This window comes from Eretmochelys imbricata, chromosome 4, assembly GCF_965152235.1.
Source record: "Eretmochelys imbricata isolate rEreImb1 chromosome 4, rEreImb1.hap1, whole genome shotgun sequence".
Classification (NCBI taxonomy): Eukaryota; Metazoa; Chordata; order Testudines; family Cheloniidae; genus Eretmochelys; species Eretmochelys imbricata.
In genome coordinates this window covers 116,943,396-117,087,574 of record NC_135575.1, presented here as the reverse complement: position 1 = coordinate 117,087,574, position 144,179 = coordinate 116,943,396, and the positions used below count along the sequence as shown (strand labels likewise).

General features: G+C 40.0%; 1 protein-coding gene across 2 annotated transcripts; it reads right to left on the bottom strand.

Moving 5' to 3' along the window:
• Window positions 1-45,634: 45,634 nt before the first annotated feature.
• Window positions 45,635-132,904, bottom strand: RAB28 (RAB28, member RAS oncogene family). 2 transcript variants are annotated; one of them, XM_077815843.1, is made up of 7 exons: window positions 132,537-132,904; window positions 123,940-124,036; window positions 117,938-118,026; window positions 108,080-108,209; window positions 57,626-57,729; window positions 54,568-54,645; window positions 45,635-46,301 (listed from the first exon to the last, which is right to left on the bottom strand). In XM_077815843.1, exons 1-7 carry the CDS (start codon window positions 132,609-132,611, stop codon window positions 46,209-46,211), a joined length of 666 nt encoding a protein of 221 aa, XP_077671969.1. In that variant the 5' UTR covers window positions 132,612-132,904; the 3' UTR covers window positions 45,635-46,208. The 2 variants fall into 2 exon arrangements, with proteins under 2 accessions (XP_077671969.1, XP_077671972.1); XM_077815846.1 differs by lacking the exon at window positions 54,568-54,645.
• Window positions 132,905-144,179: the final 11,275 nt, after the last annotated feature.

Below are 144,179 nucleotides of genomic sequence, written 5' to 3'. Positions count from 1 at the left end.
GGGTCTGGGTTCACTTACAGTCGCTACTGGTTTCATAATATATAACACGGCAATCAACATCAGAAGTGGGACAATAACTTTAATATGGTCTCTTGCTGCCACGGCCAAGCTTGACAGGCCGTATTAGCATGGGTTTTGTTCTTGGGAAGAGGGAAACAAGGTATTCTTGGATACAAGACTCCTTGCAGGTTATGCATGAGACAAAAGATCACCAGGTTCCCATACGTAACATACTGTAATGTTCAAATGGGAGATTACTTTGACACCTACTGGCCACTTTAGAGTAGAGCACTGTTAGGTTTCCAAGGTGATTCAGTGCCAGTTCTAGGCAGTTGTTCAAGCTAGCTGCTGTAAAACACGGATTTCCAATCAATAAATAAAAGATATTTATTTATTCTGTACAAACTACCAAGGAAACTGGGGTAGAGGGTTACTTTAATATTGAGGAAAGAGGAAGGCAAGAACTCTGCTTCGAGTGTGTCACATTTTCAGTTGTAAGTGCTGGTATGGCTAATGGCTCTAACATAGCTCTTGAGTGTTGATTCATGAAACCTATTGCCAGGTCCAGGTGCTAGAAAAAGGACCTGCCTGATAAAGAAGCCTGGACAAAAACTAGCAGTGATCTCAACAGCTGCAGTTTAAAGGAAGTAGGGGATTAATCACTCTGGCAGCCAGGAGGAGCACTCACTGCCACGTACTGGCTCCTAGATTCAGGGTTAATATATAGGGAGCTGGGTTCTGCTCTATTACAAGTCAATGAAATGTCTCCAAATTCACTGAACGCAAAACCTCACCATAGGTGTTGACAAGGTTGATTGATGTACACTCTGTGCCCAAGACTCCAATCAGCATCAGCTCTGAATACAGAAATCGTAATCTACAGGTAGTACCCACTTCTCCCTCTCTTCTCCCTTTCTTCTCCCTCTGATGGTGGCAGTGGTGCCTGGGCAACACGTATTGACACAAAATGGTGACCGCCCCTGCCTCCAAAAGCTTACAGTTTACAAAACAGACACAGAAGACATGACATATTTAAGCCCAGAGGATGGAATTGCTTGGAGAGAAGAGTTGAGTGCACGAACATGTGTTTTCCAACCCTTGTTTCAAGAGCTTCCATGTTCCCCTTTTGCAGTGAATCTGGACTACCACAGAGCAGTGCAAAGGATGCAGGTGTTCAGATTAAAGCAGAGATTGGGAAAGGGGAGTTTTCCTGCCTCCACTGTCCACTGCCATTCCCAACCTGCCCCCAGGATTTAGCTGAACTATATCCTACCAGTGACAAGCTACAAACTATGGCTAAAGATACTTCGAAAAAGCCAAAGGTTGTACACTGAAAGGATACACGGTACTGAATACACGCGGGAGGGATTTAAATCGTGTTTGAAGTGGGTTCAATGATGCTTCAATGGAAATACTGCTTAGGATGAATAAAGATGGTTTGTTACAGCTGAAGGATTTTAGGTAAGATGGGAAAACCTGAGTGGAGGGTGTGAAATATCTTAGATGATGTTCTGGGATTCACAGCATTCTCAGAACTAATAAACGACTTAAAACAAACTCTTTTCTCCCCCTGTAATTTAAACTTTTTACTCTTCCTGGGGTGATTCATAGTCTTATGTTTCTAGCTAAATGGAAATCCATACTATATACTTAGGGTACAAGAATTCCACTCCCCATACACAAGTTAGGTCAGCACAAGTGACTGGCCTATATATTAGACAGTATCTTTTTTCATATGAATTTCACTCACTTCCAGCCCTGCTCCTTTATTCCCCACAATCCCTATTTTTTTTCCTCCAGAGGGAAAAACTGCATGCTCCCTTGTTCACTTTATATTTTCATTGGATTTTTCCTCTCTGCCCCTTTACCACAGTCTCCAAATGAAACACGAACCTAATAATGTTGTAGCCTGAGCTGAACTTTGAAACCCACAATATCTGAGTGGGTTTGAAATTAGGCAAAACAAGTTCTGAAATGCTTGGAAGAAGGCGTTAAGCTGTTTACAAAGACATGGGGACTGAATTATATTTTAAAACCACACAGTGCATAGTTACAAGTAGCTGTGGAGTATCTGAACTCATTCATAGATTCTAAGGCCTGAAGGACAGTTTGTAATCATCTCGTTGGTCCTCCTGTATAGCACAGGCCTTAGAACTTCCCCAAAATAATTCCTGGAGCAGATCTTTTAGAAAAATGTCCAATCTTGATTTAAAAATTTACACTAGCAAAGCCTGAAAGAGGAATGCAAACAAACTGAACAACTGGATAAAGAGACCAAAATGACATGTATCAAAAGATAAGAGCCATTAATTGCAGAAGAAATATGATTAAGGCTACAATTTAGTCATGGGTATTTTTAGTACAAGTCATGGACAGGTCACGGGCAATAAATAAAAATTCATAGCCCATGATCTTTCCTTGACTTGTACTATAAATACCCCTGACTAAATCTTAAGTGGGGGGGCACTGCTCTGGTGGGGCCCCGGGGGATGCTGCTGCTTGTGGGGGGGAGGCCTGGGGCCAGCAGCACGAGCTGCCAGGGGCCGCTGAGCAGCAGCTGCTCCAGCCACCTCTGGGGCCACCGACCCACTGCTGCTCCAGGGACTGCTGCTCAGGTGGATCGCAGGGCCAGCCACACCAGCAGCGGCTCGGGCAGTCCCCAAGGCCAGCCACACCAGCAGCGGCTCGGGCAGTCCCAGTGGCCAGCTGCCTGGGGCTGCCCAAGCAGCAGCTGGTGCGGCTGGCCCCAGGGCCCTTCCAGCAGCGGCCAGTGCAGTTGGATGTGGAGCCGCCCAAGTGGCTGGTGTGGCTGGCCCTGGGGCCAGTTGCTTGGGCAGCCCTGGGGTCAGCTACGCTGGCCACTGCAGAAGCCACAGAGGTTGCAGAAAGTCACGGAATCCATGATTTCCGTAACCTCCATGACAGACTGGAGCCCTAAATATGATCAATATAAGAATATAAGTATGGCCATATTGGGGTCAAACCAATGGTTCATCTAGCCCAGTATCCTGTCTTCCAACAGTGGCCAATGCCAGATGCTTCAGAGGGAACAAACAGAACAGGGCATTTATCAAGTGATCTATCCCCTGTCATCCTCTGGTGGTCAGAGGCTTAGGGACACCCAGAGCATGGGATTAAAGGATCAAAATTACAATATTTGATTGACCCTAAAGAACAAGAGTTGGTGGCAAGATATCAAGGAATTGTATGGTGGTGATAATCCTGAAAAACCTCAACTAGAAATCAACCAAGTAAGCCCTCCAATGACAAATGAAGAAAGTATGGCTGCAATAAGAAGACTTCTGAATGGAAAAGTACAAGGTTGTGATGGCTGAATTGTTTAAAAGCATAAGGGATGAAGGCTCGAAAACCCCATCAAGCAGTAATGAAGAATGGTTGAGACAGGTGAATTACCAGATTTTATAATCTCACTGTGTATCCAAATCCCCAAAAAAGAACAATGCTATAGACTGTAAAGACTACAGATCAAGCTAGTACCATATGCCTCTAAGATACTTTTTCAAGTTGTTCAAGATGGAATACAAAGAAAGATTGATTGATAAGGAAATAAATGAACAATATTTTAACAGCTTCAAATATGGAAAGGGCCATTATGAACACCATTATGAATTTGAAGCTCACATTGGAAATGGGGAAAATAATATATTTGGTTTCAGTGACTTCCAAAAAGCATTTGACAGAATCTACCACTACAAATTGCTCAAAATATTAAGATCTACGAGGACTGATAAATATGAACTTGAGTAGTAAAACAATTGTACTGGAATCAGAAGAAAATTATAATGGGAGATGAACATGAAAGTCTAAAAGAGATCAAGAGAGGAGTGAGACAAGGTTGTATAGTTTCACTGGATTTAATCAACATTTACAGCAGTTGTTCAACTAATTTAATTCAAAAAACAAAAGAAGGTATTAAGATGAATGGAAAATCGGAGAATAACATTCTCTATGAATATGACAGTTGTCAAGGTTCCTCCCCCACTCTGAACTCTAGGGTACAGATGTGGGGACCTGCATGAAAAACCTCCTAAGCTTATCTTTACCAGCTTAGGTCAAAACTTCCCCAAGGTACAAAATATTCCACCCGTTGTCCTTGGACTGGCCGCTACCACCACCAAACTAATACTGGTTACTGGGGAAGAGCTGTTTGGACGCGTCCTTCCCCCCAAAATACTTCCCAAAACCTTGCACCCCACTTCCTGGACAAGGTTTGGTAAAAAGCCTCACCAATTTGCCTAGGTGACTACAGACCCAGACCCTTGGATCTTAAGAACAATGAACAATCCTCCCAACACTTGCACCCCCCCTTTCCTGGGAAATGTTGGATAAAAAGCCTCACCAATTTGCATAGGTGACCACAGACTCAAACCCTTGGATCTGAGAACAATGAAAAAGCATCAGTTTCTTACAAGAAGACTTTTAATAAAAATAGCTAGCTAGATTACTTACTAAAAGTTCTAAGACTCCATTCCTGGTCTATCCCCGGCAGAAACCAGCATATAGACAGACACACAGACCCTTTGTTTCTCTCCCTCCTCCCAGCTTTTGAAAGTATCTTGTCTCCTCATTGGTCATTTTGGTCAGGTGCCAGCGAGGTTACCTTTAGCTTCTTAACCCTTTACAGGTGAGAGGAGCTTTCCCCTGGCCAGGAGGGATTTCAAAGGGGTTTACCCTTCCCTTTATATTTATGACAACAGTGCTGTTGGCCGATTCAGAAGAAGGTCTAATAAAGTTAGTGAAAGTTATATATAAATATGGCAAGAATATGGTCCATTCATCTCTAGACAACACAAAAACCAGAGTGGAATGCTAGGGTCCTCAGAAAACATGCAAGATTCTAGTGAACACCACAGCTGTACAGCAAATGAGAACTTATTGCTACTTAGAAAACATTGTTTCAGAAGATGGAAGATCAGATACTGAAGTCAGCACCAGAACAGCAAGATTGTAAGAGCCGTTCAGGAAGAATAAACATCTGATAAAAAGGGACATAAATCTGAAAGCTAAATTCTGATTCTTTAAAACTTACATTTGATCTGCGTTAAGTCATGGCTGTAAAACATGGACATTCAAAAAATAGATAATAAAGAAACTACAATCCTTTGAATTATAATAGAGGAGATCTCTGAAAATATTATTGATAGACTGTGTAACCAATGAAAGAGTATTGGAGGTTACTGGAACTCAGCTAGCATTACAGATCTTATGAATAGATTAATGAGATTTGCAGGGCACATTTTAAGATGCTCAGCAGGCAATGCACATTTATGGGAACTGGAAATGAAAGTTGATGGAAGAAGAAAATGACAAAAAGAAGCTGAATGTGTTATCCTGGGGGGAGCAAAAGGACTATTAATCCAGAGAGATGAGCCAAGGACTGTACAGAATGGGCTACCATGCTTGTAAACCTCTAGTAACGGAGATGTTACATAAGAAGAAGAAGAGCAGTGAACAAAATCATGCGAGTGTCACTTCTACAAATTTAGGCCCTGATACTGCAAACATATATACATAGAAACATAGGATTGGAAGGGACCGCGAGAGGTCATCCAGTTCAGTCCCATGCACTCACGGCAGGACTAAGTATTATCTAGACCATCCCTGACAGGTGTTTGTCTAACCAGCTCTTAAAAATCTCCAGTGATGGAGATTCCACAACCTGCCTAGGCAATTTATTCTGGTGCTTAACTACCATGACAGTTAGGAAGTTTTTCCTAACGTCCAACCTAAACCTCCCTTGCTGCAATTTAAGCCCATTGCTTCTTGTGCTATCCTCAGAGGTTAGGGAGAAAAAAAAGTCTCCCTCCTCCTTATAACGACCTTTTATGTACTTGAAAACTGTTATCATGTACCCTCTGAGTCTTCTCTTCTCCAGACTAAGCAAACCCAATTTTTTTCAATCTTCCCTGTTTTCTAGACCTTTGATCATTTTTGCTGCTCTTCTCTGGACTTTTTCCAATTTGTCCACATCTTTCCTGAAATGTGGCACCCAGAACTGGACACAATACTCCAGTTGAGGCCTAATCAGCATAGAGTAGAGTGGAAGAATTACTTCTGGTGTCTTGCTTACAACACTCCTGCTAATACATCACAGAATGATGTTCACCTTTTTTTTTTTTGCAACAGTGTTACACTGTTGACTCATATTTAGCTTAACATATGCTCAGTTTTAAGAATGGGAGTAATCCCATGGATGTCAATGAGATGATGTATGTGTGCATAATGAAAACCATAAACAACAATTGGTGGAAAGTGTTATAAACTTCCCTGACATTTGTACTGGGATATTGCTCAGGAGCTCCAGCCATGGACCAGGACCCATTATACTAGGTTCTGTACAAATACAGAAACAAAAGTATGATCCCTGCCCCAAAGACTTCACAATCTAAGTATAAAATGGGGGAGCACAAGTAAAGAGTGAGATAGTATTGTTCAGCATGATTGGCAGTGGTCTTAGCACACCAGCTGCTTAAGCTTAACTGCTGTCAAGCTTTCTGTAGGCATCACGGCATAGAAGAATTTTAAGAAGGGATGCTTACAATGCTTCCCCATATAGTGCTGGTATTAATCTTCCATAGAATATAAAGTGAGGAGAAACATCCTATAGCTTTTGCATCTTCAATTCATACCCTCCCCCATCCCCAAAAGAAAATTCACACACAGTTAGAGGCTGTTTCAATTGTGTCTGCACTAAAGAAATCTTACAAGTGCAGAGGCTCTGTGGTTGAAACTTTATACCATTGAACGATGATATTGGAAGTCCCTGCTAGTATTTGAGCCCTAGGCCAGGTATTCCCACAGCTGCACTCCCAAAACAAAAACAACTTTTATCTTAAGCCTACCATGATAATGCCAGATGCCGTAGGCAAAATTCTCCTCTTACACATGCATGACAGGTTTTGACTCTGATATACTTTGCTCCCCATACATGGGTAAATCTCCAGTTGATGTCAGTGGCATTTCTGTACAAGTAGGGAAAGCATAATACCAGAGCTGAGATCAGCCAAGTGCCTCTGAAAGGAAAATTTTGGCTTTTATTAAGGTTGCTTAGAAAGCACGTATGAACATTGTCACTGAAGTTTTTACTCTGCATCTTTGGATAAAATGCAATCAAGCTCTGTGACAAAGTGGGAATTCTGAAGCCCATATGTGCCTCAGTTTCCCTTATGTGCTGCATTGTTACCTCTGGGCAGACTAAGTCACAGGTGTGAATGGTACCTAACTCTCAGGGACTAAGCAGGTCATTAAAAAGGGATTGGTTGAGGCTAACCCTATATCAGTGAAGAACCCATGAAGACGATGGCAAATCCAATCACTGGGACTTTGACATGTAGCAACCAACAACCATAAATTGCTCTACCACTCTGCAGGAAGCTGAGCACTAGTTCCTGATCTGGAGAATAAAGAACTGGGAGGTGGGAGCTACGGGTGTGTGGGCTGCACGAAGCATTCGGGACTCACCTGGGAGTCTGATGAAGGAGGTCACATGGACAGAGACACGGAGCTTGAACAATGGGGTTCACTACAGCTTGGCTAGGCTCTGAGCTAACCAGAATGGACTATGCTTTAACTTTTGGTCTTCTGTGCTAACCTAAAGACTTGCTATGCTGTGTTCCAGATGACTAATAAACCCTGCCATTTTGACAACACTTTGAGAGTGTCACTGCAAAGGCTTGGAGAGGTGCACTGATCAGTAAAAAGTGTACGAGTCTCCATTGGGGCCTGTCTCAGTTGGACTCACTGAACAGAGCTAATGGTGTGAAGCAGGAGCACTGCAAGGCCAGAGGTCCAGTCTAAGGAGGTGGTGAAGCCAGCTGGCTTATCCTGGAGGCAGAGCAAGACCCCCAGAGAGTCTGGCACATTGAAGGGGTCCCTCCTAGAGACCATTCCAAAGCTGGGGCCATAGCACTGATCCTGTGAATCTGGGACAAGTTCTTTCAAAGACACAAAAAAGAACATGCAAAACTTCCGAATGAACCTTGAATAAGTGGCCTAATGACTCCCTACAGTACACTGAAGAAATTACTCATTAATTATTACTTGCTCATAATATATTAAGTAAAATAGATTTGTGGTGGGTGGAGAAAGATAGCGTTCTACATTGTTCAACAGAATCACGTCAGGATTATCCTAAAATTCATAAATGACCAAAACAAAAAGCATTCATTTACAAACTGGATAAGGCTTTAGCAACAAGGCTTACCTGTAGCAGTCAAGGTTGCATGTAGTTATAGTTATAATGCCAATGACTCTACCTTCATATCCCTGGAAGGGTAGCAGATAAGAGTGACTTGATTGCAGGTCTATAAGTACCTACCCAGGGAATAAATATTTAATAATGCACTCTTCAATCTAGCAGAGGAAGGTATAACATGATCCAATGGCTGGCAGTTGAAGCTAGGCAAATTCAGACTGGAAATAAGTTGCAGATTTTTTAACAGTGAGGGTAATTAAAAATTGAAACCATTTACTAAGGGTCATCGTAGATTCTCCATTACTGACAATTTTTAAAATCAAGATTGGATATTTTTCTAAAAAATATGCTCTAGGAATTATTTTGGGGAAGTTCAATGGCCCTTGTTATACAGGAGGTGAGACTAAATGTTCACAATGGTCCCTTCTGGCCACTGAATCTATGAATGTATCCATTTTTATTACATGTATTATGGTAGTACCTACAACCCAGGGTCCATTGTACTAGACACTGTACAATCACATAACAAAGAGACAGTCCCTGCTCTAAAGAGCTTACAAAACAGAGTGTACAACTGAAATTCAACTGTTGCATCTAAATACTGAATTAATTGTGTATGTTAAATATCCTCTAAGTATTACGTACCTCATAGACTGGGTAACAGTTTTGAAAGTGCAAATACCATGCAATACAAAACAATGTTTAGTCGGCTTTTAAAAACATGCATAACTCTCTCTTCTCTCCAGTCCATCCAATACAGATGCCAACTCCTTTCCTTTCCCAACACTGGCCATTGCAATCCTTTATCAACAAACTTCTCTGTACCTGGAAGGCACGGCTCAGCATCTCCTACCTACACTTCAACACTGATCTTTTTCCTCTACCCAACCTCAGTATTTACCACACTGTCTCCTCTGTTCATTCCTGGCTGTGGCTTCTTCCATGCTACTGCATACATCTGAAGCAATCCCCTAACTAATATGTGAAAAATTACTTAAAATGACCAGCTGCTTGTGGGTTTTTGTACTTTACTGAACTGACTGCTTCTGTCCCAGATCGTGCCCATTAATGGTTAGTCCTCCAGGGAACCTACTACAAGACTGGCATGGTTTCCCTACTGAATAGTGCTTGTAGCACTACATGAATAAGAAACAAAAAGAGTACATGATAAATACCAATGATGCCACTCTCAGTGCCATGTTCATATTCTCTTATTACCATCTTCATACTTTTTTATTTTTCCCAGCCCCAACCCTGAACCTTTCAAGAATACAATCAACATCTTGATTTGCCAAGCCACAGCCTATTCAACATTCAAATCCATCCCTACGACTAATTAGCTCCACAAGAAGTAAACATTCACACACGCAAACATATCAATCAGAATTAATCCTTCCATCTTCTCCTGCCATCATTTTTAGATCTTCAGTTCTCTGGAATAGGGACTGTCTGCAGTTTGTGTCTTGTACAGAATTGAGCACATTGTTATCACCTAAATAAGAAATGATAATGCCAATAATAGCATGTGCCATCGAAGTATCAGCTAAATTCTGTACTGGGACATTACGTTTAAAATGTTCATTTCTGCAAAGCAAATTGTTATTGTTTCCCCTCAATGACCCACCAATATAATTTTATGATTTAACATTCTGCAGGGATTATGTAGGGCTAAGAGAGTAGCTCATTGTTTGTACTCACGCAAGCCTCTCCTCTCTGTGGAGATTACTAATGATCGTTAACTACAGTATTCCAATTTTAGTAATCCTTTGGGGTGTTACCAGCGAGGCAAGAAAGTTGCAACTTTAGGAATCTGTTACATTTGGAACTTATGGAGCAAAAAGTTGTGTAGGAATCTTTCTGAAACATCACGGTTTCATAGATGCACTGAGCCACATTGGTCAGGAAAAGTTTCTCTTCCACTAACCAACCACCCGACACACTTCCAAACTGAAAACCTAAGCCCTGACCCTGCAATGAACTCCAAGTAGGAAATCCTCTGCATCCACATGGAACCCCACTGGAACCAGTGGGTTCATCCACATGTTCTTAGTATATTATGACTTTGAAATAATTGAGTGTAAATATCTGGCTAAAGCCGATCAGTAATGTCTTTAGTGGGTATTTAATTGCTGAAGAATATTCAAATTAAAAGCTATTGATCATGTATAAAGTAATTTAGCACATTTATTTGAAACTCAATGAGCTTTGATACACCAAGATTAAGTGTACAGAATACTTTCCCCTAAACTATGTGTAATATTGGATACCATTCAGAAATGATACCCTTTGTTTGACAGCTTGTGCTGTTGTAGATCATTTCTATAAAACACATTAAAGATGGGGAAAAAAGTTTAATCTGGTTGTTGCAATCATGTCTAGGTTTTCATCTTTGCACTATACATCAAAACAGCTGTGTGAGCTATCTTAGCATGCAGAAACTAAGGGCTTGAAGTTATTTAAGTATTCTAAATAGTCGACTACTTAAGCAAAATTAACTTTAGCCATGTAGTATCTCTAAGGTGATCTTAGCACACCTGAAACAAAGACACACAACAATACATACCACAATGATTGCCAGTTTTTAATGACAGAAGATAGTCACCTGTTTGACAAAGATCACCTGAACTTTTCTAGAAGCAAAAGAAGCCGGTCACCTTTGTTGAGGTGTCAGATTAATAAAGAGGACTAAGAAGAATTTAGGCAAGGAAAGGTCATCTCAGTTTCACTGAAGAATGCCAATTTTTGCCTCATCAGCCTGTTGACATTTAATTTCCATTATTGTAGACAGGACTAAAAATAACTAGTTTGTTTTAAGTGTATTGTCAGACATTGAAATAATCTGGTTGCATTTACTATTTTATTAGGAACGAGTATTTCTCAAATTATGCTATAAAAACCAACAGAATTCAGTTCTTATGATTGTCTATCCTGAAATAGTATTAGAGCAAGTCACCATTCAGGGGTTATTTAACATAAAACTGTATTTCAATATGTCTGAGACTGTTGTAAAGTTTCTTGCAAACTTCTGTATGAAGAATAAATAAAATAATTGTGTCAGAATTTATACATATATATACACACACACACTTACAGTGCATTTTGGGTCACATTCATCCCTGCTGTAGGGTTCCAACAGGAGTGAATTTTGTCCACAATGTGGCGAGAGAAAATACAACTAGTAATTAGGCTGTAAGAGATGGAGTTACATAAGTGTCAAACTGGAATGAGGATAGTGAACTGGGTCCAATAAAAGCAAGTCACTAGGGAAAAATAGCTACAGGATATTTAATAGCTTTGTTCAACAATCATTGAAAGATACAACTCAGCACCCCGATGCTCAGTCATGGTACAAACAAAGAGTTTGCAGAACACAGAAAAACAAGAATTTAAAGAGGGATTTGGGGATTATGGTCTTTAGGGTCAAGTATCTACATTATATATATATATATATATATATATATATATATATATATATATATATATATATATATATATATATATATATATATATATACAAATCTCTCTTTAAAGCATACCCTTCCAAGATGATCACAAGAAATAGCTCAATAAGAATTAATAAACCAATTACTTTTGACTCAGCCATCAAGTTGTGCACATATCCAAAGTGAAGAACACCGTGAAGTTGCTGCTACTGCACTTCTCCCTTTTATCTAGGTACTTCTATGAGTCCACTCCATTACCACAGTAATGTCCTAGAGCCTCAAGGAGATTTAGGTGCCTCACTCCCATTGATTTAGATGGAAGTTAAGCACCTAAATATTTTTGAGACTCTGGACATTAGTACCTCCCAAGTATTTATGAATTTCTCCTCACCACACATCTGTGAGGTACGGCAATGTTATCCCCATTTTAAAGATGGGCCATGGAAACACAGAAAGATTGGGGCTCAACTGAATTGCATTGATGGTGAATCAAGGATTTTGTAGGTAAATATTTAAATGAGTTTTTGGAGCATTTAGTTTTTGTGATAAAAACAATCCTTGAAGAGAGAGGGATTATTATAGAGTCAATTTATCTTCATTTCCTGTATCTTATCTAAACTATAAGACCACAGTAGGTTAACTAATAAATATGGCCCCAATCCTGGAAACACTTAAGCACATGCTAAACTTTACTACCAGAAGTAGTATCACTGAAATCAATGGAACTACTCACATTAGTAGCATTAAATTCATGCGTAAGCATTTGCAGAATTGAAGGTTGTGCAATTAGCAGGTAACTATCCGATTCTTATAACACTTGTGTTGTCTGGCCTTTCTGGCACCCAGCAGACTGAGATTTTAGTTCAGTTATGTTAAAGTTGAAAATAGATGCTTTCTGTAAGACCAGATTTACATCTGCTTAGTACATTGCAGTCTGCTGGCCTGTCTCTCTACCCAAGGAAAGCTACACACCACCCCTAGAGTCTTGGTCAGGCCCTTTTTCCTCAGGGCTTCAACTTCATTTTCTCCAAATAACACAAATTCAGCACATGAGTCATCTTTTCCCCCACAAACCCACAGTCTTCTGCAGGGGTCTATCTAGCCCCTACATTCCCACTCAGCCACTTGTATCACCTGCTTTCTGTTGCTCAATTTCCCTGCAGTTCTCTACCCATAACTGAGCCACTGGCTGTCTTTTATAATCCCCTAATCTCCATTTGATCAGTCCCAGATGTGATGGATCAACTACGTCCCAGGTCAGACTGGAACCAACTCCCCTTAAAGAGCCAGCCATCCTGTGACATGCACAAAAATAAAGATGATGCTCACACTGAAGTAGATTGGGTATCACAGTCCAGATTAACTGCTCTAATTCTAAAACATAGGTCTCCAGGCCCTCCTGCTCCTGCAGGGAGTGTAACTAAGAGGTATAATTCATTAATAGCTGTCATACTTGTCAATATTGATTTCCTCCATTGGTGGAGCTACTGACTCCTGTCACTGAGCCTTGTTATCACCAGTGGTTGTAAGGTGGCTTCTTCTCACATTGAAGTCAAAAGCAAACTCAGATTGATTTAACTGAGGAAGGAGCTGGCTCCCAGGGCCAGATCAACAAAAGTATTTAGGGATTTCAGCACCTAAGCCCTAGGTGCCCTGCCACCTGATTGAATCCTCAGCCCCAAGGTAGGCATCCAGGTTCCCCAGGCATTGTACAGGAAGAGGTAAGTGCCTAAGGAAGGCTTACTCAGAAGCCAGACACCGAAGCAGGGAGCTGCAAGTAGTCTGCCAGCAGGACACTCATCTGGGCTGTGGATGACCTGGGTTCAAGTCTTTGTTCCAAATCAGATAGAACAGCGATCTCAACTTGGGTTCCCACATCCCAGCTAAGTGCCCGAACAGCTAGGTCAGGTCACACCCACTCTCAGATTGTTCATCCCTGGTTGGCTGTTGTGACAAATATCAGGTCTTAGGATGCTCACAGCACACCGGGAGCATGGGACCCCGCTGGTGAGATGGGCAGGAGAATGCCTAGTTTCCTGCTTCAGCGAGGGCTCTGAGCAGATTCTTAGTTGTGGGGTGATGTCAGCACTTAGGCATTTACAAAGCTACCTATCGGCAGAAACGTAGATGCCTACCAGGTTAGGTGGCAGCAGAGTGGTAGTTTTGAGAATGTCAGGGGCAGCTCAACAGTGGACTTAGGTGCCAGAATACCTGTGTGGATCTGGCCCTTACTGACTGCATGTTACTCTCTCTCCTTGCTCTTGAACTCACAACTCCTGCTCTTGTACAATCTATTTCCCTAGAACCTGTAACTGCTAAAATTAAACTCCCAAGATGAACGGTTTAAAATTAACTTGGAATTCCATGACTCAGTCCATCACCACAGAGGCTCATTTGGAGCCATTATAGTCTACAGCAGTGGTTCTCAACCAGCGGTCCGGGGCCTCCTAGAAGGCTGTGGCCTCCTGGAGGGCCGCAAGCTGGTTTCTGGGGGTCCGCCAAGCATGGCTGGCATTAGACTCACTAGGGCCCAGGGCAGAAAGCTGAAGGCCCACCATGCAGGACTGCAGCCCTGAGCTTCAGCACCTGGGGCTGAAGCCTGAGCAATTTAGTTTCATGGTGCCCCTTGTGGTGTGAGCCCCAGGGGCAACTGCCCTGCTTCCTACCCCTTAATGCCAGCCATAGCTTTTATATGGAGAAAAACAATTGTTGTGGTACAGGTGGGCCGTGGAGTTTTTATAGCATGTTGGGAGGGCCTCAGAAAGAAAAAGGTAGGGAACCCCTAGTCTACAGAATAATCTGTATCTCATAAAAACTACTATTGTAGTATAAATTTAACTGGGCAAGGATATGAAACCGTGTGCTTCAGGGCTTGAGCCAATCTCTGTTAGAGACCAGAATGAGAACTATTTGGGGAATAGTTTACACTGGCCTACCGAAAGGTTCTTATACCCTCCTCTGGAGGATCTGGTTGTGGCCACTGATACCTGATTAGATGAACCCAGTAGGGCAATTCCAAAGTTTCATATTCAGCTATCAGCCAAGGAATTTATATGTGCTATTTAAAGATGTTTCACTTAAACTACACAGGGCCTATTCTTGTTCCTTTTTATAATCTTAATAGATAAATACTGAATCAGTCAATAAATCTGACTTAGGTAGCTAACATGATGCCGTTGGGTATAACTGTCTGTGCCACAGTCTTCAATGCTGAGACAACTTGGATTGATGCGTCACACCTGTAGGAACCAATATGACAGAAATCTGGCATGCTTCTAGTTAAACCTTTCCATTTCGATAGAAACTAGAAGAAACTTATAGAAAAACAAACTTTTCAGGATAATTATTACATTTCCAAAAAAGATCAGTTGATTCCTGTAAAATATCGTGTGCAATGTAATTGTTGCATCCCCTCTTTATCCTAGATAATAAATTCAGCCTTTCCTTAAGAAGTACCTCAACTGAAGCTTTTAATTGTTATAACAGTACAATTGATTTAATCATACATTTGGTTAGTATTCCTTTTCTTTGGCAATTTTAATCAGTGTAATTATCTATTTGACAGTTAGTTAGACGGGGAAAGACCTTGACAAGATATAACTTCCATGCCAATTAATCTTTCCCACAACTTTGTACAATCTAGCAGATGGATCAAACTCAATGCGAGTATTTGACCAAAGGCTATAAACCAACCATGACATGTTTTATTTTAGGCAGTAGCCTGAGAAGTTAATATTGTTTCACAAAGTCAGGCAAAGGAATTACAAATCCTATGATTGTAATAGTACCTGTTTCTTAGAAACCTACCTACTGTATCGGGAGCGTTAACGGTACACAGTTCTTATCCATGACAAAGAAAAGATGGCACCACAGGGTGCTGCTTCTTCAGCTAGCCAGGGGGCAGCGCGGTCTAGCCTGTTTTCATGGTCTCTCAGTAACACACACACCCAGGCTGTTTCTCTTTCACCATCTGTACATTAATTCTTTAGCTCCCAAGCAAAACAGAACATGACACGACACATGTGTACAGCAGGAGAAGACTTAGGGTATGTCCACACTTAAAGCGCTGCAGCTAAACTGCTGCAGCACTTCAGCATAGCTACTCACAGCAGTGACAGGGGTTCTCCCATCGCTGTAGTTAATCTACATCCCCAGGAAGCAGTAGCTAGGCTGACAGAAGAATTCTTCCAGCGACCTAGCGCTGTCAACACCAGGGGTTAGGCCGGCCCAGCAACATCTCTCCGGGGTGTGGATTTTTCACACGCGGGAGAGACCTGGCTATGCCAATGTAAGTGTTCGGTGTACACCAGCCCTTACACACAGGCTTCTCTCCTCCCTCCTCTCACCACTCTGAGCTCCGCTGTTTCCTGTTCCTCCCAGGTACTGAGCCAGTTGTCTCATTAGCCCAGCAATGACCAACCAACCATCAGCAATCACCCCCCAACAGAAACTGCTTAATTGCTTCCAGTTCAACCCACAGACCGCTCTGTGCTCCAGCAACCTCAGTGAGCAGAGTGCTACAGCCAGCACTCTGTCACAGGTTAAAACATTAACTCTATTCAATCATTTTATTTTCTTCACGTGGAGAACAATTCTGCTGCTATATTACACCTTTGTGCTCATTAATGTTAATGCAGATATGTGTGGAGTCTCCCAAAAGGCAGACACAGCAGTTAACATACAACATCACTGCATTGTTTTTTTAACTGATTTCCTGATGATATAATTTCCATTACCACTGAACTCTCAAGAGATTCAGAGTGATAACAAGAACTACTGTGTAGACCCACTATTACTTGGGCTGTCAAGAGATTAAAAAAATTAATCACGATTAATCGCGCTGTTAAACAATAATAGAATACCATTTATTTAAATATTTTTGGATGTTTTCTACATATTCAAATATATTGATTTCAGTTACAACACAGGATACAAAGTGTACAGTGCTCACTTTATATTTATTTTTATTACAAATATTTGCACTGTAAAAAACAAAAGAAATAGTATTCTTCAATTCACCTAAAACAAGTATTTGTACTCCAATCTCTTTAACATGAAAGTTGAACTTACAAATATAGAATTATATAAAAAACCTTCATTCAAGAATAAAACAACGCAAAACTTTAGAGGCTAAAAGTCCACTCACTCTTACTTCAGTCAATCGCTCAGACAAACAAGTTTGGTTACAATTTGCAGAAGATAATGCTGCCTGCTTCTTGATTACAATGTCACCTAAAAGTGAGATCAGGTGTTCGCATGGCACTGTTGTAGCCGGCGTTGCAAGATATTTATGTGCCAGACACGCTAAAGATTCATTTGTCCCTTGATGCTTCAACCACCATTTGAGAGGACATGCATCCATGCTGATGATGGGTTCTGCTCGATAACGATCCAAAGCAGAGTGGACCAACGCATGTTCATTTTCATCATCTGAGTCAGACGCCACCAGCAGAAGGTTGATTTTCTTTTTTCTTTGGGTTCTGTAGTTTCTGCATCAGAGTGCTGCTCTGAAAGCATGCTCCCTCCTGATCAGATTTTGGATAGCATTTCAGATTCTCAAACCTTGGGTCAAGCACTGTACCTATTTTTAGAAATCTCACATTGATACCTTCTTTGCGTTTTCTCAAATCTGCTGTGAAAGTTCTTAAAACCAATATGTGCTGCGTCATCATCCAAGACTGCTATCACATGAAATATATGGCAGGATGAAGGTAAAACACAAAGCAGGAGACATACAATTCTACCCCCAAGGAGTAGAGTCACAAATTTAATTAATGCAATATTTTTTTAATGAGCATCATAAGTATGGAAGCATGTCCTCTGAAATGGTGGCCAAAGCATGAAGGGGCATACAAATGTTTAGCATATCTGGCAAGTAAATACCTTGCAAAACTGTACATGCGAATGCCTGGCTACAAAAGTGCTATGTGAACGCCTGTTCTCACTTTCAGGTGACATTGTAAATAAGAAGCAGGCAGCATTATCTCCCGTAAATTTGAACAAAGTTGTTTTCTTAGCGATTGGCTGAACAAGAAGTAGAACGTCATGGACTTGTAGGCTCTACTGTTTTACATTGTTTTGTTTTTGAATGCATTTATGTAACAAAAAAAAATCTACATTTGTAAGTTGCACTTTCACGATAAAAAGAGATTGCACTACCATACTTGTATGAAGTGAATTTAAAAATATTATTTCTTTTGTTATTTTTACAGTGGAAATATTTGTAATCAAAAATAATCATATCAAGCAAGCACTGTACACTTTGTATTCTATGTTGTAATAGAAATCAATATATTTGAAAATGTAGAAAAACATCCAAAAATATTTAATAAATTTTAATTGGTATTCTATTTTTAACAGTGCGATTAATCGCGATTAATTTTTTTGAGTTAATTGCGTGAGTTAACTGCAATTAATCGACTGTTCTTACTATTACTGCAGTTGATACAGCACAAAAAGGTGCTTTGTGCTTTGTTGACAAAAGGACATGGTTCCTCGTCTAAAGAGCTCTTGGTTTAGATTCAAATGGACGCAGATCTGAAAGCCTTCAGAAGAAAATGGAAACCCACTTCTTCAACTCAACCTCTCCTCAGTAACCAAAATATATGCCAAAAAAATCTCTACAGAATAAGAAAAAGATAGAGATACAAGGATCTTGCGCTTGGAGCTCACATTAGTAAACAGGTACGGATTTCATAAAAGCTCAGATGCCAGTGATGGGTGTGGTATAAGCAGTCAGATAGACAAAATATCAGTGGAGGGTAGATGAATGGGTGAGAGAAGCAAAGGAAAGGCTATGTAGGTGGAGCAGAAGTACATAGCACGTTTTGTAAATTCCAGTTTAAAAAAAGGTTTCAGAGTAACAGCCTTGTTAGTCTGTATTCGCAAAAAGAAAAGGAGTACTTGTGGCACCTTAGAGACTAACCAATTTATTTGAGCATGAGCTTTCGTGAGCTACAGCTCACTTCATCAGATGTATACCGTGGAAACTGCAGCAGACTTTATATATACACAGAGAATATGAAACAATACCTCCTCCCACCCCACTGTCCTGCTGGTAATAGCTTATCTAAAGTAATCGTCAGGTTAGGCCATTTCCAGCACAAATCCAGGTTTTCTCACCCTCCACCCCCCCACACAAATTCACTCTCCTGCTGGTGATAGCCCATCCAAAGTGACAACTCTTTACACAATGTGCATGATAATGAAGTTAGGCCATTTCCTGCACAAATCCAGGTTCTCTCACTCCCTCACCCCCCTCCAAAAACCACCCCCATACACACACAGACTCACTCTCCTGCTGGTAATAGCTCGTCCAAACTGACCACTCTCAAAGTTTAAATCCAAGTTAAACCAGAACATCTGGGGGGAGGGGGGGGGAGGAAAAAACAAGAGGAAATAAGCTACCTTGCATAATGACTTAGCCACTCCCAGTCTCTATTTAAGAATCTCTTTGTAAACCCACCCCTTTGCCCTCTGTCGTCAAGTTAATTTTCTAGTGGTCTTCTAAGTGACAAGATGTGAAATCCATTCTATTAATTTAATCTAGGCCCAGTTGAGAGCTACCAGGTCTCCCCAGCTGGAAATTCTCCTGATGTGGGGGAGACCCAAGTGGGCATATGGCCCCAATAGCCAGCTCCTGTGCCTGCAGACGCCAGCACAGGGGCATGTTAGCATAGGTAGCGGGTGTAGCTAGAGTGTTACAGAAGTCAGGTGGCCCTTTGAGACCATAGCCTGTCGGTATATTTTACATCAGCCTTCAGGCTGTTCTAATCGGTGCTGGGGCTGGAGCAGTGAAGACCCAGCCTCCAAATCAGGGAGCTGCAACAGCTGCACTGTGGTCTCTGGGTCCAGGATGGATTTGGCACCTAGTATTTTATTAGGTAGAAGGTTAAAATATCTCATTGCAGAATTAATACAAGAAAATTTTAAGCGCCTAATTGTTCTCAGAAAATTGCATTTTGATTATCTTTTAAACAAGCAGGAATTAATGCGGGGAAGTCCTAGGGCCTGGGTTATACTGAAGGTCAGACTAAATGATCACAGTCATCCCTTCCGGCATTAGAATCTACGAAAAATAAATTTCTCTGCTGATTTTTAGCTTTCGACTGTGCTAATGTAGCAATATGGTTTTAATTTCAGATGAGCTATATCTGAGTGACAGCATCTCATACTCCTTCCTAAACCACCATCAGCAAAAGAAACCAGTTGGGAAGCAAGCCTTACAGGAAAATTTAGTCACTGGATGTGAGATCTTGTTTCTTTCTGGGCATGGTTCTGTTCCCATACAAGTCGATAGGAGTTTTGCCTTTGGCTTCAGTGAGAGCAGGCTCGCTGCAATGCAATCCAGTCTGCTGAGTGTGGAACTGGGGGGGGGGGAGCAATTCATTTCAATATTTCCCTTGTTAATTTGTACGTTTCCATCTCTCTCTGAGTCAGCAGCATCGCCCTTAAAGCTGACATGAGGGTCAGGAGGGAATAGAGCTGCTCCAAAGCATATTAAGACTTCATTAGGTTATTGAAGCCAATATTTAAAGACATTTAAACTTAGCTGTGATTTTAAAAAAAGAAAAAAATACTTTATTCCCTTCTGAGCTGTATGCCTGCTTCAAAGGGGCTGCCAGTGTAGAAAGGAGAACTTGCACTACAAGGTCATAAAGCCAATGGTGTACCAAAGATTATTTAAAATAAAATAAAAATTAGATTAATACCAGGTGGAAAGGGGCAACGAGGCCTGGGAGAGATGATGGAGTATTAGGGATTTTTTCTGCAGTTATTTTTGGCTTTTCATTATGGTATTCTAATTTTTTTCCCTTTAATGATGCTGCTATGACTAACAAATTCTAAGCTTAAATATTGCTGACTATGGGTAGTTTCACATGCTTGTCAGATAATCAGAGTGGTTAATTTTTCCAGTCCTTTTATTTAATAGTGCTGGGCGACTATAGCAAAATGTATTTGCAAAGATTCTCTTGCCAATTATTTCTTCTGCCGATTCATTTCACTGGTATTCACCACCATTTGTTTCTTTAGGCCTTGATCCTGCAGGCACATACACATGAGCTTACCATTGCTCATATGAAGTCCATGGGACTACCCACAGGTTTAAAGTAAGCATATGTGTAAGTGTTTGCAGGGTCAAGGCATTATTGCCCCACCATTTGTGTTAGCAAAATTTTATTTGCAAGGTTTGTGCAGAGCAATGCGAAATATGTTTGTAAGAATACTCACAGCCAAAGTGTTCTACATGTCCCTAGTAAAGAACTCCTATGATGGCACAAAGTAGATTTGAACTGTTCCACATGTTCTCAGACAATCTGCAAGCAGAGAATGGGACTGCCTATGTTTAAAGTTTAAATCTTCCAACTAGGGAACAAAAAGAACAACCTGCAACTCAGGTGACCAATCAGTTAGCCTGCCTAACAAATAGACATTTGCGGCAACTGATTTGTGGCAGGCAATAGGCTAAAATGAGTATGCACAAATTACTGGTTGAACAGTTAGGGAAGATGGACACATCCAGAAAAAAAACTGTTCATGAACGCTGCATAATGAGCTCATGAGATATGTCTTAACAGGCAAAAAGATACGTTTGAGTTGTGTTAATTCAATCAAGGTAGCTCAGCATGATTGAAAAGCCATGTAAAGAGGCAGCTAATGTGTCTGAAGCCATGTTAGTGGGCCATATCATAGCTGAGGCTCTCTTCTAGACTGTAGCATATAAAAACACCATTAGAAAATAAATTATTAATTTCCTTGTGAGTTTTTCTATGGTACTCATCACTATAGTATCTGTGTGCATGATAAACGCTAATTAATATATTTTCACAACACCCTATAAGAGTATTTGCACCCTCTTTGCTCCTGGTCTAGTTGAATGATCAGACTATTGCCAGTCCCAGTTCACCCCCTCCCAACACTCTGGCTGATCTCAGTTGCTCCCTCTCTCCCACACAAACCAGTTAGCTCTCAGTCCAAACCATGAAAAGGGCAAAAACCATATTTTTACCTAATCTTATTCTTGGAAATGGCTGAACAATTTTTTGCTGCAACTTTCCCAAGAAAATCAGCCTGAGGTAACTATTTAGCATAGAAAAATTTAGCCCAAATGGTTAAACTTTGCTAAGTTACAAGGAACTGAAAACATGGTCTTATAATGGAAAGTGTCAGGCGACCTTAAGAATAGGAAATATTACAACCTCTGCCTATAATATTATGTAAGAACATGCTATCCTCTAAGGACCAAGAAATTGAAAACTGGAAGAAAACAAATCAAGGTTTAGAAGTACTTACCTGCTGGAAGATAGGAAGCTGTAGCAAGCAACAGTCAGCTGCAAAATGGCTACTTTAGGGCTACTTTAGGGTTGCAAAATGGCTGCTTCACTGAGCAAAGCTTAAAAGGGCAATCCCCAGTAAAACATTCTGGGGGAACAAAATCCTATCAAAGGTCAATCCAGCAGTATGGACTACTAGTAAGGCTCGGACAATTACAAAGGAAAGCACTTGTAGTGAAAGAGGTGGCTTCTCTGTATTTTATCTAATAATTATTTCATGCTACCATTATTTCTGCTATAACCTGCATTTGCAGGATAACAATTTTTCATAAGATTAAAATGATGTAATAAGAGTAGCAGCTAGTGGTGCTATCAAAAGCTATATTACCTAGTGAATCAAGAACTAGACTGGGACTCAGGGGCCCTGAGTTCCATTCATCACTCAGCCTCTGGCCTGCTGCATGACCATGGGGAAGTCATTGCCTGCTCTATGCCTCGGTTTCCCTATCTGTAAAATGGGAAAAATTATACTTAACTCCTTTGAAATCTACTGATGAAAAGCACTATAGAAGAGCTGGAGTTTTGTGCATGGATCAAGGGCAGCAAATGGCTTTATTCATACTATTACAAAGTTATATATCAAATATGCACATGAACTGAGATTTGATAACAGTCTTTTGTTACTCACAATCAAAATTCAGATTTCATATTGATTAAGAGGCATTAATAGAGAATAACTCTGTTACTGCCTAAGCCTAAGCATTACTGTGTATTCAGGAATTTCAGGTCACCTTAGACAACCCCGACAGTATGTAAGCTTATTTGAAGTATATACCACCCATTTAAAATCCTGTCACCTGTGTTCTTCATACCTTGAATCACATAGATGGCCAAAGCTTACACATCTGGGTTAGCTTTCTTTTAATACAATTTGGCCCATTGTCTTCACTGGGTATGTCTCTCTAGCCCCAGCAGCAAGCCTCCTAGCCCCAATGGACAGCTTCAGACCAGTGTTGCTGCACTAACAATAGCTGTGTAGATGTTGCGGCTTAGGCTGGAGCTTCGGAGCACAACCTCCAGTCCCACCTGCAACATCAGAGCTCTGTCTACACAGTTATTTTTATCATGGTCGTGTGAGCCTGGCGAGCCCAAGTCTGTCGAACCGGGTGGGAATCTTGCTGCCACAGGCTGTGTAGACGTAACCATTGGGACAACTCCAACGAGTAAAGTTAAGCTTTTGTGTAATTGTGTTCAAGATCAATTTCAGTGGACCTGTTCACAGTAGTAAAGTTAAGCATGTGTGTGTGATATTGGGACCTAAGTAGTTTCATTGAAGTTTGACATGGTCTCCCCTCCTTTCAAAAGATATTAAGACTACATAGAAGTACTGGACTTCAGTGTTTTAAAGTCAGCTTTCCCAATTTCAGATGACATAGAAAACCACTAAAGGTGTGAAGCACGTGTAGGAAAAAGTGCAGGTTTCACAGATCAAAGTATTATTTATTTTTCTCCATCAATTTTCTTCCTTTGCTAAAAGGACATCCAACATTATTCATAGCAGATCCTCCAAGATACTGTGAGCAACCTCAGTTCTCATAGACCACAGCAGCAGCAGAGGGCACTCTGCCCCCTCAAGAAGTGCCCAGCACCTGGCAAGGCAGATAACCCATTCACTTTAGGCAGTTAAATGTCCTAAGAAATTATATTATCCAAAAAAGTGACCATTTCCTTTTGTAGTACACAGACAACAAAATAACAGGCCTGGGTTTACTTCATCTAAGAACATCAAATCCGAGTGCCTTTTCACAACATTTATTCAGCTGGTCTGGATAAAAAGTAATGTCCAAAATATTTTGAAGTGTCTTCATATATAAAACTCTCTTACAAATTAAAAGGTCAATGGTTTTGCTCATGTAAATGGCAACGAATCAGTAATAGAGGGCAGAAGTCCAGCTTTTTATTAATTCCATCTCCCAACTCTATTAAATTAAGTAGCAGATTAAGTGCTGTACCGCTACATGGAGAAGTCCTTAGTCCTTCAAATATGTGTTGTTATTAATAATTTGAGACTGTTTTGACGGTCTTACCAGCTCCACATTTTTGCCACTGTAAAATGCAGTTGTTTCAGTGGTGTTAAATTATTGTAAAACAGATCTGCTGTTACTGCAGAGGAGAACAGCAAACTACACTATGCTCTGAGCAATCATCAGGGGTCTTTTTATTGCACGCTTGGAAGTCAATGGTGAATAAAATTCCATTTCCAAATGAATGATTAATCAGCTGTGACAAGTAGCCAGATAATGGACCCAGTAATGAAGCATTTTTATTATTATCTTTATTTGTATTACAGTAGTGACTAAAGCCTCCAACCAAGATGTGGGCCCTGTTGTCCTAGGCAGTGTATCAACAGAGCAAGAGACAATCAGGTCCCAAAGAGCTTACAATCTAAACAGAGAAGACAGACCATGGATGGGAGGGGAAACAGACACACAGAGGTGAAGTGACTTGCCCAAGGTCACAAAAAGGTCAGTAGCAGAGCTTGAAATAGAACCCAACACTCCTATCAACTGGTCGTGCTGACTCTCTTTGTGGATAAAGATTAGTATTACACAATATGTGACAACACTTACATTAGTCACTGGTTGTCTGCCTGGTTGGTGCCCTCAACTTCAGAAGGGGCAGCATTTCAGTGGAGTGAAGAGATTCCTGCAGTTTATTGATAGTTTGTAAAGTGCCTTGGCATCTCTGCAGTGCTGGGTCAGATGATGCTGTCAAATCTGCAACTCACAAGGACCCACCTCTTCCTACCCACTAGGGAGAGGTGGGAACGTCAGCTCACCGGCTACTATACATGCCCCAGTGCCATATGCTATGGAGCACAAACTCCTTCCTGGTGAATTTAAGTTCTGTGATGTTAATACCCTGAGATCCATGAGAAATCAGAATGCCTCCCTCAGCCTTCATCTTGGGTGGGTCACATTACAGGTTATACTGTCCTTCCATTTAATGGAGAACCGTGCTCCCTCCCTGCTCCCAATCTCTGAAAATAACCCCACACCATCTGTTCACAAGGAAGGACCCACATGTGCTTGGACTAGCCCTGACAAATGGCACAACAAACCATAAATGTGCATTATTTTTAGTATAAAGCATAATATCAGCTCAGTGCCTCTTAATAGGCACTGAATGGGGTTCTAATTTCTATATCCTGGACCAACATCAGAGCTGGGTATATGTAAGTGTAACTTCATTGGCTTCAATAAATTCACACCCATTTGTGTCAGGTGCACATTTTCTCAGAGAAGAGCCTTCCTGGTAGGTGAGAGGAAGTGCATGTGACAAGTTCTAATTCAGCTCAGAGGAAGTGCATTGGCATTAAACTGCACTTCCTTCCTCCAATGCACCATCGTTGTCAAATGGAGCAAAAAGAGAAAAGGCCAGCTGTTGCCTGGAACACATTGCTAACTGTCTGTGCATTATGGCAACTTTTCCGTGAGGGGCTGACAGGACAGAATCGGAATGCCTCCCGTAAAGCTGGGAGCTGCTGACATTGAGCGATGTGAAGGGAAGGGGACCTGTGCTGATCATCAGGGGGAGGGTATGGAGTGTTCACAGGATGACTTGCCGGGGTCACCATCTGGAGTTAGGATAATGGTGAGGTTGGATGTTCAGGATGAATGAGGGAACAGGGATGGGGTGTGGGAGTGCATGTATGGGAAGATAGAAAGCAGGTACTTTGTCCTACAGGGGAATTTGATTAGGTAAGGGAGTTGGGGAATATATATGGTAACAAACTGTACATAATAACTAAATAACTGTGTAACCTATTTTTTGTAACCTTGGTGTATCCATCCTCTCATTTATCTTCTTCCTCTTGTAGCTCTCCATTGTGGCCCTATTTACCAATAGGATGCAAACTCTTTGGGCCAGAATTTTGCTCTCCTTTATGTTTACCGTGCTTTTTGGAGCTATATTATAAGTAAAACTAAAATAAAAAAAAATGCCAGAATATATATTGATCGGGGTTCCTACTGTGTTTAAGTCATAATAGGTCTCAATACAGCCTACAGGGAGTTACATCAGCATGATAAAAACCTAGAGTACTTACCAATAACTGAAGATATTGAGTGCATTATAACGGGTCCCAGAGGCATTTTACCAGCTGTGCAGACCTTGGAACCATTCACAGCAGGTATGCCTGGCTTGAAGCTGCATGACAGATACATGCATTCAATAGTATTGAAATATTAGGACTGTTAGCAATTGAGATATTGCCAAAACAGTGCGGGTGAAAGGACCCACTCAGTCTCTCTACCATTCCCAATACCATGAATGCTTATTTTTGTGAGTAATACAATTTTCCAAATGTAATCCGAGCAAGGAAAAGAACATCAGGCTCAGTCATGTACTGAAGTGACTTTGTATGCAATAGGTTTTTGTAATTCCCAGAGATGAGTTGGCCTGGGAAAGACCAGAGTTCCAACCTCTGGTTTTGCCCTTGGTTGGCAGAGGCTTTGGACCCGAGTAGAAATTTGTACTCAAGCCCCTGTGTTTATGAGCAAGAAAAGACTGGAGTGCTACTTGACCACAGCTCCTGTGGCTGACTGAGGAGTAGGGCTGCTAGGCTCCAAAGGGAGTGAGTGGCATCCTGTATTTGCCAGAAAGATGATAGCGGCAATGCGGTACCTAGAAAGAAATTCAAGACCTCAGAGCTCAAAAGCTCTAATGACTCCAGTTTGAAGACCAAAAATAACCTTTATTTTGGCCAGAATGATCAAATCTGGTTTTGTGTAGTGTGGTGAGGAAAGTACAGGACTAACAGTGTATCATTGGCTATAGCCAGGCACAGTGGACTAGAGCCTCCAAGGTATTTAGGCACCTAACTCAGTGATTTCATTGGAAGTTTGATGACCTTTGAGGATCTGGGCCAAGTTCATCCAGATGCTGTGCAACCCTCCCCATGCTGCTTTGCAAAGCCACTCAGTCATCGCTCTGAAGTGACATGGTCCAGACCACAAAGATGTATGGAAGACATCTGGGAAGTGCAACAGAAATAATTAAAAAATAATGGTCCTAAGTAACTTCATTTATTTTAATCTACCAGTCTGTGTCTCAGCAAAATTAAAATGTACCTACCGAGGTGTGTCCATGGCTCCCACTGCCACCGTATCTAAGTTGGGGGTTCTCAAACTGGGGGTCAGGACCCCTGAAGGAGTTGTGAGGTTATTACATGGGGGGGTCACGAGCTGTCAGCCTCCACCCCAAACCCGGCTTTGCCTCCAGCATTTATAATGGTGTTAAATATATTAAAAAGTGTTTTTAATGTATGGGGGGGGGTCGCACTTAAAGGCTTGCTCTGTGAAAGGGGTCACCAGTACAAGAGTTTGAGAACCACTGATCTAAGTGCTACGCAAATCAGAATAGACTACTTCTGACCCAGGCCCAGGCAGGTAAGGAAGTGCTGTATTACAATCCTCCTTGCAGATGGGGTCCTGACACACAGACAAGGTTAGTGACTTGTTTAAAACAACACAGGAAGTCTGTGGCAGAGCTAGTAGCTGAAATCACCTCTCCTGAGTCCTAGTCTCCAAAAGACCAATTTTCCCCTCTCCTGACTCTAACACATTTACTCTGAACCTATCACAATAATACTTCACTCTTTATATTTGAAATACCGATCTGCCCAGTACAATTCTACATAATCTTTAAAACATGGGTATTACACCCTGATTTCAGATGGTTAGCAGTAGTAAGACTGGCTAGTACTTTCATTCGTTTTAAAAAAGAGAGTTAGAAAATCTATTTTCAGTGAACAGATACTTTGCACTTTACCGGTAGTTTGCCAAAGTCAGTCAAGCCACTCCATGTGTGGGGCTAATCAAAATGGCTATGGTTTTATAAGGTGAGAAGGGCCTGTGCAGAGACGCTGAGGGAAGGATCTGGACTCAAGTTTCATCAAAGCTGGAGGTGGGTCGGTTGCAGTGGTCTGGTTAAAACCCTGTTCTACTCATGAGCCAAGCTTTAATGGTAAACATTTACAAGGCTCTTGGCTCTGCTCCAGCTCTGGTAAAGGGGCCCCAGTGCTGGAAATCTTTCTACGAGAAATACAATGTACAATCCGCAAAACATAGCATCAGCACGTCAATTAATATTCAGTAACTCTCCTTTTACTTCCTGATTTCTTTGCAATTCAGTTCCCTGTGAGAGATCCAAACTTAGATGGCATCTAGTGGTTTTGTTTAAATCCAGCAAACACACTGGTGCTTCTAAGAGGTTGTTCCTAGCCCTCTGCAGACCACTGGGAGGTTAGTTTCTGTGTGTTGAATTTGACAGAGAGGAATTTGGGCTATGGTTAAAGCAGCTAGTGATTTGGGGGCTTCATTCAAGCTGAGGTTACCACAATCAAGCATATTTCTACCATTTCATAGGCATAAACATTTTGCCTGAACTTGCTCACTCATGGTGGAATATGGTTTATCTGTTACTTTTTATTTATTAGTCGTGTTAAATATTGTGATGCATCTTATGCTGGTTCCCAGTACCACTCGCCAGCAGATCCAAACTGTACATGGTAGTTAAATAACTTATTAAGACCAGCATCTGAAAGCATATTAAATCAGGTTTTGTTCTGTGCCACCAGCTCCCTCTCTAGAATTAAAATTCTTATCTATTGACACAATTTGGTCGCATACCTGCTATTCCAGCCCTATATATAGGATCCTACCAAATTCACAGGCCATTTTGGTAAATTCCACTGTCATAGGATTTTAAATATAATAAATTTAATGATTTCAGCTATTAAAATCTGAAATTTCATGGTAGTATAATTGTAGGGGTCCTGACCCAAAAAGGAGTTGTGGGGGGTCACCAGGTTTTTGTAGGGGGGAGTTGCAACTGCGACCCTTACTTCTGCTCTGCTGGTGGCGGCGCTGCCTTCAGAGCTGGGCAGCTGGAGAGCAGCACTGCTGGCCGGGAGCCCCGCTCTGAAGGCAGAGCCACCACCAGCAGCGGTGCAGAAGGAAGGATGGCCTGGTACGGTAGTGCTACCCTTACTTCTGCGCTGCTGCCTGCAGAGCTGGGCCCGCAGTCAGCGGCCACCACTCTCCGGTATTGCCACCCTTACTTCTGCACGGCTCTTAGTGGTGCGCTGCCTTCAGAGCTGGGCGCCCGGCCAACAGCCGCCGCTCTCCGGCCGCTTAGCTCTGAAGGCAGCACAGAAGTAAGGGTGGCATTACTGTGTCTCCCCTAAAATAACCTGGTGACCCCCCTGCAACTTCCTGTTGAGTAAGGACCCCCAATTTGAGAAATGCTGGTCTCCCCCATGAAATCTGTATAGTATAGGGTAAAAGCACACAAGAGACCAGATTTCACAGTCCGTGACATGTTTTTCATGCCTGTGAATTTGGTAGGGCCCTACCTATATAGATGAAACTGCTATGTGCATGATTTGAAAATGTGAACTGTAGTTTACTAAAGCTGTATATCCTGCATTGCAAGTTAAATGTTCACTGAATAATGGGTCTTCTGACAGGAAACAATGCCAGGGTTGCATGGGAATGATGTGTACCCTGGGCAGCGACTCTGTCCCCGCCCCTCATCCGTAAAGGGGTTTGGACCATTGAATCAATAGCCCATCCCCCAGTAGCTGATCCTGATCATTCATACCCAGCATGGTCAGATGGGGATTCTGTGGTGTGAAGGGCTATCCCAGGACCAGGGCTATGGTTTATTTCATGCACTGTGCAGATTCACAAACCTATCTGCATAATTAGCCAAACAAAACCTGTATTTTCATTTGGAAGTGTTGCCTTTTCTTTAGGGTGATGGTGTTGCTAAGGAGCTCAGTTGTTTGGGTTTTTTTTCTTTGGGGGGGGGGGTCCATAATATTCAATGTTTTGATGGAGCATAGCATTCCTCTTTGCAAATTGCTGCATTATGTTAAATATAATATACAATACTGTGTCTTTCTGGTTCATGTCAGAGTTAGCAACAAAAGCAGACTGCATGAGATTTATTATAATGAACTGCATGGGAGTTGTGCTTATTACCTATACAATTCTTGTCAGGAACGTTCCAACAGCTCCCTTTAAACTCATCCCACAAAAGGTCACGTTGTTCTTGTCTTGTGGACTTAGAAGTAAAATGGTTGATAAGAGCTGTTCATTTAAAGGAAAACTTCTGATTTTGGTAGGGGCAAGGGGATTGTATAAACCAGTTTCTTCTAACGATGATTTCTCCTGTTGCCTAGACTCCAATATTGAATTCACTTTATCAAGAACATATGGCTTCTCGCTTCCAGCTCTCTCATAGAACTGGCATAAACTGAGCACATTATTTTAAATAACTGATGTAAAAGTAGTGCAACTCCACTGACCACACTGGCATCACTTTAGATTTACACTGCTTTAATAAAGTAGAATTTTCACCATACAGTAGATAAATGAATGTAAAATTTTGTTAGTGATCAATAAAAACTGTTCAGTTACATAGAGCAAGGACTGCAGGTGGCTGAGGGTATGTCTACACTTCAAGTAGACAATCGCAACTGGCCCGTGACAGGTGACTCCAGCTCGCGGGGCTAGGGCTAAAGGGCTGTTTAATTGCAGTGTAGATGGTTGGACTAGGGCTGGAGCCTGGCCTCTAGGACGCTGAAGGGTGGGAGGGTCCCAGAGTTCGGGGAACAGCCCGTGTCCAAATGTCTACACCACAATTAAACAGCCCCTTATTCTGAGCCCTGCAAGCCCAAATCAGCTGTCATGGGCCAGCTGCATGGTTCTAATTGCAGTATAGACATATCCTGACGGGGCTGCGGCAGTCACTACCTTTCTGTTGCCCATTAACAAATGGACTGAAAGATAGGGATGCTGGCCCAACTTCTCTGCTCACCCCATGGAAGAGCTGGTTATGGCTCCCCGACTCTCTTGGAGGTGTTATACTTACCACAATCCTGGTGAAGTTTACAGCTATGTGTGGGGCTGCTCTAAACTCCTCTGTTTGGTAAAGGTCCTCCATGGACTAGCTGCCAGCTGAGGATTGCCAGAGTGCAGTATACTCTGGTCCGGTCACCTTCCTGTCCCTTATACCAGGGCTGTTGGAGGCTGGCTGTATGGAGATATGGGCCTTCATGGACCCTGAATAGCGCAGAGAATATGACCTGTCTTCACAAGCAAATATGGCAATTTTATACCTGGACACACAGGTGCTGAAACTATGGGTGCAGGGGAGTGCTGCAGCACCCCCTGACTAGAAGTGGTTTCGATTATATACCGAGTTTACAGTTTGGTTCAATGGCTCTCATCACCCCCACTATAAAAATTGTTCCAGCACCACTGCCTGGCCAAAAGGTCATTCGAATGACACTGGGACAGAATTTGCTCTCAGTTACAGCCGTATAAAACAAAGTTATTGCTCTGCAGTCAATTGAGTTTCTCCAGAGTTACAACTGTGTGAGTTCAGAATGTGGCTCATTACTGGAGTATCCCCTGCTGCACTTCAGTGTCAGTTCTGGGTATAATCCCAACCCCTAATATGGGCCTGGTTCATTTCCTCCTGGCTCAGAGATGAGAAAGCTACCTAACTGGTCTCTATTCTGATAATTGTATTGAGACAGATCTAAATTTGACCTTCCCAAGGTGGGGGTAGAAACCAAAGAGTTTTAAAATAGGAGAATTATTAGAAACTACACTGAGAAAAACAATCTGAGCAACATCCTAGTGTTCTTTAAAATGGATTTAAAATGGTAAATGCTACACAGTCAAATTGTTGACTTTCAATTTCAGAAAGTCTGAACTGCCTGATATGACCTGTTTTGTATCTATGAATTTGTGGGTGGCAAAGCTAGGAAAGAGGTCAAGCCAAAAGGCTTCCATTTTCCTTCCTTACGTCAGTGAGTGATTCTGAGGGGATGTGCTTAGCTTTTCACTAGTTTATGCTGGATTGTGAGCTCACTCATGGTTATAAATGGGTTGTCTGTACAATTGTTACCGATTACATGCGAATTGCTGCTAAATGGCACAGGCAACCCATTTGTGCCAAACGTTGGTTTACACTTTGCTCTCTTTCCAAGACAGTGGGGAGATAAAAAAGCTATTGGATTGATGAGTGGGATGTCAACATTTCTCTAAAGTTTCCATTAAGCAGTTAAACATTGCCTCACCGTTCTTTAACAAACACTGGAATATATCCAGAAATCACACTTCGTTTTTTCCTAGATGGCGATCAAATACCTCCCCAAATCCCAGCAAGATGAACCAGTTCTTGTTTATCCTCCATGTCAGGGCTCTGATCCAGACAATACAAATGAGATTTTGATATGTTTTGCTCTATCAGTCTGGTATTCAGTTCTTAACCAACTTGGAATATACCAACTAGCTCCACACATTCCTCTCTGTGTTTCTGCTTCATTAAGGATCTGAACAACATTTGTTCCAAAAGGAGTGATCCCCACCCAGATAATAAGCAAACTTTATGACCATACAGGTGAAGCTGAAGTGTACTTCACTATTAGCAATTTCTCTATTATTCAGGATTAGATTAAGCTACGAGGGGGGAAAGCATTTCCCATTTATCAATCCATCTTTTGACTTTTTTTTTTTTTTTTTAACTGTGGGTGTGGTTTTAAGTTCTGCCTAAGTCATGGGAAGCAATTTTAAGATACAGCACTAAGGCCTAAATCTTCAAAGGCATTTAGGTGCCTAGCTCCCATGGAAATCAATAAGGCTTCAAGTGCCTAAATACCTTTGAGGATCTGGGCCTAAGTTTCTAAGTGAAATCCTAGCTTCACTAAAGTCAATGGCAAAGCTCCCATTGATTTCAATGGGGCCAAGATTTCTGAGTCAGCAAAGCATGCGAACATGTGCTTAACATTTCACAGGTAAGTCTTATGGACTTTGACAGAATTTAAACATAAACATGTTCAGGACTTTGAGTAAAAGTTCTTTGCTGAACAGGGATGGACTAAAATACTCACACCTTTCCAATCCAATGCAATGTTTGCTTTTCAGAGCTAGTTGTGAGTCTTTAAAATTTGCTTCATTGTTTCTGTTTACTTTGCTCTTGGAAGCTTGCTAGAACTCAAAAGAAGATTAAATATGTGGGCCATGATCCTGTAAACTACTCCACATGGTTGGACCTCAGCCATGGACCACAATAAAGTTCTCTGCAGACAGAAGGATTTGCCTACCTGGAGCAGTTCACAGCATCAAGGTTTTATGGCACAAATGTGCTACAGTCAGTTTTCACACACACAGATAGTTTCCATTATTGATTGGAATCACAGGGAAAATAGGAAAGAGAAAAAAATCAGGTGGGCTATGACTGGTAAAAACCTGAAGGTAAAGATCTCTGCATCGAGATATTGTAGATTTGAGAGCAAAATGTAGCTTATTTTAAAAAGAAAAAAACATTTTCTCTAATAAATGTATAATTACTAAGAATATTTTTTAAAGGGGGACTTAAAATATTTGCTATTGATATGTTTATAAAAACAGTTATTTGTCTTTGGGGGGGGAGGAGGAGTTTTAAAAGTAAAATTAAAAAAAAATCTGGATTCCTAGCTATTTCCTCCAGAATTCAGTGCTCTAAATGTGGTATCTGAGCAAACACCAGCTCTTGACCTCAACTCTATATTCTTCTCAGAGGTTTGTGCACCAGGATAGGGGACTCTGTGTAGTGGTTAAATACAAAACAAACCTGAATTGGTACCTTCTTAGCTTTGGTTCTGGCAGGCCTCTGAAATGAGATTGCTTTCAGTCAATTGGTTATTTCAGCACTTGACATCACCCCCACACAAAACAAGGCAGGCGGCCAATTAGCTAGCTGGAAACCTTCCAGTTTAAAAATTCACTCGGTGCCAAAATGAACGAAGATGAAGTGGGGTAGAAAAATAAGTTTAAATTGGCTGAACAGTCTGCTCTCTATGGGAAGCTGAAAATAGAAAGCAGCCCATGGAACTCAGGAGCTTCACTATCTTTTATCTGGGGAAGATCAAACTTCCAAATTTGCAAGTTAAACTGGGATACCCAAGGTATGTGGGAAAGTGGTTACAAAAAGGGTTTTATATACATCCCATGTATTGTACAAACAAAACCTAACTACACTAAATTCTAATCGCATTCTATTCATAGTAGCCAAAGCCAGAGTAAAAGCCTTGCTTCCTAGAGGTAAATAGCTAGGCTGGTGTTTTAATCTCCTCCTAGTTATCTGATTTCTCTCTTACAAACATGGGAAAACTTTAGATTTGTTTCTTTAGCAACATTCCAAGTTTTGATACTTTAACCATCTGATCATTTGTTGTGTTTCACACAATATAGATAGCACCACAGCTGACTTGTTCAAGCGACATAAGGGTTGCTGGACTGAGGCCATTCTGAATGCAAGAATAGCACTAGAAAATAATCCCTCTTGTTGGGAAATGATGCTACTACAAATCTGAAAAAACAGAAAATATCTAATCATAGCAACTGTAAACAATTTGCATATAATCTGCATATAATTTGTATTACAACTTCAGTACACAAACCTAGCATTTACAAGTTTATCATAGAAATTCATAAAATATTATGAGACAATGAAGGTAAGCATTTTAAATATGAAGTACTCTAGCTGAAAAGTCCTATTAATTAGTAAAAAGGGGTCATTATCTTAAGGCACAGCAATTTTATCTTATGTTGATGCCAAAACAAACAATGATGTACAATTCTGGCTACATATCTTGAGATTTTTGGTTTATTGGCTTTGTTCCATTCACATCAACTTACCATTATAAGGGATAATGCATCTCTCATTTGTCTTCTTTCCAATTCCAACACAGAATTTATTCTGGCAGAACAGGGAGATGGGAGTTAAGGTTTTTATGTTTATTTTTTAAATGCACACATAAATTTGCCATACTGGATCAGACCAGGGGTCCATCCTCTTCCTTGTCATGTTTCTGACAGTGGCCAATAAAAGTGGCTCGTCACAGAGAAACATACTTTTTCCCCCCCATTACAGCTAATTTAGACTCCAGCAATCTGTATGAGTAGCTCAAATTAATTTTTTCAGTGCATTATCTTGCATTTGTTGAGACTGAATTTCATGTGCCATTGTGCTGCCCAAACACCTAGCTTTGTTAAGTCCCTCTGAAGTTCCTCGCAATCTTCCTTCTTCTTGCCAGACTGGAGCCAATGAAAACAAAGTACTCAGTACCTTAACAGATCAAACCTTAAGCCCAGCATCAGTGGTTAACTGTATTTTAGAGTACAGGAAATTATATGTTCCCCGCTAATTGGTACAGTCCCAATACGTTGTGCTGTTTAACTTGCTATATAAAAAGTTAATATATGATATAAATTTGACAAAGTTTATACAATCTCTTTAATACAAAAAAATCCAACATTCTGGACATAATTTTTAACATTAAACTACAAAGGTGTGTGAGGTGTGTCCAATTCTCTCTCACTTAAGGCTTGACCCCATTGTTCAGTTAAATCAGCAACAAAACTCCCATTGATTACAATGGGGCAAGATCAGGCCTATAAAGAGTTTATAAAGAAAAATCTGCTTTCCATTAATTTATACTTGACACGGTTATTAATAAAAAGAATGCTGACTAAACAGAGCCAACATAAGATTGTCAAATCCTTAGTAAGTGATAAAAATGAATACAGGACTGAATTGCTGAGGAAGATAATGGAGCAAAACCTGGTGAACTTGTTCACATTTAGACAGTCCAAATTAATTTTGGGGGGCTTGATCCAACACTCATTGAAGTCAAGAGAAAGATTTCCATTTCCTACAATTATCACTAATTAAGGTCCTCAGGGATAGATTTTTAGAAGTATTTAGGCACTGAGTGGGATTTCCAAAAGCACCTTCAAAAAAGCAAATTCACTAAAATTAATTCTTTTAAAGACCTTGTGATTTCCTTAAACATTATTAACATACATTAAGATACTTCACTTTAAAAGCTCATGTTTTTATAACTTTTTCTGACTGTCAAAGAACAGTATATTTAGAAAGAAGATTATGAAATCATCAAGCATGATGGAACTCATAAAAAATGGTTATTAACCTTTCTGTAACTGTCCTTTGAGATGCATTGCACATGTCCATTCCATATTAGGTGTGCGCACGCCATGTGCACAGTTGCTGGAAATTTTTTCCCTCAGCGGTATCCATTTGGTCAGCTTTAGCACCCTCTGGTGCCATGCGCTCATGTGCCAGTATAAGGTGTTCAGCCAACTCCGCACCATCTCAGTTCCTTCTTGCCGGCCAACTTTGACAGAGGGGTCGGAGGGTGGGTCGTGGAATGGACATATGCAACACATCTTGAAGTACAACAGTTACAAAAAGTTTAGTAACCTTTTTTTCTTCTTCGAGTGCTTGCACATGTCCCTTCCATATTAGGTGTCTCCCAGGCAGTACCACCGGAGCTTGAATCAGAGTTCATGGACATGCTGACTGCAACACAGCTCGACCAAACCTGGAGTTATCTTTAGCTTGCTGTGTGATGATGTAGTGGGATGAAAATGTACATACTGATGACCAAGACACTGCTCTGCAGATGTACTGGATTGGGATCTGGGCCAGGAATGTGCTGAGGAAGCTTTCACCCTCGTTAAATGGTCTATCACTATAGCCGGTGACGGGACCCCTGCCTGTTCATAGCATGTGTGGATGCACTATGTGATCCAGGATGAAATCCTCTGATCTGAATTAGGAAGGCCCCTCAATCTCTCTGCTACCGCCACAAAGAGCTGCTTGAATCTACGGAACAGTCTTGTCCTCTCAATATAGAAAGCTAGGATGCTTCTAACGTCCAGTGTGTGGAAACATTGCTCCTCCCTGCTTGCGTGTGGTTTTGGGGAGGAAACTGGCAGGAAAATAGACTGATTACTGTGAAATTGCTAAACCACTTTTGGGAGGAATGCGGGGTGAAGCTGTACCTTGTCCTTAAAGAAGACCGTGTATGGGGATTCTGACGTAAGTGCCCTGATCTCTGAGACCCTTCTGGCTGAAGTGATAGCCACTAGAACGGCCACCTTCCAGGAAAGGTATGACAAGAAGCATGTGGCCAGTGGCTCAAATGGGGGGGCCTGTGAGTTTTGACAAGACCAGGTTTAAAGTCCCATGAGGGAATGGGCTCCCAAATCTGTGGGTATAATCTTTCTAGGCCCTTGAGAAAACAAAAATGGTCATCTCATGCAAGAAAATTGATCAGTTATCCATTGGGAATGCCAAAATCACTGCCAGGTGGACTTTAACAACTGAAATTGCCAGACCTTGCTGTTTCAGATGTAGCAAATACTCCAAAATGGTCTGTAGAGATGACCAGATGGATGAGAGGCTTTGCTGGGAAGACCAAATGGAAAAACGCTTACTCTTGGCAAGGTATGTAGCTCTGGTAGAGGGCTTCCTACAACCTAGCAGAACCTGGTGAACTTGCAGGACATTCAGGTCAACTCCTCAGGATTGGAGTTTCCAAGCTGACAGATGAGATTGGGGTGGAGCATTTGACTATGGTCCTGCGATATCAGGTTGGAATGAGAGGGAGTGGCATCAGAGTTGCTACCGAAAGGCCTAGCAGCATAGCAAACCAGTGCTGGCAGGATCAGGCTGGGGCTATGGGAATGACTCCTGCTCTCTCCCACTTGATCTTCAGCGGGACCTTTTGCACGAGAGGAATGGCAGGGGAAGGCATAGAACAGGTGCCTCGCCCAAGGGATTAGGAAAGCATCTGTGAGTGAGCCCGGACTGTGGCCTTGCAGGGAGCATAATTGGTGACATTTCCTGCTCTGCCTGGTCACAAACAGATCTACCTGGGAAGTCCCCCACCGTTGGAAAACTACCCTTGTTACGTCGGAGCAAAGGGACCACCAGTGCTGACTGGAGAAATACCTACTGAGGTGATTTGCCAGCTTGTTCTGGGCTTCTGGAAGGTGAGAGGCTCAAGATGGATCAATTGCGTTATGCAGAATTCCCACAGGTGGATAGTTTCTTGGCACAGGGGGAAAGAGCAAGCCCCTCCCTGCCTGTTGAAGTAAAACATGGCTGCCATATTGTCCATGAGCACTAGCACGTTCTTGTTCACAATAGGGGGTAAACACACCTGACAGGCCAGGTGGACCGCTCTTAGCTCCCTGACATTTATATGTAGGGAGAGCTCCCCTGGGGAACCACAGGCCTTGCATCCTGAGGTGCCCAAGGTGAGCCCTCCATCCTAGATCTGACTCATCTGAAACAAGGGACAAAGGCTGTGGCCTGGTGAAGGGGAGGCCTGAGCAGACCAAACAGAGGGCTCCGCCATAAGTCAAGGAAGGCAAAGACCAAGGGCAGGAACTACAAGCACCAAGTCCAGGTGATAATAGCTCAAGTGAGTACACCGAGGCCAGCCAACCCTGAAGTGGTCTGAGGTGTAGCCTCACATGCTGCAGTACGTAACTGCACATGGTCATGTGGCCTTACAGTCTGAGGCAGAAATGAGCTGTCATGATTGGATGGGCCTTGACTTGCACTATCAATGACCGCATTGTCTGGAAACTGACTTCTGGGAGGAAAGCTCTGGCCTGGGAAGAAACAAGCACCGCTCCGACAAACTCTATTCTCTACATGGGAATGCAGGTAGACTTCTGCTCATTTGTAAGCAGGCCCAGTGCCTGAAAGGTCAACTGTATGAGGTGGATACTGGTGTCCACTTGGGCCTGGGACCAGTCCTTGACCTGCCAATCATCAAGGTATGGCTAGACTTGTACCCCTCTTCTTCTGAGGAAGGCTGCCACTCCCACCGTGCATTTCGTGAGAACCCTTCGGGCCGCTGAAAGGCCAAATGGGAGAACCATGAATTGGTGGTGAGTCTGGCTTACAATGAACCTGAGGAACCTCCTGTGGCCTTGGAAAACTGAGACATGGAAATAAGTGTCTCTCAAGTGAGGGTGGCTTGCCAGTCCCCCAGGTCCAGGGAGGGGATGATGGAGGCCAGGGAGCCCATGTGGAACTTCAGCTTTTTGAGGTAGCTGTTGAGACAGCGCAGGTCTAAAATGGGCAGACCCCACCTTCCCTTGGCCTTTGGCATTAGGAAATATTGGAAGTAAAACCCCTTCCCTCCTAAGTCTCAGGAACCCCCTCCATGGCTCCCACTTGGAGGAGGGCTTGCACCTCCTGGACCAGAAATTACTCATGAGAAGGGTCCTTGAAGAGGGATGGGAAGAGGGAGGGTGTGTGTGTGTGTGGTTGAGTGGAAATAAACTGGAGCATATAACCCCTTTCCACAGTGTTCAGCACCCAGTGGTCCATGGTGATAAGAGACCATGCCGAGCTGAAGTGGGATAGGCGGTCCAAAAACAAAAGGGGGGACAGGATCAGGTGACATGGGAACTGGTAAAATGCCCAAGGACATCCCATCGAAAGTTCTGTTTGGCTGCCCCCGGGTATCTGAGTGGGCCAGGCTGGGATGTTGAGGCAGACGAGGGCAGTTGGCTGTGTCTAAACCCTCTGCTTAGTTTCTTTAGCAGGTCCTGAGGGGGCGGTGGAGCTGAGAAATGGGTGGAGTGCTGAGGCCTGAAGTGCTTCCTCAAAGGTGCCAGGGCATAGAGACCCAGAGACTTGAGGGTGGCTCTGAAGTCTTTCAGGATATGGAGCTTTGAATCCGCTTGCTCTGGAGAAGGGTGAAGCGCCTTCAAATGGAATGTCCTGGATGGACTGCTGGACTTCCGTTGGCAGTCCCAAGGACTGGAGCTAAAAGCACCAGCGTTTGATCAGAAGCCATGGATCTGGCCACTGAGCCTTCAGCATCCAGGGCGGCCTGAAGGGAAGCCCTGGCTGCAGACTTCCCTTCGTCCACCAGAGTGGAGAACTCCTGCCTGGACTCCTGAGAAAGTAAGTCCTTGAATTTCAACATCCATTCCCAGACATTGAAGTCATACCTCCTCATCAATGCCTGCTGCTTGGAGATGTGGAGCTGTAGACCCCCTGTAGAATAAACCTTTCTATCAAAAAGATCTAGTCTCAGTGTCTTTCACCTTGGGGGTCACTCCTTGATGCCCTTGCCTGTCCCTCATTGGCCACCGAGACCACCAGGGACCCCAGAGGAGGGTATAAGTACTTGTACTACCATCCTTGAGCGGGAACAAAGTACCCACAGGGCTTTAACCGGTCCCACGATGGCCTAATTGAGATGGAGAGCCACCTTTGACAGGGCCACTGTGGTCAAAATATCAGCCAGATTATGGGAGGACTCTGACTACCTCCACTTCCAGCCTGAGGTTCGAGGCCACTCTTTTCAACAGCTCCTGATGAGCTCTGAAGTCATTGTAGGGAGGTGATGTGCATGCCCCTGACACTACCTCATCCAGGGAGGAGAAAGATGCCTGCATCAGCAAGAGGTCCTCCTCTTCCCCTTCTGCACTGACTGGATTCCCGCAGGTCTAGGTCCTGAGCGTCTGTACTGGGCTCAGTACCAGATTCCAGGTCAGGTGATTGTCAAAGGGATGGAGGTGCTCTCCTTTCTGAGGCCACTGAATATGAGCACCTGGAAGGGGGCCCTTGCATTGGGGAAAAACCTTATGGGTTCCAAAATGGCCACTGCATCTGCACAGGCCAATGCCCACTGTGCCAAGCATTCAGGACTACCCTGCATCCGGATCCAAAACCAAATAGGGCTGACCAGGGTGGGAGGGTACTGGCAATGGTTTCTCGGTTGGGGATACAACTCCAGTTCCAAGTCCAACAATGAGCCTTCCTCTGGGGACCATGAAGGAGCAGTACCCGTCACTGCTGGGGAAAAGTGCCAAGGTGGGAAGACCTGCATCAAGGCCAGCAGGGCCAGCTTCCCTCTAGACAGTACTGAGGGGTCGGTACTGAACAGGAGCTTGGGGCAACATTCTCCCTTCTGGTCATCGGCATGGACGACGCCGACTCTTGTACTGCTGGTGACAGTGGTACTAAAAGCGCCAGCAACTCCCTAACCACAACAAATGCCTTAGAGATAGATGGTACCGCGATCCAACTGGTGCAGCATTGTCCCTCTGGTGCCAATGGCTGGTCCAGGACCGGACTCAATGGAGCATGTACAGGTTGGAGTCAATGGTACTGCCCTCGGACCAGGGGCAGAGGAGTAGCCAGACTCAGGTCACACACCACTGTGCTCCCCGTGCTTGGCTTTCTTTAGAGTTGGGAATGCCCCCTCTCAGCCAGCTGTTTCTTATGTTTCTTTTCCTTGGCACCGGTGAAGGGGAACAGTGCTGAGAGACTCTCACGGCAGGAGGAACACTCCACACCAATGCCGAGTACCCAGTGCCAAGTCCAACTGGCTCGGCACCATCAGGAGAGATTTCAACCTTGCCTCCAGGTCCTTCTTAGTACGGGACTTGAAGTCCCGGTATACCTGGCAGCAATCTCTGATATAAGTCTCTCCCAGGTACTTCAGATAAATGGAGTGTGGGTTGCTCACAGGCATAGGCTTGCCACAAGAGGCACAAAGATTGAGACCCAGACACCGACGCATGCCCCAGCACCAGCACTGGACAAAAACTCCACTAACCACAGTGAAAAATGCCAACTAACTATGTATAACAAATTGACAACAGTCCAAACAAGAAATAAAGAACTGGAATGAAAGAAACAAAGGGAAAAATAGTAAACTAAGACCACTGAGAAGAGTTTGCCAAAGCAGGAGGAGCAGTTCCAGCGACCATCACAGGCAGTAAGGAGGAACTAAGAGGGTACAGGTTCAGCCAAACCACTTATATCGGCGCATGGGCGTGTGGCACCAGAGGGCGCTAGAGCTGAAACGGCATTTCCACTGAGGGGAGAAATGTTCGGTGACTGTGCACATGGCGCATGCATACTTAACATGGAATGGACATGTCCAAGCACTTGAAGATCAGATGATCATGAGAAACAAGGTATTAACAGTATGTTCGTGAAAAGGGCGGAATTGGCCCCAACAAAACTTTATTACAAAACAAAAAAAGCTGTAAATTTTAAATTACTCACGTATTTTTAAAAGAAACACTGGCTTTTTGAATATAAAACAGATAGACATGTAAGTTTACTGATTTCTCTGACATCATGAGAGGCTGATTTAAATAGAACAATGAGCAGACCTCTTTAGCGATCAAGCTACAGAGCTATTATCAAAATAATCAGTTAACAACAGAGGACCCTATCCTGTGCCAAGTTCTGGGCAGACAGATCCCAGCACCAGCATAGAGCATGTTTTTTCCCCTTCGTCAAGCTCTGATTAGGGATATGCTGCTATTCAGGAAAGCACATGCTAAACTACCACTGATGTCAGTGGAAGATATTTATGTACTTTTGTATTTTTCTGAATTGGGGCCTTGGTTTAGAAAGAAGGCCCAGGGATCCATCACTTACCCTGAACTGCATGGAAGTCATGTCATGCTGAATGACAGTAAATGATACGCACTTGCATGCAGACACCTACGATGCAATCAATAACCATCTGCTTCTCCCACCACATAACCTCTGCTAAACAATTTGTTTCTATATATCCCCACAGACTCCAGATATCCTTTGACTTCTATATAGCACAGCATCCACCTCTGATTCCCCTCTGTGTGTCCTTTAATTCTCAAGAATTATCTCTGGCCTCTCTGCTCAGGCTTGTGGAACCCAGGCTATAAAGATCCCAAATGCACCCCAGAATCTTTAACACCAGCTGCTGTAGTACTTCAAAAGAGGTTACAGCTAAGGATTTAGGACTGCAGCTGGAATCTGAAGGCTCAGGGTGGGGCCCCAGGGGCTGAGTGAAAAGAGCAAAGCTCATTTGTAAGGATTAAAAAGTAGACAGGTAATGGAGCTAGATGGGGTTGCTAGGCTGGACAGAGGTAGGAGAATGTGGGAGTCAATACAGACAAATATGAGGAGGTTAAGAGGAGCAACATAAGGAAGGAAAGGGGACATGGAAAAACACAAGAGATGCACAGGGTAAGTAAATAATATACATGGACCCTAAGATGCATAAATAAGCACATTTTAGAAATATAAAAAAAGGATGTATGGAGAAAATAAAGACTAAAAAATATAAATGGAAGAGAAAACAGAATGAAGGAGAAAAAGATCAACAGGAAGAAAGTACAAAAAAAGAGGAGAGGGGCAGAAAGGAGGACTAAGAGACCCACAGAAAAATGCAGAACACAAGATTACTATGGGAGAGCAGCTGTATCCAGCAGCAAAAGAACTTGTTCTATGAAAACACTAATGCTATGGTAAATGATGAAACAGATTTTTTCTAAATGTAAAAACTAAAGCATTTGGGTTTTTAATTAATAACTAACTTCTACATCCCTGGGCCAGGGAAGCTAATGATCCAACAAGTGCACCAAATTCGGTGATGAATCCTGGTCATGTGCCACCTGAGGCACGTTGCACATATGCTAAGAAGTAACTTGAACACAACTGGCAATGTCCCTTTCACTGGTGAAAAGGGCCGGTAAAGGTTTGCTTTGTTATTTTAATTGTTTGGCAGCAGGGCATGAGGGACAGGACAGAGAGAAAGAAAGGGAAAAGAGGAACAAGTGAGGAGAGGATTTTTTCCAGGTGCAGCAGTTAGAAGGGTTAATTTTTATTTTTGATCTAATTTATACAGAAGGGAGCAAGAATACTAAGAGTTATGCAAAGTGTATTACATAAAATTTGGAGGAAGGGGGAAGAAGAATTAACATTTATATATGTTTGCTAGTTAAATGCCATAAAATGGCTAGACATTTCTTTGTATTTATATGAGCAACTGGAGGTGAATTCAGTGTGGCCAGAAATTCACCCTTGTGCCCCTAACTAGACAAGAAAGGCCCAGTTTGGAGGTCATAATTGCTATTACAAGCCATGAAAATATTAAATGTATAGAAAAATAATCACCCTTTTATGACAAATCCAACTAAGTCAATAGGTGGCTGTACCAACTTCAGTGTCTTGTAAGGCCTAGTGCAGAAAAGTAGGAACTTACCCTCAGCATCCCATTAGATTTATAAGTACAGGGGGAGAAAAAGATTACTTACCACCAGAAACTGTAGTTCTCTGAGTGTGTTGCCCCTGCGTATTAACAATCCCCATCCACCCTCACATCTTCCTGGGAGTTCTAAGAACTCAAATTTAGTACAAGGGACTGAGCCAGTTGTGGCCACACAGCCCTTTTAATAAATGTGACTAATGAATAATTGTTATTGCAACTGAGGAGGGTCATAGCACACCCATTGTCCATTGGGGTTTCAAAACTTTCCAGAAAGCTTTGAAACCATTCAGAGAGGGGCATCCCAAAGGTGGGAATATGAGGAAGCCACTTTGAAATATTAATCCCACTTTACAGATAGGAAACAGCAGCACAAAATGATACATTAATTCAACAAACAAAACATCAAAAACTTGTCCAAATCCACACAGAATGTTTGTGGTAGACTGAATTAAACCCAGATCTCCTGGTTCCCAGTCTTGTGCTTCAGCCATATGCCCATTCTCCATCCTTCCTTAATTGAGCAGCAAGTGATATGGAAACCCAGCAGTTAAGGGGTTAATAACTAGATAGACCATGATTTAAAACAAACCTAATATTTTTGTAAAAGAGGATAATTCAACAAAAGCTCCTTTCAGCATCCACATCATACTACGATGGTACAACCTCAAATGTACATTTGTTGGGGGAAACAGGACTGAGCTTCCCAACCTGCCCCTCTCCAGCCCAGAAAACAAACAATCTCTATTCATTTTGACCCGAAATAGAGCGTGCTTATGCTGAAAATCTGCCTGTTTGGTTGTGTACTCTTTAAGGCGGGGACTGGCCTCAGCTTGTTCCTGTGAAGTGCCTAGCACACTTGTGAGCACTCAGAAATAATAAATCACAGCCCTTTTTAGTTTTCTACCATCCAGTTAAAACTACCATTCACACTGCATATTGATCAGTTTCAAAATAATACAGTGAGCCCCCCCAAAAAAGCCAAAACAACAGACACACCAGACACCACATTCATACCATTTGTAACTCTCTTTTGGAATCTCGTCTTTCACACACTGGTTGCAAAGCACTGGGATTGTCCACTCCCATTACTTGCCTCATTTCCTCTCCAATTACCTGCCCACCTCCTCTCTCATCATGTTCTCCCTGTGACAGTAAACAGGATTTCTACTGGCTTTTCCCACCTTTAGAAGGCTAAGAAAGACTCCTCTCTGCTGAAACCAAGCAGTCTGTCTTAAATCTCACCTCCTTCTTGGGCTTCCCATTCAGATGTGCCCCAGAGTACACTATGTTGGAAAGAGACTCTCCAGAAATAAGTAATATTCAGTGGAGCAGAGAAGAAATTTGTTGGTCACAGAGAGGATAAGACTGAGTGACTTAACTTTTTATTTGTGGCTTTTACTCTGAACTGTATTGGCAAGAATTGCTGTTGAGATTGGGTCATAGGGAAAGAAACAAGTGCCAGGCCAAACCCAATCCAGCCCATCCTGCCAAGGTGCATAACATCCCTGGGGGGTTATGAACGAACTAAAAATGACTGATCCTAATTGATTCATCAACAGTTTCTAATGCGTGCTGAATACATCGCTCATCATAAACAGACAAAACTGCTGACTGAGGTTCATCCAAATTCATGAACACATACATGCACTGCATCAAACAAAAAAAAGGACATTGATATGGTACACTAATGTTCATTACTGGCATCTTGCAAGTAGCAATGGGGACAATTTGGGTCCTTTCAAAAAAAAAATTATGTTCTTATTGTAGCTTTATTTCAAGGACTGTTCCTCATTAGATACAGTTTATACATTTTTGCACTATATAACAATGGAGTATCCTCCAAATTTTTCCTACAGAAAATATATTACTGGTTCAAATGATAATATGACAATAGCTTCTCCAAGTTACATTTTGCTGAGTGTCAGTTTAGATCACAGGAAAAAAAAGACAAAATGCCTTGGCAAAATACCTTACAGCAGTAATGCTTTTAAAACTATTTTGAATACAGGAATTCTAATCCAATTTTACCTCAACATCAGTCAGAAAGATAGTAGGGCATATGTATACACAGTTACACTGCTTTATGGGAATATAATTCAGAAAAATATATATCTTAATTTTTCAAAGTGTGTGGTCCACTGTTTGAATCTAGGCCAATAAAACAAGATGCCTGCTGCTTTTCAACACACAATGGCGTAGCAAGTTTTCGAAACCTCTAACTGCACTACAGTGATGGTCACTGTTCAAACAAAGTTCCTGGCAACCTCTAGGCCTGTTCAAGGGAAGAAAGGCTGCCAACGGTATCAATACAAAGAAAAATATGTTCACTGAATTGCACACATTGAGCTTCTAGGAGGGTTAACAGTTCTTGCCACAGGCTCTTGACTGTAGTTTACAATATCTGCCTTCACCACCCTCTGTCATAAAAGAAAACACAGCGATTATCAAGATATCAGAAGCAGACATTGTTCAAAGTGCTACTAAAAACATTTAATACGGCAATTATTTTAATGAACCCTAGAACACAGATGTGTTACTATGAAATATGTTTGTGCTAATAAAGAATCAGTATGAACAGACATACACTGTAGTATTCTTTTTCTGGAAATTATGCGGTAAGACTTGTCTAGGTGTTCATTCTCATTCTAAATATTGATTCTTGGCACTAGATGGAAAAAGAGTGCCTTGGTTACTAAGTTTTCATGACAATTTTGTAAGGCTGATGTACGTATTAACATAACTCACTTTAAAATCATTAAACAGTATTTTCTTTAATGAGACAAGCTTTTTGTATTAAGTGTTGATGGTGGATAATAAAACAGTATCTGTTTAATAAGAATACTGTACGTGGTATTTTTAATAACAGTCTATTGTTTAACTGGAAATTTGGTATATATTGTTAGAATGAAATGGAATTTTTCACTCTTTCTGCCCGCATAGGAAATTAAAAACCAAAACAAGATTCTGAGTTAACAAAATGACATTTCAGCAAAGTTGTAATAGGCAGAAAATTTAAGGAGCAAAACAAATATAAAAGCTAGGTATCTCCCATATTATGTACTCCACACATCTATTAGTGAATCTATTCATTAAGAACTTAATAAACTTTTGATGGGGGTTCTTTGGTGCATTCTGTATGTTGTGCAACCCTTGTACTTTACAAAGAATTTCTTGCAGCTCTCATTCTGTATTTGTACATTAAAGATTCAAACCACAAGAGCATTTTATCCAAGATTATATCTGTACAAAATCAGTTTCAGTCTGCTATCAACATGTTTGCCATTAGTAATAACTTCTACCAAACCACTAATGAACTACCTAAAACTTTAACTTTTGAACTTCATCCCATTTTAACTGGCCCATAAGATACATTTTTGGATTACTATTGGTGACATGTAACCAGTTAGGACATAAACATGAAATCAGTGTACCCAGTTTTCAAATCTGGACAACAAATCTAGAGGACCCAATTCCACGTGTAGTGCTCAAATAAGGAATCTGGTGTCCATTTTGAATTGCTGTGCGTCAAATTGAGTACGCAGCTTTGAAAATTGTCCCAAAAATATTAATACATGATATTATTACAGAGCTGCGAGGAATTAATCAGTATTTGAAATTTAATTTAATCTGTGTAAATGTTGTGAAGAGATATACAACATTGCTTCACTATTAATAGATATACAGCACAGAACATTTCAGAATGGTATTCGTTGTCATACTTACTACTTCATGGAAAAGCAAAGTAATAAAAACAACATTGATTTTTACCATGATACCTGAACTATTGCACTGAACAGATTTTACTCTGACAGTTGGCAGTGCTGTAGTGTTGGTTATCTTCTTCGGGATACTTCACTAGTTCTGCCCTGACAACATGCTGTCAACCACATGTCAATATAATGGGCAAATAGCAAGGAGGAGAATGAAAAACAAAAAAGAAAATGGAGAGACAGATCAATAGCTGAAAAGAAGGAATGAATGACACAAATGACAGCACAAAAGCAAAAACAATTAACCGAAACAAAAATGCATTTCTTTCCAGGCCCCGTGCTGAATAAGAGACAGATATGCCTAGCAGAAAGTTTTATAGCGGGAGTTGGAGTAGCTTCTCAGATTCATCATCAATCATGCCCTCTCCCACAACCAACACAAAATAATCAGTTTAAGCAACCAATAAAAATGTTTTGCAGCTCAGACATGAAAAGGGATTTGAAAAAAAAAGGGGGGGAAGGGGGGAAGAGGACAGATTCTTTGCCTCTAATCAATGTAAATGCTACATAGATCCACTTCTATTCACAATTATATTAAAGATATGCATGCATCATTCCCACTTCAGAATTGTAGTGCAAATTCAAAAATGATAAACATAAAACCTCATATCCAAATGCTTTCAGTTAGTACATGTTTTACTTGCCAACTGTTCTTAATCACTTGCAAGTTTTGCTGAAGCAATCCTTCAGTGAAGTGACTGGGACATACAACTTGCAAAAGGAAAAGTAGAGGGGATGTGCGCATCTGCATTTTATGGTTGAATTCTAATGACTCCAAATGAAGATTTCACTCAGGCTTAATAAAAAAAATTCCTTCAATGCTCTTTGCCAAATATTTGCTTTTAGTAAAAACAATCAATCCTCTGTCCAAACCTCTCTTAACCTTTATAAAAAACTTAATTGAAAAGTCTTCAGAATAAAAAATATTTATGCTTACAGGAGAAAAATACAAAGACACAAATCAAACAGTAATGCAAAATAGCAGGGGGAACCTACGACAGCAACTATATGGATTGAGTCTACTGGTTTAATATTTCAATTCTTACATAATTAAAATATATATGTTTGTTACAAGTGAAGCACAAATGGGGGAAAACAATTTTATATTTCTAAAGGAAACATCAATTAATATGGACATGAATATATAAACATTGTTTGCTGAAGATAACCTCTGTAAATAAAGCATATATGTAAAACAAGCAATAGTAATTGAACTAGACGGTAGAGTGTTTAGATTTATTAACTGCTGAAGTACTCTGCTTAAGTTTTAATTGATCAACTTCATATCTTATCGGGTGGACAAGAGTCATGATTTACTAGACTTCTGGCCTGATGTTATCAAGGGAAGGGTTGCCTAATCCCGTGTAAGGCGCTAGTAGGGGGTTCAGCATTAAACAGTGTTATCTGACCTTGCAGGACCTAATTTCTTCATACCAAGTTCTACGCTAGACTGAAGAAAAAGGGTCCTTGCAATCAGTAAGCAATTAATTGTTCCCCCCGATGTTGGTTTAAATCCCATCATGTAAACATAGCTAGGTTAGTGACCCGTGTTTAAGTCACTTTGTGGCAGGAGACTGACTAACATAAATGACTTGGATTTTCTAAAGGAATTTCAGCTAAATAAGAAGAGAAGAAACAGCATGCAACACTTTTTCCTGCTAGCTTCCTACCCATTACACACACATTACGCGTTTTGGGACATCTCTATATTAGATTGGAAGTATTATCCAAGGCTCCAGTTTCTATCAACAATCAGATCCACAAGTTTGTTTGGCGCAGGTGCTCAGAATCCCAGACCTTGCTTAATGCCAAACACTGTATTATAGTGGCCTGGCACACTAGCACGATCACGTTAAATGGGCATTTAGTTAAAGAGAAAAACATATATCACTTAGAAAAATGTTAATTCTTGCCAATGCCCAGAAACAAAGTTGTACCTCATGCAGTTTCTATACTATGACTGGAAGTAAAAAATATTGAAAGAAAAACATTTAATCAGTAAAGGAGCCATTTCCTTAAGTTTCAACAGCCCCTTGTGTTTTAAAAGAGTTAGGAATTTGAGGGCTGAAAATAAGATGTAATGTGTAAATTTTTTGTTTTGGAACTCTTTGACTTTGAAAACATGCTCCAAGTTTCAGTCTTATCTACTTTTGTTTTATCTGGCCTTTGACTGACTATGGGTTTGATTAGGAGGCACCATATTCTAAAAGACTGTCTTGTACCAGGTAAAGTCAACAAAGGTTTTGCTGTTGACTTTAATGGGACCAAGAGCTCCCTCCATCATGGCACAAGTGTTTTATATGTCTAACCCAAGCCCTCAAAACTTGTGTGTCAAGCCCTGCAAAATCATGATATTGGCTTAGAAACTATGATTTAAAAAAAAAACAACAATACATTTGGAGTTGCTTTTATTTACCTTCTGGATGCACTTGAGTCACATTTTGAGGTTTTTTTCCATAATCATAAGGGTAAGAAACTTTTTTTTTTTAATGAAAGCTGAGATTCTCGTGCATAAAATCATGGAAGTCAGCAATGTTATTTTTGTAAAGTGTACACTTAGAGTGTTAAGCAATCAGACAACTTTTCAGACCTCGTGATTCTGTTTTGGTGTGTGTTCCTCAGACACACAGATTCTTCACTTTTGGTGGTTGTCTGAGTTCAATGTTGGGCTCGATATATGCAGTTACAACAAAAAGTGGATCTATTACATTTAAAAAATAATCTCCATTTCTGTGAGAGTTAGAAGGATAGTAAAGCAGCAGTTCCACTCTATTGCTTTTTTAGCAATGTACCTAAGTAGGTATTCCACTCAATGGACTAATTCCAAAGGTATCGTTGCAGTATTTAAAACAATGCACATTTTTAAAAATAGAACCCAGTTCTGATCTTTGTTTAAAAATTCAAATAATTGTATTATCTGTGTTGCTATAAAGGCAACCTAACTTTCACCAGATGCTCCTTGAATCTGAGTGCTTCAGAAACTTTAATGAATATATTCTCACAATGCTTTTGTGAAATACGGACGTTTCATACTCATTTTACAGATGGAGATATGACATACAGGAGATTCAGGGACTTGCCCAAGGTCACACAGGAAATCTGTGGTAGAGCATGCAAAGAACCTCTAGCTCCTGAATCCCATTCCAGTGCTTTAGCATCCAGATCATCCTTCCTCCCTGGCAAGAGCCCAATTCCATGCTTCTAGAAAATATGAAGCCACGTACTACCCCATAAGAGCTTTCCAGTACAGGGACTAGGAAATTTACAATTTTCCTCTTACGAAATTCTTTCCAATTCTTTTGAGAACACAAGGTTAAGACTTGTCCCTTCCCCATTCCAATCCTGTGTTGCGACCAGAGCATTTTGTCTCCTAGACCCACAGATTTCAAGATACCAGTGGGAGGCACTAGCTTCAACACAGCTCCCCAGGCTCCTCCCTTACTTTCTCCATGTGGGCCTCACTGATGCTCATCTAAGAAAACAAACATCAATGGGAGTTATATTATTAGCAGGAATTTCTGTTGACCCAATATAGGTGGAAGCCTTGCCAGGCCCAGCAAGTCCTCTAGAGCTTTTACCCCCTCAACTCCTCTCCCCAAGTCAGAACACCACAGAGTTTGTAGTGTCTTGAAATCATGGGACAATACAGTGGAGCTGCTGCTCTATCTACTTCAGGGCTTTGCCTCCTCTCTACCTTGGGTCCATACTGGAAGGTAGTATGTGGACCATGGTCAATGTTTAACTTATAGTTAGGAGCCTCATGTAGGCTGTTACTTCTGCCATTTACCTCATTCTGCCTGACCAATCCAAGACTGACTGCTGAGCCATTTATTTTTTGAATATCATAGATAAGAAAAGTAGCTGAAATTTATATTACAAACCATCTTTGGCTGAAACTATAAGTTCCAATAAATTGGCCAGAAGAATTACGAACCATAAATATAATACTGAGGTGGGAAAAGGCCTTACGGTTGATATAGGTCCAATATAGCAAACTATGCATTCTTGGTTTTGCATTACGTACAGATCTTTAGAATATCTGATGCGCTTATTTTAGAAATCTACAAAACTTGATACAATATTTGGCTCATTTCTCATATCCTCTTTTTAATTTGCAGTACTTTACCATGTATTTCCTAGTTCTATGCAAAGTGAATTCACACCTAGACTATCAAAAAAGCATGAATATATTGCTGCTTTTGGCACTGCTGTGTGCAGATCTGAGATAAGAACGGTGTTTCAATGTTGTACAGTTAAAGAACAACTGATTTCCAATTTAATGAATTTATACATAAATCATTATGCAACTAAGAAAAGCAAATAGCAGGCACCTTTCTTTCTCTCTCACTCTCTCGCGCTACATATTATATATAAAGACAAAAGGACATTGTTCTGATCTTTTTTATTTTTGTGTAGCATACAAACAAAAGTTTTTCATAGCTGTTTTGCTTTACTTGTTAGGTGTGTACTGCACAATATATTTTGGTCTTCTATTGTTAAAATAATTCTAGCTATATATTTCAACACAGATTGTAAATATTGCTTTGGGGAAAGACTTATTTTCTTATTATATGATTAGAAAATAGATGTATTGTATATTTAAGCAAACTAGAGAGCAGGCTGTCCATAAAAGGGTAAAATTTTAATAAACATATTTTACTGAATTTTTTTGACTTTTTTAAATAACTACTAAGTCAACAGTGGCCAAAATGCAGCTCCTTGAACTGCCAGAAGAGATTGCTTTGAGTATAATAAGTAAATTAAAAATATATGTATTATAATCTCATAACATCATGATACAATAAAAGTTAGATTCTGTATTTTAATCCTTATTTTCAGGGGTTTATGAAACTTGTGTGTGTAAAATCCTTTTGGGTTGGATGTTTGTGCGCACAGTCAACCTGAAAGGGAAATTATTTTTAAAAAAATGGAATTTAGAAAAAATAGGAATGTTTTTAATGAGAGGATTGACATTCTTTTTGAAGCTTTTCTCCTAAACAGTTTTCTTTCATTAATGTGAACTAACTGCTTTTCCTATTCTGGGGACAAAAAAATTGAGAAAAATATATTTTTCTCAATTAATACTATTATACATGTGACAAACACTGAATGACACAAAATGATCATCATATTTTTCAAATACAGTCATAGTCCAAAAGGGGCCTGCAGCAGCTGAACTATGTGCTCATACAGAAGTCACCATAGTCACATCCCTAGCTATCAATTTAGGAGTATGGGCAAGGGCTTCCTTAGAAAACCAAGTTTACAACTGTTGCTGGGATCTATTTTCTCACCCTCAGTCCCTATTGAAACTAGAGGAAACAGAAGACAATCCCCCACATGTGATTGGAGAATGTCACTAAGATCAAATTGTCTGATGTGAAACGCACGCAGTGTTAGTTCTTGACGGTCTTTTTTGCCACCAAGATTCTCCTGTAGTGTCCGATACACCGGTAACTAATTAATAGGATTAGCCAAAAAACACAGCACTGAGGTACCCAACACACAGAGAAGCTGAATGCAATGAGATCATTTAAAGATATTTCAGTGTTAAACTAAGATTTTTTGGGATTGGTACTTCCAGGAAGCTAATTAAGAATCAATGTCACAAACCCTTCATAAAGGAATAAGCAGCAATTTTTCCACAGCCATTTGAACATGATGGGCTTGATTCTCATCTGATATAAATCAGTGTCGCATTAATGGAAATATGATGATTTACTGAAGCCAGTAAAACTATGCTATACCTAGCACAGCACATGTCCCCTGGGGTTAGGGTTCAAACCTCTGAGGTACAGAAGACCAGGACACCTGGAATGATCCTAAGCACATAAAATGGGACAGCTGGCAGTGCAGACGGAGCACCTTTATGGAGCTACCTCAAAAAAGGGATGATCCGGGGAAAACCTGGACAGGTGGCAATGCTACCTAGGGTGCCAGTACAACTGAGTTGCCTAATGAATTGGCATGAGAGACTCTAGAGCCAAAACTCCAACCACTCCCCATCCACCCACTGGTGTAGGGTGGGGAGTAGTTACTTTGAAGAGGTTGCTTTTCGCTCTTTGGGATGGGCAGTCAACATAGAGGCACCTCGTTGTGTGGGTACAAAGAATGAACCAAAATCTGGCCTTAACATACTGTACTATATGGATGGGGTTTTTTTCTTGACTGTGAGAACCACATGCAACATCTTTTTCCACTTTGACAAGATATTGTTTACAGTTATGTAAATGTGCAACATTTATATCCATTTAGATTTAAACCTACAATTCCTTTTTTTTTAACCTATAACTCTCTAAAATAAATTCTATTTAAAAATGTATGGAACTACAAATAAGGACGTAAGTGCCATAAAATCATACCTAGTGTTTAATGAAAGCATATGTACATTTGACAATGTCTCTGTTTCTGTATATCTATAACTATATACCTATATCTTTATCTAATTAAACCCTCCAAGTTTGTTCCTGCTTTTGGATTTCTCAGTGTGTTCTGACTTGTGTTTTTGAGGACTGGAAGTATACATTTGTACCATGTAAAGTACTGAGCACACTGTAAATGCAATGAGTGTGTCAGGCACCATAACTTGAAGATACAGTAAAACTATATATAGGTATATAAACACACACACGGATGTATTTAATATAGCTATGTTATTTTTTAACTGGAAAAAGCTTTTGAATTTTTTTTTTCTAATTTAGTAGGACACAAATTTTGCAAAGTTTAAAATGTTTTTAAGCTACACATATAAGGAATGAATATATACGGAAGGCTGTAATAGAAGCATACAACTGACTCAAGCACAAATGGGATGCAGCTTACCTTGAAGGAAAATTTATTATTCATTTGTATTCAGATTTTTTTTAAACACCAACAAAATATCTAATAAAAGCAAGGTATGCAGGACAATCACCTGTGATTGTTCCATTTCTGCTTTGTTTAATTTGATGCCAAGGATGTCAGCAGTAATTCTCTGAAAACACAGGAAGACCTACATAAAAAAATAGAGCTTAAATGATTAAAAACAGACATCCTCAAGTTACTTTTAAATATATCAAACCTTTCCTGAACTGTAAACAATGAGATATGCAAAAATATGACCTGTGCAAAACAGATCTGAAAATAACTTCATCTGGTAAATTCAATGCTGTTTAAAATAATTCAGCAATGATATAAGGGAATGAACAGCATGCTGGATTGTTAGGCAGCACTTCTACTTTGTCTCCAGAGACATAAGTTTAAACAAGTGCTTATACAAAACCCCTTTCAAATATTATGATTAGTGTTGCAAAATATGAATAAGGGCATTCATTAATGTTTGCTTGAAAAATATTTTACTCGTGTATTGTGCAGCAGAAATGTGGGTTTCTGTACCTCAGAACAATTGGGTTTAGCACATACACCACCGGGGCCCCTATTCTGCATGTGATTAGTTCCCCACTTAAAGTTAGACACATGTGTAAGTGTTTGCAGCATAGTGTCTTAAATCCATAATGGCTTTTAAGAAATAGCATTATCTCATTAACAACATGCTGCATTTAAAATATGTGGCAGCCTGGCACTGAATCCTATACTTGGACAATAAAACAAGATGGACACATTGCATAAAACCCCTTTTAAAAAGTGAAACTTTCCCTAGACAGACATTTGGGCTGTGCCTATGCTACAAGATTACATCTTTTGTCCTTGAAGCTCAAGTAACCTGGCTGGCACCTGACCAAAATGACCAATAAGGGGACAAGACACTTTCAAATCGGGGTGCGGGTGGGGGGAGGGGGAGGAAGGCTTTGTCTGTCTGTTTGTGTGATGCCTCTGCCAGGGACAGATTAAGAAAGCAAGCAATCCAACTCCTATAGAGTTAGTAAGTAATCTAGCTAGAAAATGCGTTAGATTTTCTTTTGTTTTTGGCTTGTGAAATTTGCTGTGCTGGAGGGAATGTGTATTCCTGTTTGTGTGTCTTTTTGTAACTTAAGGTTTTGCCTAGAGGGATTCTCTGTGTTTTGAATCTGACTGCCTGTGAAATTATCTTCCATTCTAATCTTACACAGTGTTTCTTTTATCTTTTTTTGTTCGTCTAATAAAGTTCTGTTTTTTAAGAATCTGATTGGGTTTTTAGGGTCCTAAAAACCCAAGGTTGGTCTGTGCTCATCTTGTTTATCTCAAGCCTCCCCAGGAAAGGGGGTGTGCCAGTTCTCAGCACAGCTCGCAGAGGACTGGATTCTGGGAGATTTGGAAAGTCCTCTGTTCTACTGTGGGACAGTAGCAAAAGAAAAGGAGTACTTGTGGCACCTTAGAGACTAACCAATTTATTTGAGCATAAGCTTTCATGAGCTACAGCTCGCTTCATCGGATGCATACTTTCCACAGTATGCATCCGATGAAGTGAGCTGTAGCTCACGAGCTTATGCTCAAATAAATTGGTTAGTCTCTAAGGTGCCACAAGTACTCCTTTTCTTTTTGCGAATACAGACTAACACGGCTGTTACTCTGAAACCTGTCAGTAGCAAAAGAATTAGTTAATATATTTCCGCTAGTCCATATCTACACTGGAATTAAAATGAGTAATACTGAACTCTCTACTGAATACACTCACCCGGAAGATTTAAGAATGGAGTTGAAGTTTTCACTTTAACAGTATAAGTAGCTGCTCATGAGAAGTAGATACTTCTGTGTAATGTATTCTTTTATGTTCAAGTATCCGTATGTTTCTGGCCAGCAAGTTAAAAAACTCAAAAAAATTCTATGAAACACTTCCGTAATTTGGGGATCAGTGAAAAAGAAAACTAGAAAGGCTCTTTCACAGATTTCAACATTAACTATATCAATTACAAAAAAAAGAACTGTTAATTTGCTCATCACTGACAATGTATCAAATCAGTTTGAAAATGAGATGTTGCCTATTTGAAAAAACGTATTATAGAATGCGCCTACTATAGTGAGTATGACATTAAAATTGCAAAATGTTTAGTTTTGTTTGTTCGAAAACAAAAAGTTACACTTAAAAAAATTAACTAAATCTGACAACCTGATTGGAGCACTTTTATACAAAATTTTATGGCCAATTTAGAAACCCCTGATAATCTGTGTTCATAACAGAAATGTTAGAGGTTATTACGTGATGACTGTTATCACAAACCTATAAGATTAATTTTAGAATTTTATTATAATTTTATGTTCTTTGAATAAGGATCTTAAACCACAATATTTGAATACTCCATTTTGAAAACATAATTCGTTTTGTACATTAAAAAGTGGTTTTTTTTATTATTCAATTATGTAGCCAGGGTAGTAAATCATTTATTAAATATGATGGCTTCCACTAAGGAGACAGTGAGATTGTTTTTATGGCTTTTCATGCCCATTTCCATAACATCAAGATGTGTAACAAAAGTTAAATACAACACCATGTTTATTTAAATTGCCTGTTATAGTTAGCACAAAAGTTCTTCCTGTCTCATCTAACCAAACGTACTAGCTGATTATGGTTCACAGTCAAATAAATAATCAAAAATGCATTTTTAACTGTGTTCTGAAGATAAGTAAATTAAGCTTCAATGAACCACCAGAGGGAGTGTATCCATTGGCTGGGGAGCCTCTACTGAAAATACTGTCTCCAGACCTCAAGACAATACTCCTAGAGACCGGACTGGCAGCAAAGAGAGATTTAGCTCATCACAGCTGTCATGCTATGCATAGAGAAACAAAGAGGCAGTGTGCAAGGTAGCCAAACCTCAAACCATTTATAGATTAGAGCCAATATGTGGAATTTCAAAGCAGATGAGACGTCACTATAATTAACAAAGCATAATTATAACATATATACCGATGATCTATTCCGCTAGCGAAGCAGGTGCACTCTGCAGTGACTGAAGTTCTGGATAGCTTGACAGTTGGAGTGCAGTGAAATGACCACATCACATTCCAGAGTTATAGTTTTTTAAAAAAAAAATTATTTGATTGGTCTTACTTACAGAATCGCCTGTCTTGGCTGACACAAAATGGCTACTGAAACCATTTTCCTGGCAAAATCGTTGGTGTTTGTCAGTTTTCACTGTTCGCATATGCTCCAAATCAACTATAAAAAGGTTCAAAGGAAAAATTACTATAATGGAGCCCATTTATTTAGATACCTGTCTCAGCAATTATTCCTTGAAAATGCTTACAACAGACACAATCTTTCCCTCATACAAACAACAACCTTTTGTTTTTATAATTATTTGCTAAAGGAAAAATAATCCATTACTTGAAATTTCTGTGGGTACATGAAAAAATAAATTACAATAAAAATTGAACTGTGAAATGCAATAAACTCATTTAAAAATAAAACCCAAATTCCATGCTCAGGCACATACAAGCAGCTCCCATTGTCTCTATTAGGAGCCATGTACACAAGTCTGAGGGTAAAACTACGCCCCAAATGTTCTGCATGCAAACGTGATACACTACAAAGATTCTAATGTTATTCAAATACTGTTGCAAAATAAAGGTAAAGCTTACAGATACATGTCTGCTTCCATATAGTTTGCTTCCAAGTTAAAAATGTAAATGAGTTATAAAGAATGTTAATACAAAGCAGTGCAGCAAAAATATCCATTACATTAAAATCCACTAAAATCACACTGAATAAATATTGACATTCATTTATTTGTAAGTGGAGTTTTCAATTCCACAAAGATATACTTCAGAAAGCTGTATTAAACAACATAAAATGCATATTTTAAAGAGTGGTATGCATTATTTTCATTTTTCCCATTATATACCCATTGGAAGTAGAGCAAAGCTTTTAAACAATATGTTTCATTGAAACACATTGGGTGCTTAAAATACAACATGGAACTCAAGTCTTGTACAGGTTTTATTGTGTACATTCCAATTTCTCCAAATCTGATCCTAGGGTAACTGGAAGCTATATTGAACAGTTTCTCTTTTTATTGCATTACAGTCCCTATAAGGGTGTTGACTCAATGCCGTCAAATTATAAGGCAAATATATTCACAAGGATTTAAGGACAACTAGGCTCTTTGAGTCAATACAGGAAAAAAAAACTTAAACTGATTTCCTGAGGAAGGGACCCAACTGACTTGTAAAAACTTGTAAATTTGCAAATCTAGTAAGTCTGCATAATAGTGTCATTTGACTATCAACTGAAAAAAATGTTCTCATACTACATAAAAGGCTTTATTTAAAAATGATATTGGAGGTCTTTAATTTGTAGGCTCTGGAGATTTTTTTCTCTACAAGATTTTTGATCTTACAGGAGATTCCTATAACCCATTTATGCTGCTTACCTTGGTTAATGTGGAGCTTTTTGCCACATGTTGCTTTTCCTTACACATCACTGAGGCCTTGTTTACAAGAACAGGCCTAAGATCATCCATCTACCACAGGCATTAATTTGTGGAGGACTAAAATACTAAGCTATTAACAAGAATGTTTATAGTACTGGTTTATCATAATATTGAAGCTAGAATACTTATTTAACAAAAAAATAGAAAGAACAAATACCGTTAAGATAAGTCCCAAATGAAGTCAGTAACCAATTTTAAAAAAAAAACAAAAACCTTGCACAGCTAATATAGCAACTGCTTTTTTTTTTTTTCTCTTGAAAAGAAAATCTACTACAAGAGATGGCTTGTGCCAAGAAATCTTTTAGATGGAAAATACAGAATATTTTCTTTCCCTATTTTTAGTCTTCACATTTTAGATGTAACATAGCTGTGTGGGAGGGAACTACACCACCACACCTGCTGGAGAACTATTTTGGGGTGGGGGAAAAGGTTTTGTTTTTTTTAATTCAACCTTAATGGGCCAAATTTTTAGAGAGGCCACAGTCCAGCCTCCAATTTTATTTTATTATATTTCTTTAAATGCATTATTAAAAGTGCATATCCAAACTCTATGCACCTGTACAAATACTGAACACGCAAGATAAATTTGCTTAATACATTATGACTCTGCCACCGATGCCATTCAACTCTACCAGTGACTCCCAGAGGAGTGACAACCTCTCTCTCCCGCCAAAAATATTACAGAATAAAGAAGTGCCACAGCATGCTTTGACAAATTCAGGATCTGTTGGTCTAAGGGAAGAAATTCCAAAGTAAGTGGCAGCACCCTCACAAAAATTGCCCTGCAGCAGCCCTTTCTCCCTTTTAAACCAGGAGATCTCAGTTCAAGCAGCTCCACTTATTGCAACTGCCAGGGTATCCACCAGAGAGAAGTTCCTTCAGGTAGCCGAGCTCAAGTCATTTAGGCCTCAGTTCAGCAATGTACTTCTATATTGGTTTTTACTTAGTTTACCTAAAGGGGTTGAAGACCTTTATCCAGCATGGTTCTTAAGCACAGGCCTAACTTTAAGCACACAAGTAGTCCCACTTCACCACCACCTTAAAATCCATGCTGAAAGTACATGAAAGCCAATGCAGATTTTAGAGCAAGGATGTAACATACTATCTGCATACAGCTGTACTTCAGTATAAGAATGGTACTGTAGGTGGCATTATATGAAGGTTTAGATACCATGTGGTTTTGTGTACAGAACAAAAAAATAGAACAATATATAAACTACATCTCAGATTAGACAAATGAGAAAGAGGAACGCTAACAGAGGAAGAACATGGGAAAGAAGAAGGAAAGGGGTATGCTTGTAACAGAGATAACAAATGGGAAAGCAGTGCCTACAGTGAGATCCATAACTGGAGGTCCCTAGCAACCAGTAAGCAATGTAACTGACTTAGTTTAACATAACATGTTGAAAACAAAAACAAAAGGCAGTAACTAGAACTATTATTACTCATCTTCCCTTGAATAAGATACTGGCCTGCTTCTTCTACAGATACAGAAGTGAAGGTGCAATGGAGGGTCCCAATATTTTCAAAGCAGACGTATACCCAATACTGAATTTAGTATCTTTGGTACATAGCCAAGTGTTTGAAATGTAATTATGTTTGCACAAAACTATTATGCCAACCATGAATCATGGAAAACCCAAACCATGCTATTGTCAATCTTACTCTCCCTCATCTTTCTAGCTGCTAGTTGTATTTTCGCTTGGTCTTGGAAGAGGCAACTTCAGTGGTGTTCACAGTGCGATCTATCAATGACAATATTACCATTGAGTATATTCAGACCCATTTTGGGACATACAAGATTCAAAAAAAGGCCACAGGTTCAAATCTTTCTGAGCCCTCCAGAATTCCAATGAAGCTCAGATTACCCCTGTCAAGTTGATTCTCAAAGTCTTTGTTTCTCCCTCTAATGTACTGAATTTCTTTTTTTCCATTTTATGAACCTAGTGGGTAGCATGACACTATCATCCATAGCCATAAAGGTTGGCTAATCCATACATTTAATCCAGGTAGCTAAAACACAGAGTAAGTGTATCCAAAGTCACTGAAATGAAATTATTGGAGCAGGAAGAAGATAATGCCTAACTGGAACACATTCAGTGACAAGTTAAAAGACAAGATTAGATGGTGGCCGTGTCTCCGCGGTGAGAGGAGGGGGGTGGGAAATGGATCCCTGAAGCCAGAGAAGAGTTTGCAGTAACTACCAAGGCCAGTTTCAATCTGTGATACATTCCACATTGTTCATGGAGGTTTACCCATAACTAACTAACTATTTGCTCATTTACTGTCTCATTCTATACCTACCAGTTTGGAATGTACTGAAGTAGTAAGACTGTTACAACAACCACCAAAATTACATTCTCTCTACAAGTGATTTGATTCCACAACCAAGTTATTTAAGAATGTATTATGGCAGTCAGGGATTCTGTAAGTAGAAATAACCTGTTCTCTCATGATATGCACAATTTTCTAGTCAATATCAGGCACAGGATAGCCTACTGGATGGGCAGGAAAACAGCAGACATATTATATCTTTATTTTAGTAAGGCTTTTGACACTGTCCACTATGATATTCTCATAACCAAACTAGGGAAATGTGGTCTAAATGAAATTACTATAAGATGTGTGCTGGTACTCATCAATATGTTTATTCATGACTTGGATAGTGGACTGGAGAGTACGCTTACAAAATCTGAAGATGACACCAAAGCTGGGAGGGGTTGCAAGCACTTTGGAGGACAGGTTTGGAATTCAAAATACCCTAGACAAATTGGAGAACTGGTATGAAATCAACAAGATTGCATCTGTCTTTATGGAATTTAAAGTACTATTTAAACTCATTTCATTTGCACCATTTAGAGGGCAACCCAAATATACCAAAATAAAAAAGCTTGCATCAGACCACTTACCAACTGTCTTTCATTTACATTCCAATCCACTGTAAACATGCAAAACTCTAATAATCAGAACAGTTTAATTAGCTCTAGCCCACTGATTTCAATAAAATGAAACAGGGACTAATTTTACTAGCTTAGCAGAAGTTGATTTCAACAAATAAAAACCTGACACCAAGTCCCAATAGGGACATGTTTATTGTCTCAAAATAAGGCTTGGTAATAAAACATGTTTAATGTAACTTACTATATAGAGCTGTAATAAAACTAGTAACTACCGTGACAGGCCAATAAGTGCCAAAAGATATTTTATTGGGCAATCAGTAAAATGCTATATGTTATGGTAAAGATATTTCAAAAACAGTCAGTCAGTCATCTCATGGCTGATAAATGACAAGTTCTGAGAATAACAGTAACAACTCAAAAAAGTTACAAAAACAAATAATTACACATACTTTCAAATGGCTCTGTGCCACAGAGAGAGAAGCAATTATACAGAAATACGGTTCAAAGGCCCACACAGCCGGGAAAGTAGCTACATGTAGTAGTAATCTCCACTCACCAAGTGGCTGCCAGCATTCTGCATCATTACCACCCAGAACTCCACAAGGAATAAGAGTTTGCTGGATTAGGGGCAGGGCAGGGTTACAGTTCTGCATGAATGCCACACAACAGTGGAGGGAACAGGAGCATACAGCTCACAAGGCAATCTAAAGGCAGCCCAGGAAACAGCCATGATGCTTGTGCTGGGAGCAGTGGAGAGGAGCAGCCACTATGCATATTAGGCAAGACCTGTGTCTGTGTGTGTTTAATGGTTTGCAGGGGTTTCTCATGGATCTCCAGTCTATTCATCTAACCTATATGGCACCACTCCCATATAGAGAACCTGAACTATGCTTATGTCAAGGTATTGTATCTACCACTAATTGCTAAGCTACCCATTTTTTTTAAAATCATGTACATTAACACATTTGATTTGCAAAGGTAATTTCACAAGGGTTTCCCCAGTCTAAATCGGATACCCCTTTAATTTAAAAATGTACAGTTGTGCTAACTGTATTGCGAGGGCATCCATCATTAATAAACAGTTCTCATATTTATGCTTAAACTTTCACAAATCAATGTTACATTATTGGCATATAAGTATGCACTATATATGTGCATGCATTTACAACCATCTGATTTTATCATTAAAAATGGACAATTTCACAATTTCATATTTAACTGTAATTAAGGGTAATTTAAGTTATGAATACACATTCTTATTAATCTATAGCCCTATTTATAAGTATATTCTTTTATAGAGTATGTTGTGGAAAATGAAATATAAATCTTTCTGAAAAGTATTTGCAGCTGTTCATACAAGTTATAAAATTACACAAAGTATAAACAATGAGCTATCACAATTAGCCCACACAGACGTGACAAGTAAAATGTGCTAATAATTTATTAATGTTATTTACATGTGCTTAATATTATGTACATATTTTCTCTTCTAAAATACTCCTGGGTCATTATATAAATGGCCAGTATATAACATTTTCTCTTTTTCATCTTATTTGCTTACTATAGTGTCAGATGGCCTTTTTCACTAGACATTTTAACTCAAGCATCTTAACTCAATCATGCAATAAACTGATTAAGTGAATTGTCTTCATACTGGTTTGTATGGGGAAACAATGTAGTTCAAACACTACAGTCATTTTAACTTCACCTCAAGTTTTGTTGTGCTTAGGTATTGATGCACTAGGGAAAAGGAGGGGCACCACCATAGCAGAACTGCTTTAATATATCATGCCTTAAGGCATGATGCCACTGGGGTATTAGGAGATATATGCTGGGCAACAGGATTTACTACACTTGTTTAATAGGTTTAGTGGCATGCTCTCTAGCACTGTCCTACCAGGTTGCTGACTGGCAGGGCCCAAAGTCCTGGTCAGATACAGTCCCTCCTAGGCACTAGCCCTATCTGGTTCCTCCCCTTGTATTTCCCAGCATCCCAAAGTTATAGCTCTCTTCTGCCTGAGTCTATTACTCTGTGTCCTATTGCTCCCCAGCTAAGTCTGGGAGCTACCAATTAGCCCTTAAATTTAACAACTATTTGGATGCGCCAAATAGAGGAGTTATATTTTGTAAGATTTTCGGGCTGAGTACATTGTTATTTTCTGGTTAAAGATAAGTTTTCATTTAAAAAAACAAAACTTAGCTACGATATTTAGATAAAAGGGTAAACACGACATATGCAGGAATCATATGCATTAATCAGTCACCGAGCTGCATTATTTCAGTATTCAATCATTTCTTCTCATTACGGTTATACACTGTGTATCACCTACAGAGAGAGAGAGAGACTGCTTTTAAAAAACTAGCTTTGACTTGACACTTGTAAATTAACATCAGTATAATGCACTCTCCTTTACAAGGTAAACAATGGAATCTTAGTGTCAGAATGGGAACTTCAACCTTTTATACTTAAATTTCTATTAATGCCTGTAATCCTTTTCTCACACTAAAGCTGTATCAGATGCCAAGAAAAGAACACACTTTCAGTGAAGTCCTGGTGAAACGTATACCACCCGTCTGACTTAAGGAAGCTGAAAGTGAAATATAAATATAGTTCCAGTACAGATTTTCTCAGTAATTTTTTAGGTTATCAAGAAAACATCTAGAGTGTTGATCTGGTTATACTCATTTCAGACAAACTACATGTCACATTAACTACCTCCAGGAAGTTATTCCAAACACAAAATAAACTGTTTATGCCCCTGCTCAGATAGATAGCATGACAGATTGTTATTAGTTGAAGACAGATGAAATACATTAATTTGATTGCAAGCATGTGTCTACTTTCTTGCTGTCATATACACTCTAATGCTGATGCTTCTTTATGAGGACATAGTAACAAATCAGATACCGTATTAGAAGAATTGTTAAGGCAGAGTAATAATAGCTAGTGCCATATTTTAGCATTTTAGAAAGCTATTACTTTTCCTCTTTCTCCCACAAAACCATGAAAATATCTAGAAATTACTTTTACAGAAAACCGGAAATTGATAGCTCAAAAACTCAGTAACCTACACAATATATTTTTAAAGCTTCATCCTCGGTAGGAAACCACAGGTATCAAAAATATGCATTTCAGAACAATTCAAGAAAAACAGCTCATTTTATAATCTTAACTCTTTTTAAACAGAGGACCAAATTCGGGCAGAATGCTAGATATAGGCACAAGAAAATTCATGTCTACTAGAGGGAATGTAAGGTGGAAATTTTTCATCACAGTCCTGGCCCCTCTAAAACCAGAAAAGCTTTACAACAGGAGCTTCAAAAGGGTATTATGAGAGCAGAAGTGAGATCTGCATGGTTTTGTGCACAGACTTCCTTCTGTACATACACTTCCTGACCATGGCACCAGCATATGCATATAAAAACTATGAAGATTACTCTTGCTGCTAAAACGAGTAATGTGCACAAAGGTGTCGGATCTGTGGTGGAGCTTTCTAGAACAAAGCACACAGTAAATCAGCTCGGCAACATACGTACACGTACGTATTAGGTCATCATGCAATGGGTGTTTCTACAACATGAACTAGCAAAAGCTAAACATAATGGGGCAAGTTTTCCTTTATTGTATTTTTTATGTTCATTGTAATGGTTTTAATCTAGAGATTAATCTTCTGAAAGAAAAATAATCAGATTTAATAAGGACTTTCAAGTCATATTTAAACAGATTATATATTAAAAAATGCCAGCCTTATGTTGTCGTTAAGGCTTCAACAAATATATTAGTTCTTGCAAACCGTTAGCAACAAGACAATACTGAAAAATACAGTGTTTCCAGGATTTAAAATTGGCTTCAGTCAAATAGTAAGCAGATTCCAATGAGAAGCAACAAGCCAACTGTGTTAATCTCTGGAGCATATCTGCGAGCGGGCTTTAGTATGGGCATGCCAACAAGTGTGTCAAATGTTTGGTACCTCGGGAAATATTTATTTTAAGGAAATAGGTTGATATTGTTTGCAAACAACCTTCTTAGCATTTTTAAGGGGATAAAATGCAAACGAAAGTTATTCTAAAAGGGGTGAAAGAATATGCTTAAATTTGTTTTCAAAACTAAAAACAAGATACAAGTTTATACAACAATTTACTTAGAAGCACTGAAAGAACATTACATAGTGTAGATGAAAGATTTTTTTTTCAACTGGACATTTTCCTCTTATTTCACTTTTGATACATTCTTGGCAGAAAACTTTACAGGCACCATAGAGTCATTGACTGAACAGACTAAGTCAATACAGATAATTTGAACTTGATCCCTTTTGTGTTTTGCTTTGCCTTCATGTCAGACACATCTTTAGTTCTTAATCCTACCACAAATACTTTAAGAAACAAGGATGATGTTCAAAACAGAAGACAGTATTAATTAGACAGATCAATTGAGTTAAATTGCAATATATTTTAATTTAAAACACATCACAGGAACAATGGTCTATCCTTCACTTTTCTGAGGGAGTGAGGGAGAAGGAGGCAAGAGCTGAAACTTAAAGATTTCTGCTGATTTTGCTTTGTCCTATCTCCAGCCATTGAGCCCCTCAATTCCTAGAGTGACTAAGAGCTTATTAATGCAGGGACACTCAAGAAAGTTCAGACAAATTAATTAAAGATATGAAGTTAAAGCATATAAAACTGTTGTGTCTAATTCAGCAGTGTCGCCTTTGTACGCTTTAGCTTAATCTCAAGTAGAGACTGCCACTGCGTGGTGGAGAGGATTGTTCAATCTCCATTACAATCTACCTAGATATCCAGGTACTTACATTGCCCTCATCACCAGGGCATCTGAGTGCTTCACAATTATTAACAGATTTTTTCCTCACAATATCCCTGTAAGGTAAGGAAGTGATAGCCTCATTTCACAGATTAGAAAATGAGGTATAGGTTAAACGAAGTAACTTGTTCACGGTCACACAGAAAGTCTCTCATTGAGGCAGGAACTGAATTCTGTTCTCCTGAGTCCAAGTCTGTTGCTCCGTCCATCATACTATCCTTCCTGCCACTGACTCCTTGGCACCTTGGTTCAGATTCCCAACCATGGTGCCAATCAGTAAATATTGATTATTGTTATTTTGTGATGAAGACACTTGACCAATGGAAGTAAGTTGCTTAAGTTAAAACTGCTACTTCTGTCTCAAGCATCAGTATATGTATAACTAAGTTTTTTTACTTGCAGGTTATGTCTAATTCCTTTTATTGTCATAGGACCTCTAATGGAGTACCTACTATATGCGGGGAGGGAAGAAAGAAAGAAAACATGACCTGTGCTGGTGATGAAGGGAGAAAACCCAAGATTAACCTTTTTTTTTTGCTGGATTTGTATCATATCAATCACTCAAGATGCCACAGTGATTACCACAGTATAAATGTCAAGGTCAGTAAAACAATTTTCTATGCCATATTTAAATGAAACAAAAAACAAAACAAAACAGCAAATCCAACATACCCATCAACACATCCTATAAAATTTGGGCTCCAATCCTCCATTTAGATACAATCTAATCTATCATAGGCACACTAGACCAAATATTGGGAAATGTAGCAACATCTCAGATACCATAGTGTACTAACTATATCAGACAAATGGCAATCACTGCACACAAGTAACAAGCATCACATTACAGTGTAAGGGCAATGGTGGTGATTATTTTGTGGCTCTCTGAATTTCTATTTGCACAATATTTCCTCTCCAAGTGACTTTTCAGTGAATAAATAGAAGAGTTCAATTTGAGGACTGTCAACCTTTTACAAGCACAACAGTCACACAAAAAACATTTTTTTAAGTAAATGAACTATACAAGAGCATTTGTTTCAGTCTCCAAAACACTTAACTTATTACACTATTTCATATCCACATTTTCTTACTTACTCTTTGAGGGATGTGGGGGGGGAGGGATTTAACTTTACAGAAATGCTGGTTTCAAAACCTTTTTAATTGATGTTTAATTCCATGATGATTGCACTTCATTCTTTCAATTTAATTAAAATTAACCTATTTGGTCAATAAATGCTCTATTCCAGTAAATATAAATTCAAGAAAAAGTATTTTCCTCTAGAATGAAGAGACTTAGTAGCTGTTCCCACAACTTTACTGGTCTTGCTCCCTATTTTATACTATCACCATGTGCCTTGAAACACAGCTGGCCGGCAGAAAAGATATCAGAATCGTCTCTTTAATCTACAATGAAAATATATTTCAAATATCACAGACACAATGGATGAGTTTAAATTAATTTGGTTTAGTTAATCTACTAATGACATACTGATAAACAATTAATAAAGACATTATTTGGTGCAAAAAGCAATGTTCCTTTGTAAGAACTGACATTAGAGGCTACTCTATACTGCATAAATTAAACAATATAATGAAATACAGAATTTACAGTTACAATAAAACCAATGCAAAAGCTAATAATGTATGTTCACTATTTAGCTATTTTATAAATAGTGTAGCTCACAAGAAGAAAAGTACATTAAGGTACTAAGGTTACTGAAACCCAAACTGAATGAATATTTTCCTGTAGAGTTCTTTCTGCTTTAGTCAAAGGCATGAAAGATGTAATGTACTAAACAATCAGAAGATGGTGCTAGTCCAATATATCTATGAGCCACGGATGGATCAGCTTCTCTTTCAACATATCGCTCTACATTTTCCCCAATTTGGATGCATCTAAAACAATATAATTGAATTTACTTGCCCAACGAATAGGTATATTCATTACAAGTTAAATGCTAGTAAGCAGCATGTCCTACTAATGAATATTTCTTAGTAAAATTCATGAATTTTTAGTTAATCTAGAAATAACTGTCTGTATATTAGCTATATAAAGATCATTAGAATTTAATAACTTCACAGGATCTCAGGATTTTACAGAAAACTTAAAGGAAATTGTCTTTACAATAACAAAAGCACTAATTTCAACTCATAAGTGTCTAGTAGTGAAATCCTGCTTCTCCAAAATCCCCGCAGTCAATGGTAAAACTCCCACTAACTTCAACACAGGATTTCAGCCTCAGAGTTCCAGAGTGACTTTATTCAGACTCTTGGAATTATCTCACTATTAAATTAACATGAAGAATTATTTATCTTTACCAGCTTAAAAGATTTAATTATTTCTGGACTAAGGTTTAGATACTGGCCTGTAAATATAGGCATATCCCAAATAGAAAAGCGTCTCCTTTGAAAGGGCTGCAGCTGCTGTAACTGTTGCTATAATGAAATACAAACATCATACCAAGTGTCTTGTGGGCATCTGTGCACAAAAGTAACGTAAAATAGGACTTAATGTGGTAGAGAAATTTTATCTTTACATATCAATTTATTTATTTATTAATATATGCCCACTTGAAATGAATGTATTAAGAGCAAATCTCAGAGTAACATATTCCATGGATTCAAACCAATCTACAAAGAAAGGTAAGTATAATTAGCCATATTATGGAGATGGGGAAACTGAGGTGCAGAGAACTGACATGACTTTCCCAAAGTAACATAGCAGGTCAGGAATAGAAGTGCAGAGAAGCAGTTCCCTCACAGACTCTGAGTCCAGTCTTCTTAGTGGCAGCTGTTGCGTCCGTCTACAACTCAGAGAGTGCTTCTACAGGTATCCTTCTGTTGATCTGAGTCCAAAGAGCCAAGTAAAAAAAAAAATGGCTATTTTCTGGAGTGTCATTTTTTGCCAATTCTCTGAATTATTTGCTCCTGAGAGAGCCAACTTGGCTCCATAGCCTTTCATGGTTCATTCCATTGTCGCTTCCAACAGCTGTAACGAAGAGTTGGAGACACTTTTACTTCTCCAATGCACCTCTCTAGGAGCTCTCCCACAACAACAACAAACAAAACTATAAATGAACACAAAATTATCATCTAGGGTATAAAAAGAAGCCATGTATGCTCAAAGATGAGGGCAAGGTTTTATTTTTCTTATTATAATTTGCCTCCAATATTAAGTAACTGGAAACATCAATTCCTCTTCCAAAGTTTTTTAGTTTAGAGGCAAGATTGGCATGTATCTGAGAATAATTACTCAGAGAGTAACTGAGCTATAGCTGTTTAATTGTTCCTTGTACATCAAATCCTACTTTAACCTAGTTTTTCTGATATCTTAAAGCTTCTGTAACTAATTATCACCAATTCGAGTTATGAAATGATAGTTCTTTTAAAAAAAATACAAAACCAGGACTTCTCAGTAAAAATTACAACAAATTTTGATGGACTGTAGAGAAAGAATGTACTGGAATACAAGCACATTCAGCTAGACTACCGTGAATATACTAAATGTACAGTCTACATGTTTCTAACACTCATCTGGTAGATACACACATGGCCACACTCTGCCCTCAATTATGTGTGTGAAACCACTATGAAGGGCTGAATTTGGACTACTATGTATATGCTGAGTTTTTCTTGCCTTCAAGTGATGTGCAGTTTGTTTCTTCTGGATATTTTAATTCCTTTGGTCAATTCTCCTTCAGGATGCTAACTCTGTAATTTGAAAATTCAGTAAATTGGCAATTTTAAGAGTTGTATTAAATCTAAACCTGGTACCTTTTGTGTACTTGTTTGTTCTCAGCAGATTAACTGCTTCTAGTCTTCAGCCTAAGTTAAAATGCCTGAATAAAGCTCACATGAATAGAAATACTTTTACATTCTTGACAAATTTATCAATAGTCCAAAAAAATCTTGACCATCTGGAAAGTTGCTACATGAGAGTTACACTAGGACTCTCTCCCAACCTTAGAAGGCAAGTGATATATGAAGTGTGGAAGGATACAATCAAAGATCTTCAAAGTGTTATCTAGATATAGATATATAGGCCTGGCAGAAAAAGTTACTCACCTTCTTGTAACTGTTGTTCTTTGAGAGGTGTTGTTCATGTCCATTCCAATCAGGTGTGCGCGCACGCATGTGCATGGTAGCCAGAAGATTTTTCCCATAGCAACCTCTGTCAGGTTGGTCTGAATGCCACCGGGAGTCACCTCTTCATGGCGCTCAATATAAAGCCCTGCCAACCCGCCACCCCCTCAGTTCCTTCTTGCCGGCTACTCCAACAGAGGGATGCGGGGGTGCATACTGGAATGGACATGAACACCACATCTCGCAGAATAACAGTTACAGAAGATGAGTAACTGTTTTTTCTTCGAGTGCTTGTTCACGTCCATTCCAATCAGATGACTCACAAGCCCAAGTTCAGGAGGCGTCCACTGATTGGAGCACTGTTCTTCCGAAGGCCGCATTGTCTCTGGCCTGCTGGGCGATTGCATAGTGCGTGGTGAAAGTGTGTATGGAGCACCACGTTGCTGCTCTGCAGATTTCCTGGGTGGGAATATGTGCCAGGAAAGCGGCTGAAGAGGCCTGAGCCCTGACGGAGAGCGCATGACTGCCATGCACTTGATAAAAACACGAGGCGCTGCTGACAGGCCGAACAGGAGGACTGAACTGATAGTGGTTGTTCACTACAAACCTGAGGTATTTTCTGTGGGATAGAGTTATTGCTATGTGAAAGTATGCGTCCTTAAAACTGAGGGTGGCATACCAGTCTCCTGGATCCAATGACGGGATGATGGAGGCCAAAGAGACCGTGTGGAACTTGAGCTTCTTCATGAATGTGTTGAGTTCTCACAGGTCTAGTATGGGCCTGAGCCCGCCTTTGGATTTTGGTATTAGGAAATACTGAGAATAGAAACCCTAGCCCTTCTGCTCCTGAGGAGCCTCTTCCACTGCCCCTCGAGAAAGGAGCAAGTGCACCTTCTGTATAAGGAGTTGCTCATGAAAGGGGTCCCCGAAGAGGGATGGGGAAGCGGGGCGGAAGGGAAGGAGGGCACAGAATTGGATGGAGTATCCCCTTTCTACCATGCGGAGCACCCAGCGGTCCAAAGTGAAATGGGACCATGCATGGTAGAAAAGGGACAGTCAGGAGAAAAAGAGAAGGCAGGGTAGATCCAGTTCTTCTTCTGGTGCGTCATCCTCGACCACACCTTCAAAAGGCCAGTTTGGGGCTGGAAGGTGGCTTGGGTTGGCTGAAGCCCTGGCCTGAGGACAGGCCTTTTTCTGCCGTTCCTATTCCTCCACCGGGAGCCATCCTGTCGGTTCTGTTTGTAGAACCGTGGAGGAGGTTGAGGCCTGAAATGTTTCCATTGCATGGCGGGAGTATGTAGGCCAAAGGATTTGAGGGTGGCTCTAGAGTACTTCAGGCTATGTAGCCTTTTATCTGTCTTCTCCGAAAACAGTCACACCCTCAAAGGGGAGGTCCTGTATTATCTGCTGGACCTTGTACGGGAGACCAGAGACCTGGAGCCCCTTCTCATGGCCACCCCTGTAGCCATGACTCTCGTGGCTGTAGCAGCACTGTCCAGCGCAGCCTGCAGGGAAGCTCAGGAGATTAGCTTGCCCTCCTCAACCAGCCCGAAAACTCGGCACGGGAGTCTAGAGGGAGCAGCTACACAAATTTTGCCATTGCTGCAAAAATGGCCGATTGGTTGGAAATTCGAAGCTGCACCCATGGAAGAGACCTTCCTCCCGAAAAGGTTGAGTTTTTTAGCCTCCCTGTTTCTGGGGGAGGGGCCTTGGAAACCTTGCCGCTCACGCTGATTAGCAGCGTCGACAACAAGGGAATCAGGTTGCAGGTGGGAATAAAGATGTTCATAACAATTAGAGGGTACAAAATACTGCCCATCATTGCACTTGGCAGCGTGTGGCAATGAGGCTGAGGTCTGCCACAGGGTTTTGGTGGTGTCTGCAATAGTTTTATGAGTGGTAGGGCAATACGGGAAGGTCCAAAGGGTGCGAGGATATCCACTCTGAGATCAGAGTCCTCTGCTACCTCCTCTGCCTTGATGCCCAGACCCTGGGCAACTTGGCACAACAACCACTGCAACACCCGACTGTCTTTAAACGCCGGGGCTATGGTGGTGCCAGACAGCGCCTTGTCCGGCGACAACGAGGAGGAAGTCCCAAAGAACAGTGGCTGCTCCCTGCCATTGGCTCCCAAGGGCTCCCGTGACTCTCAGGGATCCTGTGCAGGTGCCAACACGGACGGTGCCATGGTTAGTGCGGGGCTGTCAGCACTGAACTCGGTGCCGGCGTCACCATCGCCGCTGCGGTGCTGTCGGTGTCGGAGCCACGGTCAGTGCCACTGGTGGTGCAGGAGCCGCTGTCAAAGCCGATGCCAGCAACAGTGCTGCCGCCGAAGTCGATACCGGTGATGGTGCCGCAGCCGATGGTGTCGACGTCAGTGGCAATAGTTTAGTGGCTGGTCGTGCAGCCAGTGGAATAAAGGTGGCCGAAACCACTGAAGTCAACAGTGAGCGGGACTCTTGGCTCCTTCCCGGGCTCTGGTGAAAGGACCAGGGAGTCCAGAAGGGCCACTCAGGAGGGTTCTGCCACTGCGGCAGCCACAGCGCCAGGTAAGCCCGTCTCTCCTGCCGTGACCTGGACCTCCTCCTCCTGCTCTTATTGGAGCGGTTGGAGTCTGATTCTGACTCCGAGGTCTCCAAAAAGGAAGACCACAGAGGAGCCGTGCTTTGGGGCACCGACTGGGTTCTCTTTCCAAAGAGGTCAGAGCCGGAGGGTGCCGTGGAGAAGGAGAGCGCCGGGACATCGTCGCTGGCTTCCCTCTTGATTGCACCTGGGGCCGTGGTGGTGCAGACAGGGCCAGAGCCGCCTCTGTCCTAGGGGGGCAAGAATGGAGCTGTGAAGCACAGCAAGTCTCGAGCTGCCTCAAAGGCCTCCTGTGTCAAGGGGAGCAGCAGTTGCTAGTGTCAAAGTTTGACTCAGACTCACAATTTATCAGACCACTCTGTTTTATTAGCAAAGCTGCTCTGCTAATACATTTAGAAGTGAGCCCCCCGAGTGGGGCTTGTCTCTCTTAATTTATACAGCTTGCTGGAGAACAAGTTACAGAGAAGTTACAGACAAAAGAAGAAAAAGATTTTAATCACCACCCTTTGAGATCCCTGAGACCAGTCACGTATCTTCAATTACCTGCCACCCTTAACAATCTCCTTTAACAGCTTTCAGTTAACTTAACAAATTGCCCTTCACACCTTCCATTCTGATGCCTGCTTCTTAGACGTGCTGGCTCTATCTTAATTGCTCCTCCATTCAAAAGCTAACTGTCCCTACAGTGTGCTCCCTCAGATACTTTGTAACATGTTTTGGCATGCCCTCTCATATACAATGTATCCAGCATGTCCCCTTATACAATGTTATACTTATACAATGTTATACTTCCACACTAGCCAGTAGGGTCCAGTGAGCACGGTGGGCCCAGGCTCAACTGCCTCGCCTGGGCAGGAGTCGACACAGCCCTGCCCGGGGACCTGGTGCCGTGGCCCGACTGGGGTCTCACAGCCATTGGCTCCTTAGATTTAGCGGGGTGGGGGGAGGGGGCAGAACGGTCTCTCTCCAGTTGCTTCTTCTTCTGAGGCACTGGCGATTTCGGCATCGGTTCCTGGGATGACGGTGCCGGGGCACTCCGCATCAATGAGGACATGCTGGGTTTGGGGTCCCCCGACCTGGGGTCTGAGTGGGGACGAAGAGCTGCCTCCATTAGGAGAACCTTAAGCCGCTGTTCCCTTTCTTTAATAGTTCTGGGACGGAACTCAGGGTCCTTTTGCTGACCTTCCCCTAGGCACCTTAAACAAGAAGCGTGAGGGTCACTCTTTGGCATGCGCTTAGCGTAGACATCACAGGTTTTAAACCCCAGGGACCGCAGAATACCCTGGTTCCAGGGAGTGAAGGGGGGGGGGGGGGGAAGGAGAGAACCCGCAACTATCTCTAGCTAATTATAACTACTACACAATACTAACTAAAGAAAAAACTATATACAAAATGGAGATAAAGGCACTTGCTAAGCAAGGGCTATGGGACGTTCCAGCTAACCATCACTGGCGGTAAGAAGGAACTGAGGCAGTGGTGGGTTGGCAGGGCTCTATATTGAGCGCCATGACGGTGCAACTCCAGGGGGAGCCCAGGCTGATCCGACAGAGGCTGCTATGGGAAAAATCTTCCAACTACCATGCACGTGCACACACCTGATTGGAATGGACATTAACAAGAACTTGAAGAATAATTCAATTTATTATTTTTCTTTTTTAATTTTGACAGATAATAGATGTTTATTTTAAGCATTTTTTTCTATTTTTATCTATTTAAATTTTCAAAGTTGCATGAAATCATGGGGGAAATCAAACCATTACTTAATGACAATAGGCACTGAGATTCAAAAAGTTAAAGCTTTGTAACCATTAACGCACAAAATGTCAGGATCACGTCAAAATATACAAAATAAATATCCTTAAATTCAACTAAGAAGTTCTCAAGCTGCATTTTTCTTACTTTGACTATCTGTAAATTTCCATTATTGTAGATGGAAATGTGCCCCGGCCACCTCTATGTGAGTAGCTATTTGTTCAGCTAGCTGGAAGAAGAGGGACATTGCCCCCTTTAAAGGCTCCCTTACAGCAGGTAGGGGAAAGGGTGAAACTTAGAGGGATGGACAGGAAGCAATTGTGGCCAGGTCAGGATAAGGCATCTGCATTGCCCTTCCTACTGTCCGGAAGAGTGTGGGTCGGGGGGGGGGGGGGGGGAGGGCGAATATTTAAACTCCATTCAGCTTTATGCTAGTTGCCCCTTTTCCTTGGGGGGGGAGGGGGGCTGGGAAGAAATATTTCCCTCACCGCTAGATTGGCTGAGGTGGGATGGATTTTTTTGCTTCCCCCAAAGCTGGTCTGGGAGCTGGTGGAGTAAAACAGGAGGATCAGGTTATAATGTCACAATTTAATATGTAAAACCTGTGGCAGATGTCCAGTGCAAGTACTCAGTATGGAAGGGATACAATTATCAGATTGAATGGATTGGGAAAGGATTTGAAGAAAAGCATCCTTATGGGAGCTGAGTAATGGAGATTAGAGGCTCCTATGTTTTGTCAGCGGGGAGCAAACCCCCTTCTTTTCCTGACCCTCCTTTAACAGAGCTGAAGAAGGGGACTTTGGGCTCCCCCTCTGATCCAGATGTAGAACAAACTTCCCCCTGTCCTTCCTGCACTGTACAATTTGTTACTGGGTACTCCCAAATATTATAAGTGAATAAAGTTATGGCCTCATTAAACCACATCCAGGGCCTTCTGTCTTTCTTCCAGCATGGATGGATAATATTTTTTCGCTGATTTCATCAACATATACCAACATTTACCAAGTCTGTATATTTCGTAGTTGTGAGGATTAGTTTGTAAAACTTTGAAAATGTAAAACTACTACGGTTAAGGCTAAGTTTGGACTTCTGAATCATAGAATTATAGAATATCAGGGTTGGAAGGGACCTCAGGAGGTTATCTAGTCCAACCCCCTGCTCAAAGCAGGACCGATCCCCAATTAAATCAAACAACTCCCTCCTTTTCACATGCTTGATCTCAACACCAACATGATTTTTTTTATGTTTGAGAAAAATCCCTTCAGCCATTTTTGTGCTACAGGAGAATGTAAATCCTGAAAGTGTGTTTTTCCAGTGTCTTTTGTCAGCCATAATTCAAAATAGCTGAACAAACACATTCTAAACTTTGCAGTTAAGTAATCTTTAATGAGAAGAAACAGTTCCTTTGCTATGCTTGAAAAGAGAAAGGGGAGTGAATTAAAAATCAAACTTACAGGGGACTGACAAGCCCTTTCTAAATATGCTCAGGAGACCTCTCTTAAGATTTCAGTAGACCCCTAATGGCTCCTCTGTGGCCCTACAATGCATGCACTATGATGCAATCTAGCCAAGTAGGCTTAAAGGCTGCTCAGAGACAATTTGCAGGAGGATTATGCAGGTAGAATTTACAGAAGTTCTCAGCATCCACCTAAATCTAGACCCAACTAAGTTAATGCTAAAACTCCCATTGATTTCAATGGGAGCAGAACTGGGCCAACACTGAGCCACTTTTGAAAAATCCCACCGTAAAGGTTCGTCTCAACAAGGAACATATGTTAAAATAAAACTTTTTCTGTTTCATTAGGGACTTAAAACATACTTGTTAAAATGTGTTAACTAACTTTTTTTTTTTTTTAAACAAACCTCTTTCATATAATCTCGGTAAGAAGTGAAATTTTCAAAAGTTTCTTAAGGTGCTTTTGAAAACTTTATCCAAGATCGAAATGATACTAATTAAGATTTTTGGGGCAGATCCTCAGCTAGTGTAAATCAGCATAGCTCTACTGACTTCACTTAGGCCATGTCATTTTATACCAGGTGAGAATCTGGACACTTTTCCCTTCTGTTGTTCTTTCCCGGTGTGTACCTTTGCTAATTCAACTTAGCAGAAAAATGTCTCCAACCTAACAACAACAACAGAGGAACGTGCTTTTCCTCTACCTAGTTCCCCTCTGTGAGATGTCCACTTCAAAGCTATTTGGAAGAATTTAAATACTAGCCTGAATGGGAAAGTTTTTCGTACCTCTTTTCATTTATTGTTTTCTTTATTATAATATAAACAAGGAAGTTAAATGCTAAACACAGTGGTAATTCAATACATTTAATTTTCAATCTATTTAGTTTATCCAAGAGAAAGTTAAGAGGTGACTTGATCATAGTCTACAAATAAATATATGGAAGAGATTTCTGATGGTAAACAGCTCTTTAATCTAATGGAAAAGGGCATAATGAGATCAAATGGTCGAAAGATAAAGCTACACATATTCAGACTAGAAATAGGTTAAGAAAAACTGCAATATTGAAGAGAATTAACCGTAGGGACAGCTTACAAGACTGGATGTCTTTCTAAAAGATAAGCTAATGCTCAAACAGAAGTTATGGACTTGATACAGAAACTACTGGGTGAGGTCCCTGGCCACTGTTATGCAGGTTGTCAGACTAGATGATCAGATTAGAATCTATGAAAAAGCTAACATGGCAAAGTCAGGAAAGGTAAACTGTTAAAGTTCAATAGTAAAATTACTTCATACATATTGCACTTATTTTCAACTACTATTTAGTTTCTCAAAGATATACTTAAGAATATAAAGTATGTGCAATGTAGACAAGTTAACGCTAATCAGTACCTTAACTTTTTCAATTCCCGACTTTGTTTAATTATGTAAATTATACACAAAATTCTAATCCCATCATGGACAGTCAAGTTAAAAAATGTCAAGATGAAGTCATTACAACAAAAATAAATTACTTAACTGTATTTGTGTCTATTACAGTTGACTCTTCTCCTCAGAGATGTGAGAGTGCAGCGTGGAGCTTGTTAGCGGGTTCTGATGGACTGAGTCGGGATAGGGATGAGATTTATTTACTAGAAGTGGTTGAGAGGCTTTTATTCTGGCTTTCTGATTAAATGGAATCCTAACATCTTCATGAAAGCTATTTAAACAGACCAGGGAAGAGAGGACTATGACAAACTCTATTGCTTGTGAACAATTCACCTTACCCCTTAATTTATCTTGCCCACCTGGCTGTGGTATAACAGAGAAAAGTGTTCTGCAAATTAGAAATGCAGTGAAATTTCCTAACAGACTGTACCACGTTAGACTGCACATACAGCAGTGATGCTGAGGCAAACAGAGACTCTGGAGCCAGATTTGATAAAGGCATAGACACAAGTGCAGGGAACTCAACGGCATAACTGGGTGGTAAATACCAAGCCAGATTCTTTCAATGCCAGCACAAGAAATCCAATCTGTACTGCGCTCCTGTCTATGAAGGATTAAAAGAAAACAGTTAGCTCAAGTGCTTGCATCCATGCAAGAAAATGAAAGACTAAACTGTAGCTTTGCCAGGTGCATTGTTGTGCTCCAACAGGAACAAATCAAGAAACACAATTTGTCTCCTGGTTCCCCACTTGTTCTGGAGGAATGGGGAGTGAGGAAGTATAATCTATAACTGGCTCAGCGTACATTCCCCAGTGCATCAGCATAGATATGGGGAGACATGGCCGAGGCTCCATCCATTTCCCACTCCTTCCCACCCCACTTATGTTGGGAGAAGTACTGTGGGGCACAGAGGCTGCTCTCCCTCATGCATAGGTACCCAAAGTACATGTACCTTCTCCAGGGAAGAAACAGTGCTTTATAGCCTCCTTCCTCTCCAGGGCAGCCTGCAAGCTGTACCACAAGTTAGCCCTATGTCAGCATAGAGATGGGCAGGATTTGGACAGAACAAGGATCATTCTGAAGTGCTCCACTCTATATGGAGTATTTAGCATCTCAAATTCTCTTTCTAGTCCCATTCAGAGTTATTGGCCAAATCTGGTTTACCAGGATTCAAGAAAAACAGTTAGTTAGAAACCAGCAGTATCTTGGGAAATAAGTGGTGTTAGATGTTTCAATCATACACACAAGTAAAATGTGTCAAAAATTAGGTGTGAGGAAGCTACCTTCTTCCCTAAGGCTTCCTCTGTGACCTCGGGAGCATCACCTTCCTCCAGAACAATGATCAGGATCACCCAAGGATCAGATGGGTATGGGCCTATCCCAGGGAAAGGCACTGGGGGACCTACATCCTCTCAACGTCTTGTATATTTCTAACAAGCAATTTCCCTAGACTCAGAGAAATTTCATAAAAAGTTAAAGAGAAATGGCAAGGTGCCTCCTATTACCACCAGCCTAATAGTTTGTGCTGCTGCTTCAATAAAACACAGCTTTTTTTAATAGAAAACAACAGTTAAAAGCAGTTGACTGAAAGTGAAGAGCTATTGAAACATGCAGCCCAACTGGCAACTTCACTTTTAAAACAGTTTTAAAACTTTCTCCCCTTTTACAAGTATTGTTTTGCTTGTGGCTTTTAACAGCTGTTCACCCACGCCTGGGCTAGATCTGAACTTCTGTTTTCCCAAAACTAAAGCTTTAAACAGCATTTGATTTAAGTTTTTTTTTTTAATTAAAAGGGGAGGTTAAAAGGGCCATGGCAATGGGTGATGCAGCTGTGCTTATGCCAGGGAAAGAAGTCCAGAACAAGAAATGAGGTAGAGTAATTACACAGAATAGCTCCACAAAACAAAGTTTTCACCGTGCATTTCTATTTTAATTTTAGTTAATGGAAAGTTAACCCTGTGTAACTTATCTCAGATGTTTTCTCAAAAGGAAGTGAAATTCATTATGATTTGGCCAAATCTTGACAAATGTGATAATCTGATCTACCGACATAGTGCTCTCCAGTCAGATCCCATCAGAATGAATTCCTGTTTCATAGATTCCAATATTATTTTAAAAAATCTTAATATAAAAAACAAACACATCAATGACCAGATTTCAAATGTATTTAGATGCCTAAAGATGCACATAGGTGCTTAGTGGGATTTAAAAAGCATTTTACCTGCTTAAGTGCTTTTAACTCCCTAGCAGTTAGGCACCTGACCTGATTAGTAGAGTCCTACAAATCTGCAGATATCCGCCTTAAATCCACGGACCATGTTTGGAGATTGGATACAAATACAAATGTTGTATCCACGTAGGGCTCTACTGATTAGGTGCTTCTGAAAAAGCTCACTAGGTGCCTATCTGCATTTCTAGGTGGCTTTGAAATCGGACCCTAAATACTTAATGCCAAAACATAGCGCTAAAGATAGGAGAAATTAAACTAAAAAGGAAGGTGGAATTAGAATTCACATTTTTACACCTATTTTTATAGGTATAAATTGAGTATGAAAGCACACAATGGTAGTGCTACATATCATCAGAGTACTTAAAGAGTTTTTGCTACTAAAGCATTTAAAAAAACATAATAGAGCATTTATTAGGCTGAATTTGATCGGATTATGAAGGGGGTTCTACATTAATTCACAAGGATTATTTACCCAGCAGAATAACAGCTCCAAAGGAAATCCTTCCTAGTGCACATATTATTTAAACCAAAGAACCATAATGGCTCATCTATCAAGTTAATTCAGCCAAAGAAACTGCTGAAAATCCTCATAAGATTTGTACTGTTCAAAAAAATAATAAAATATGTGCCTGTAGAGTAACCCACACTTTTCAAAACACAACTAGGATATTTAAAAAAAAATAAGAACAAAATACTGGAGTCTACACTGGTCTGCTAAAGCAGTGTTCCCTGAAGATCTGAGAAGGGAAAGCAAAGTCAACAGCATTAAAAGCACTCCCTGTATACTACGTCCAACAAGGGGCTGGGTGGGAGAGAGGAGAAGAATAAAAGAAGTAAGAGAAGAGGGCTCCATGCTGGAGGAGGTCAGTGGTTAGTGCAAGGAGGCAGATGGAAAGTTCTTGGGGATAGGGTAATTACATGCACACATACATGAAGGAAGGGAAGGGGCAAGTTGGGGCTAAGGACTAGGACAGAGGGGACCCAGAATGAGGAGGGAAAGCAGGATTACTTGCCTAACTGGGACCCGGGATCCAAGAGGCCCTAACCAGGGTCTCCATCAGCTTGGATACTCGCAAATGTTCTTAAATATGAAAATACCAATCCCCACTGGGGTGGAATACAAAGGTTTATGGGATGTCATGTTCAGTACTAAAACAAACTTTATGTTAAAGTAATAAACCACCTAAAATATTATTGCTATAATAAGACTGACATATTTTCCATTATAAACCTCCAGCTAGTTAACTGTATTTTGATCTTCTATCAAAGTAGCTCTTTCTGTGATTCACGGCTTTGTTACAAGGGAAACTCAGACCAAAGGGCAACCAGTTATATATAGAGGGACACAAATTACATCTTAGCATCTCAGTATACCAGACCTAACAAAACAATTTAATCACAGAAAAACGTCACACTGAAAAAGGCAAATATGACTTTAACACACTTCCAAAGCTCCTGAGAATAAAATACTGTGTTTTGAGAACTATTTGCACAGTAGTTCACCAATGACAGCTAAAATGATACTTTGAACAATTCACACTGTGCCAACTACTGTCTGAAATAAGTCTAATACTTTGCACTGTAGGAGGTGAAATTCCACCAGATAATTAGAGTGACTATGTAAAAACATTATTTCATATAAAATAAATTAACATTTGTTATGTAGTCTTGCACACAAGTTAATTATAGAGGTATCATTCAAGGTAGAACTAACCTATCCACACCTGGCAGTCAGTGACATGGAAGCTCCTTAACACTGTGTAAGCTACCTTAAACAGCTGGCTAAGTCATCTTGAAGACAGTTGGGCTCAATGTAAATGGGACCATACAGAAGGAGTGGCTATTATACAGGATACTTTTAAAAGGGTGGCAGGTGAGGAGGAGGTGGACTGGGAATTCATTCATGCAAGATACTCCCTAAAGAGGAATTCATGAATTCTTAACTTTTCTTATGATACCCCAAAGAAGGCACGGTGATCCTATAGTACAGGAAGCCACATGGCATTGCCAAAAGAAACCTGGGGTAAAAAAAACTTTAAAAGCCGGTGTACAGCCAAGATATCATTGGATTTTTTGAAGAGTGTGGGATTCTATCCTTCCCCACGCCCATTTCTTCTCCTATAGCTTGGTAGAGAGAGAGAGAGAGAATACATCTCCTCTCTGAAGATTGTCAGCTGGGAGCTGTCCTTTCTGCATCTGATATCTAATAGCACAGTACTCTTTAATCTAGCAAAGCCATAATAAGAACCAATGGCCAGAAGCTGAAACACGACAAAAATATTTGCCTTATTTCCAGTTTGAATTTTAACAGTAAGATTAACTAACCACTGGAATAATTTACCAAGTGATGTGTTACAGTTAGATTGTAAACTCTTCCGGACAGGGACTTGTCTTTTACTAATGTGTTCACCGTGCGTAGCACAACGGCTTCCTGGCCTATAATTTGGTCTCCTAAGTGCTAACACAATACAAACAATAAATAACAATGAGAGTAAGGGATGTGATGGATGCTTCATCACTTGAAATCTTTGGTCAAGACTGGCTGGTCTTTCAAAAAAGAAATGCTTTAAATTCAACCTAAATTACTGGCCTTAAAGTAGGAATTACAAAGTGAACTGCTATGACCTGCATTGCACAGGTCAGACTAAATGATCACAGTGGTTTATTTTGGCCTTAAAAATCTACGGGTGAAATTCTAGAGGAATGGTTTAAAAAAAAAAAAGGGTGGTTGTTATAGAAAAATTAATACATCAGTTACATACCTAGAAAAAAATAGACAGAAGACAAGAAAATACTTAGATATGTAGTTACACCATTTATTCAAAGTACATTCACCTGCAAAAAAAAACCCAACCAAAAAAAACCCAAACGCTTCACTAGTCCAATTGTTTTTGAATATTAACATTTGATAGATATGCCTGGTTTGTTAAATGTGTGTAATCACAGATTTCACTCAGTGTAACATAATCATTAAAAATGACATGTCATGGGTAGTGTAAAGATGTTCCCTCTGTAACCTAGTAACACCCTGTCAAACAGAGAGATTTGATATACGGTTTCTCTAAACTAAAGCTCAATGTTGTAATATTATTGTATTGTCTCCGATATTCACATGGCATGGATTTGTAAACCTGTTCAAACATTCTCAATAAATAAATAGTTAAAAAAAATAAATCTGCATGTGAAATTGTGTCTCCACTAAAGTCAATGGGACAATATGACTTAAAGGGGGCCATGATTTCATGCTAGGAATCATCTTCCTAGGTGTTAATTATTTCTCCAGAGTGAGGGAGGCCCTTTGCATGTTGAAGAGGACTATTGTGGCACCTTAGAGACTAACCAATTTATTTGAGCATGAGCTTTCGTGAGCTACAGCTCACTTCATCGGATGCATACCGTGGAAACTGCAGAAGACATTATATACACACAGAGACCATGAAACAATACCTCCTCCCACCCCACTGTCCTGCTGGTAATAGCTTATCTAAAGTGATCATCAAGTTGGGCCATTTCCAGCACAACATGATGATCATCACTTGATGATCACTTTAGATAAGCTATTACCAGCAGGACAGTGGGGTGGGAGGAGGTATTGTTTCATGGTCTCTGTGTGTATATAATGTCTTCTGCAGTTTCCACGGTATGCATCCGATGAAGTGAGCTGTAGCTCACGAAAGCTCATGCTCAAATAAATTGGTTAGTCTCTAAGGTGCCACAAGTACTCCTTTTCTTTTTGCAAAGACAGACTAACATGGCCATTACTCTGAAACCTTTGCATGTTGAATACCTCACAGGTATCCCCCAACATTCAGAGAAGATATAGCCTCTTACTCATCCTCTGGATACAGTGAAATATTAAGTGGGCACTTAACACCATATGGCTTCTAAGAGACACTCTGCATGAGATTACAAGTAGGCCTCTAGAGTTGTAGAACATGACTGGGCTGCCCTGAAAGGCTCCATTCCATTTATGCACCAAGACAAAGGGTTTGCTTCAAACCAGAATGCAACCGGAGCGCCAATAGTTTAAAAAAAAAAAAAAAAAAGGTGGTGGTGTGTGGACATCATTAAAATATAAAAAGTTAAAAAAATTAACTTGAACAAGTGTGATGTGAAAATTCACCAACAGGAATAAGATATAAAATGAGTTAATAGTAATTGTCCAAGGTAGAGTATGCCATGATTCCAAGAAAATATAACTTATTTCTAAATATTTTCTGTTTTAAGGGACTTTGTGATTATTTAAAGACATTTATCTGTTCCCCTTGCTATCCAGTGACTTGTTTCCATTATTACTTCAGTGCTTTCGTTTAAATTTAAACACATGAAGGAAAATTTAATGTTCATTTATTGCTTTGTATGCCAATATGACTTCTTGGAACATGTGAGGATAACTGTATACCATGGGATTATGAAGTTGCTATAGTACTTACTCTTCAGTAGAGTAATTACTCTAGCAAGTGTGTAAAGCAAAGAGGCCCAGTTGCATAGGGCTGAATAGGGAGTTTTATGAACTGCATAAAAGCATGATTAGTATGGGGAGAAAACATGTTTCACACTTTTATTGTAAAGAACATGAGAATCACATGCCAGAACAGATGTTCATAAATTGGGCCCTTAATCTAGAGCACTTTCCAGGTTTTAAGATATATCCACTGGTCTGGTAGAACATATTCCTCTCTTTTTAATATAATTCTCCTGTTTAGTTTTTTTTAATAAATAAGTTTATGAGTTAGTAGTGTTGCCAGCTGTTCAACTGATTTACTGTCAGAGTCTGCTTTAATATAGAGTGGCTTTTGTGGCTTACCCATATAGATTACATTTTAAGCTTCAAGATATCACTATAAAGCAGCTGGAAAAAGTACTGGCTGTGCTCAGAAACCTACATTATTGCCCTAGTGATCAACCACTTGAAATATGCAACTACCCCAATAACTACTCAGTCCTCTGAAAACAGTTTTGCCTGACTCTGCTCTCAAACTGGAAGTCTTCTCTAAAGCTATAGTTTATAGATTTTTACCAGAAAGACAACATAAGAAAATTAATTATTTGGTAATTGGAGTACTATCTGGCAATTCAAAGTTCTCTTTACAAAGACTATTCCTTTATTTAATTTCCTTTACAAAACAAACTTCAATTTTCTCCTCACAGTTCATCACAATGGACATCCATCAGGAACAATTATTCAAAATGGTGAATGTGGTGGAGTTCAAGTTATAGGCTCTCATAAAAGTTAAGGTTTATTATTGCAATGAGTTATTTCAAATGTTTCTCTTTTCTTTAGAAAAGTTACAACTAATAAAGTTAGGGATAGAATGAACAAGTTCTAGTAAAATCCAGATACCCTTAGACAGCATGAGGCTGCATGTGTGCAATGATATATTAAATGAATGCCCTCCTGCATCTCCAGAAGTAGGGCTTCTAGAAATCTCTTTGCAGCACCATGAACATTTACTAAATGGTACTATGGTAAAATTATTGACAATACTTAAGAACTTGGAGACAGTACCTTTATTAACAACACAAAATTATACAGCAGCTATGGATGTGCTGATTCCTTCTCCCTACCCCCCATCTTTATCTGCAAGTATAGGGTATTTTGATTCTGATATCTGCAACCATGGTACTATGTTTTAAATGGAACAATGGATTTAAGTCAAATGTCTCTACCATGGACACTGCCTACTCATTCTAATGTTGATTCAGTCCAACAGATGATTTAACACTGTCACACACAAGCACACATCTCCTGTATTGGTACAAAGGGCTATGAATATTCTACAGCTCATATTATCTGGTCCATTTCAATATAATTTTTTGAGGTTTTCAAGCTTTAAATATAAACTGCAATGTGCTCCCCAAAGATACTGTATGTGGTTACAATATCTGTCACACACTCTAGCGTTGGGCGGATCAGAATCTTTCTGTCAAAAAACTCTCTGAAACTGAAAATGAATTTCAACTACAGTAGAACCTCAGAGTTACGAACACCTCGAGAATTGAGGTTATTCATAATTCTGAACAAAACGTTATGATTGTTCTTTCAAAAGTTTACAACTGACCATTGACTTAACAGAGCTTTGAAACTTTACTATGCAGAAGAAAAAAGCTGCTTTTAACCATCTGAATTTAAATGAAACAAGCATGGAAGCAGTTTCCTTACCTTGTCAAATTTTTTTTTAAAATTTCCCTTTTTTTTTTTTTAGTAGTTTACGTTTAACACAGTACTGTACTGTATTTGCCTTTTTTTTCGGTCTCTGATACTGTCTGATTGAGTACTTCCAATTCCAAATGAAGTCAGTTTGTAACTCTGAAGTTCTACTTAAAACAATTGGGAGAGGGAAGAAGAGGCTACTTTCCACAGAAATTTGTTTTTTTCATCAAAAAACAATGCCTGAAAATTTTTTGGTCAAAAACCAACGTTTGGTTTGGAAATGCTATCACAGTGCCTCATATCCCCATTCTCAGCTATGGGTTGGGCTCCCTCACTGGACTCCATCTCCCATAATGAACCACAGACAGCAATTCTCAGGTTGCACCATCTCCCCAACTAAGAGGGGAGACTGTGGTACATCTTGGGAGATGTAGTCTGACCAGGGAGACCAACCTATGGAGAAGACTGAGAGTACAAGGCACTTGAATTACAATTCCCATGAGACATTGTGGTGGCATATCCGAATCCTAAGTACTTCAGTTCATGACCCAAATAAGTTGGCTTTTGATTTTCTATCAAAAAGTCAATATTTTCTGTGGGGTGGAAAGAGTTGGGGGGGTAGACATTTTCTAACCAGCTGTACTTTAGAGTTTGACTAACTCCCATACATTGTAGCATTAGAGAGGGAAGAATCACAGAATCATAGAAATGTAGGGCAGGAAGGGACCTCAAAAAGTCAAAGTTCAGCTCCCTATGCTAAGACAGGACCAAGTAAACCCAGACCATTGCTGCAAGGTTTTTGTCCAACCTGTTCTTAAAAACCTCCAGTGAGGACGGAACAAGCTCTCTTGGAAGTCTATTCCAGAGCTTAACTACCTTATAGTTAGAAAGTTTTTTCCTAATACCTAACCTAAATCTCCTTTGCTGTGATTAGACTTCTTGTCTTACCTTCAGGGGACATAGAGAACTGATCACAATCCTCTTTTTAACAGTTCTTCACATATTTGAAGACTTATCAGGTGCCTCCAGTCTTCTTTCCTCCAGTCTAAACATGCTCAGTTTTTTAATCTTTCCTCAAAAGTCAGGTTTTCTAAACCTTTCATCATTTTTGTTGCTCTCTTCTGGACTCTCTCCAGTTTATCCACATCTTTCCTGAAGTGTGATGGCCAGAACTGAACACAGTATTCCAGCTGTGACCTCACCGGTGCCAAGTACAGCAAGACAACACTCCTGTTAATACACCCCAGCATGACATTACTTTTTTTCACAACTGCACAATACTGCCGCTATTCAATTTGTGATCCACTGTGGTCTTTCAGCCAACTGTGTACCCACCTTAGAGTAATTTCATCTAGACCACATGTCCCTAGTTTGCTTATGAGAATGTCATGTGGAATTGTGTCAAAAGCCTTATTAAAATCAAGATGTATCATATCTACTGCTTCCCTCTGTCCACATTAGGCCAGTAACACTGTTAAAGAAAGACATTATGTTGGTTTGGCATGATTTTCTCTTGACTAATCCATGCTGGCTATTCCTTCCTCATTCCCTAGGGGTGCTCAACCCCAACTCTGCCACAGACTCCACCCCCACTCCAACCCTTCCCCCAAAGCCCCACCCTCACCTCTTCCCACCCTGTTCCACCCCCTCTGCATTCTGCTGAACAGCTGATTGTGGCAGGCAGGAGATGCTGGGAGGGAGGGGAAGGAACTGACCCACAGGGCTGCCGGTGGGTGCTGAGCACTCACTTTTTTTTTTTCCTGTGGGTGCTCCATCCCCGGAGCACCCACAGAGTCAGTGCTTATGTTCTTTATAACCCTATTATGCTTCAGATGCTTACAAACTGCTCAATAATCTGTTCCACTATCTTTCCAGGTATCTAATTTACGTTGATTGATCTATAATTCCCAGGTCCTCTTTGTTGCAATTTTAAAAGATAGTAACTATGTTTGCCCTTCTCCAATCCTCTGGGACCTCACCCATCCTCCATGAGTACTCCAAGATAATTGCAAATAGTTCCAAGATTGCTTCAGCTAGTTCAAGTACCTCAGGATGAATTTCAACGGGTCCTGATAACCTGAATACATCTAACTTATCTATATATCCTTTAACTTGTTCATGTCCTATTTTGGCTTGTGTTCCCTCCCCTTTGTTTTTAATAATGATGTTGAGTATCTGGTAACCATTAAGCTTTTCAGTGAAGACTGAAGCAAAATAGGCATTAAACACCTCAGCCTTCTTGAAGACATCAGTTATTAGTTCTCTTTCCCTGATAAGCAGAAGGTCTACATTTTTCTTCATCTCTCTCGATGTATTTTAAAGAACCTCTTCTAATGCCTTTTATGCCCCTTCCTAGGTATAACTCATTTAGTGTCTTAGTCTTTCTGATTTTGTGCCTACATGCTCATCCCTGGCTGGGATGATTTAGTTGGTGTTGGTCCTGCTTTGAGCAGGGGATTCAACTAGATGACCTCCTGAGGTCTCTTCCAACCCTAATTTTCTATGCTATTCTTTTGTACTCCTCCTTAGCAATTCGTTTGGGTTTCCACTTTTTGTAGGATTCCTTTTTGATTTTCAGGTCATTAAAGAGCTCCTCATGGAGCCATATTGGCCTCTTACTATTCTTCCTATCTCTCCTTCTCACTGGGATAGTTGTTGTTATGCCTTTAATACCATCTCTTTGAGAAACTGCCAGCTGATCTCCTTTTATCACTTAGATTTTCTTCCCATGAGACATTACCTGCCAGTTCTCTGAGTTTGTTAATGTCTGCTTTTTTTGAAGTCCACTGTCCTTATTCTGATGCTCTCGTCTCCTTTCTTTCCTTAGAATCATAAAATCTAACATTTCATGATCACTTTCACCCAAATTGCACTCCACATTCCTTTGACTCCAATTCCTCCCTGTTGGTCAGAATCAAGTAGTTAGTGAGGATGAAGTAGTGGGGACATTTCAAAGAGCACTCTTCTGCAAGTTCTTAAAAATAGATGTTTAATAACTGATGGTCTCTGCTCTTTTCTTTTGATAAAGAATATATACAAGAGTTTTACTTTTTACACTATGTCTATATAACAGACTTAAAATGTATTTCATACAGTTTAAAGCCAGAAGGGACCATTACATCATCTAGTCTGACCTCCTGTATATCACAGGTCATTAAATTTCACCCAGGTACCCCTACATTGAGCCCAATGACTTGAGATAGACTAAAGCATTTCAGTCCTCAGGGGATTAAACTGTTCACAGCCAGAGAACAGGGGAGACTGAGGTGCCACGAATGTCCAAGGACCATGCAATGATTAGGTGGGATATCCCCAACCAATCCTAGCAGGCAATTCACACTCCATGCTGCATGGAAGGAAAAAAAACTAAGGTCCCTAACAATCTGACCTATGGGGAAATTATATCTATTACATAAAAAATATAGATATACTAAAAGAAAGTTAAGGGTGCAAAATCAAGCACTCAAAAGTTAAGAAATGTGACAGTTAAGACTGTCCGAATTAAGGTTGCCCATGAAATCTTAATTCAGCCTCTTTCTGCATATGTATTATGATACAATCTTTATTTACACGGTCACATACTATTTTTCCCACAAGAAAGTCTTCCACAAATCATTTCATCTCACTGCAACTCTGTCTCCTCTCACCTTCAGCTGTCTGGTCTATTTAGATTATAAACTCTTTCAAACTGGGAAGGACTGTTACTACATGTTTATATAGCACCTAGCAGAAGAGGGCAGCGATCGTGGTTGGTGCTTCCAAGTGCTAATGTAATACAAATATAAATGTTTAGGTTGAAGAGTTAAGCACCCAAAACTCAAAAAGCAGTGTTAACAATAATTCTGCTCCCTTCTGTATATACATAATACAAAAGACTATTTATTGATATCACACACTATTACTGAATTTGCTATGCCTCATTCAGTGCACAGACTGCATGATGCCCAGCAAATGAGGTAGGGTTCTGAGATGCATGAGGCAAGAATCCAAAGGATCATTCTGGGCCAAATTCTGTTCACAATTACATCAGTGTAAATCTGACATAATTCAATTTAATTTGGAATAAAACCAGAGACTTAACATCTGTATAACCAAGATCAAAATTTGTCCTTCAGATTGGTGGCTCAACAAGTGTGCAGTGAATGAGATATGACTGTTTACTGTATCACAGAGACCCTAAACAATGAATGAGGCAGGGTGGTAACTGCTCATGGATAGAATAGTATGTAGCAAGGGCGAAATTCTCTCTTGTGCAGAGGGCCAGCACAAAGCTTCTGTATCACTTATATCCTATGGGAATTTTACCATAAATGAGACAAAGTACACTTATTAAACAGTAAAAGACAAAAATATTTTAAAGTAATATTTCCAAATGAATGGGGATATATTAACAAATTGGTAAAATATATAATGAAATTTCAATGGAGAATATATATTGTAATACTTCTAGAAACAGGAATTTCACTATGTGAAGGGTTCCTCTTTTCTGCTTTAGTAGGTTATTTTAAATTAGAGTCAGACCTTTGCCTCATTCACTACACACCAGAGATCAAACTGGCCCATCTTGTGGAGGTACGGTGAAATGATAGTTATTTTTGAGATTAGCATCATGAGCTACAGAATCTCAGCTCCTTCATTTAAAAAAAACAGTTTCTAGCCCTTATGACTGGAAAATATCCTTGAAAAATATCAAGCAACCATAACTAGTACAAGATTATCTGCCTGTAATCCTGGAACAATAGCAGAGAGGTATGAACAGCCCCAGTCATCTCAGTGAGGTGTTAAAAAAGGAGAGGGATGATCATATTATAGAGATCAGCAAAATCTATAGAGTACTGTAGTATCTCTGTTTGTTTGTTTAACAAATGAATAGTGCATGGAAAAACACTACCACTTAATTTTTTTTTCCCCTCAATCTGACCTGTGAAGTAAACAAGGCAGAAGGAAGGGGGAGTTCTCTGTTAGCATCCGAGCCTCACCTAGGAGGAATCCCATCCCACAGCACATGGAGAACTCAGTAAGGCATGAAAGTCCCACCCAAAGGGATCCAAGCTCATAAAGCCCAGGGGGACATTCAAGATCCACCGAGGAGGAGCCAAGCAAAGTTCAGAAGACCACACATGATCATATTTTGAAGTTATGTACAATCTATTGAGAGTGACAGCTCATCTTAGTGTACCAGGTGGATGGAGCTATGTTTGCGAGGGGAGCCTGGAACTATACCAGTACTCACCACCACCACAACCTCCCCACTTTCCTGCAATTAGAGCCCCAGCTACACACCATCTAATCTGCACATTGAAATGAGAGGGATCAAAGATCGGATAGTAAGACATACACACAAGGAACAAAGATAAGATGGTGCACTTCCTGAATTGAGAGCTTCACTCTACAACTCTAGGTCCTGTTCCCCAATTGGATCAGCTCAGGTTTCAATGGGACTCCGTGCAGATCCAAATTGCAAGACTGAGACCATAATGTTCGTCCATTTTGTACAGAACTGCCTATCACTTTCGAAAAGAAAAGAAAGAGAAAAAAAGAGAAAAGAAAAATATATTTACTATTTGCCTTCACAATTTGCCTATTAGCAACAGAAAGCACAAAATAAACCAGTGCATGCACAGTGAAAATGATAAAATTTTAGCTGTAATTTGCCCCTTAACAATTCATGTAACTATATATACACATCTATATATATATATATACACACACACACACATATGTATATGTATGTGTGTGTGTGTATATATAGATGTATATATAGTTACATGAATTGTTGATATATATATCATGATATATATACACGAATATATAAGTAAATAAATAAAATAGAAAATCAAGCAAAATGTTGAAGAGTTCAAATCATATCCTGAAAAATGTTTATTGTAAGGGTTGATTTTCCTTCAAATCATAAGACTATTTAAAAATGTGTAGTGTACACTGGGGACAAATATCACACTGGGGCAAATAAAAGTTCTTCTAATAAATCACAATATACCTCAGTAGTGATATACACACTAGGTGATACAGAGGCTACAATGGTAACTCTCTCTTAAAAAAGTAACCAGTCTCATATAATTCTGAATTTAAAAAACAAAAACAAAAAAACTAACACACAAGATTGAGGCTGTCCAAGGGAAACTCTAATTACCAACCCTTTTAACTTTTTTAATTCCCCCTCCACCTTTTCTCCCCCCCTTCCTGAATCTGAACATCTTAGTTCATGTTTTCCAGCTGACAGAAACAAATTCCAATATTTTTTTAAGATTAGCTGCCCTTCTGCTGTCTTGTGTGCCTCAAGAATCTGACAGCAAAATATATTTTACTTTGAAAAACAGTAGTGAAGTACATCAAGAAAACACGCAAAAACCTGCTACCTTAGTTTTAACTGCCACAAAATCTCCACTGATCAGAAGTACTAAACTATTTTAGTAGCCAAAGTCATGTTTCAGAATTCCAAACTTCTATCAATTACATTCAATTGCTTTTAAGCTAGGATGAAATTAATTTAAAGAACATCTCAAATAAAATTCTTAATTTTTTCAGTCGAGTCAAATCTAACAAGGAGATGTTTACATTTTCCTTGCTGAACAGGATGGTAATTCTCCCTCCTCCATCTTCCCCCCATCCTCCCCCGATCTGACCACCGCATAGTAAACCATCATTTAGTGTACACAAATCAGATGAAGTTAGAGTGTATGCATAAACATTGTACCATTCCTTCTTTATTACAGTCTTGATTTTAACCACTGGTTAAGAAATAATTACAAAAACAATTATTTACTGAATGATATCTAGTTATTGAATTAAAAAAAGAGTGCTATAAGAGCACTTTTTTCCTACTTTGTCCAAAAGTCTGATATTAATGTCCTTTTCACACTTGAACATTGGTTATCCTCTATCATCAGCTTTCCTCACTGATAATATATGAGAATATATTTCCACAGTAGCTAATGGAGACATTCCTACAAATCAATGTGCTGCAGTGATACAGAAATAAAAGCTTATTTCACTGTAATGATGCTTCCAGACTTCCCTCAAGTCAGGTGGTTACTTGCAGTTAATGATCTGTGACATACCACACAAGTAGTCCTAAAAAGACTTATTATCCACTGCATGTGCAACAATATTTGCTTTATGGATGGCTAAATGAATGAAGACATTCAATGTAACTGTAAAAGTAAAATCAAAAGAAAACTTACAAGTAACATGTTTTCTTTGAGTAAAAGAGCTGTGAACATTTTCCATTAATACTTAACCTTTTGCTGGAGCAGTGCAACCACATATAATGCTTGAATCCATAAAGACCAAGAGCTGTTCAGGGTTAATGCTGATGCCCCCAATCAAATGCTGTAACTTTTTCATAAATGCAAGAAGTCTAATTTCCATTGGTGAAATCACACTGTATTTATGTCACATGATAGAGAAGACAAACTTTAGAAAGAATGAATGTGCATACTCTGTGCCTTTGAAAAGCTTAGCGGTTTTCTTTTAATCAAATAAAACATACAAAATTAATTTCTAGAAGTTATGTTGACGTATTTTAAACGACATGATTACACTAACCTACGAGTAGAAACGCATTGCAAATTAACTCTAAATAAGCTACTCAGACAGCACAATATCTTCCATAGCTGTCAGACTGTGCAGACATTCACACATTTTCTGTTTATAATTTTATTTCATTTACTAGACTCAGCTTTTGTCCACCATATGTCCACTGTACATTAACTATTCCCTGAGGTACAATTAAGGGCTTTCCATTTGTTGTAAGAAGACCTAAGTATGAAGGACGCAGCCAGAAACAACATTTCTACCTAAACCAAAAACAGAAGCACATTCAGCCTGAACTATGGCTTATGCAGCATCTTTTTTTTTTATTAGACATGTGTCCACATTGCTAAAGAAATGACAGCCAGAACCCATGGCAACAGTACATGATTTCTCAACATTTTATGTGTGTATTATTATAAAAAGAGGATATGCGTATTGTTCTAACCTTTGTATTTAAATCATTTATTACCACTTGTCATTTTTAATGGCATGTTCTCTAAATTTAAGCATAACTATTTACTGTATGGTAATTTTTTATTTATTGGTATTTTTGTAGCACTCACTGCAGCGCTTTCTGAGCTCCCAGGTACAGTAACAGTATTCTGTTAGACTTTGAACCTGGCTGTCTAATTTCTGTTGTTCTTTGGAGGCAGGACATATGTGCACAAATAAAACAGCACCTAAAGATTTTTAACTGGGGGGAAATAAATCAAGTCTGTTGTTTTTGTCCTCATAAACAAAAGAAAGTGTAACATGGTAGTCATTTGCCAGTGGGGCTCATTTAATTCCACTCTTAACTGCCTACTCTTTTCCTCTTCAATTCTGAGTGAAAGAGAAAAACAATGTACTAGCTAGAGTTTAGTGCAGACAGGCAGTGTGCAAGCTTCCTCACTTAACTCTGTTAATGCATCTCAGTGGTGACTTACAAAAGTTTTGTTACTCTTGTCTTGCTTCTCTCTTGCTCCCAAAATGGTCTGGTGCCCCCGGCCCCCCGATGGCAACATAGGTATAGGTTTAGAAGACACTAATTTTCACTTGTAGCCTACGCAATATTACATTCCATAAATCAGATTCAGCCTGGCGTGAGTGCAAGTCCACAGACCTGAATGGAATTATACCTATATCTCTGGAGTCCAACTAATTTATATAGCTATAAATATATATGTCAGCTTCAGCTCAGTGGCTGAAGCTTGAAGTGCAGTCCCCAGCCAGCCAAAGAGCAGGCTTACTATAGACCTATCCTACCTACTACTGTCAGAAATGGCTTTGGACTTCACAGCCAATGCCCATAAAGATGGCAATGAGCTGACGCAGCCGTTTTTGCTACAGTACTGACAGGATGCATCCCTATGCTGCTCTGTTCCTTGCCATGGCTGCTGCCAAATCATGGGGCCTCCACAGACAAAGAATTGCCAAAACTCTGATCTGCCATCGTGCCCCATCATAGCTAGCTGCCCTAGAATCATCTTCAACCTTGGAAGAAACTAAAAGGAAAGTGAAATCCCTATTTAGCATACTGGATGGTCTAGCAGATACAGTCTCCATTCTGGCTTCCCAGCTAACGTCAAGAAGGACTCTGGATGGGGACTATGAGTAGAACCTGAGCTCCCCCGTGAGATCAGATCCACCATGTACATTTGTCCACATAGATGAACATGTAGATATTAAGTCCAGGACCCAACTACCCTCTTGGTACCCACATCCAGGTTCTTTGATACACCCTGGGGGTCCTCTCCCGGTCATATTCCCACTTCACAGTACATGGAGTATATCTACATAAACATTACAGAACTATACATCAATACTCCCAACTTCTTCTATCTTACACAACCTGCTGCATGCTTGGCTAGCTAATGAAGGAATGAACTTGTAGTTCAGACTGCACCTGATCCAAGCCGGGGTAACTATTACCTCTAACATATTGCAAATAGCACTCCCAAAGCTGTCCTGCCAGCAATGGCAATTTAACTGCGGTAGTCCCATGACCTCTTTGGCACTGCAGTCAGCCAGCAGTGCCACAACATCTATCCCCCTTTGCTGCACCAACTAGAACTTAGGGTCAGGACCATGCCACTGAGGCATCCCTTCTGATGCATTTTTGGTAACATAAGTAAAGAAGTTTGTTTTTAAAATATGGTTTTAATTTTCCCATGTCCTTAACCTAATAAAGAATGTATTCATGAACTGAGCTGCAAATATTTTAGAACTTTGCATAAAAGGTTGCTTTCATTGGACATTTTTTTCTTTCATTGTCTTGAATGATTCTTTAGATGTTAAAGGCCAAACTCACCACCAAAACAAAACATGCAGGGAATATGGGGTTTTCTTAATAATCTGTGTAGGGATGATTATTTAACACAAAACATTCTATATCTACACAAACAACTTGTCAGATGGGCTATATCACAGGGTAAGCTGGACCTTTAAGGAAGTCATGGGTTCAGCCTCACCTTTGACTAGTTTCTCTCTCAGTCCAGGGGTCATATGATGGAAGAATATGAATAGGGGCTTATCTATACTATCTGTGGTTTGCTGATACATCTATACCGGTATAGTTATACGAGCAGAGCAAACGCAACATATGCCAACAAGAAGGAGTTTTATTATCAGTATACAGGTTTCAGAGTAACAGCCGTGTTAGTCTGTATCCGCAAAAAGAACAGGAGTACTTGTGGCACCTTAGATGATAATAATAATAATAGAGACTAACAAATTTATTTGAGCATAAGCCTTCATGGGCTACAGCCCACTTCACTGGATGCATAGAATGGAACATATAATAATAAGAAAAATATATACATACAGATAAGTTGAAAGTTGCCACACAAACTGTGAGAGGCTAATTAGTTAAGATGAGCTATTATCAGCAGGAGAAAAGAAAACTTTCGTAGTGATAATCAAGATGGCCCATTTAGACAGTTGACAAGAAGGTGTGAGGATACTTAACATGGGAAAATAGATTCAATATCTGTAATGAACCAGCCACTCCCAGTCTCTATTCAAACCCAAGTTAATGGACCGCTTGTGTGGACTGGTCTAGGCTGAGGTTGATGGTGGGATGGAAATTGTTGAAATCATTCAGCAACCTCAGCACCATCAACCTCAGCCTAGACCAATCCACACAAGCGGTCCATTTCCTGCACACTACTGTGCTAATAAGCAATGGTCACATAAAACACCACCCTATACTAGAAACCTACTGACCGCTATACTTACCTACATGCCTCCAGCTTTCATCCAGGACACACCACACGATCCATTGTCTACAGCCAAGCTCTAAGATACAACCGCATTTGCTCCAATCCCTCAGACAAAGACAAACACCTACAAGATCTCTATCAAGCAGTCTTAAAACTACAATACCCACCTGCTGAAGTGAAAAAACAGACTGACAGAGCCAGAAGAGTACCCAGAAATCACCTACTACAGGACAGGCCCAACAAAGAAAATAACAGAACGCCACTAGCTGTCACCTTCAGACCCCAACTAAAACCTCTCCAGTGCGTCATCAAAGATCTACAACCTATCCTGAAAAATGATCCCTCACTCTCACAGATCTTGGGAGACAGACCAGTCCTCGCTTACAGACAGCACCCCAACCTGAAGCAAATACTCTCCAGCAACCACACACCACACAACAAAAACACTAACCCAGGAACCTGCCTTGCAACAAATCCTGATGCCAACTCTGTCCACATATTTATTCAAGTGACACCATCATAGGACCGAATCACATTAGCCACGCCATCAGGGGCTCATTAACCTGCACATCTACCAATGTGATATATGCCATCATGTGCCAGCAATGCCCCTCTGCCATGAAAATTGGCCAAACCAGACAGTCTCTATGCAAAACAATAAATGGACACAAATCTGACATGAGGAATCGTAACATTCAAAAACCGATAGGAGAACACTTCAAGCTCTCTGGCCACTCAGTAACAGACTTAAAGGTGGGAATTTTGCAACAGAAAAGCTTCAGAAACAGACTCCAGTGAGAAACTGCTGAGCTTGAATTAATATGCAAACTAGATACCATTAACTTGGGTTTGAACAGAGACTGGGAGTGGCTGAGTCATTACAGATATTGAATCTATTTCCCATGTTAAGTATCCTCACACCTTCTTATCAACTGTCTAAACGGGCCATCTTGATTATCACTATGAAAGTTTTTTTTCTCCTGCTGATAATAGTTCATCTTAATTAATTAGCCTCTTACTCCACCTTTTCATGTTCTGTGCATGTGTATATTATGATCTTCTTACTATATGTTCCATTCTATTCAACCGATGAAGTGGGCTGTAGCCCACAAAAGCTTATGCCCAAATAAATGTTAGTCTCTAAGGTGCCACAAGTACTCCTATTATCAGTATAGTTATACTACCTCCCCGAAAAACATTAGTTACGCCAACAGAAGCACTCTTCTGTTGCCATAGCTGCATCTACACTGGAAGGGTTTGCTGGCATAGTTCTGGCTGTCTGGGGTATGTGATTTTTTGGCACCCCAGACCCACAGAGCTAAGCTGACAAAACTTTGTCAGTGCAGATCTGGTCACTGTAGACCGGCCTAGGAACAGGCCTGCTGTGGGGTATATGACTAGGCTGAGTTCATTCCGGAGAAACTCAAATGAGCAGGAGGATTGTGTGAACTGCTCTACACAGACACTCTCCGTAGTTCCCAGGCAGAGGATCTGCAGAGCACAACCCTGCAGGGAGCAGGAGCCAGCTCGAAAGGTTGGTGGAAGAACTGTGTTCTTTTGAACTTTATATTAAACAAGCCAGCCTCTCAGAAAGGGAAGGTTATTGAGAAAATACTCATATTTTGAAGTTTGATTAGCTGGGGAAGAAAGGGTAAAGGAGGCAATAACTGGACTCAAAGCAGACCAGGAAAGCCCTGATATAGAAAGGATTCACATGAGTGCACTCTAAAGCCAAACATTCATACGTAGACTGGAAAATGTTTCTTTTTTGTGGTCAGATAAGATAGGTAATAAGATTGTATTTTGTGTGAATGCAAGTTAAAGGGTACACTAAAATATAACCTTTAAACTTCACAATATAACAGCACATCATTTCCTGCTCAGAGATAGCACTCCAAGATCAATTAATCATTGCTAAGGCGAACATAGAGTCAACATTCTTAATTAGTGTTGATGCACTCTCCTCTATGCCCTCATCTGTCATGAAGACTGTTTAAAAATCTGAGTTATTAGTCTTTATTGGGGAGAGGATCTGGTTAATATCTCTAAGAGTAGAAATCATTCATCCATCCACCATACACTGGTGCCTGATAATTTCTACCCCCAATATAATTTACAGATAACCACCGCCCTGAGACTATCTAGGCAGCTATAAATCAAAAAGAGAGTAGCTCCCATGCAACCTGGGTTAATTTTTGTTTACAATATATCCACAGAGAATGTTGGTTTGACACTTGAGGAGTCTGTTAATACATCAGATACGGAAAATATAAAAGAACTAGTCATGGTAAAAAAAAACCACAAATCAAATAAAATATAGTAGAACCATGCTAGCTCACACTAATGGCTAGAAAGCTTACAGTGAATTACTGAATTGTTAGAAAGTGAACACACAAAGTTAAAAAAAAGCAAAGATCTTACTGCACAAAATTTACTTGTCTTAGCTTGTGATAATACTTAATAAACTTGTAGAATACAGTATCCTAAAGGGATAAAGTCAACACACACAGGTTTTTGTTTTGAACTACTTGCTGAGAACTGGAGCTTATTTCATCATTCCATGCTGCCTTGACTAATATTTAATACAATGTAACTTTAGTATTGTAATTGACTTTAGCAAACAAGTTCTTTACTTCTGTTATTAACATTCCTGTTTTAGAAAAGCTGTATTATCACAGTCATCACAGATTTTACAACAAATGTGAAATTCAGTATTTAATTTTGCTGTCAGAAAATAAATGTGAAATGTTAATCAGTTGCTTACTGAATAAATAAAAATAAAAGCTTGAGAAGTGCTGATGTGATTAAGCAACTGATTTAATTGATGATAGGCTGCAAATGAAGGAGGCAGATTTGGCTGGACCTTGGTTACAATCTATACTTGCGCAGTTTACATCAACCTAATTATGTCAGGGTACACACTACAGCCTTGCCTCCACCAATATAAGTGCCTTACTACATCGACATAATAACAACTCCACCTCCACGAGAGGCGTAGGGCTTATGTCGGTATAGCTAGGGCGACACAGAGTCCATTTTAGACTCTCTGGGTTACTTACATCAGCTCTTGGCAGTCATTCTTATCTATTTCAGGGCTTCATGCGGGAGCTGTGAAATTGACAAGAAAGCTGCTCACAGATTGGGCTGTCACCCTGGGATGAGTGGGGGGCTCCAGCTAGAGCCCAGTTGCCCACTGGGCTCCCCGCTCAGACCCAGGCTACTACCCTGGCTCCCCACTCAGAGCCAGGCTACCCCCAGGGTCCAGGTTCCCCACTCCTAGCCACGCTACTTCCCGAGCTCCCATACCTGGCTGCATTGAGGTGCCCAGCTCCCCACTCCTTGCTGGGAACCTGCCTGCACCCAGGCTCCAGGCATGGAACTATGCACTGGGAGCCCAGGCAGCTGCTGTGTTTCAAGCAGTGAGCGGGGGGCAGCCGGTCTCCAGGTAGGAAGCTCCTCACACTGCCTCTCAAGTCAGTGGAAGCACTCCTGGTGGGGACACTCACCACCGCTAGACGGAGGGTAGTGTGGACATGAACTACTGCAGTATTACTGAGGTAGCTGTAAGTCAACCTAACATAGGTTGACTTAAGTTTGTAGTGTAGATAGACATGCCTTCAAACTGAGCCTAACAAGACCACTGAGATATGATGTGGGAAAGTAAAGGAAGAAGAGAGGAGAAAGGAAGAAAACCCCACCATAACAGAAGACTAGGAGAAAAGAGACCATATATCCTGAAGAGAACAGTACTGTTTTCTCATAGAAGGATGGTTTCCCTAAGTTTTTGTGTTCTTTTCTGTCTCCTGCTCCTAATGATCTAATCTGCAGGGCAAATTCCTTCTTTCCTGCTGCACAGAGAAGAGATAAATACTCCAGAAGCAAGAGGAGGAAAAAAACATGAAAAACTTAAGGGACCTCAACTCATCCCAACACACCTAAGAAAGCCAGTACTAAATTAACAAATAGTATAGTTCTCTCAAAGTAAGGTTGGTGTGAGCAGAGGGAGAGGGACAAGGAAGGCAGGGACTGTCTCCTAAATTTTGGGGTTTCTTCAGCTTCTCCTACTTCTGGATGGTTTAATCCTCTGGAAGTTAAGCAAGGTCAGGTTACCCTGCTTGCCTAGAGGATCTGCTTCTGAAGACAAGCCTGAAAGACTTTAAAGAAACTAACTATACAGGGAACATATCATATCAAGGGACTAAAGCAAATTTTTAATTAAATCTTTTCTACCTAATTTTGAACCCTGCAGTATAAAGCAGAGATAGTCCAGATAGTTATAAAAGAAAAGCTCATGTGATTGTCAACTAATAATATTGTACTGTACTGAAAAGAGAAAGTTAGATACTTCTGCAACCTGCTCCATGGGAAAAAACCACAAGACTGTGAAAGTTATCGTATTGTGATTATGCCAAACTGGAAAAGTAGCTCTTTTAAATTTGATAAAAACAATAATTAATATGGTGTTTAGTGCTCTGAATAACACAATTCTGCATCCCCACCTGGAGGCAAAACAAACTTCTACCTGGAAAGGGCGTTCACACCAACATCTCAGTGGCTGGGTTCTGAAGGTCTACCTAAAGTCTTTGACTAGCAGGCTACTGATGTAAAACAAACAGTAAAGTTACCTACGCAGTTTTTGGCAGTTTTCTGTGTTAAAGTAACTACTACTTAATATTATGATTTCAAAGATGTTAATATTGAGGATGTGTAATGATGGAAGCCACATATGATAAAACTGCTTCCTAAGAAATGCTGAAAATACTAATGAGTCAGATATTCCTTACACAAAGGTGTTCGTGTCCACAAGAGACAAATGTGCATATATAAGTGCCACAGGAGAAAAAGCCTAACACACATGCTGCTGAATGGAGTGCATGTCATTTGTGAAGCCAATCTGCAAAACATGCCAGAGGTGTTTGGAAGAAAAACTTCAGTAAACAATCTTGTTGCAACTGTTGTATAAAAAAAACACCAAAAACACCACATACACATTCATAACTACTTCTGAAAAGAAAGCCAGATACAAGCAATGCTTTACAGCTCCAGGTAAATCCTCAGTATGGATTTCCTTATCAGTATTCAGTGGATGGAACCCTGGGTTTCTTCCCATTTTCTACCCTGCAGAACAGCCGAATAATTAAGTTTTCTTTTAAAAAATGAGAGAGAGAGAGAGATGCATATTGTAACTTTGTCAACATACCCAAATCATCAAACGTGTCACTACAGAAACACAACACTGCAGATGCATGCAGTTCATAAGTGCTTAAGAAGTATGAAGCAGGCCAAATTAAGGCTGTCTGTCGAAATGATCAAATGCTGAATACAACATCATTAGAAGTCACAAAGAAAACTTCTAATTAATGGGACTGCAATTAAACATGCAGAATAACCACTGTGGAAATAGTGTCTAATGGCAGCCTTCAGTGATGCAAGTACGGTGGTACGGTACGGTACGCCATACCAGTAAGATATTTATAGCTGGTATGGCGTACCGGAAAGACACAGGAGGAGCCCGCCCCCAGCCCTTCCAAGCAGCTGCATCTTCTGAGTCCTCCTGCATGGGGTCTGTACAGCAGCCCTGCCGGAGGAGTTGCACGTTTTGCCCCTTTCGCCGCTGTGGTTCCTGGGATAGCCATGGGATAGTTCCGGGGATAGCCCCCCCCCCCACAGATAACGTAGGATGGATGTGGATCATGGGGAGGGGACAGGGAGAGCAAGGGGGCCCCTGGCGAGGAGGAGTCACGTGCAGGGTCATGTGGGGAAGTCACGTGCCCCCCCACCTTTGTGTCCCTCCCATTAATGCAGCGTACTGGCAAGAAAGGATTTCTACTTGCAACACTGGAAGTCTTCGTAATTACACTACTGCAAGGGAGAAATGCAGAAATAAACATTATTGGAATAATCTCCAAAAGCTAACTGAAAAGCAGATGAGAAAAAACACCGCTCTAAGACAGGTAGCTGGAAGAAGCCATAAAAGGCTAGAAGAAACGAACAGAAAATATGTGCCTAATTTAATGAACAGGAGTAATTCCACTGACTACTTGTTTAAGTGCTTTGCTAGATCAAGATTCTAAGTATCATGCTGTTAACATACCTGGATTTTACACAAAAAAGCAGGTTTTGTTGGTAAAATTCACACATCCACACTTGAAAATTTGGTCTTTAGAGAAGTAAAAAACATTTTAAATTAGTTGAAATTAAAATCACCTTATTTGTATTTTGTGACAAGTGATACTTAGGAATCCAATAAATCCGTTTGCCATGGAAAAATGCAGAATTTGCATTTTTACAGAGAATCTTTAGTTTTTACATTTTGTGAAAAAATAAAAACATATACAGTAGAACCCCGTTTATCTGAGTTTCCATCACCCAGCTCTTCGTATTAACCAAGCTAGGGCTGACAGCCCGAATCGGGGCGTGGGCTGTCAGCTGAAGCCCGACCTCCACCACACACGGCTGAAAGTAAGAGCCCCGCCGTACGGGGCTGAAGCTCTCCGGATTATCTGAATTTTCGATTAACCAGTGTGGCCCCGGTTCCAATTAGGTTGGATAAATGGGGTTCCAGTGTATCAATAAAACACTGTGTTCAACCGATACCTGTGGCTAGGGAAACTAAAGTTCAGCGTCTCATTTTAATTGCGGAAAAAAATAAGATTTTTATGGGTTTTTTAATCAGAGAATTTGGGGGATTTTAATCACGGAAAACTAGGATCCCTGGTGATGCTATATATCCGTGGATACTCTGATCATTCATGGAATTAGCAATCATTACGGTTTAGTTTCTGATGTCTTGTCTCAATGAAGGACCCCACAAGCTTGATACACCGTGGTCATGATTATGACTTTGGATGAGATCCCCACTTACACAGAACAAGACTACAACTGGCTGCTACAGAGAAGAGAGTGAAAACTATCTGAGACAAGTAATAAAAGTCATTGGAAGTAAGGATAACAAAGTACTAATAGACCTTGTTATAAGGAACTGGGGATGAAAGCCAATTGATACAAAAGTTTAATCTGCCTTTTCTGCCCATTCCAAAAGATATAGTTGTAGCCATGTCTGTTCCAGGATATTAGAGAGACAAGATGAGTGAGGGAATATCTATTGGACCAACTTCTGTTGTAGAGAGAAAAACAAGCTTTAGAGTCACAGAGAGCTCTCCTTCAGATCTGGGAACGGTACTCAACCTCACAGCTAAATGCAAGATAGAATAGATTTGTTTAGCATAAGTAGTTAGCACATATTGTAAGGGTGCTTTTGTCTTTTATCATTTTCCCGTGAGTTCATATGAGAGCATAGTGCACTAAATGCCCCAATAGCAATTATCACCACACTCTTGAATGAACTCACACAGGAAAATGGTGAGACACAAAAACACCCTAAATAGGGTGACCATACATCCTATTTTGGCCGAGACAGTCCCTTTTTTTAAGCCCTGTCCTGACCATCCCGACTTTTTTGCTAAAAATGGGCATTTGTCCAATTTACACTTGCCAACTGATCAAGTCAAAAAACTGGGGTGCGGAAGAATGTGTGTGTGGGGGGGGGAGTGGCAATGGCACCCTCACACAGAGGGGGCAGGGCTTTGGCAGGGGGCAGGCGGGGTTTGGGTGAACAGTGATGCCAGCCCCAGCCTTGCATGTGGAGAGTGGGGGAGCCAGCCTTGCATGGGGAGAGCATCATGCAGGGAGGAGCAGGGGTGGGTGAGCAGCTTGGGCCAGCCCTGCATGGGGGGATAAAGGCTCAGGCTAGCCCCATGTGGTGTCCCTTTTTCCCTTTGGGAAATATGGTCACCCTAACCTTACATCACCTGTGGGGTGAACACTTCACAAAGCGATCACTCTATATCTGACCATCAGTCCTCATCCTCAAAGGAAATGTGTACAACACTTTCAAAAGACAGGCATGGAACTTACATTCATAATTCTGCTAGATACCAAAAATCATGGACTGAACAGACACGCTGGATTTATGGTTTATTACAACAATCTGTAATCCACTAACCCCCCCGTTTTGTCCTAAAACTGCAGAGATGTTAATGGGTCACTCTACCTTGAATGGTCCCTTAGAATATGTGCTACCTACTTTTGCTAAACAATCTGTTCCGTCTTGCATTTAGCTGTAAGGTTCTGAGTACCTTTCCCAGACCTGAAGAAGAGCTCTGTGTGACTCAAAAGCTTGTCTCTCTCAGCAACAGAAGTTGGTCCAATAGAAGATATTACCTCACTCACCTTGTCATTCCAAAAGATGACTTTTACCAACAGGTTCACTTCCAAACCATTTAGTAGTACAGCGAAAGCAGAATTTTTAAAAAAAAACAAAACTCTTTACTAACAAATATGCTAACTGTCTTCTTCTATGCCTAGCAAGTATCGTAAGAAGATGCAGTACACAACTACATTAACATTCTACAATACTTGATGATAACTTGCACCATTTGAAAACAGCATTTATTTGGAAAAGGTATTTTCAACTACCTTAATGCATGTGTGTACGTAGTTCAAAGTGAAGGAGGAAAATGTAGACTTAAGATATCATCTCTTCCCCCTTCTTAAAATATTATCTAAATGAGAATTATTTCCCCACTTCAGTTAAACGCTTTCACAAGAGGACTAACTGACATCAAGAAAAGTTCCTATTCCTTCACAGGTGGTATCAATATGTGGAATAGTATGATAAATGGGAGTTTAAAGCAAAGTAACATTAAGATACTGAAAAGGGACACCAGCACCTTTAAACATATGCCAAGACTTTAACCACGCATTTTTGAAAGTTAGGCTCTTAAGTCAATATTTAGTCACCTAAATAGTGGCCTGATTTTCAAAAGTACTGACTTGAATGGGAACTGCTTGGTACTCAGCATTTTTTGCAGTTTTCTAAAAAGATATGCTGTAGCTCAAACATAAATTATGGTTTTGAGACAAATTATTGGATGAGATTATTTACCCTGTGTTATGCAGGAGGTTAGACTAGATGATCATAATGCTCCCTTCGGGCCTTTAAATCTGTGACTCTGTATGTTCCAAATAGGTCGCAGCTCCCAACACGTTATCCTATCATCACCTACTGACTGCAGAAGCTGAGCCATTCTAAATGGAATGCATTTATTTAGACGCAGTTGTCAGTTGTGTTAGCTTTAACCCCTGTGATACATAGGCATCAAAACCATACTTCTCCTGTGAGTACTGATCTTATTATCTGCCTGCTTGTATCACAACAGGAGCATGAATACAATAAAGTACTCAGGACATATTGAGATAGAATCCTTCTTTGATTTCCTCTTCCTGTTGTAAAGTTTGGAAAGGTAATTAATTTCTAAATGCTTCATTCTGGTCATGGTTAAATAGCAATAAGGCACTTGGATATAAAATAATTACTAATCTACGTAGCATTCCTTGCTCCCTTCCTCTGGAGAGATGCCATACTTCTAGAGATTTCCATAACAGCACTATACATTCTTTAGGATCACAAGAAAGTTATATTTTGCTTTATTTTCATATCCAGCTGGCCACAGAACAGACATAAATTAGAGGCTCTCCAAAACAGATAAGAGGTACCCCACTCCTTCAGCTCATATATTTATGAGCTACAGGCCCTTTTCTTGGTCAATGTCAGTCTGCTATTCAAAAATTCATACAGACCCATAAAACCAAATCCTACTTTCAGTTGTATTCAGTGAGTTCCACTAGTTTAATGAGGTTTCATGTACATAATTAAGAAAAGAATTTGACTCAAGTTATATAACAGAGATACAGTTCTCTCCTCTAACCGAAATTGAAAATCAATGTCTGATTTTCTGTCTATGATGGTGTCATTCCAGCAAAACAGCATTACTTATGTGTATCCTCTTGTAAATACTTTACAAGCTTTGCACAACTCCAGGTGGGAAGTCCAATTTCTAGGTAGAATATAAATCAATGAAAAATATTTTTCATTTGGATTTCAACAGAATCTGTATTATTGGCTCTGGTGTGCTATGGTACAACAGAGTCTATGTTATACTTTCAGAAGTGCTATTTATATATTGTAACTAAGTGTTGCTCTGTGTTCTTCCCAGAAAAACAAAAGCAGTCTTTCATAATGAACATCAGAAATAGTTTCAGCATTGCGGTTGCAACTCTAGAGTTAACGGCTAGGAATTAACGTATCTCAACTTTACTTTCATTTGCTTGAAACAGTTTCAAAAAGTTATCTTTCTGGATGAAATGTATCAGGTTTGGTCTTGACATGAACATGAATTATTTGAGAAAGACACAAAAATGTGTTTTACCCTTTGTGTTATTTAAACAAATATATGTCCGTTACTAAAGATTATTAGAACTTTTTCATTGCATGGCTTTTTTTATTTTTTTAAACTGGGCATATCCTGCTCCTACTGAAGTTAATGGTAAAAAGATTAAGAGAAGTGGGATGAAGCCCTGTGATTTCTAATCAGGGAGTTTCTGAAGGACTGATTAAAACCAGGAGAAAATTAGGATCCAGCTGGTATTTTTATGATTGGGAAATAATTTCTTAAGAAGGGTTTTTGATGATTAAGAGTAAGAAAAGGATCAAACTATGTTCTGATGATCAAAAAAGGGTTTACAATGAATGACAAATACCAACAGAACTATGGAGAATAATCCACCTCTAAATTATAGACGGTATGCAAGAAAATAAAAATGCTCCAGGAAAAAATCTCTTTTTATGCTTAAAGCTTAATTCCATGCTTTTAAATTATGGAAGCAGATTTTATTAACTGATTTCCACCTAGCAAAGAAAAACAGTCACTGTTACAATATAGAATTTAGAAAGACCTAAAACATAAAACCCATTATGTTGTTCCTTTGTAACTAAAGATCTGTCTTATAGTATTTCTCAATATTAAACAAACAGCCAAAGTACTTCAATTAACTAGTATTTATGCATTAATAACTTACTTTTATTGCCTACCAACGCCACAAGTGGCTGAATTTCTGATTCTTCATTTGCTTTCTTTACCATATTATACCAGTCTTCTAAATTTTCAAAGCTCTGGTAATTGGTGATGTCATATACCAAAAGGATACCCTGAGGAGAAAAGATATATTTGAAACATTATACATTGACAAAAGTTATTCATTGCAATAAGTTACTATTAAATTCACATTAAGTTTATTTTTTAATATTCTTCAAAAGCTGAGATGCTACTAATTGTAAATTTTGTTTTTTTATTATTATTATTATTGTAATCCAAACTGAACAGTTAGGATTCAAGCAACTCCACTAAATAAATATTTTATGAGATAAGACACATAGCAGTACACAGACTTTATTACTCATATATTAATTGTATCACAGCTAGAGAAACACAATGGAAATTTAGCAAAGAAAAACAGCAACCAGTATATTACTCAGAGTAGAATGTCACTGTCCAACATTTACATTTCTTTTAAAAACCTCAAAAGCTTTTCAAAATGAAAGTTAATATTGATTTAGTTAGGGACTGGTCCTGCTTGGAGCAGGGGGTTAGACTAGATGGCCTCCTGAAGTCCCTTCCAACCCTGATATTCTATGATTGTAAAAACTAAGTTGTAAAAGGGCTGCTAATTATCTAGTTTTCACCATAGGTTTCCAGATTTGATTTTTTTTTTTTTTTTTAAATTGTGAATCACATATTTCTTATTGCCTGCCTGCTGCTTCTATTCTCCCAGCTGGGGCAAAAAGCCAGCTCCAGTCCTTTACTGTTGTAGAAGACAAGTATTGGCAGGCTTTTAACAAAACTCTAAGGGCCTGATCAAAAGCTCAGCATAGGTCAATGGAGAGACTAGCATTGACTTAAATGGACTTTAGGTCATGTCCTAAGTGAGAAATATTCAAAAGACAGATATTAATCAGGTGTCCCATAAAGTCCATTATTTTGTGGCGAAAGTCCATTGACATCCCTGACTTCCCTGCAGGCTTTAGCCTCTCTCTTCTCATCTTTTTTCCTCCATGGATTCAATGGTCAGCTCTCACCTTCATTCTCTTCTCAATTATTCACCCCTTTGTCCTTCTCTCCCACTGTTCCCTCCAATTCAATATCCCATAGCCCAGGCTCACATCCAGAATCTGCTTCTGCTGATCCTGTTCCCATCGTTCTATATACCTCTAAAGAAAAATCACAAAGACCACGTAGCGTTCCTCCACTACAAATCCATCCGTTTCTCCTTATGTACCACCAACTTCCTTGCAAAACGGCTTTACTATTCCTTCAGAAGCCCTGCTTATAACCTACGACACCTTTGATTCCTCCCTCTCCGTACAGTATTATCAGCTTCTTCAAGGAGATGGACCAGAACTAGCATGATCTCCCTTTCACCCTCTTCCCCACGAAACACTCTTTCCTCTTTTATCTCACTCACTGAATCTAATGTCTTGCACCAACCGTTCCCTTCCAACTCTTCCATCGCCTGCCCCTTGACTCCATCTCTCCCAGTTACTGATCTCCTTACTCCTACTCTACCCATCCTTCCGAAATATTTCAACCTGGAAATATGCAGGAGGGAAGTACCAGTTATATAGCAAAGTTACTTTCCTAACTTTGAACATCAGTTATACAGTAGGAATTGGGGGGAAGGGGTACAAAGAGACTGGGATTGGGAGAAGCCATGCTCTCAAGCAAGCATGCTCATGAACAGGTCAATGAAGGTAACAGTTGACTGTGAGGACTGAAAGTGTTCACATGGAAACTCAAAATAAAGATCATTGTGAACTGGAGATGTGCCATCAAATACCAAGGAGAATGTAATAGATACATACTGCCTACTAACCAAGTGGCTATTCTACACAAATGGATTTTTGAGCAATTTGTGGCTGTTATAAAAACAGAGTGGCAGAAAATAAAGGAGGATGGTAAGGTCTTGAAATGAAAAGATAGACCCCCTTGGCAAAGCCCCACCTTCATTCATCTTGATTTGGGCAATAAAGCAACACCCCAGTGAGGGCAGAAAGCTTAACACAATTTATCATAGCTACCTGACAGTTGGGATGCCAAAAAACTGCACTGTATCCAAATTTTTGTTTTACTAGTGGAAGCTTTGTTGTGAGCAAGACACAGTGTTGTGCCATGTCTAATGGGAATGGAAAAAGGGGAGAACAAGGGTAGGGGTTGTTTAGGTAGGAGAATAGAAGTGAGGTTGGTAGAAAATAGAAAATGAGGAGGAGCATGTGGCATGCTCCTTCCAGCTCCAGTACTGCCACCTTCCCCATTTAGTAGAAAAGCATGACAGTCCTTATCTCAGATAGCTCCAGAGTTCAGAAGACACTTGGGCGATAGCAGCATGTTAAACAAAATTAATGCAAAGTAACGTATTTAAAATATTTATACCTAACATGATGGGCTGGCTGTCTCCAGTATCTCTTCAGACCACCACTGTGCTGCTGCAGGACTTAAAGCCAAGCATAGCCCCTGCTCCCCCTTAGGAGAAAAGGAATCCCACAACAGAGGTTTCATGGAAGATACTCTTGAAGTGAGTTCTAGCAGCTGTAGCTCCACAGTGTCCTTACTATTACCTTCCAGGCCACCTCCAACACTGCCTTAAAAAATGATGTACTTTCCTCAATCATTCCCTGTCTTTGAATCCTCTCACTGATTGTCCCACACAACAAGTTTAAACTCTTGGTACTTGCTCCTAAGGTCCTGCACAATTCTGCCATGGCGTGCCTGCCTGCCCGTGAGCACACACACACACACCTCTAACAATACCGACTTCTCCCTGCTGTTTCTCTTTCTCCCACTCCAATGTCTAGACCTTTTTCCAGGTTACCCCTTATGCATGAACTGGGAGATCACTCTCAGTATATCCGGAGCCGCACCCTCTTCTTAATTAAACAACAGAAGCAAATGCTGATGTCTGAACTCATGGAAATGATATAGGATTGACAGTGTTCACTACTCTCTCCTTTCATCTCTTGGGGCTTACTTTGATTGCAACCCAGGATATCCACAAATTGTGGAAACAGGCCCAATGCTGTCTTCAAATACCGGATATCAATGTGTTACCCAGGTTTTATATCAGTGTAACTCTATTATTTGAGACATGGGCTGGCAGGGATGCAATAGAAGACAAGGACAGACTGATTTTATGGCCTTTACACTAAATACTAATCTGTAATCTTATTTTTTGCCCCAACAAAAAGATAATGTATAATACTCTACCACCGACTTATTCTGAACTTTACAATTATGGAGGTGCTGGTCACAACTTCATATCTAAGATTTAGTTCAGTTTTCTACTGAAAGCAGAGATTCAACCTTCATTTTCTCTGGAAAAATACAGTGTATCCTCCCCAAACTTACAATACTTTAAGTACAGAGAGAACAGATATAAAATTCAATCATTGCTATTTCCCCAACATGCACATGAAATACACTTAGAAAGGAGGCATTTTTAAAGGATAAAAAATGAGAAAGAAAAACAATTAAAATTAGCCTGGTAACACAGATGTAGCACACTGCCCCACCATGAGAAAGAAAAATGTTTGAGAACTGACAGGATACCACGACGTGAACAGTATGTTAATTCTCTAGTCTCCGGCACATATTCCCTGCTTGCATAACAACATTCTGGCAATGGAGACATTATGCCTACCTTACTGTACATGTGAGTGTTTTTTGTTTCTGAATTGTAGCATATTTGCAAAAATAGTCCACTGGAAGCTGAGTGTACTGCAGAAATGATTTGCTGGTCTCTAGAGAAGGTATGGTCCGCACTACTCTTATTCTGTTAACAAGCTAATTTATGAAGTAGCATATGCCAACTCTGAAGGATACTTTACACTAGAGATATGGATAGGGTCTGCAGCTATACAGCTCAGAGTTGGGAGTTGGTCTAAAACATATTTACAGCATAAAAATGCAATTCTAAATGCTTCATAACAGTATTAAATGGAATTATACATAATTTGACACTAGAAAAAACATTTAAGAAGTTTCAAATATTTACAACAGTGGTATATTAAAAAGATTAAAGAAAATGCTAATCCAATAATTTTATAGTTTAAATATTTTATTATCAATGCTTATCAAGTTATAGCCCTATCCAAATGATAGATATGATTACGAAAGAGCTGATTAAATTTTAATTTGAGATCATTAAATTAAATTGAATGCTCATGAAAAGCCTCAGATTAAAAGTAATAGACACTGAAATCTTCTAGCCACAGAACAGACGGATCTCACGTAGTGGCATCTTCCCCCTACAAACATGCAGAGAGCACCCATGCTTAAAGGTAAGGTAGTTCACTGTCTATGCCTATTAATCATCAGCTTCTCTGAAGAGACGAACCTAAAGGTTGCCAAGACTGGGAAATCTGTGATGTGGCCACATTCTCACTAGGGACTAGATGCAAACTTCATAGCTCACAAAAGTACAAAAAGGAGCCAATCTACTTGCATCTTCTTTTGTAAATCTCTTAATAAGTTTTCCCATTGTTAACATAGGTACATAAAAGTTCCTTATACTGATAATTATCACAATAATACATTAAACAAAAATCTAAGTTAGCTTTTAAAGGGTGCCTTACTCTGGCTGTTTAAATAATATTTACTTAGCACCTTTCATTCAGAAAGATCCCAAAGCTCTTTACTGTCTGCTAGAATCATTTCAGCCACCACGAAATTTAGCCAGCTCTGGGGTGGAATGCAGCAACCACATCATTCTGGGCTAGCAACACTAAAACAACAACAGTTTTAGGAGGGGAAGTAAATTACTAACTTCTTCAGCTGAAAGTACATGGAAAATTAGGTAGATACATTGGAAATAGACTGAGACACCAAGGTTAATACCACTCCGATTGCAAAATGTGACATAGGAAGCCCAGAGCTCTGTTCTATGCCTCAGCCACAAGATGGCATCTCTAACAGTACCATAACCCAAAGCTCCATCCTGAAGAGTTGATTCTATTCTGAATGAGAAAGAAGGAAGCCACTAATGCCAATTTCTGCAGCACCTGGAGTTTCTTTGAATACCCCTCATCCAAATACTAAGCACACCCAACAGTCTGATTATGTCGTCTGACCAGATCATGGACTAAGAGGATATAGGTACAGGATATATTGTTTACAATGACTTGTGCAGAATCTGTATCTACCATATGCCCCAACCCAGGAAAATGATGCATATGGGTAGTAGACCTCTGCATCCACGTGGAGTCCATGTGACTTGCACAGGCATAGCAGTCCATTCACACACAAGAAGTTGCAGAATCAAAGCTTTACAAGGTTAAGTTCCTTGGGGCAGGAGGCAAGTCTTCCTTTTTGCAGGCAAAGCAACAAGAAAACTACCAGCACTTAATAATTAGTTCTATGGAAATGACACATGACGTTATCTGCCTTAAGAACTGAAATTATTGCCTTTTGCACACTTAATAGAACCTTAATGAAATATTCTGGATAGATATTTATGCAGACAGTATATGGTTGCTTCGGTCATACATTCATTTCACAGCTAACACGGCATTAAGGGCCAGATTTTAAAAAGGTATTTAGGCATGTAAAAATGCATATAGGCACCTAGTGAGATTTATAAGGCACCTATCTGCATCTTTACGTGCCTAAATACCTTTATAAATCTGATGCCTAATGATCTGGGATTTATGAACTCACACGTAAAAGTGATTGGATGTGAAGGGACTGACTTTTGAGGAAAGATTAAAAGAACTAATGGTAACATTTTGAAAACCACATTGATGATTTAGGCACTTAAGTCACTTATTCAAAAATAATTTTGGTACTTTGGAGACAAAATCCCATTGACTTTCAATGGGAATTAGGTGTCTAACCTGCTTACATGCTTCTGTAAATCCTATTAGACACCTATCTGCATTCTTAGGCATTTAAATACTTTTGTTAATTTGTAAATGGAGACTGGAGCAGTGGCATATTTCAAGACACTAAGTAAGTCGGTAATAATTCCTTATGAATTTTTTGCTTCAAGAATATCATCATATATTTTGTCTTAATTAAATATCTAGCTTTGGCTTATTATAATGATCAAATACATTATTCAATCATGGAATCATTTTATCTATGAAATAAAAGATCCAGGGCTGAAACCTTACCTTAATATTCAGTATGCATTATATTTTCACATTACTTAATTCCAAGATATACACACGGGTTCAACAAACAGAGCAACTGATCAGGATGCAGTATTTCTATTTGCACTTTTTAAAGTTAGACTTTAGCATATCTCGTAGCAGGTTATCAAAGTGCAAAAACAAATCAAGTCAGAGTGCAAATGGATTCTCCGATTTCATCCCTCTGAACAACCTGATTGTATCTCTAAAGAGCAATTAGTTTTGGGTCTGAATTAAGGTGACTTCTTATAGTCGTTGGTGACAAGGCGAGTAACACCAGCAATTTCAACTGCCTGCTGTGTTATGGAATGCAGGTGGATGCAGCTATATGTTCTGCCTATCTACTCCCTTTCTTTATACTTCACTATATTGCCTGCTCCCAAGAATTTTGTTATATACGTAGACTAGGATTCTTCCCTTCAAATTCCACATGGTGCCCTATTTCCATCTCCCCTTTTTCGTTTCCACTAAACCTTCAGATTCCCTACATTGAAGCAACTTTCAGCCTGGAAGAGAACAGACTACAGCTTCTTCCAGAACTATCCATGCTGTTTCATCTGTTCTTCATGGAGGCTGCTGGGAAGCTAATGTTAAGAAAGTGTTCAGACCAGCCCTGGGAGGACAGACATCTTGGCATAATACTTACTAGAATTAAGGAGACGGAAACTGACATTCATTTATTAGAAAGTTGCAACTAGTGTAGTTTATCAATCAAATAAAAGTAGCTTTTGCAGTTCTTAGTTATTTTAATGGAAATGTTACCAGATCACCCAATGCTGCTAAATTACAGATTACTATGATTTAAAAGAACACAATCAGCTTTATAAAAATCACACTTTGGTCTGAATTTTTTGGGTCTACTATTGCTACAAGAAACTCCTAAAATCATCAGTGAAAGTAATAAAAGAAAAAGTATGTGTGTTCATTGGGAACACTGTGAATAGTTAGTTTCCTTGTTTCACTGCAGTCACTTTCACCTGTTGCTTGATAGGTCTTTCACAGGACAGAGAAAATCTTTTTAAAAAAAAATTAAGTTAAGTGTGGCCGTAAAACCACAGACGTTACCAGGGTGACTCAGGTTCAGGTGTAATACTTAAAACTACTTAGTCTTTTTTAGAAATTGACTAAATTTTAAGTCGACAAGGAGGTCAGATTTTTTTACCCTATCAATTTGCAAATCTTAGTCATTTTAATTAGCAGCCCCTGTTCTATATTTATTAGTGTGATGCCAAGCCTCCACTCTTGTCCAAGTCTAGAGCCATATTCTTCCCTTTATTGTGAGAAGTAGAGATCAGAAAATAGAAGTAAAAAGAAAAAATACATGAAAACAATACATTTTATCATATACATTGTCTATTGTTCCTGTTGCAACTATTGCCAAAAATAAAAGAATGTAGTACTTAGTTTGATGTTACTAAGCCAAAAATAAAATTATGTGCTAGGGCTATCGATTAATTACCATTATCTCATATGATTAACTCAAAAAAATTAATCATGATTAATCACAGTTTTCATCGCCCTGTTAAACAATAGAATACCAATTGAAATTCAATATTTTTCAATGTTTTTCTACATTTTTAAATATATTGATTTCAATTACAACGCAGTATACAAAATTCACAGTGCTCACTTTATATTATTATTTTTATTACAAATATTTGCACTGTAAAAATGGCAAACAGAAGAAACAGTATTTTTTAATTCACCTCATACAATACTGTAGTGCATCAATCTCTTTATCGGGTAAGTGCAACTTACAAACGTAGATTTTTTTTGTTACATAACTGCACTCAAAAACAAAACAATGTAAAACTTTAGAACCTACAAGTCCACTCAGACCTACTTCTTGTTCAGCCAACTGCTAAGACAAACAAGTTTGTTTACATTTACGGGAGATAATGCTGGCAGCTTCTTATTCACAATGTCACCTGAAAGTGAGAACATGCGTTCGCATGGCACTTTTGTAGCTGGCATTGCAAGGTATTTACGTGCCTGTTATGCTAAACAGTCATATGCCCCTTCATGCTTCAGCCACCATTCCAGAGGACATGCTTCCACGCTGATGATGTCCATTAAAAAAATAATGCATTAATTAAATTTGTGACTGAACTCCTTGGGGGAGAATTGTATGTCTCCTACTCTGTTTTACCTGCATTCTGCCATATATTTCATGTTATTGCAGTCTCGGATGATGACCCAGCACATGTTGTTCATTTTAAGAACACTTTCACTGCAGGTTTGACAACACACAAAGAAGGTACCAATGTGAGATTTCTAAAGATAGCTACATCACTCAACCCAAGAATTAAGAATCTGAAGTGCCTTCCAAAAGCTGAGAGGGACGAAGTGTAAAGCATGCTTTCAGAAGTCTTAAAGGGAGCAACATTCCAAAGTGAAAACTGAAGAACCTGAACCACCAAAAAAGAAAAATCAATCTTTCTGCCGGTGGCATCTGACTCAGATGATGAAAATGAACATGCATCAGTCCATACTGCTTTGGATGGTTATCGAGCAGAACTCATTATCAGCATGGACACATGTCCTCTGGAATGGTGGTTGAAGCATGAAGGGACATACGAATCTTTAGTGCATCTGGCACATAAATATCTTGAAACGCTGGCTACAACAGTGCCATACAAATGCTTGTTCTCACTTTCAGATGATATTGTAAACATGAAGCGGGCAGCATTATCTCCAGCAAATGTAAATAAACTTGTTTGTCTGAGCGATTGGCTGAACAAGAAGGAGGACTGAGTGGACTTGTAGGTGTTAAAGTTTTACATTGTTTTATTTTTGAATGCAGTTATTTTTTGTACATAATTCTACATTTGTAAGTTCAACTTTTAAGATAAAGAGATTGCACTATAGTACCTTTATTAGGTGAATTGAAAAATACTATTTCTTTTGTTTTTTACAGTGCAAATACTTTTAATCAAAAATAAATATAAAGCGAGCACTGTACACTTTGTATTCTGTTGTAATTGAAACCAATATATTTGAAAATGTAAAAAATATCCAAAACTATTTTAAAAAATGGTATTCTATTATTGTTTAACAGTGTGATTAATCGCCATTATTTTTTTAATCGCTGGACAGCCCTATTATGTGCACATCATTAAAAACTGCATCTCAAATCTACATGTTGTTGCAATATTTTGTTTAGTCCTAGCATTCACTTAAAGTTGTTTCATAAGCTTTTGGGGCAAAAATTAATTTTCACTATATGCATGTTCTGCAAAAAATATTTAGCTACCTGGTTGCCTCCTTTTGTTTGCCCTCTTATAACCCCACTTGCTTGTATGAGCTTAATGGTGTAGGATTGCTCTTAATTTCCTCCTTCTACTTTTTCCCCTCAGGGGGCATCTGCTCTCAAAGCAGCCAGTATATCTACCATACCATGTGGATATCCAAACAGCCTTTACTGTTTACTGTGATTGCTTTTCTCAACCCAAGCCACAATGCATGGAAACATACATCTGTTTTTCGAGAGTTGTTAGGGATCTGCAAACTAGCACCTTTGCTGCTTTTTTTAAAGCCAGCGCAAACGTCACTATATCCAAAAATAAAACTTGCACATAAATCAATGCTAAAATAAATTTTAAATTAAGCAGATACTTAATTTTGTGACTAAAAATGTTTCCTGAAAGAGTACGATTATGAAAACAAAGTTGATAACTTTTGTTTTGTTTTTACTGTACCTGGGCTCCATAGATATATTTATCCAACATCTTGCCTCCTATTGTTTGTCCCCCTATATCCCACACTTGAAGAGTAACATTCAAGTTTCCTGAAAAAGAAAAATATGCAGAAGCTGATTTCTTTGAAGACACTGATTTGATGAAGTTAGATGCAACTAAATTCCAAATGTAACATTAAAGCAGTTGATACAATTCCAGCATATTTGTACTTTTTACAAATATTTTCTTGTACACCTAATAAATGTTTGGTCAAAATATGGAGATGAACAAATCAACTGGGGAAAAAAGTTAATTCCTATTAAATTATACTCATTAAGATCCAGTAAAAATATAGCTAGATATGAACCACATCTCACTGTAAATGTTCTATGGAGGAAAAGAACTAGAATGGTATAAGGTACAGTTTTCCTAAGTCGAAGTTTAATAATGTATTTCAGAGAAGCAATCTGAAAAGAAGCTTAATAAAACAAATCTTTATACCACAATAGTTGCATTGTCCTTTATTTCTAGTAATATCAACCTAACCACATATTTTATCTCCCGTGCGCCTGTTCAACTGTCTTAAACATTTAAAACTAGGATGCATGCACAGAGTAACTCTATTCTGGTAGAGCTGTTCTCAATATTACTGTACAGCTAGGTGACTATAATGCAAATGCTAACACAACCCTATTTTCAGGATACAAAATCCTTCCTCCTCTGCCCTCCCCCCTCCAAAGAGGCACTCAGCCATAAACCTGACTTGGCTTACAAATTCTCAGCCTCTAAGTTATTTTTTTTTAAACCAATGACTAGACCATCCCTTTTTGGTACACAACTCAAAGTAGCTTTAAATTCAGTTTTGAAGACCATTATTCTATACTGTAGATAATGTTTTTTGTTTGTTCTATACACAACCCCTAAAAAAACCCAAGAAACAGAAATACCAAAATGAATGATATGCTAAGAAGTAAAAAAAAAAAAATCATCTTCAGTCCATGCAAACCTGTCAAATTCACATAGTTGTTAAAGTCTATTGCATCCAAAGAACTCAATGGTCCACTGAGCCATCTTTAGATGTAATGAAACAGATGTATTTTATGAGCAAACAATCCAAACTAGCACACAAAATACATACATACACACAGATCTATGCCAACCTGTAACACACACAGAGTGCATAACTTGACTGTCATCTTTTATGATCAGATACCTTCTACAGTACAAAACTGATGGTCAGGAAGCATCAGACTCTAGTACAGTAAAGTTCAATACAAATTTTCACCAATCTAACTACAATGCATACATTAATAATACTTTGTAAGTATAAAAAATTATAACTTCCAATTAATTTTTATTTCTAGACAAAAATGCAATAAAGTGACACATTCCACATAAGTCATAAAATTTAAGTCTAACATTTCTTAACTCATACCAATAGTGTGGTATGTAATGGGGGAAGAAAAAGCAAAATACTATGGGTTACAGAGAGAGTTTTAGCCTTAAATTGGATATTTATTATTATATTACAAACTTTATGTTCTTGAGCAAAATGTTATCTATTTACCCATAAAGAAACAGAGCATTTACATGAAGAACTTTTATTAGCATTAAATGAGTTACACAAGTAAATATCCCACTTATTGATGAAAATTTATTCTACTGCTTTGTGACAGAAGACAGTAAGTTACAAACAGATACATGGATATACTGTGCTTGGGCTACAAAATGTAACAATTACATTTTTATAACACATTTTGTTTTACTTTGGTTAAGTGTTCAGACTTTTTAGCCAAATCTTTTAAAATTGGTACATATGTCTCAGATGTGAATATTTCATGTACTTACTGAAAGATTCAATTGATTCAGAATACTAAAAACAAGCTTTACTTATTAATCTGTTTTTAAATTTATGAAATCCCCTTCTTAAAAACAAAGAATATTTATGGAAACAGTGTATTTATGTTCAATATTCAAAAGTAACCTTTCACCTGTAATAAGAAACATATCTGTTTTCATAAGGCATTGACAAATCATTAAATGATGCTTTTAAAACTTAGAACATAAATCTATAGTGACTACAGATAACGCAGGAATAAGTCTTTCATAACACATATGTGGTTATGAACAAACTGGTGAATCAGCACTAGGAAGCAACTATGCTTCTTCAGTGGGTAACCAAATTAAATACACCCAAAAGCCCACAAAACAACTCATTCTGTAGTGTCCTATATCTAACTTCATTGTAACAGGTTTCAGAGTAACAGCCATGTTAGTCTGTATTCGCAAAAAGAAAAGGAGTACTTGTGGCACCTTAGAGACTAACCAATTTATCTGAGCATAAGCTTTCGTGAGCTACAGCTCACTTCATCGGATGCATACTGTGGAAAGTGTAGAAGATCTTTTTATAGACACAAAGGATGAAAAAATACCTCCCACTTTGTGTGTATAAAAAGATCTTCTACACTTTCCACAGTATGCATCCGATGAAGTGAGCTGTAGCTCACGAAAGCTTAGTCTCTAAGGTGCCACAAGTACTCCTTTTCTTTTAACTTCACTGTATTCGTTCTATTGCCAATTTACCATTTAATTCATGTTCGATATATGGAAAAATATATTAGAAATAGTGTAACTTTTGAAACAAGGAAATTTTAGAATCATAATTGTGTGTGCTAAAATGTTTCCAAATTGATTACTATCCAATGTTGGAGACAAACACAAGTTATTGGGCTCAATACAGGGGTAACTGGGTGATCTTCTCTGGCCTGTGTTACACAGGAGGTCAGACTAGATGATCTAGGTCTCTTATAGTCTTAAAAACTTATGAAGTTTTCCCCTTCTATTAATATTATAGAAAATAAAAACTTGTTTGTCTAAATAAAGCTTCATTGTTTCATTCATGTTAAGGTGACTCCTGGCTTAAATTAAACTAGAGCAATTACTGAAATTCATATTGATTATCTAGAGTAATAAATTAGTATTAACCCTATACTGCTTCATATGTTTTTTGCAAGATTATTCCATGTTGTGTAGTATCTATTTTGTGGTCAACTTTTTAGGATAGCTATGACAGTAGAAAAAATCTGAACAATATGACTATTTAAAATTCAAATATCAGATATGGTAACATTAAATTTTACTTTTGGCATAAAATGTATTTATCTACTGACCAATTTAAAGGAAGTGTATATTAACTCATGAGTGGCAATAACAAAAAAGTTAACTATACATGAAGAAAAATGTCAACAGTTTGCTTTTTTACAGCTATAGTATGCTTTCTCCAAGCACCAAAATGAATGTACCAGTAAACAATTAAAGCTAAAGAATTCCAGAAAAATTGCATAGAGTCTATTGATGACAAACAAGAAAATTCAAGTGGAGTTTTTTGTTTGTTTGTTTATTAATTTGTTTTACACACGCTTAGTAGAAAATGGCATGCATTGGGATGCAAAAAATGAGTAAATGAGAACATATAGGTATATAGGTTGCTTTTGGTCTGAACTGAAGCCACTAAAAGGATTCAACAGTGACCTTTGTAAAAGTATGCTTGGTGCATTGGTTAACCTTACTTAAAGCGCTGCACAGTCCAGATGAAACTAAAAACACAAGTCTGCCTACTTCTTGTACTGAAGACTTAAAAAATCCTATTCACAGTAGAACCCTGTTTAGTGAACTGTACCCACAACCTCCCTGCAAGTATTTTGACTATGGCTCTTAAGAAGCTCTATCAGCAGAACCTCTGGCTAACAGATAGACTATTTAAAGCCATAAAATCTGTAGAGTGATTGCATCCAGACTTTACAGAATATTGGATCATGAAATATACTGAAATGGATCGGTACTTGGAAAATAATTACCTGGAAAAAATTTCATGGAGAACACTAAAAATCAAATTGTTCACAATTACACTACTCAAAAATACTTGCAACATGTATTAAGTTGTTATTTTATTTGAATCATCAACTGGTAAAATGTTATTCCACTTCTTACTGTAAAATTATATCAGTTACTAAAAAAATTGAAAAGTATAAGACTATACTGGATAAACACAACATTCCAAACCAACATTTCATTTTTATCTACTAATATTAAGTTCCTATTTGTTTTTAAATAGTTTTTATGGGGATGGAATAATACATATTTCTGTTTGGTTTTAAAACTATCATTTCAATTTTGAAAAATCTGCTTACATTTAAAATCAACACATAAATTAGTGCTGTTCCGAAGTCAGTTATCTACCAGCTGTCCTACTAAAGGATGCAAACTAGTGTATGTTTTTCTACTGATATTTGCATACTTTTGTCTAGTTATATGAATTCATCTTTAGAGAAATATTAATAACTTTGAATAAGCAAAACTAATAGTTGCAATCAATAAATTAAAAGAATCCATTTACTGAGGAAGTGCATTCCATAGTTACTTTTTGAAAACCTTTCCCCCCCAAAATCTGACTTTTCCATAAAAATGAGACAGAGGGACACAGTGAGAAACCAAGGGAAAAATGCATCTTTCCTGATATAAAATGTATTTATTTTACAAATACAGAAATAAGAAAATATACATGAGCAGTCACTATTCTATATGTTTGGGTGTGATTTACACCTACACTCTTATTTTGAAACATAATAATTATGGAACAAAACTATTATGAATGGGGACAAAAGTATTATACTTCTCCAAATTTTCCACCCAAAAGGAATATTTAGAAACTCAACAATGTACTAATAGCTTCTGTATGTTTAACCATTGGAAAAAACCTTGCAAAAGTACAAGTTCTCAGCATACATGCTGTATGATTTGTGTACACATTCCATTTACAAGTGCTGCTGTAAGTATTCTGCATAGTTGTATTTCTAGAAGAGCAGGCAGGACAATAAAATATTACTCTATCCATTTTATACAGAAATAAGCACACAGAGTTGGAATTTGCGTCAAGTCATACACAAAAGAGTACACTGGAATAACTAATAAAATAATCTTGAAGAACAGAATCCTTTTACGTACTCCTGCATTCTATATCACTTGGGGGGAAAATTAACATAACATTTAAAAATTATTGGCAATATAGTTTTAACAAAATGAAGTTCAGAACACTGCATGTTTTCATGGAAGATTGCAAATTTCTTTTCTAGTTTGCTACTTGTATCTTACCAAAATAAAGACAGAACTTGCATCAACTTTATCATACCTGACTGCAACTTAATACTTAAAAGTGCTTTTTCCAGCTTTCATTTATTAAGCTCACCAGGGTAAATTGCTTTTAATGGAATACTTTCATGCTTACAAATTGAACAGCCACAATGAATGAATGGTTCTTTTTATACCCCCAATTGTTCAGAAACAAACTTTAAGCACTAACCATTCTTTTTTTATTATTTTTTGCATTTTCCATGCAGTGTGTGCAACTGGCATCTAAATAGTTTCTTTGCCGTCGTGAACTGAAACATCTTGAATGCTCAAACTGTATTTTTATGAGTGCCGAGGGACGTTAAATTTTAGTGGTCTATTAAATGCCAGCAATTTCATGCTGCCTTGCATAAAACAGCATTCACATATTAGAGCACAGCGATTCCATAGGTACATTATACTTCTCCCCCACAACCGAAATACAAGTTCAGTGTATTTTATCTAAAAAACTAGATTTATTTCAAAATGCAAAGATATTTTCAGTTAATACATAATTATATTTGGTTTATGTTATGTATTATACTACTATCCACTTGAAGAGGTTAATTTTAATAGGGATACCAAAAAGTAATATTTTTTAAAATGTGGCTAATAATGGTTCTAGGAAAATAACAATCTTTAAAGACATAAACTGCCAGTACACAATCCTTTTTCACTTGGTGTCTACATAATAAGAAATCCGAGAGAAACTACCCTCAATAGCCAAATTAATTGTTCTATTTAAAAACATCTGCATGAAAAGCACTAGCTTATGTTATGTATTTCATTCTCAATACCTTGTCACTGGAGTTTTACTATTACCACCACTTTCAATCTAAGACTCTATATTCTCTTACCTGGTAATGTTATTCTTTTCAAAAAGAAGTCCAGTCCTACAGTCTGTCTGTACTGTTTCCCAAAAGCTTCTTGGGCAAAACGTGTGGCTAAAGATGTCTAAAAACAGAACCATATCAAATTATTTGATATTTTAAAGGCTGCAAACCCAATTTAAACCAGTCCTAAATCTTATAAAACAAAGGTAAGCAACTTTTTAATCAACGCCAGCTAACAATATTCTACGATAGCAGACAAGCTTTCTGTCAAGTTTAAAAAATAATAAAAGTAGATGATAATGGCAAGTTATGTCAGCAAAAAAACAAAGAGTAAAACATTCAGCATGCTTCCTGTACATTTTAAAAATATTCTGATATTAAAAATGCAGAATTGTGTTACATTTTTAATTGAGTGCCAAATAGCGCACTCTGCTCCATACAAACATACGGTGATATGGTCTCTACCCCATAGGGCTAACAATTGTTAAAAAGAAAGTCCTGATTTCTACAACACAGGACCATGTACACAGCACTAATCACAAACCTTCAACACAAGGCAACTGCTCACACACAGATCCACACTGCAGGTCTGTATGGTTGCAGGGATCCACTTCCTGCACAAATGTTGCAAGATAAGGGCCTACCTGGGGACTAACCTAGTGCCTGATCCTGCAAACATTTATATGCCTATTGAGACTACACACATGAAGTTTTGCATATATTGTGTCAAACAGTAAGTTAGAAATTGTTTTCCTAGTGTTAAATTTCACAAAGTTATGTCATCGTGAATGTACACGGATACATAGAGCTGCCTTTTGAAATAACAGATTTCTTAATTTTTACTAGGAACCTCAAAAAGGGCATGCTTCTAATGACTTTAATATGCAGAAAGTAACAACGTACGTATTTTCTGTTTCTTCATGACCAGTTCTAATCCATTCATCAAAGGCAATAAAAATACATGATATAATGTAAAAAGGATACAAAAGAATAGAAAACACCAGTTATATGCATTCCTAGAACTGTTGAAAAAAAATAATGTGATGCCTTAAAACGTAGTGTGATGTTGCTTAAAGAATGTATCCTATATCAAATCATTGCCAGGCATTTCTCAGTCTCTTGTTAACATAACATCTACAAACTGCAGAAATTAGCCATATTTCTGCCTCTATTTGTAAGGGAAAAAAATATCAGGAAACAGCTTCACAAAGCCCCTACACTGCCAGAGACTGACATCCAAAGTGACTAAATAGGAATCTAGCCAATCTTTAAATAAACCACTAAACGACATCAAGTGTTATTAAAAATGGGTAGTAGAGGATATCCAGTTAACATACAATATATTACAATAATACAAATAGTCCTGTTACTGAAAACCAGACATGTTACACTACTAATGTATTAAAAAAAAGGAGGAGGGGGGAAGAGGGGCACTGTAACGCTCGCTCTTGTTCTACAACAGCTTGTACCTTTTTTTCATGAGAAGTTATTTATACATTACCACCACCAAAGGACTCCACAATTAAGGAATCAAGCATGAATAGGGAAATAGGGATCCAGAAAGTTATTTGTGAAGGAAGTAATACAAAACTTAATAGTTGCTTGATTGTATCATTCATATTCCCACCACTGTCAGAGATTAATAGGTGTCTTGAACTCAGAAGATATTTTTAGACCTGATCCAAAACCCAATTAAATTAATGAGAATCTTTTAATTTACTCTAGTGGACTCAGGCTCATAGAGAATTAGAAAATTAGAATTAGAAAACAAGCAAACTATAATTAAATAAGCATATTCATGCCATTTGTACCACACTTGAAAGTGAAAATGTTGAGGATCACAGAGGATGAGAATCCATCTGTCACCGCAAAACTATCTGACAATTATTTTAAAGTACATATTCAAAATAAAATTCAGTAAAAATTTTGACTGGAATACCACTAACTCATTCACATTGATTTTGTAATCTAACACTGAGCATTTGATCATTTCACAAACAGTATTTAAAAAAAAAAAAAAATCTATCACCACCTCAGATGTAGGCAAGTATAAATAAAGTGCAGAAGTACGCTATATAGGCCCTCTTTTCCTGTAAACTGAATGTTTAATTACAAAATAGGAACTTTTCCCTTGTAATTTCCCCTTTCATTAGTGAATAATAACTAGCACCTGGGATGAAGAACAAAATATAATCTGACTATATCATAGGGTTTTGGAATATACAAAATCCTAATTTAGATCCATGATAAATAAGCAAACCCTCCCCTGTTTTAAGGGTACAGTAAATATTAACTTTATCACTCTGTGACACTTGATATTCCCAAAAGGTTTCTAGGGGTGTTAATAAAAATAAACAACACATTCAATTAACAGCCAACCAATAAGAGCAACCAGTAATCAACAGCATGGCAAAGTTCTCTTAAATAGTTTTCCTCCACTCTCCTGAATGCAAAGGAATTTATAGCAGAAAGTCATTGACTAACTCCTTTTTTAATTTTTTAATGAATGTTAGTGCTCACGAAAGGTGTAGGATTGCCAGCCGTGAAGACTGGAGTTCTCTATTCATTCACAGAACAAGTATTTATCCACAAGAACACTGACAGCAGCAGTTCAAGTCCTCTACACATGGAAAAGTTGTCTCCATGCCCATTCAGGTCCATCCACAATGCAAAAGCTCCCTGCAATCCTAAAATTATTCTCTAGAGGGGTTCTTGAGAAAGGTTTTAGGTAACAATTTGGCAGCAGCCGTGGCCTGTGTGGTCAAGGTAAATTATTTTCCATTCCAATGGTTGATGAAAGCCATTCTAGCTCAAAAGAACATTTTCTGTGACTGTTTTTAACAAGGTTTTCCCCACCCAAAAAGTTTCATTAATCTGAAGAACAATTTTGTAACATAGACTGGGTCTCATTCCATGACCTCTCTACTATGACTGCCAACTAGAGTGCCCGTTGTGTTGACAGACTCTCTATTTAGGACCCAATTCAGCAAAGCATTTAAGCACTTGCCTAAATATAAGCATATGCATAAGTACTTTGCTGAACCGGGATGGCTGACTGAATCCGGGTCTTAATGCATATGCCTGATATTTATTAAGCAGCCCAGTCCCTCCCCTTTCAGCTAAAGTTCTTGGGGTGTTGAATTAGCAATTCATATAATTAAATCATAAGAGTAGAAGAACAACAAAGAGCTTAAAAGCCAAAGCAGCAGTTTTAAGAATGAGTGATTTGGGGGGAGTTCCCTACAAAACAAGGATACAGTTTAATGTAAGGGGTGAAGGACAGGAGAAGACTGCTTGCTTATATTTTTAGATCAATCACCAACTAGTTGTATCACCTGTGCTGGAAATGGTCCATAAATTGTCGTGAAAAAGAGCTCTGCAGCTCAAAAGCTTGTCTCTTTCACAACAGAACTTGGTCTAATAAAAGAAATTACTTTGTCTCTCTCATATCCTGAGACAAACAAGGCTACACCACCACTGCAAACATTCATTTACAGACAAACAAACAAAAAAATCAGACTGTCTGAAAAACAGTTACCATCTGTCAAATGTTAGATGGCAAGTCATGGTATAGGCCAGTGTTTCCCCAACTTGGGACGCCGCTTGTTCAGGGAAAGCCCCTGGCGGGCCAGGCCGGTTTGTTTACCTGCCGCGTCCACAGGTTCGGCCGATCGCAGCTCCCACTGGACAGCGTCAGTTTTGCTTTCCCACCAGCCATGTTGTGGTTATTTGTAGAGCAGGAGTAGGAACTTCCCAAAGGCTGCCCTACTTGCCTTTTCCTCCCTAGGAGGTAAATTTTTCAGAAGTGCTAATGGGACTTTGGCTGTTACCTCTGGATCCAACAATAAAGGTCTTCCATCAAAGGTTTCCACTTTACCAAACCCATTGAGAATTCACTATCACTACCCAAAAATTAATCTGTATCCCCTCTCACCTCACCCCTTCCAGTTTATCATGTCTCTATTTATAGTAGCAATGCCCACTGGACCACATTCTGTACCAGCACCAGATTGTAAGAATCTTAGTTAGATGCACAAAATGACAGAACACTGTAGGGCACAAAATGCTTTAATTTTTGTACGGGTTATGGAGTAACTCAAATATGGATAACTTTTCATTGAAGAAAGTCTAGGTCTAGTTTATAAAAACACAGTGATCTAAAATTTTGCTTATTCCTAGTTTACAAAGCAAATAATTTTATAATTTTGGTTTTTTGGCCTTCCCACTCCACTGCGACCCAACAATGAAAAACTGTCCTATAAAAGAAAAAATGGCTGATAAATATTTACAGACAACCTATTTATTTTCACTGTCTAGGTTTGCAAGTCTGAATATGGCTCTTTGAAGAGTTTCTCCATCTGCAAAATGGAGACTACGATAGTAATCTACATGATAGTGGTGGAGTGAAATTTAATTAATGTTTATAAAGTACTTTGAGATGTTCAAATGAAAGGTAGTACAAAAGTACAAAGTATTAGGTGGGTAGTGAGGCTATAAATGCTAAATACTTTTTAGTTAGAGAAGGAAATTCCAGTTCATTAATGGCTGAAAATAGTTATATGATAAGTAGACCAATATTTACAGTACTTCCTCAGAGATCAGCAATAATGAAGTCTGAAATTATGTTGATCAATGAGGTTATAGAATGTGAAAATAGAGTCTCACTACCCCCAGGTCAATTCAAAATTAAAAAAAAAAGAGGAGGGGGGGAGAATAGACACATCAGAAAGATCCAGGAGCAATGCACAGTTGAGAAGCCCACCTCAAAGCTGATGTACGGGAAGAGGGTTTTAGGATTCCTACCAGGGGCAGGACGCAGTTAAGTTCCATCTTTTGTATCAACCTCGAGAGTAGATATCTGATAAATTGGAGACCCACACCCATCTGGAAGGGAGAGAAGGAATGTGCACTGCCCCTTATCTCCAGCCCGAAAGCCTCCTAACTTTTGGGGTGGTCCCAGCTATTCTATTCTTCCTCTAACCTCCCAGTAGGTAAGGGGATGGTGCATTTCTGCTGCTCTACCCACTCCCATGACCTTTATTTTTCCAAGAACACCTTACCCATGAATAGCTCCGGAACCTAGTTCCACAGAGAGACACAGCTTTCCTGAGCAGCAGCAGAGCAAAACTAATGTGATTTTTGTTAGTTTCACTACTGCCATGTTTCTCAACATGCAAACCAATGAGCATGTGGAAAGATGTAGAAGCAGAATCCAGAGACTGACACCATTTTTTCAATCGATATTAATGTCACTAATTTTAAAAAAGTTTGGTTTCGTTTCTGGAGGGGAGGGTTTTGACAAAAGCTCTCATTCCTGAATTTTGTTCCCTTTTCCTCTTTCCCTCCTCTTCCTTCCTATAAAAGAAAGTCATTTCTTTTATACTGCTGTGTATTTTTGCTTAACTCAATCCTCCTTTTCTGTTTCAGATTTCTTTTCCTCACCTGGTTTAATCTGTTTTCCTTATTTTTGTCTAACTCATTCCAACCCCTTTTTATCACCATTTTTCCCTCAGGTCATGCATTGTTTTCCCAATTTTTTTTTCTTTTTAATATTTTCTTAGCATTTTTTAAAATTTTAATCTTTTGTTTACTTTCTCCATTTTATTATACTGTTTTTCTTCTGGCATGTGTCTTTGTACTTCTATCAGTCGCTCCTCCCTTTCTATCATGCTGTTACCCTTACGTCTCTCCTCCAGGAGCAGCACTTCCACTCCTTCCCATCAAGTCAACCTGATTTAGACTCCCCAGCTACCCTGAATCGTTACCATTTCCCTTACCACCCTGCCATGTCGCCACTCAGGTTTAGCCCATCTATCCCTCCATCTCAATCTATGGAGAGTTTGACGGGCCAAACCTGAGTAGCACTGTGACATCATCTGACAGGTCGCAATGCCACTACTGTGCACTGAGTGCTAGGTGGGCTCTCTCTCTCCAACCTTCCCCTCCAGGTCTCATTTTTCAGAACCCCCACTATACTCTTGTGTATATTTTTGTAGCAAAAAAAATACACGTAGTGTCGTTTCCATGAGTGTTTTTCCCCACACACCTGTCATGAAATTTTCTCAAAAAGTGAATGGGAGTGAAGCATTGCTCCCTGCCTCATGAACGGGGCACGACTGAGGAGGAGAAATGGAAACACTGTCCTGGACTGCAACTGCCACTGAGCTGTCTGAGCAGTTTTGTTTTTAAACTACTGCCAGCAGTTCCACAGAATTTGAATCCTTCCCCCTATCTCCCAGGCATGACACCAGAAGACATGCAAGTTTGCTGCCTTCTTGTAAGCTGGCTGAATCATTGTTCCTTGAGAGGCAGGAGACCAGTGTTGCCAATGCTGGCCCGGAGGAAGAAAAGGAAAACATGAAGTTCTGGATCTCAGGAGGGAATGAGGGAATATATCTTCTGCCACTATTCCCATTCCTCTCCATTGACTGAAGATCATAGTTCCTGCAGAGAGAGGAACGTGCACAGTGAATGGGGGCTGAGAACGTGCACAAAGGAGGCTGGATGAGAAACATATACAAGAGGGAGGCTGGGTGGGGGATAAAGAAACTTATGCTTATACCCACACCATTTTAAGAACGAGGGGGAACAAGTGACAATACAAGAGAGGAACTCAAATGGTTTGGTCTTAAGAGGTCTCCAAATTCACCTGAACTGGCCCCAAGGCTGTATTTTTATCCCCTTCATTCAGGCTATCAGACCTCTTTTACTTTTGCAAGATTTTTCTGCAAGGCCCAAAGTTGCAAGTTCCTTTTCCTGCAGCAGAGGATTTGGGATGCAACCAGGAAAAAAAAAAAAAAAAAAATGCACCAATGCTTGTAATTCCAGTTATGGTAAGAGGTCTTGCCATAAGGTGCTAAACAGCAGTAGTGAAAACGACTTCTTAGTTTGATTTGTATACTGGGAAAGCTAAGAGCAAAAGACTAGAGCAATCTTGAGCATTTATAATACGCTCCTTAAATTGTCACTTGGAATTATTTGTCCACTGATTCAAACATAACACTATTTTTATGGCATAAAAGGTTTTCTTTACAACCATTAGAGCTAGATACTCTTTCATTTAAAGAAAAGAGTAAAGTCTACATTTAGCCACTTGCCTTTTTCACCACAGAGAATTTTCCTACTTATCCATGGCAAGCAGATTTTCCAACACCTGCAAATTATACGAAGTCTTGGTTTTTCACCTGAATCATAAGTAAACCAGTTTTTCCGTGTCTGAACTTTTAATTTCCTACTGGAAAGTCAGTAACAAAGGAGAAATTGTACTTTTGAAATTCACATTCATGAGGGAGATTATCAGGTATGTCTTATAAACACATTCAAGATATGTGTAATAATACATACACTATGATCACTTTTTGTTGCAAGTAAAGATCAGGTCTTATTGTCTTCTTTGGTGCATAGCGACTTGTGCTTTGCCTTATTTGACTCTATGCTGGTCAGGGACCTCATGTAGTCCACAATTCTGTAACCATGTTATTTGTTAATTACGTTCCTAACCTTCACAGAAAGAAAACCTTGAAAACGTGAACCAAAATTAAAACACCACACTGGTGACTTCCCATATCCTGAAATAATAGCTCTGACAGATATAAAGTTGCCTTATTCGTGTGAGTAGTCTAGTAGTTTTTGAAACCTTAAGAACACAACTTGAACAGCAACGTTCGTAACTAGTGCACTGTTGATTTCAGCAGCAACATCCAGCTAGTATGTTTGCCCCCTAACCCCAGATTCCCTCCCTCTGCCTTGCCAGAACCCCAAATCCCTTCCCAGTGCCTGTCCAGATGCCAAAAGCTGCAGCTTCCCCCCCGACAACCTCTGTGATGCAACTATGCCTTGCCAATACAAAGTGTGCAACATACCGAAAATACGGGAACAATATAGGATAAATCGGTTTTAATGTCAAAATAAACACCACAAAGGCAACTGTAGTGATTGTATTAACAACTTTTACCTTTATTAAGGACTTTTATACTTGAAGTTCAGCCAGTCTAGAATTCCTAGGTTGCCGCACCAGAGCGTGGCAGGACGCAGGAGCCTTGCCCAGAGTTTGAGTGCCGGTTGCCAGGGGGCGGAAGGGTCTAGGGGGCTGCTCGGCGCCACTGCTCTTTGCGCCCCACAAGACAGATGGGGCTGGCCACAGTAGCCTCCCCTCCCACTGCCTGTCTCGGGGGGCTGCGCTGACAGCGGGGAACCCTCATCGCTGCCATTCGCTGCCCCAAGAGGTCTCTGGAGACCCGGCCGGAGAGGCCGCTCGTGGCGCGATTGTTCCACCCCCACCGCCGCGCTGTGGGCCTCGCGTCCGAGGTCGTTGGACTCCCGGGGACGGGGCTAGGCACAGCGGCCGGTCGCGTGTCAGTCACTGGCCAGATATGGCGACAGCGACAGGCGCGAGACGCTCGTGACGGGGGCAGGGGCTTGGCTCTTTGAGCTACGCGAGCCGCACGCGCTGCTAGCCGCGGGGTGGGGCCGGCTGGGGGGCGAAGAAGGCGGGTCCGGTGCGAGGCCGGGGCCTGCACCCCGGGACGCTCCGCGGCTGGAGGGGACAGAGAACATCCCGGGGAGGGCTGGGGTGCAGCCCCGGCAGCGAGGAGCGGGGGCAGACGGGCCCCGGCACTGACCTTGCCGGAGGTGCCGTCCCCCAACACCACTAGCTTGAGCTGCCGGTCCGGACTCTCCTCCTCCGAGTCCGACATGGTCCCTGCGCCCGGCGGGGCGGGGCGGGGAGCGGGTGCCGCACTCACGAAGCCGCTACCGGCACAGAAGCCGAAGCCGCCATCTTCCCTGGATGCGGCCGCTGTCACTAAGGCCGAGCCTGGGCGAGACCACCGCGCGGCCGAACCGGAGGAGGGCGAGAGAGACGGAGCGGCGGCCCCAGCGGCCGCTCCCCGGCCTGGGAATCAGCTCGCTGGGCCCCCCGCGTCCCTGCACCCTCACAGCCTCTCCCCCCTCCCTGCGCGATAGTGGCTTGGCCCGGAATTCTGAGCGCTTCAATGGTTTAATCCCCTCGTGACGCCCGGCGTGGTAACTAAGGGCCGTGGAGTGAAAGGTCACAGGGCGGGGAGCGCCACAACTGGCCCCTCCCTCTCCCTTCCCCAAGGGGGCGGTGCTTAGGGGATTTCCCGCCCTCTACTTTGCCCCCCCAGGCAAGGCACGGGGATTATTTGCCCTCTGCTCAGGAGGTGGGGCGGCGGGGGGCGGGGCATGGGAATTTTCGCCCCACCCCCTCGCTCAGGGGCGTGGCATTTACTCCCGTCTCCGAGCGCTGGGCGAAGGGGGTGAGCAGAGGGTTCTTTTGCCCATGCCGCGTGGAGCCCTCCCCTTCCCCCCCCCCCCCCCCGCGTCGCTCGGCCCTAGGAAGCGGGGGAAGGAGCTGCCTTGGCCTGGGGAGGGGAACCGTGTCCCCAGGCTGCTGCCGTCGGGCGGGGTGCAAATGAGAGCGGGCTGGAGCCGCCCCCAGGGGAGATCAAGCCAGCGCCACCCTCCCCCGTTCTGTGCTGCTGCCCAGGCTGGGGAGCGGGGGCTGTAAGATCGCTTCTCCCCTTCCTGCCCCAGTGATTCGGGGCGCGGGCCCAAGCACTGAAGCGCTCCCAGGGGAGGCAGGCAGCCCCCTCCCCCACAAAGGAAGAAGCCCTTCCAGGGGCTGGGCTCAGGCGGTGTGTTTCTGGCTGTAGCCATCAAGGACTAACGTGTTGGTGGCACTTCTCCCCTACAACGCAGCTGACAGCCTGAGCCGGATCGGACCCCTTCTTGTGTGCAGGGCCGCAGGAAGGAGCCCAAGGGGGGGAAGCCATCAAACAGAACCAGATTTGAATGGCATGGGACCCTGTGTGCCAGGTCCCAATGCTTCTCCCTCAGGTTTGGCCCAGCCACCCCTCTGTCATGCCAGCAGGGAAGGGGCTCTACAAGTACTCCACCAGCTGTGGTCAGCCCCCCGCCTCCCCCCACGGTACACTTGCTGAGTAGGTTCTCAGAAGTGGGGGACGTGGCTGGCTCTGTTTTTAAAAAGCGAAAGGTGCCAAAGGTCCTTTGTCTCATTCCCCCCATTTTCCGGCAGCTGTGTGCATTGCTCACTAAGTTCTCACTAGAGAATCTTTGATGATGATACATACACAACATGGATGAGGAAAATACTCAAAACATCCATCTTGATTCTTTTCATTATGGAGCTAGGTGAAACACCTGTGCTGTCATATAAGTGTAAGTCAAAGTATAAAAAAGCAAAAACCAGCTGGGAACTGAAAAATTGGATGCTAACAGACTGTGAATCCTAGTGATTATTTAACATGGTGACATTCTAAACAAAAAGAGCTCTCAGCCCTGTGTGCAGGTATTTCCATTGCTTCACACTGACTCAACAGACATTCTAGGCTTCAGAGTTACAGTCCTGGAATCTTTTTCTATACACTGTGATAGTGCCCAGAGAGCCACTATTTTAGGCAATGTACAAACAGAATAAAGGATGTTTCCTGTCTCTAGACCTCTGTGAGTTTGCATAGCTGGCATATAGCTTGCATATTTGGAGTTCAAAAAGGAGGCATTCCCGTTGCGTGTATTGTAAGAAGCATATTTGTGCACTTCTTTAAAGCATTCCTTTCTGAAAACTGACGGTTAAAATGGCATCTAAGGGTCCCATTTTCCATCTCACAATGATTTCCAGTAAAAATTTGCTCAGTTTACATGAGGTTTTTTTTCTTACTGCAGCTCCTGCAGACTCAGCCTGGGTTCTGAAAGCTAATCTGGGTTCTTGTATGTTATTACCAGTAATGAAGATTCAGAGGCAAGGGTGCATGGGCCCAGAATACTTGGGATGCTGACTAGCTGGCAAGTGTCCATGGCCTGGCCTGTATTTTTGCCTAGTCTACATGGTCACTTCATAGTACAATACCCTGAAAACTATCAGGGAGATAAACTAATGCTAACCCCCGCAGGAAGACTGGGAATCTCAGTTTCCTGGTGTTAATACTGAGGTCTTATATAGTGCTCTTCATCAACAGATCACAAAGTGATTCATAATCTTCCATGTGTTTATCCTTATAATGCCATATGAAGTAATGATATGTCAGTCTTTTCAACTTTGGCAATTTACAACGTACCAGACCTTAACATCTCATAATTCCAATTACATTCTTGCTTCTTTCTCTCAACTTCAATTCTAGACTGATTTCTACAGCTACTATCTTGAAAACTAGTACTTGTGACACCTGAGAGACCAACCCATTTATTTGAGCATGAGCTTTCGTGAGCTGCAGCTCGCTTCATCGGCTGCATACTGTGGAAAATACAGAAGATGTTTTTATACACACAAACCATGAAAAAATGGGTGTTTATCACTATAAAATGTTCTCTCTCCCCCCACCCTACTCTCCTGCTGGTAATAGCTTATCTAAAATGATCACTCTCCTTACAATGTGTATGATAATCAAGGTGGGCCATTTCCAGCACAAATCCAGGGTTTAACAAGAACGTCTGAGGAACAGTGGCGGGGGGGAGGGTGAAAGAATAAACAAGGGGAAATAGGCTTGAATAGAGACTGGGAATGGTTGAGTTATTATAAAAAGTAACCTAAGTTAATTGTATCCAATTTGCAAATTAATTCCAATTCAGCAGTCTCTCGCTGGAGTCTGGTTTTGAAGTTTTTCTGTTGTAATATCGCAACTTTCATGTCTGTAATCGCGTGACCAGAGAGATTGAAGTGTTCTCCGACTGGTTTACGAATGTTATAATTCTTGACATCTGATTTGTGTCCATTTATTCTTTTACGTAGAGACTGTCCAGTTTGACCAAGGTACATGACAGAGGCGCATTGCTGGCACATGATGGCATATATCACATTGGTAGATGTGCAGGTGAATGAGCCTCTGATAGTGTGGCTGATGTTATTAGGCCCTGTGATGGTGTCCCCTGAATAGATATGTGGACACAGTTGGCAACGGGCTTTGTTGCAAGGATAGGTTCCCGGGTTAGTGGTTCTGTTGTGTGGTATGTGGTTGCTGGTGAGTATTCGCTTCAGGTTGGGGGGCTGTCTGTAGGCAAGGACTGGCCCGTCTCCCAAGATTTGTGAGAATGTTGGGTCATCCTTCAGGATAAGTTGTAGATCCTTGATAATGCGTTGGAGGGGTTTTAGTTGGGGGCTGAAGGTGACGGCTAGTGGCGTTCTGTTATTTTCTTTGTTAGGCCTGTCCTGTAGTAGGTGACTTCTGTGAACTCTTCTGGCTCTATCAATCTGTTTCTTCACTTCCGCAGGTGGGTATTATAGTTGTAAGAATGCTTGATAGAGATCTTGTAGGTGTTTGTCTCTGTCTGAGGGGTTGGAGCAAATGCGGTTGTATTGCAGAGCTTGGCTGTAGACAATGGATCGTGTGGTGTGTCAGGGTGAAAGCTGGAGGCATGTAGGTAGGAATAGCGGTCAGTAGGTTTCCGGTATAGGGTGGTGTTTACATGACCATCGTTTTTTAGCACTGTAGTGTCCAGGAAGTGGATCTCTTGTGTGGACTGGACCAGGCTGAGGTTGATGGTGGGATGGAAATTGTTGAAATCATGGTGGAATTCCTCAAGGGCTTCTTTTCCATGGGTCCAGATGATGAAGGTGTCATCAATATAGCGCAAGTAGAGTAGGGGCGTTAGGGGACGAGAGCTGAGGAAGCATTGTTCTAAGTCAGCCATAAAAATGTTGGCATACTGTGGGGCCATGCGGGTATCCATAGCAGTGCCGCTGATTTGAAGGTATACATTGTCCCCAAATGTAAAATAGTTATGGGTAAGGACAAAGTCACAAAGTTCAGCCACCAGGTTAGCCGTGACATTATCGGGGATGGTGTTCTTGACGGCTTGTAGTCCATCTTTGTGTGGAATGTTGGTGTAGAGGGCTTCTACATCCATAGTGGCCAGGATGGTGTTATCAGGAAGATCACCGATGGATTGTAAGTTTCAGAGTAACAGCCGTATTAGTCTGTATTCGCAAAAAGAAAAGGAGTACTTGTGGCACCTTAGAGACTAACCAATTTATCTGAGCATAAGCTTATGCTCAGATAAATTGGTTAGTCTCTAAGGTGCCACAAGTACTCCTTTTCTTTTTGCGATGGATAGTAGTTTCCTCAGGAAGTCAGTGGTGTCTCGAAGGTAGCTGGGAATGCTGGTAGCGTAGGGCCTGAGGAGGGAGTCTACATAGCCAGACAATCCTGCTGTCAGGGTGCCAATGCCTGAGATGATGGGGCGCCCAGGATTTCCAGGTTTATGGATCTTGGGTAGTAGATAGAATATCCCAGGTCGGGGTTCCAGGGGTGTGTCTGTGCGGATTTGTTCTTGTGCTTTTTCAGGGAGTTTCTTGAGCAAATGCTGTAGTTTCTTTTGGTAACTCTCAGTGGGATCAGAAGGTAATGGCTTGTAGAAAGTGGTGTTGGAGAGCTGCCGAGCAGCCTCTTGTTCATATTCCGACCTATTCATGATGACAACAGCACCTCCTTTGTCAACCTTTTTGATTATGATATCAGAGTTGTTTCTGAGGCTGTGGATGGCATTGTGTTCTGCACGGCTGAGGTTGTGGGGCAAGTGATGCTGCTTTTCCACAATTTCAGCCCGTGCACGTTGGCGGAAGCACTCTATGTAGAAGTCCAGTCTGCTGTCTCGATCTTCAGGAGGAGTGCACCTAGAATCCTTCTTTTGTCTCTAAGGTGCCACAAGTACTCCTTTTCTTTGTGCCATAGCTAATTTCCCTTGTTTGTTTGGGTGTTTCGCACAGCAACAAAGATGAGAAACGTTTTTTTTTTCAAAAATAGGACAATATAGTTGTAAAACAAAAATTGGCAGAGGGACTCAAGAGCAGGTGTAGTAACTGAAACTAAACTGTTGTATTTTTTAACTGATGAGATGACAGGTTGACAGTGTCTTTTTTATAACCAAAATTTAAAAAGTCTGAATAAAAGTCATTTCTTCTTTCAATCAGGCTTCACTTCCTTGGTAACTGTGGGGTCATAAAAGCTTCAATCCTCCATATACACACACAATATAACCCCAGTGAGTTCAAGGGGACTACTCATGTTGATAAAGTTACTAATGTACTCCAGTGTTTGCAGAATCAGAGCTAATAGTAACTAGTTCTCCAATAATCCAAGGATAGACAAGACCTGAATTTCCAGTGTAAAAAGACAAGCAGAGAAAAATCTGAATTTATTTCTCATACATTAGAAAGAAGTAAAACATGGCATACCCCTACTATTTTCCTGTGTAGGTCACCTTTAACTTAATTGGGCCGTGGTGACTCTGATTAACCTATCCAACTTCTGAGAGGTCAGTATCTGAATAGGACTCAAAGAAGGAAAGAAAAGGAACTGAGACAAACATGAACTTTCTATTATGCTTTGTGACTTTATTGAAGTTTTGTATGATTAATGCTAAATAACATTGAAAAATGAGTGTACTAAGGTAGTTGACACTCACACTATAAGGCAAGTGTTTCATGACTCACCAGGACAGAGAAACACTCTGGCAGACCAATGCAAATATTCTTGGGACCAGTAAACTTTTCTGAACACTGGTTCTGGATTAGTGATCAGAAGAAGAAAAATATACTTCCCAGAATAAGTTTACATATCCATATGGTAAGTAATTTTTTCTTATACCAGAACTGTTATTAAAGAATAGTATGGGCCTAATGTAGCAAAGCTGCTTATACTGTTTATGCCCAACACAGTTTTCAAAACCTTTATTACTTTTGAAATGTTTTTCCACAAAATTATTAGTTTAATGTTTTTTCCTCCTTGAGGACTACCGTCCTACCAAGTGTGAACTTCACATGGACAGTTATGTTGTGTTCAACACACATGTGCACAGCGATTAAACTAGACAAGTGTCTCTTTCCCCATCTTCTAATTAACTGAAAACCAGCTTAGCTTTTTTGCTCAATATTTCTCAGAAAGTTCACCTTTGGAGAACAGAAGGTTTGAGCCCCTAGAAAAGAGATTTCAGAAAGCATCTGAACAAATGCAGGGGGCTGGAATGGAAATACTTCTCAGTCTTAACCATAATGTTTACTACCACAAGCATAATAAAGAAACATTATATGGAAGACTTTGATGGTACATGGTATGACTGTCTTCTCTGCACACTGCGCCTCCTTTTGTCTGCTCATGTGCACACCAGAGCAGCTAATTTAAGATAAGCAGCTGTGAAATTGGTGGAAGCCCTCCGCAGCTGGGTAATTTCACTCCCTGCTCTCTGGTCTGTTCCTCCACTATGGAATAGGTGGAGTTAAATTAACCAACACTGAAGTGCTCCCACTAACCTGCTAACAGCTGTTTATTTTCATTTAGGTGCTTTGCTTAAATCAGGAGTAGGGAAAAAGCAGTGGAGCAGCAAGGGGGGGGAGGTTCGGAATGGAACGGAACGGACCAGTTGGAAGGGGAGAAGGTATTCTGCCATGCCTGAGAGAAGGGTAACAGAAAGGGGAAATGAGAGGAGTGAAAGAGAGGAAGGGTAGAAGCTCGGTGGGGGAGGCAACCAAAGAAGCAGAGGAAGAGTGAAAGATGCAAAAAAAGGAAAAGCCATGTGGGGGGGGAAGAGTATTGTAATACAATAAAAGAAATTCAGAGAAAGCAATGATGAATATTCTTGGGACAGTGTGTGTGTGTGACAGTAGGAGACAATGAGTGGGAGCAGGTGAATATATAGATCTGGGATGGAGGAACAGACCGGGGGAAAGGGTCAATGCCAGTATTGAAAATACACACCAAAAAATGACATAACTCTTAATACCACAATAGATAGATCTGACATGTACAATTTTCCTTTGTAGTTCATTTATTTTCTTTATGAGTTCTTTTAGTTTGAGTATATTTAAGGTATGAATACTCTTGCTCTAAGAAAGTGAACAACAGAGAGGAAAACCATGTGATGCAGCCCTCTGACCAATGTACTAGTCCTCATGTGGCCCTCCTGGTGATTCGAGTTTGAGATCCCTACTTTAAATGGTAATGACCGCCAGTGACTATTGACTTGTCTGGATTTTAACTGCGGGTCCGGGGGAGGAAGAGCTAATACCAATCCTCTAAAATATCTAGTCTCCCATGTGCTAAATAAGCTACACTAAATGATTGTGGCTTGCTCAATTTAGGTCTCATTTTCAATCCTTGCTATCTATTTAGATGTGCATTTCTTCAGGAGTAAATGCATGCACTTTGCATGTGAAAACACACAACTAGGTGGTCAGAAGCAAATCAAGGTTTGTGTGTGAATATGCAGTCTACAAAGGAAGCATTTTCAGTGTGCAAATACAGATATAAACAGGTATGAGCACATCCTTTATGTGGAGTGGTTGTAACAAGAATGAGTCATTTCAGATGCCCTTCCCCAAACCTCACAGCAACAAGATGGTCATCAAAGCAGAGTGATACACCCTCCATGTGTGGGATAAGTCAACTACTATTAGAGAAAGTGTTAAATAGTCATGATTGGCTCATCATTCGAAGTAAACAAAGAGGGACTGATTCAGGGGATCAGTATTTCAGTCCTGAGCTATTTTCCCTAGTTTCTTCTGCAGAGCTAGTACACTCACCATTTCAACCAGAATCCTGCTGCTCCCTAATGATCTCTTTCACTCTGCAGCTACACACTGATTTAAAGCCCATGGAAGACACTGAGGCCACAAGTGGGCATTCAATGCAGTGTTGACAAGCGCCATTGGGAACCATATCCATTCTTCCTCTGGCAGACAGAACATTCACTACACCTGTTTCACCAATGGTATTCTCACCTTTGGGGAAAAAAATCAAAGCCCAAACAGAAAAATAGGAATACAATTCTGTTAGAAAAGCTCTCTTAGTCCACAGATCCACTTATGGTTTTGTGATGGTCTAATCCCTTTTCTCCCTTAACTCTCATTACATTAAAGGCTTGCATATATAAAAATCTGTTTCCACTTCATCAGTTGCCATCTCTAATGTCTCTACTAAATCAGTTTTACATCTGTGCACATTTTTTGGGGGTAATTTGATTCCTTTGATGTTAAATTGAATACTGTAACCAATAAAATTGACCAGATTGACAAATGAGTAGAAATGATGGAGAAGAATTACTTGTTACAGATGTAAAGACCATTTTCATAACGGTTAAGACAGGAGGTGGCTTTTTTCTGTACAAGACACTGAAATCTTCCATGCACCCAGCAAAACACAGCAGGTTGCTAACTAGATAACACAGGGCCAAGAGTTAGGACTGAAATAGTCATTCTAATCTGAGATACCATCAACAACCCACACTGGACACCTGCTCTTCAGTAGTGTAGATAGATAAACAAGTCCAATGTCTTCTACCAATAATAAATCAATCTGAAAAAATAGTGATCCGTTTGTGAACATTTCACTAAAAGGAAAAGCAGCATAAGCAGTTGAATGAATTATTCATTACATATTATTTACCCAGCTGTCATGATAATGGGTCATAGGTTAGTCATGTTTTCTATGATCACCTTTTGCAGCTGTCACAGTTCAGGGCAACTGCATCTGTGTTCCCCTTCTGTGGTCTACGAAGGGCACCCACTTTTAGGCCTCTGGCTCCCAGCCATTACCTCTTTTGGACAGAGACCCACATCTCTCTCCCTCATGACTGTTTTCCCCCCCCAGGCTGCATAGTTGCCTGCTTACACTGTGATATCCCCAGCATGCCAGATCACCTAAAAGGACAGCATCTATACTTTGATTTCTCTTCAGAAGTTATGAACAGAGTAATTGCCTACGGTTGTGTTACCACACAGCTCTTTATAAGTGAGCACATTTATTATTAAGGTGAAAGTATTACAGAGAATACATTAGAAACAATAAAAGAACCTTCTCACATGCTAAAAAGCTTAGCAGAGGTCACCCAAACTCCAATCTTGGTCTCTGGTAGATGTCACTGCTTCAAAATCCACAACTAGGTTTTCCCAATGGTTACAAGTTCATAATTGTCTCGGATTCAGAACCAGAACAAGGATAGATAGTTCAGTCTTTCCTTTATATGATTTGGTCCTTTGATCTTGGCCTCATGTAACAGATGATCAGCAGACAATGACCCACCCCTCAGGGCATAGCTTCAAAAGGCTAGATTTGCATTCACCTCCCAGTAGATTTCCCTCAGAAAAACCACTTAAAACTTCTTGTTCCAAAAGTATATTTTTGCCTGGCACATTGTTCAAGATAGCACTTTGAACTCCTAAGTCTCTCATTTGTCGCACACAGACCCCGAGGGGTTACATGCAATCCTGACCCACAAAAATACATAGACTCATAGGGTTAGAAGGGACCACAGAGGTCATCTAGTCTAACCCCATGCCAAGATACATAAACCATTAATTTAATACAATGGACCCCAAAGATACTTAATTTAATAACTCTCCTAAGGCTATGGCAGGAAATTGCTATATCTGTCACAGCAGCAACGGTAATTCTTCATAATTTCCATATCCAAAGCACTGTACAAGTATGAGCTAACTGACTCACCTAGCACCCTATGAAAGAAATCATAGTACTGTTATCCCTCTTTTACAAAGACAAAGGCCCAGATTCACAAAGGTACTTAGGCACCTAAGTCCCAATATTAGGAGCCATTATGATCCACAACACCGCTGCTCAACTGCCACCTAACCCTGGAGGTTGCCTGACCTCACTTGGTGCCTAAATTTCCACTGTAAAATTTCCCTCAGCCCCTAAGTTTCTGCTTCTGAACATGCATGCTGCTGCCTCACTCTAGGCATCCCAGGACCTGTCTCCCACCTAAGCCCCGGTGCGATCCACAAATTGTGGAAGGATAAAGTAGCACCTATTTCACCCATGGGGTCTGAGCTGGTAGGTGTGCTCTGAAGCTGCCTACCAGACGGATTCCCATTCAAAATCCGGATGGAGGAGGTGCCACTACCCACCTTATAATTTTTAGCCCAGTGGGCAGAGTATTCACCTGGCATGTGGGAGACCCAGATTCAGTTCCCCCCTCTGCCTGATGGGGCAAAAGGATTTGAATAGTGGTCTCAGGAAAGTGCTCTAGCCATTGATCGCTGGGGTATTCTGATGTGGGATCCATTAATCTCTTCTGTTGAAACTGTTTCACTGTGGCTATAGAATTAAAGAGACATAGTAGTAGGGGAACTAGACCCTGCATCTCCCATGTGGGAGCGCTCACCACCAGCTATACTGTCAACCACTACCTTGCACTCTCCCAATATATAGCTAATCCATCTTTGCTGCAGAGTATGCTACCATGCTGTTGAGTTCAGTCCTGACTTGAGCCCAGTAAATCATGTATTTGCCGAGTGTTGTTAAAGTCAATACTGAAGGGCCATTCCTTACTAATTAGCTCCCCAGGCACCTCACTTTTGTTTAAATAGCCTATGTTCTGAGTCATGATCCACTGGATAAATGAACCTTTGGTCAAGCAGCTGCTTTCCTGAAGCAAATCCATGTAGTGTTGTATGCTGGGGTTGAACCCCATAGCTTATGGAAAATATCTGCTACCAGGGTCACAGCTCCTTAAATCTCTATCCTCAGGTCCCCAAAGGTGAGACGGTAATGCCCCTCTCCTCCCAAGCACTGCTGAGACTTCATTGCTCCATCTGTTTGTCTAACTGATGCACAACAAGTTGAAACAACTCCATTGGATGCAGCATTTCCTGTCAGTCACTAAGAGGAAAAACTGCATTGAATATGGACACCATGGATCTGATTCTCTTGTGTGGTCATTTACCCTACTGCAAGGTAAATTTGAAATGGATGTGAAATCCATTCTGATTTAGTACCCTTTACTACACACTGTGAGCTGGTGTAGGGGGATGGAGGATCAGGCCCAGTGTTTCTTCCACCATCCCAAGAAACTCCATATCAGCTGGGCCGCTTCACCTTAAAATGCCAGCGCATAAGGCAGAGATGACAGAAGTACCAGAGAAGTCAGTGTGCATTGTCAGGAGATGATCAGTGATAGGAGAGACATTCAATAACTAGATGCAGGTGTGTAACTTGCCATATTCCACTTTGAAATGTTATGTTGGATGGTTATTTTGTCATTGCCCAGTGTTACTAACAAGCGCATTGCATTTGATAGCATTTTCAGAACAATTCGTACTAATATTGTTAAAGCTCACCATGCAATGGGTATCGTTTCTTGGGTTGGATGGAAGAGGGCTAGAATTTCAGGCACATTTCCCATTCTTTGTCCCTGCTATATAAAAGAAACTAAAATAGGGATTATGCGTCGTTACTTCCTAAGCAAATATGATTTGCAAAATTAGATGTCTGAGTCAA

Bases quoted from the DNA above. Each gene is read 5' to 3' on its own strand.
- RAB28 (XM_077815843.1), bottom strand. From the start codon at position 132,611: ATGTCGGACTCGGAGGAGGAGAGTCCGGACCGGCAGCTCAAGCTAGTG. The intron at 118,027-123,939 runs GTAAGAGAATAT...TTTCTTTTTCAG, and splicing joins GAAAAGAATAACATTACCAG to GAAACTTGAATGTTACTCTT. The intron at 108,210-117,937 runs GTACAGTAAAAA...TTTTCTCCTCAG, and splicing joins AATATATCTATGGAGCCCAG to GGTATCCTTTTGGTATATGA.